At 36.0% G+C, this 144,179-nt stretch overlaps 1 protein-coding gene across 9 annotated transcripts; it reads left to right on the plus strand.

Moving 5' to 3' along the window:
- Positions 1-5,041: 5,041 nt before the first annotated feature.
- ERBIN (erbb2 interacting protein) lies at positions 5,042-114,904 on the plus strand. Of its 9 annotated transcripts, none has more exons than XM_061189300.1 (27): positions 5,042-5,743; positions 39,955-40,002; positions 45,525-45,722; positions 48,158-48,275; positions 62,929-63,007; positions 64,487-64,576; positions 66,958-67,014; positions 70,737-70,800; positions 72,801-72,875; positions 74,920-75,064; positions 76,376-76,448; positions 76,755-76,884; positions 77,203-77,318; positions 78,813-78,882; positions 85,801-85,900; positions 89,186-89,307; positions 90,322-90,483; positions 91,338-91,523; positions 95,524-95,638; positions 97,417-97,600; positions 99,382-100,930; positions 104,948-105,091; positions 107,693-107,812; positions 110,178-110,387; positions 111,490-111,582; positions 112,077-112,151; positions 112,963-114,904. In XM_061189300.1, exons 3-27 carry the CDS (start codon positions 45,534-45,536, stop codon positions 113,068-113,070), a joined length of 4,374 nt encoding a protein of 1,457 aa, XP_061045283.1. In that variant the 5' UTR covers positions 5,042-5,743; positions 39,955-40,002; positions 45,525-45,533; the 3' UTR covers positions 113,071-114,904. The 9 variants fall into 9 exon arrangements, with proteins under 9 accessions (XP_061045283.1, XP_061045285.1, XP_061045287.1 ...); XM_061189302.1 differs by having other exon boundaries at positions 110,259-110,387; XM_061189304.1 differs by having other exon boundaries at positions 91,338-91,436.
- Positions 114,905-144,179: the final 29,275 nt, after the last annotated feature.

Consider the following 144,179-nt stretch of genomic DNA (forward strand, 5'->3'; position numbering starts at 1 on the left):
AAACAAAATACTATAGAAAAAAATGTAAAGTTATAAGTGGGCTTAAATGAGTAGGAAAACAGCAGTTTCATTACCCAAAGAAAATATTCTCAGTTGAAGGCCTGCATCGAAGGACAATAAGCAGCAGTATTTAACCTTTTGTTGATTTAATATTGTTATGATTTAGAAAGAAGTGTGCATATTGTAATATTATTGAAACATTATTATTCATACCAGGGAAGATCTGAAGGGGAAGTGGATCAGAAGATGGTAATAAAGTTGGAAATTATTAGGGTGACTGTCTCAGTTGAATGCGACAGCCCTGGTTTTACATTTCTTGTCACTGTGTAATTATTTTTAATGTCTGCTTTCACTCTCAGAAGTGTTCTACATTGGATGATACACTATATGGTCACCTTAGAAATGGTGGCAGCATGGTACATATTATCAGTGCATTTTAATTGTACTACTAATAACAGCTAACACTTTTGAGTCTGCCCAGCACTTGATGAGTATTGTCGCATGTAGTCCTCCCAATAATCTATGAGACAGTTAGTATTATAGTCCCTGTTCTAGAGATGAGGAAGCTCAAGTTTATGTTTATAGCTATTCAGGAACTTGACCAAGGTTACGAAGTAGCCGTTTCTAATTCAAGCAGTCTTGTTTCAGAGGTCACAAAAATAATCACCATGCACCATTTATTTTCTCCATACTTTAAAAAAATTCATAAGACATCTGAAAATTTTAACTTTGTTAGGCTACAAAATGTATAGGATAGAAAAAAAATTATCAAGCATATAGTAGGGGGCAAAACTTCAAAATTTTAAAAAAACTTTTTGGGCTTCCCTGGTGGCGCAGTGGTTGAGAATCTGCCTGCCAATGCAGGGGACACGGGTTCGAGCCCTGGTCTGGGAAGATCCCACATGCCGCGGAGCAACTAGGCTCGTGAGCCACAATTACTGAGCCTGCGCGTCTGGGGCCTGTGCTCCACAACAAGAGAGGCCGCGATAGTGAGAGGCCCACGCACCGCGATGAAGAGTGGCCCCCGCTCGCCGCAACTAGAGAAAGCCCTCACACAGAAACGAAGACCCAACACAGCCAAAAATAAAATAAATAAATAAAATTAAAAAAAAAAAAAAAAGCTTTTCATAAGTCAAAGCAGACTTCCCTGTGATTCATAAAGTATTACTGAAAATATGTCTGAAAGAATGAAATATGCTATGGGAGGGATGATTCCATTCCCAATATATTATAAAATCCTTAATTTTAGTTCCTGTATGTACTGCCTCTTTTGAGCCCAAACGCCCCTTTCCCACACACTTGCCACCCTAACCTCTTGCCCTCTCTATCTAGGGGCTAAGATGGAAGTGAAAATAGGAAAGTCAATTCCTATTAAAAACACATGTTATAATGCATTTTGATCCACTTAATCTAATGCTTCTAGACTTTTTTTTTCAAATCTAACTCTATTCTAGCCCAAAGATTAAGTTTTCCCAAAACTGCTGTGATAAAAACTTTGGTTTTAGGTAACCAATTATTTACTAAGTGTTAAGAACAAAAGAAAAGAAGAATGAACACCCTAAACTTTTCCTTGCCCTCTGCTAACTTTGTCCGCACAATGCTTCTGCACAGCTGCTGGGCAGGCATGGGGAAATGACAGGGGAATCCTTTTTAAAACTCTGCTTTTTCCCCTGATGGCTGCTGTGTGCATTCCCTGGAATGCTTAAGGCCTTAAAGCTTTCCTTCAGGTATGTGGCTTATCTCCAGTAGCCCTTTCCTGAACCCAGCCATTGGGAAGGGGAATCCCTAAGAAGCAATTCCTACTTTCACAGAGAATTATTTAGAGAATCACAATGGGGAAGATTAAGCTGTATTATCAACAAATATTTATTAGTTTACTCTCTAAGGTGGTCCTGGAATTCAGTTAATTATTACAGAATCACAGTTAGGCAGCCTTGTTTAAAGTGGGGTTTTAGTTCTCCTTTTAATCATAATTGAAAGAAACGTTAAGTCCATATTAGTTCAACTGTAGGAGGATTTTCAAAGGAAACTAATCTGTAAAGCACAGAACAGAAATGCCTTGTATAAAAAGAACAAATGGAAGATTTAGCTATATCTGTATGTTCTGCTCATATGAGTTAGAACTAAGTAGTAAGCGATGAATAATTAAGATGAATCACTACTTTTGATTACTGAGTACCCTGATCATATAGCTGGTCATTTCACCTTTCTGTATGAGCACAGATGTAGAATTCCTGCTGAAGATACTTTACCAAGGGGCTATTAAAGAAATATTTGTCAAAATAGGTAATTTTTTTTTTTTTGCTTTGGCGGAGCCACACAGTTTGGGGGATCTTAGCTCTCCAAACGGGGATCCAACGCGGCTCCCGCAGTGAAAGTGCTGAGTCCTAACCACTGGACCGCCAGGGAACGCCCTCAAATAGGTAATATTGATGTGTATCCTGGCTTCCATCCTCTTAAGGCCAGTGTTTTAGGGTTCATTCTTACAGTATAAGTAGGACTTATTTAACAATCAAATGAGGGGCACTTTACTGTCTATACTTCTCTACTCTCTGCAGATGGCCCCAAGGAATGAAACCACATTTCCCTCTCCTACCTACTCAACATCAGCATATGCTATCTCTATATTCCCTCCCACCAAAAGCTGCTTTGGGGAAACAATCTGATGAAGTGGTATAAATGACTAATAAGGCTTAAAATATTACCTTTCCCAGGATTATGGCTTTGTGCTAGAGAAATAAACCACTCAAAGGGTTTATTGTGTGGTTTATTTATTACTTATGGTTTGCCACTCTAGTGGCAAAATTTCAGGTGAATTGGAGGAGGGGTTTTTGGTTATAGGTACTTTTCTAGCCTAAATGGTAATCAACCAGATAGGTCCCAGGAGTCTAAGTTAAAAAAAAAAAAAAAAGGCTGGGGGCCAGGGCAGGTTCTAGCCTAGGGACTGGTCCAGTCCTATTTATTTAGGTTTGGGAGCGGGGCAGGGAATGGGAGGTTAGGTTCACTTGAATCTATGATGCCACATTTAAAGGGGTCTTGAATCAACCTGATATTAAATGCAACATTGGAATTTCACCATCCACCTGGTCTCCCGCTGGTGTGGGAGACTCTCCATCCTGGGTTGCTTTAGGAGAGAGAGCTATACCACTGATTCTGGTCAAACTCAAAGCAGTTTTTGAAAGTGGGGTAGGAAATCTTTCTTGTGTCGATTAAAAATAGTTTATATGCTAACTTTTATACAATTGCCAAGATTCATATTCACATAAAATGGATAACTAGCTTACTAGCATACCTGGCTGCCGTTTCTTCTAACTTCCAGCTTAATGCTTTTACCTCTAGTTCAGCACTGAATAAGCCTGAACACTTTGTACTATCTGTGAACCTTCAACTTCTGCTCTAGGCTAAGGCACTACCTGTGTTAATTCTACCAGTTCTGAAGTAGTTAAAAGCTCCCACCCCTAACAGAATGTCTTAAATATCTTTGGAGTTATTTCAAGTGTTTATCACTAGCGTACAACTCACTTTGGTAAATAATTCTTTGATGGACTTTATCAACTCCTTCCTTTGGATGGAAGCCAAAAATCATCTGTAGGGCATACAGCTCTTTATTCAAACTTGGTAATAAATAATTATCTTTGGAACACAGACGGAAGAACTGAAGCAGTGACTTCAGGGACACAGAGACTAATTACCGTCATTGTACACGGTTAAGTACAGCAGAGACTGGGGGCGGGGAATGGTTTGTTTCGTATCTATTGCGTTCCTTCTCGGGGTAAAACAAGGCCGTCTTGTCTGTTAACATATTTAAAGCGGTAACTGCAAAAACTGCAATGTTATGGTTGAGGCGTTTTATGCCATATGTGTTGATAGAATGCCTAAGCAGCTCTCTCCGCAATAAACGCAAACCCTGCCAGGCTGAGTTTCACTAGGGCCAGCGTAATTTAACGACTGCATCACCGAAACCGCCGGGGCTGGAAGCCTACGTTGCGTTCGGAGTGTATCCAATGTTTCCTCTAACAAAGGCACTATCTTGAGGCAATTTCGCGGGCCATTTTCCCCCTCCCAGTGCCAGCTTTGTCTCCCCGCCGGTGTGAGGTCGAGACCTGGAGGAGCCCCAGCTGCGTTGCTGTCCGAGCAAGCTCGGAGCAAGGGCTGGCGTGGGAAGCTCCACCGCGCTGCCGCTGTGGTTTCTTGCAAACTGAGCGTGCCATTAGAGGAAGTTGGAGTGCTGCAATTGAAAGAGATACCTGCAGCCTTAAAATCGGGTTGGACATGAACCCTTCGCACCGATTACTGTCGTACAAAGAAACTCAATCGGCTGGGGTGGAGGAGGCTTGTGTACTCTCGGTCTCCCAGGCTGGGCGGGGTCAGCCGGGGTCGGCTTCATCCGAGTCCCCCACCTTGGGCAGCCGGGAAGCCGCAAGAAGGCCTCCCAGGCCTGGGCCTGAGCGGGCCTCATGCCGCGCTTCGCAAGCGAACCCCTGGCCGCCGCCGGCCCCACCCCCCGGTCCCCGGCCCCCGGCCCCCGACCCCGGGCCTGCAGCCCCACCCCCCCACCGACGTCGGCCCGCACCGCCCCCGCGCGCGGTGACTGGCTCGCGCCGGCCTCCAGCCCGACTGTTGGCGGTTGGGGCGAAGCCCGTGGGAGGCCGCCCCGCCCCCGCCCCCGCCGCGGAGCCGCCGCCGCGCGCAGCCTCTTCCCCCCTCGCCGCCGGGGCGGTGGCGCTGTTGCCGCCGCGGCCTGTGAGGCAGTAACTCCTCTCCGCCCCAGCCCCCTTCCTCCTCCTTTCTCTCCTCTCCCTCCCTCCCCTCCCCGCCCCTCGCAGTCTCTCGCTCGAGTGAATGTGGCGCGGTGGCGCGGGACGCAGCCTCGGCCCCTGCCGCGGCCCCGCGAGCTCGTGAGGAGACGAAGCCGCCGCCTGCCCCCACCCCCTGCGCTTCCCGGGGGAGCCACCGCCGCCGGGGAAGAAGAACGAGGAGGGGAGCGAGGGGACGGCGGCGGGGAAACGGGAGAGGGAGGAGAAGAGGGCTCGAGGGCGAGAAGGGAAAGCGGGGAGGGACGGACGGAAGGACGGACGGCCCGACGGACGGCCCGGGGAGGGGGCCGCCATCGAGCCTGTCCGGCCCCTCGGCTCTAGCTCGGGGCGGCGGCGGCGCAGGCGAAGGGCGCGGCAGGCGCTATCGAGACAATAACCCCGCCGCCCGGCTCCGGGGGCGGCGGCGGCGAGAAGGAGGTGGCGGCCTAGCGCGGCCGAGGCTCGCCCAGCACCCCGGCGGCGTCTTCGCCCCCCGCCGGCCAGGTTCGGCCGCCGTCGGGTGTCGGGGCGCGCGGGTCGCCCGGAGTCCCAGGTTCGCAGCTGACGCCCCCTGCCCTCCCCCTCCCCGGCGCGCGTGGAGCTGGTTTTCCGGGTTCCCCTGGACCGAGTTGGATCCTGCTGCTCGCCACGGCAGGAAGTGAGTTTCGCACGGTAATTCCGGGCGGTGTCACGAGTGAAAAGTTTCTGTTTTTCGGCGGAGATCCTAGTTGGGTCTGGGAAACTCCTGCAAAACTCGAGACCAGGAAACCAGTCCGCGTCCCAGCCCCCACCAAAGCCACCTACTCTTCCTACTGCGGGAGGCCACTTCACATCCGCTCTCACCAGAGAGAGAAATTCGGCTGGATCCGAAGTGACTAATGAAGGGAAGGAAATCATGTCAGGCGAAGCCTTGAAAAAGCGGCCCTGAGACACTGCCCGACCGAAAGGTAATTTTCACAAGTGTCTACGAGTCACAAAGCTCCCGGGCCAGGAAAGTGAGGGAACTTTAGCGTTTTTCACTTTTTCTGAAGTTCACCTAGATTCTCGCTTTCTGATGTCGAACTGGATAGTGTTTTGGGTGCTGAATAGTAGAACTGATTTTATTCCCTCTTCTACCATCTGGACTCTGGTTATTTTAGAAGAGCTTGTAAGAGTGCGGTGGGTCGAAAAGTTTTCGAGGAAGGAGTGCCTTTGTTCGGCACAAGGTCCAGAAGTTTTAGTTTCCCGAAACGTATACGATGTATATTTCTGATTTATTAAGTTGCTGAACCCGGCAACTTTTTGTTTTGGAAGAAAGTTAGGTCACTGCGGGGAGGGATTTGCTGCTGCTGAGATGGCTGCCACATTTGTTTATACTGTTACTGATTACTTGGCTTTTGTGTTTAATTGTATATAGAGATTTTTTTAGTACCAACCTTTATGGGTATATTTCATTTGGATCTTATAAGCCAAAAACCTTTGCCATTCTTAGTCGTTTTTCTAGGTGGGTAATACATTTCTTCAATAACTTGTTCCTTTCAGACATTTAGAACTTGATAATACTTGTTGGGTTAATTAATTGAAAGCAACTGTCGGCTAGGTTTTTCTTGTCACTGACTTAGTAGAAAGAAAAAGGAGGGAATAAGTATCATGGACAAAGAGAGAGTTATAATTAAAAAACAAACGTAAACACCTGTAAGTGGTTTGGTTTGTTAGGACTTCTGTGCAGTTCAGAACAGAAGATACAGGAAGGGAAGTAAAACGCTTGAAACAATTTTCATGGGCATCACGTTGATTGTGATAAACAGTTGTGCTTTTTGAATAGTACAATATTTACATTTCTGTGCTGGCCCAAGTGTTTTGGCTGGTTCTGCCGCCCAGAAAGTGATGAGTATCTGCCTTGGGGGCAAGGATTAGTGAAGCAGGGGGGACATTCCACCGGTCAGTTATAGATGTAAACACTTCTGAACCAGTCGGTAGTCTGTATAGATGAAACTAGTTTTGGTCGCAGCAAACACAAACGGTTTCTTCAGTGGTGTTTTAATGTGTGTCTTTTTAAGGTTGGTTTTCCCCCTAGTACTTTTGTGGTAAAGGGAGGTGAAAGATAGTACTGTGCTTTTGAATAAATATTAAATAAATATGGTATTTTGTTGGTAGGTGTATCTTAAATATAAACGGATGTTTATTTGCCCATGCTACCTCAAGGAAAAATAGGTGGCTTTCTTTAGTTCAAAAAAGAGAAAAGTTAGGTCTTAAAGGACAGGATCAAATTATTTCACAAGTATATTTCAAAATGGGAATCTTTTAAGTCTTACTCTGTACTGTTTTGAATTTTTCCCTAGAGCTTAGTCTCTGGAGCTCCTTTTTAAAATTTTTTAAATTTTTTAAATTGGTGGTAAGATTTGTGACCCATCAGGTAATTCCTGTTAGGTCAAAGTGGCTTTATCAAGAAATTTAAAGCGTATAACTAATCTACTTTATGATTTTGGGACGTATCATTAGGCAACGAAAGAGGTTATTCTTGGGCATCTGAAAGAGGGGAACAAAATAAATGGCATTGAACTTCGGTTTCCTTATATGGTTTATACTTGGCTTCAGAGCAGCAAAACCTTAATAGAGCAAGTCTTTTATAGAGAATTATCACTTTGTGAAAATGTTTCTCTGCATTAGTGAATTTTACTTATAAAAAATATTATAGTCCTCGAAAATACCTACTTAAATAAATCCCTGTTTTTAAATATAGTTCTTGATTTTTTTTTTTTTTCCTTGAGGGAGCAATAGTATGTTTAAATGCAGACAATACATTTTTAAAAGTGAGATGTTCACCTTTGTAGTTGCCTTTGAGTCCTTTTTTTCCCCTTAACAAGACAAAATTTACTTTTCAGTTTACTTAGAATTTTATTAGGTTAGCACTGAATTAACGTAATGAATTTTAGGTTTTATACTATTGTCAAACTATAAGTATTTTTCAAAGTCTCGTTTAAAATGTGACAGTGAAAAGAGGTTTAAAAAAGATGATAATCAATTAAAATATTTAAAAATGGCTTCAAATTTTGGATACTGTTTACATTGTGTGGGTTTTCTTAGATTAAATTGGCAAATGTAGAGTACGTCCAAGGTGTTTGCGCAAAATGCGCTCTTAATGGCACTGTTTATTGAAGGTACTTAAGAGTATTCCATAGTGATAATCTTAATCTTTCAACTAATTAATTCAAATATTATGTTATGAAGTCTGCCTGCTGTTTGAGAACAAACTATTACAAACTTTTCATGTATAAAAAGCTTACAGGGGTTCAAATATGGAAAGCAAATTTTTATTGCATGTTTTTTATTAATGAAGTGATAATTATAGTTAGAGACATTTTGCATGTATCATTGGTAAATCTCTAAAATTCAGGTATTTTAGGAATATTGGTATTGAGCTCTTGGTAGTAAATGATACCTTTAAGAAACACATGAAAATTTCAGAAAATTAGGTGCATATTTGGGCATTTATTTTAAATAATTGTTTATAGATGACATGGTTTAGAGTTTAAGCTGTTTTTCGCTTAGAAATAGATTATGGCAGTGTTTACAAAGTATTTGGGATTATGCAGATTTTAGTGATGTTGGATAGGAAAGTAATTTTTTTTTTTGTAATTGCTGCTTACCTAGATTCTCTTTAAACAGACTTGTTGCTTGCGTTTTTTTCCGTTGCTCATCCATTTCTCTGTCACATGTCTTGTTTTTTTTTCTGGGAACACCTGTGTTATAAAGTCCTAAAGATGCCTTTCTCTTTTCCTTTCCTGGTAACATATATTGTACCCGTGTTTAGCTGTTCATAGTAGATTATTCAGGTTTTTTAAAAAATTAGTTAATTAGTTTATTTTTTGGCTGCGGTAGGTCTTCGTTGCTGCACATGGGCTTTCTCTAGTTGCAGTGGCTTCTCTTGTTGTGGAGCACGGGCTCTAGGCGCGTGGGCTTCAGTAGTTGTGGCGCACAGGCTCAGTAGTCGTGGCTCGCGGGCTCTAGAGTGCAGACTCAGTTGTGACTCGTGGGCTTAGTTGCTGCACGGCACGTGGGGTCTTCCTGGACCAGTGCTCGAACCCGTGTCCCATGCGGATTCTTTTTTTTTTTAATTTATTTATTTAATTTATTTTTTATTTTTGGCTGCGTTGGGTCTTTGTTGCTGTGCGTGGGCTTTCTCTGGTTGCGGCGAGCGGGAGCTACTCTTCGTTGCAGTGCGCGGGCTTCTCCTTGCAGTGGCTTCTCTTGTGGAGCTTGGGCTCTAGGCGCACGGGCTCAGTAGTTGTGGCGCATGGGCTTGGTTGCTCCTCGGCATGTGGGACCTTCCCGGGCCAGGGCTCGAACCCATGTCCCCTGCATTGGCAGGTGGATTCTTAACTACTGCGCCACCAGGGAAGTCCCGATTATTCAGTTTTTAAATGCACACTGTTTGCCATGAAAAATGTGTATGTGGATTATGCTCTATAATATCTACTTTTGGATTGTCTAAGGAAATAAGCTCAGCACTTCTGCCTTCTCCTTTTCTGTGATTTACTCCCTATTTTTTTTGTTTATTTCTTGATGCCTATCATCGCTTGAAATGTACTACATCATTTTTCAGATTTAACTTTTTCTGTCTTTATAAAAAAAGAAATCTAGCTGTTATTCAGCTTTCTCTTCTAATTCCTTTATCTCGTATTTTAATAGCTTCATTTACTTCCCCTATTTTCTCCATGTTCAGTTCTTGTTTTTTAATTATATTTTGCCCTTCTCTTTTTGAACTTTACTAGCCTATGCTTATCACTTCAAAAGTTGTTTAAAACATGAGTAGAAAATATTTATTTGCTCAGCTCCATTGAACTCTGTATATCCCTTTTCATTCTAACTCAGTTTACATGTCAGTATTAACCTAATACTCATCAGTGTATTTGTTTTTATTTGTTTTGTTTCGTCAATTCTTTTTTTATCTTTAATATCACCATATTTACCTCTGTTAAGATAATATCATGGTGTTATGTATTCTTATATTAATTAACCCTCCCCCCAATACCTTCTTGCTTTATTATGCTTTCGGCCTCTTAAAACACACAAGCTTATACCTCTGTACCTCCCTTCTCTATTTGTTCCTTTCCTTCCTGTCCTACCTCCAAATTAGGTGTCTTCTCTGTCAGTGTCCCTAAATTTTTAAAATTGCCTTCTTTTGTCTGTTTTTATGAAATAAGCAGAGTGGAATTCTATCACTCACTTTATTCTTCTCACTTCATATTTTGTTCCAGGTACCATTGGATGAAGGCCACGCCAGGCTTTCTAATTGATAGTATGTGAGACAGTAGGAAAGAATATCTAAAAATTAAGTTAATAAAAGAAGATTCTACTTATCTGGAGTTATTTACCTACCTATGACTTTAGGTATATAGAGTGTAGTAGAAGAACTAGAAAATAATAAAAGAGACATTTAAGTAATCAAAATAGATGTAATAAAATCTGGGGACTTCATTCATAGGGACATCCTTATTCAGAGCCCATTTGTTTTTGATTATACTGAGCTGTTTCCTGCCTTTTTGATGTACTAGAAGAGGTGAGAAAGCACACTGACAGCATCATGAAGCTAGGGCCTATGATATTGGGTGGACCAAAAAGTTCGTTCAGGTTTTTCATAAGATGTTGCAGAAAAACCCAAACAAACTTCTTGGCCAACCCAATACAATGAGGGAATAGAAGAGTGGAAAAGAAGACTGAGTAACTTAGAAAACAGAGTAGTCTCACAACATGGGAAATATAGCCCATATTTTGTAATAAGTGTAAATGGAAAGTAACCTTTAAAAACTGTATACAAATAAAAAATTAAAAAAAAATAGAGTAGTCTCAGACAACTTGCTTTGCGGATGAGTGCCTTACACATTTTATTTGTCCTTAGGAGGATTCACTCTATTATAGCATAGTATAATTACAAGTAATAGTAACTAGCCCTAAGGCAGCTGTTCTCAAACTCTTTGGTCTTAGGATCCCTTTACTCTCTTAAAATTTACTAAGAACCCCACAGAGCTTTAGTTTATGTGGGTTATATTTATTATATTTCCTGTATTACAAATTTTTAAAAATTAATTAAAAAATAATAAACCATTGCCTGTTAGTGTAACCCTCTTTTAATAAAAATATTTTTAATTAAAAAAATTAAATTAGGTTTTTTTAAAAAACCTGTTTTCCAAAACAAATCTTTAGCAAAGAGTGGCATTGTTATATGTATTTGGAAGTCTCTTGTGTTTGGTTGAATAGAAAGCAGCTTGATTCTCGTATCTGCTTCTGCATTCGATCTTGCAATATATTGTTTTGGTTGAAGTATATGAAGAAATCCTGTATTATACAGACACATGGTTGGAAAAGGAAGAGGTATTTTAGCCAACATTTGACAAGTGGTAGTTTTTTAAAGGAGAGCTGCAGTGTTGAATCTGAAACCATATCACTGAATTTTCCATTTCTTGTTATCTGAAAATCCGTGGTATACCTTGCACTTTGAATGAATCTTTCACCTGTTTATGATTTTGTAACACCGTGTATTGGTTGTTAGGGAAATACAGGTTCATTGAGTTATACATTTTTTCCCCAAAGTTGACACATTTCATTATGCAGTAACAAAACCAAAAAAGTTGTTAATGTCACCAGTAATCTCATCAGAAGTCCTTAATACGAAGCTGTAAAGCTTAGGGTGGCAGATACATGTTTTCCACAATTCTAAATTTTCACTTGGAAGCTCGAATGTTAATCATTGGTAACAAATACTGTCAGTGTTTTTCCCTTGAAGTTACAGGCTTACTTGGTTTATTTTTGAGAAAATGTGTGCCAAATTCCTAAGTCTATATAACCATAATTTCTCATTCTCTCTTTAAGGTCAAAATGTTCCTTTAAAAAAAGGCTAATTTAGTTCACAACTCAAAGTAATTTACACAAGTGCTCTTCCTCAAGATTGCTATTTCTCCACATAGACTATGAAGAAGACATGTATCGAAGAGTTGAGACTTAATAAAATTATTATTTTGGGAGGGGGATTCTCTGGCAGTCCAGTGGTTAGGACTCACTGCAGAGGGCTGGGGTTCGATCCCTGGTCAGGTAACTAGGATCTCGCAAGTCACGAGGCATGACCAAATTAAAAAAAAAAAAATTTTTTTTTTACTGCTTCATTAAAGATATACTTAAGTGAAAGTGGCATTTGAAAAGAAATCTGGGAATATGTAATGGTGCTAGTCGAGCTTGATGTCACTGTGTTTGTGCTAAGATGCTAGTGATTTTACCCACCGTTGCTGTCAGTATAGTGGGAAAGGGCAAATGATGTTTTAATATTATGATGAAAATAGTGTTGACCTTGAAAAGTCCTTGAAGGTCTCCCAGGACTTCCAGGGCCCATTGACCACACTTTGAGAACTTAGGTGGATGTTGGGATTTGTGGAGCTTTTGATACTTGCTTTGATTTTTTTTTTTTTTTTTTTCATTCTGGGAGAATCCTGAGGCTTGATTGTTTAGCTCATTAATTTGGTCTTCAGTTCTTTTCAATTATTTCATTACTTTTTTGGGAAGGAAAATAGAATTTCTAAGAACTCTTGCTTTGCATTTTCATAGCAGTTGTTTTTTTTTTTTTTTTTATAGCAGTTGATTTTTATTTTTTGGTTGTATTTTTGGTCCACACATAAGCTCTTGAATCTCTGAGATATGTATTACTTTTACATTGACTTCTGTTTGCTCTGTTAACAATATAGGAAGTTTGTTCTTGTGCTTGGTATATCCATCATGCTTTTGGTTTTTCCTCAAATGTTAGATTTTTCATTGTAAAGTTTTATATGATGGTCCAGACTATACTGTATTGGTCATTTAAGTGTATTTCCCCAGCCCAAGTGAATCCCAGTTTTTCTGTCTTTGGTATGTTTAGCTAATGGGTTTCTCCTTAGGGTAGCTTGTCCTCTTACACATATTTCCTGTCCCTCAGGAGATAATATTCCCCTATTTCACAGTTATACTGTCCAAATGTCAGATCTTCCACAGTATAGAGAGCTGTGCTGGAGGCCTTAGCCATGCAGCTGTTCTACTATGGTTTTATTACCTGGCTGACTGCCCGGGACACACACTTCTTCCAATGCTTCTTGCTAAGAAAACTTATCCTTTTTGGAGATCCCACTTTATACTTGTCTTGTGTATCTGGTTCTTCAGATGTGTTTTGTTGTCATCCGCCCTCTCCACCCCCCCACCCCCCCCCCCCCGCCCCAATCCACTTTTTATTCTCTACAAATTCCTTTCTGTTCTTATCTGTAGATGTACCCCTCCTAGGTTTTTTAGTGCCACTATAGTTTTTTTTTTTGTAATTTTTTTTTCATATTTTAAAGTTTGGAACAATGACAGATACACAGAAAAGTTAGTAGCATAGTACAAAGAATTTTTTTTGTTCCTGAACCATTTGATAGTAAGCTGTCCATCTCTGATGCCTCATCACCCCCAAATACTTTAATGTTTATTTCCTACAAACAAGGGCATTCTCCTACATAATAACATCATAACTATTAAATTAGAAAGTTAACAAGAATACATTACTAACATCTCAATCTGACAAATTGTCCCAATGTCTTTTAGATTAAAAGTAGAATCATGTATTGCATTTAGTTGTCATGTCTCTTTAGTCTTCTTTAATCTGGAACAGTTTTTATCTTTACTTTCAGGGGACTGACTTGACACTTTGAAGATTATAGCTCTAGCTATTTTGTAGAATAACCCTTAATTTGCATTTCTCTGACATTTTAATTAGATTTTGATTAGATTTTCATTATTAGATCTTTGGCAGGATTATCATGGAAGTGATGTTGCATTCTTCTCCTGTATCTTATCAGGTGCCAGGCAATTTCAGTTGTCCCATTATTGATAGGAATTGGTTATGTGATTAAGGTTGTAAGTGCCAGACATCGCCTATGTCAAGGTACTCCTTTCTCATTTGTAATTAATAAATATTTTTGGGCTAGGTGTTGAAACTAAATATTTTGTTCCTCATCAGATTTTTAATGTATTCCTTTATTTACATCTCTGTCTATTCATGATTACCTATTATACTCACTGAGTTATAATCTACTGTCATTTATTTTGGTACTCAAATTGTTGTTGATTAGGCTAGTGGGAACCCCTTCCAGCTGGTTTATTTTCTTTTTGACATACCTCTTCCTTCTTTGAGCACTTTTTTGTATCTAGCACAATATGCTGTTCCAGACTTAACTTCAAACTTGCTCCAGTTATTTTTAGTGGAAAATGGTACTTAGAAGCCAAGATTGGGGCACTTCTTGTGCTCATTGCTCTTGGGGTGTTGCTGCACCTGGCCTTCTTCGTATATAGAGGTAGGGGATATTTTTATGTGCGCACACGTACACATTCACATTTACATCTATATTTCTGTAGATATAGAATGATTTCGCAATGGTACTTCTGGTTCTAATCCAGCACCACAGAGTTCATTCTAGTGTTTTCCCTTTCCATATTTGTAACTTTTTTCTGATAGTGAGAACTAGTTTTGTTTCTGTACTTTTTTTTTTTTTTGGTGAGGGAGATGAGTTAAACGTTTGATCAGACATTTTCGGCCAGAAGTCCCTGTAGTCCAGTTAATTTTTGACGTATTTCTAAAGGGATAAAATTCTAAAATGTAGCACATGGTAAAATATACTTAGGTGAAATATTTCATTCCTTAGCAATTCAAGGTTACTATATGAAAGGTGGATGGAATGAATCAGTACGTTTATGGTCTATGTTGGATAGGTTCCTTGTGGAGATAATGTTGGGGCTCAATTTTAGTATGAATGCAGTGATTTTGGTGCAATTGTATTTTTCCATATGAAGGTTTTATTGTTTATATAATCCCAAAGTTTGGACCGTGTATCTTATTTTCTTGATAATTGTGTCCTTGGAATTTCAAACCTTAGACCAATTCTAGAATGCTGTGGGCTGGGGTGGGAGAAAGTTGTGTCATTTGTATTAGGGCCAACACAAGAAACGTGTAATCTAAAAATGAATCTCTTTGCCGAGGCTATCACCCAGTCTAGAATAAGTTGGTTTGACTTCCCCCATCCCTGGAGATTTTGGAAGTGATTTTAGAAGCATATTGGGATATCTTTTTGTGGCTAGAGTAGATTTACTCTCAGTCTTTTAGGAAAAGATAAGGATCCTGGTGGCAACAGACGGATTCTTTGGGTGCCCTGTTAATCTCTGGGGACTTGAAAAGATTTAGTTAATTGTCCTGGGGCTAGCTGAAGAATATCAGAGACTGTGTATAGTAGTTGCAGTTCGATGGGTCAGAGATACCTGATAGCAGCATAATGTCCTGTATGCTCTTTCTTTTGAAAATTGTTCCCAAGCCAGAAACCCTGAGAGTCTATCTTCTTTATCTTTTTTGAACTTGGTTATTGAAATCAGTACCGTTTCTATCAATTCAGTCTTTTAGGTATCTATAGAGTGACATACTTTAGGGTAGGCTTGGAGGGCTGGACAAGGTACAAGCACTGAGAGGCTTTTGTTAGGCAAAGGGCTAAAACAATTACCTTAATTTTTTTTTTTTACTTGTTATACAAATTCAAATACAGAAATTTATAATATAGAAGATGAAAATTCCCTATAATTCCACTTCCCAGAGATCCTCAGTGTGTTTTTTATTCTTCTGAAGACTTCTGTATGTATTCCAACATGTAAGTGTGCATGTGTGTACATGTGTAAGTATCTTTAAATAAAAATGGAAGATATATTTCATTTATATATAAGGGGATATAGTAGGTATGTATATGTGTTAATTAGCTTTAGAATTGTTTCTAGGTTGTTATACATGTTGATGAAAAATTAATCAGTCCATCTAAGAATTGGAAAACTATATTTGAGCCAAATTTGAGGATTATAACCTGGGAAGAGCATCTCAGAAAGCTCTGAGAACTATTCCACCTATTAGAAGTCAACACATAGTATATAAGTTTTTTTTGAGACAGAGGGCTGTACGATAAATTATTGACAGTTTACATAATCCAGATTTAAGTGTTATTGTGGTTGGTCATGTGACCCTTTACAAGATCAAGAAGGAATGGTATCCTTTGAGTTGTCGTGTTGATGCTGGCAGAATGTTGCTGTTTATGGTTGAGCAGGTATTCCTGCTGATGGGGGAGGTTTCGTCAATGCATAATGTGGATACACAATGCACAGTGTGAGGAGAGGGCAGAGAAAAATTTTACATTTAAATTTCTCTTGTCTTGCCATAAATATGAATTTTGTTTCATATACATGACAATGCTGTACAGAATATAAGTTTATTCTTGTATTCTTTGCATGTAAATTTTTACACTTGTATGTATTTTTTCTGGTGGATAAATACCTAAAGTGCATTTGCTATGTGTGTAGTTGAAATTGATAGAATCAAATTCTCTCTGAAGAGTTTGTATCCATTTATACTTCCACCAGTTGTATATGAGAGTACCTCTTTATGAGCATTCTTGAACAAATTGGATATTAGCTAAAGTACTTGTGCAAATCTGAGACAGGCAGCATAGTATAGTATATATATAACAGGCTTTGGAGTCAGGTTGCAACTTACTAACTGTGATGTTGGCAAGTTAAATGTAAAAATTCTTTTAGGAATATTACATATTTGTATGCCTTTTGTGTTCTACATGGATTTAGTTGACTTGTTACTTATATGCTTTGGTTATGGTGTTTGCCATTTAGAAGTTTAAATTTTAATGTAGTCATATTTGTCAGTCTGTGCATTTTTGGGTTTAAGGGTATTCTTAGAAAGGATTAATGCCAAGATTATAAAAATAATAACCTAAGTTTTCTTACTTTGGCTTAAGAAGTGAAATAATTATCTAGATTGATTCTCTCCAAATTTCTAACCAGTTGTTGTAACACCATTTGTTGAATAAATCATCTTTTTTACTTCTAAAATTCTATCTTTATCAATAGAAAATTCCCAAATATACTTAATCTATATGAAAGTCTTCTTTTTTATTTATTGTGTTTTTGTTATAATACTATGCTCTCTTGATTTTTCCACCCCTCCTCATTATAGTATGCTTAATAGCTGGAAGTGTCAGTTTATTACTCTACTTTTGAAAAAATTTTCCAGGTGAACTTGAATCATTAAGTTCTAAAAATACTTCTTGTTGGTATGTTGATTGAGAGTGCTTGAATTTATAGATAGTTTAAGAAGTAATTGATACCTTTACAATAGCGTATCTCTTTCTAGGAAAGTAAATTTTCCATTTATTTAATACTTTATGCCCTTCAGTGGATTTTATGATTTTTTCTTGTCATATCCATGTTTCTTATTAGTATGCATATTTTTTGTTATTGTTAAGAATTATGTATATTTTTTTATTAAGCTTATTTCCAAAAAACTTAATGGAGGGAAGGTGAGAGCTGCTGCTGTTATGAATGGGGCTATTTCTTTCATTGTGTTCTTATCTGGATACTTAAATGGAGGGAGGAGATTGATTTTTCATATTTATTACCTACTGCATTCTACTGAAGACTTTTTAAAAATTACTAATAGATTTTTAGATGGTGTGGTATATCTTCTAGGTATATAATTATAGATGAACGAGTAATAGCACCTTTGTGAAAATTGAATTATAAATATATTAAATTGTATAGTCTCATGTGTTATAATTTAATATGCATCCTGACAAGTACTTAGTAACCTATCTTTTTTTTTTTTTAATTAATTAATTAATTTATTTTTGTCTGCATTGGGTCTTCGTTGCATTGCTCAGGCTTCTCACTGTGGTGGCTTCTGTTGCTGCGGAGCATGGGATGTAGGCACACAGGCTCCTACCTCTACTAGGCACAACTACTACTTCAGTAATTGTGGTATGTGGGCTCAGTAGCTGTGACTCGTGGGCTCTAGAGCGCAGGCTCAGTAGTTGTGGCGCATGGGCTTAGTTGCTCTGCGGCATGTGGGATCTTCCCAGACCAGGGCTCGAACCCGTGTCCCCTGCATTGGCAGGCGGATTCTTAACCACTGTGCCACCAGGGAAGTCCCAGTAACCTATCATTTTAACTGTAAAATTCTTCCCTCATATCCTTTTTCTTTTAATATAGCAGGTTCTTATTAGTTATCTATTTTACACATATTAGTGTATATATGTCAATCCCAATCTCCCAATTCATCCCACCATCACCACCCCCTGCCCACTTTCGCCCCTTGGTGTCCATACATTTGTTCTCTACATCTGTGTCTCTATCTCTGCCTTGCAAACCAGTTCATCTGTACCGTTTTTCTAGATTGTACATATATGCGTTAATATACAATACTTGTTTTTCTGATTTACTTCACTCTGTATGACAGTCTCTAGGTCCATCCACGTCTCTACAAATGACCCAATTTCGTTCCTTTTTATGGCTGAGTAATATTCCATTGTATGTATATGTACTGCATCCTCTTTATCCATTCATCTGTCGATGGGCATTTAGGTTGCTTCCATGACCTGGCTGTTGTAAATAGTGCTGCAGTGAACATTGGGGTTCGTATATCTTTTTGAATTATGGTTTTCTCTGGGTATATGCCCAGTAGTGGGATTGCTGGGTCATACGGTAATTCTATTTTTAGTTTTTTAAGGAACCTCCATACTGTTCTCCATAGTGGCTGTATCAATTTACATTCCCACAAGCAGTGCAAGAGGGTTCCCTTTTCTCCACACCCTCTCCAGCGTTTGTTGTTTGTAGATTTTCTGATGATGGCCATTCTCACTGGTGTGAGGTGATACCTCATTATCGTTTTGATTTGCATTTCTCTAATAATTAGTGATGTTGAGCAGCTTTTCATGTGCCTCTTGGCCATCTGTGTGTCTTCTTTGGAGAAATGTCTGTTTCCTCATTTCCTTTCGTTGCTTGAGATCATCCTCCAACATTAGGATAGCAGTCTGATTGCCCAGGAGTTTCCATTTAATCATACTACACTTTCTTTCTCTAGCATTGTCTGGCTGGGGGAATTGGAAAGGGAACAAGAAAACTTGCTAAATTCTGAGGTTGATTTAAGTAGAAGTTGGTTCCTTCTATCACTGTTCTGCCCCGTAACTGCCTCTCAAAGGTGACTTAAGTGGTATGAGAATGGCTTCTTGAACCTTGTTCCTTTACTGCTTTTTGATTTATTTCTGAGAAAAATACTACTACTTACAAACATTTTCCTTGAACTCTTAGTATTTAGTGTGATGCACAGTAGTATTATGTATATCTTTTAATGATAGTTATTTTGATCCTTTATTTGATCATAATAGTAAACTCTCTAGCTATGTAGTTTATACACATAGTAAATGTTTCCCAAGAGATCTTTGCCACTGCTTACACCCTAGAGTTTATTTTTGTCAATTTACATGTTTCACTGACCTTGATCTTATCCTTCCTTTTAATATACTTAATAGATAATTTGGTATAAATGAAAGACGTTCCCCAGAATGCTGATATTTTCCTCATATTCAGTGGATTTTATCACTGAAAGCGATTTAGAAACAGTCTAGTCTAAGTAACCACTCTTTTCTTTTCAATTAACAGAAGGGGAAACTTTTGGCCCAGAGGGAGAGGTGAAATCCTAGAGGTCATTTAGTTTATTAGTGACATAAGTGAGATTCGAAAAATAAATCCAGGGAGTTCCCTGGTGGTCCAGTGGTTAAGACTTGGCGCTTTCAGTGCCATGGGCCTGGGTTTGATCCCTGGTCGAGGAACCAATATCCCACAAGCTGCGTGGCGTGGCCAAAAAAAAAAATCCAGGTTTCCTGACTCTGGCTTTTTTTCCCCTTATACCAGAATTTTACTAGGTATGTTCGGAAGTAGATAGTTTCTGTAGAATAGCACTATTTTTTTTTTTAATTTGCTAAATGTTTATTTTGTGCCTCCTTTCAATTCTCATCTTCCCTACCCCTCCCCCAGCTTTATTGAGATACAATTGACATGTAACATTGTGTAAGTTTAAGGTGTATAATGGGTTGATTTGATACACATGTATTGCCATATGATTACTACCTTTGGGGTAGCTAACACTTCCATCACCTCACATACTCACCTTTTCCTTTTTGTGGTGAGAGCATTTAAGATCTACTCTCTTAGCAACTTTCAAGTATGTAATACTTGTTAACTATAGTCAATAATAATGCTGTGCATTAGATCCCTAAAACTAAATCCTTCTTTCCTTTGTTTCTCCTCACCCCCCCTCCCCAGAACTATACTTCTAACTGGCAGCTAGAACAGCACTATTTTCCAAATATTTTTAATAGATGTTATAGAAAAAAAGTTCTGGGTTCAGGTAAGTGAGGATACCTTGAGTTAATACACCTTTTCTTTTTCCTTTGGCACATGCTAGTTTGTCATAGATGATTGTTTTTAATTTTAGAAATAACTGCAATACAGCTCAGTTTACAAAAAAAAAAAAAAAGCATCAATATTTGAGCCAAGAAGTTTCATGGAAAGAGTTATACTAAAGCAGCATGCAATTTGTAATCTCACATTTTAAAAAATATACTTTTTTTTTTTTGCCTCTTTCTACTCATCCATCCAGCCCAGCTCAAGTACCATTGTTTCCACTGAAGCTTCCCCAAATATTTGAGAAGTTTTCCCTTCTTTGGATTTATAACTTAAATTTTTTTTAGATTATGATAAAGTTCACGTAACATAAACTTTATTGTCTTAACCATTTTTAAGTGTACAGTTTAGTGGTATTAAGTACATATTGTTGTGCATCAATCACCACCATCCATCTCCAGAACTCTTTTCATTTTGCACAATTGCAACTCTGCGCATTAAACAATAATTCCCTGTTCCATTCCTCTTCCTCCCAGCTGTTGGCAGCCACCATTCTACTTAATTTTCTCTATGATTTTCACTACTTTAAGTGCCTCATAAAAATAGAATCGTATAATATTTGTCCTTTTGGTTCCAGCATATTTCACTTAGCATAATGTCCTCAAAGTTCATTTGTGTTGTAGCATATGTCAGGATTTCCTTTTTACGGCTGAATATTCCTTTGTATGTACCACATTTTGCTTCACTATTCATCTGTCATGGACACTTGGGTTGCTTCCATGTTTTAGCTATTGTGAATAATGCTGCCATAAATATGGGTGTACAGATACTACTCTTCAAGACCCTGATTTCAATTCTTTTGGGTGTATACGCAGAAATGGAATTGCTGGAACATATGATAATCTCATTTTTAGTTTTTTGATGAACTGCCATATTGTTTTCCACAGTTACCTGTACTATTTTGTTTTACATTTCCACCAACAGAGCACAAGTGGTCTAATGAGAGGTCTAATTTCAGTACATCCTTGCCAACACTCCCTTTCTGTTTTGTTTTGTTTTTTGGATAGTAGCTATCCTGATGCGTGTGAAGGTAGTATCTCATCATTTTGATTTACATTTCCTTAATGATGAGTGATTTTGAACATCTTTTTATATGCTTGTTTATATGTTTTCTTTGGAAAGATGTCTTTGCTCATTTTTGAATCTGGTTGTTCTGTTGTTGTTGAGCTTTAGGAGTTCTCTGTATTCTGGATGTTAATCCCTTACCCAGATATATGATTTGCAAATATTTTCTCCCATTTTGTGGGTTACCTTTTTCTCTGTTGATAGTGGCTTGAGGCACAAAATTTTTTTAATGATGAAATCCAGTTGTCTAATTTTTCTTTTGTTGCCTCTGCTTTTGGTGTCATAGCCAGGAACTCACTGCCAAATCCAGTGTCGTGAAGTTTTTCCCTATGTTTTCTTCTAAGAGTTTATTTTGCATTGTAACTTTTAAAAAGTGCTTAGCTATTTAATTTAAAACTTAAATATATAAACTCTTCTAATTATTTTTGGATACTTGGGTTAGCTTAACTAAATTTTTTCTTTTTTAAATAAAAGTAAAAATGCTAGCATTGTTCTCTCTTCCCCTAGTTTATTAATGTTGCATTTTGGGCTTCTCTTTGGGGCTAAGCCTTTTATTTTGAGATAATTGTAGATTCACATGCAGTTTTAAGAAATAATATAGTGAGATTTTTCCCCTTGAGGCAACATCTTGAAGAATTATAGTACAGTATCACAACCAGGATATTGAAATTGATAGGACACAAAATAGTTCCATCATCACAAGAATCCCTGTTGTTGCCCTTTTATTACTACAATAACATCTCCTTCCCATACTTCCCTCCCTCCCTTTTTGTCTTTTCAAAACTGTATGAATGGGGACTTCCCTGGTGGCGCAGTGGTTGAGAATCTGCCTGCCAATGCAGGGGACACGAGTTCGAGCCCTGGTCTGGGAAGATCCCACATGCCGCGGAGCAACTGGGCCTGTGAGCCACAACTACTGAGCCTGCGCGTCTGGAGCCTGTGCTCCGCAACAAGAGAGGCCGCGACAGTGAGAGGCCCGCGCACCGCGATGAAGAGTGGCCCCCGCTTGCCGCAACTAGAGAAAGCCCTCGCACAGAAACGACCCAACACAGCCAAAAATAAAAATAAATAAATAAAAATTAAAAACAAACAAACAAAAAAACCCCAGCAAAATCTTATAAAAAAACAACTATGAATGGAATCATACAGTATATAACTTTTGGGATTGGCTAATTGCCTAATTCCCTGGAAATTCATCAGAGTTGTTGCTTATAGTAATAGCTCATTGACTTTTTTTTTTAAAATTATTAGCACCTTTAATTATTTATTTAATTTTTTTTTGGCTGTGTTGGGTCTTCGTTTCTGTGCGAGGGCTTTCTCTAGTTGCGGCAAGCGGGGGCCACTCTTCATTGCGGTGCGCGGGCCTCTCACTGTCGCGGCCTCTCTTGTTGCGGAGCACAGGCTCCAGACGCGCAGGCTCAGTAGTTGTGGCTCACGAGCCTAGTTGCTCCGCGGCATGTGGGATCTTCCCAGACCAGGGCTCGAAGCCGTGTCCCTGCATTAGCAGGCAGATTCTCAACCACTGCGCCACCAGGGAAGCCCATAGCTCATTGACTTTTATTGCTGAGTGATATTCCACAATATGGATGTACTACCAGTTTGTTTAACTATTTCATGTTGAAGGACATCTAGGTTGTTTCCAGTTTTGGGCTATGAACATTCATGTACGGGTTTTTCTGTGGAGATAAGTTCTCATTTTTCTGGGATAAATGTCTAAGAGTGTAATGCTGTGTTGTGTAGTTTAATTTTATAAAAAGCTGTCAGAGTGCTTTCCAGAGTGGCTGTACTAGTTTGCATTATTCTCACCAGCAGTGTATGAGAGATCCAGTTTTTCCACATCCTTGCCAGTATTTGATGGTGTTACTATTTCTTACTTTACTACTTTTATTTTATCCGTTCTTTTTGGTACATAGTGGTATCTCATTATATTTTAATTTTCATTTCCCTGATGGTTAATGATGGTGAATATCCTTTATATGATTTTTCACCATCTGTATATCTCTTCAGTGCAATGTCTGTTCTTGTTTTTCATCCACTTTCTAGTTGTATTTTTTTTTTTTTTACAGTTGCATTTTGAGAGTTCTTTATATACTCTACATACTGATCCTTTCTTGATATGCGGTTTGCAAATATTTTTTTAACAGGGTCTTTTGCAGAGCAAAAGTTTTTAGTTTCATGAGGTCCAATTTATCACTCTTTATGGTTGGTGCTTAATACTCTTTGCCTATCCCTGTATTCTGAAAATTTTCTGTGTGTTCTTCTGAAAATTCTGTCATTTTACATTTAAATCTGTAATCCGTTTTGAGTCAGTTCTTGTATAAGGTGTGAGATTTAGGTCAAGGATATCTTTTTGGCCTCTGGATATCCAGTGCTCCAGCACCATTTCTTGAAAAGGCTGTATTCTTCCTCTATTGAATTGCTTTGCATCTTTGTTGAAAATCAGTTGGGAATATTTGTGTGTGTAGACATTTTTTTAACATAATGGGAGGTTCAAAATAGAAAATAAAAATTACATGCAGTTCCACCTCTGAGATAATTACTATTATATTTTGTTGTGTTTCTAGTTTTTTCTTAAGCCTGTGTATATGTGCATAAGATTATATACTTTTTGTTTTAAAAAAATTGTTCTTAACTTTGTCCTCTTTTTATTATGAGTTTTCCATTTCTGCATAAAAAGACAGCATTTTAATGGTTTTGTAATTTTATGTAGCTCTGCTGTAGTTTATTATTGATGGGATTTTATAGTGTTTCCATCTGTTATTTTCATAGCATAGTACTTAACACATAATGAATAGATTCTCAGCATATACTTGACAAATTAATTTAGACCTACTCATCATACCTTAAAAAGACAAAGTTCTACTTTTAATCTACCGTCTTCTGCCATGCATTGGCGTATATACTAGTATTAGGCACTTTCTTCAGAGTAGAGTGTTTAGTTCTTTGAATTGTATACAAGGTGAAGAGGTTCCAGTGTATCAGTTTATGGAGTACAGTTTTTTCCTGCACTACAGTGTCTCACCTATATAGTCTGCTTACCATGTAGGAGCAAGGATTTGAGGTAGATTTTTGGAGGATAATGTAGAATCTAGATTCTATTCTCTTCTAGCTTAGAAGTTAGATATTACAACAGCATTTAAGCACCTACCTTGTGCTAAGAACTGTTCTAGGCTCAAGTGAGGACAAAGAATAAATATTTGAGGTCCTACTTTCCTAGTCTATAAGTAGCCCTACCTTTATTCTGATAAACGAATAAGCTGAGACACATAGGCATTCTTTTGCCAGGATCCGTTGTGCCATTCAGCCTCTATACTTATGCAGTTAGCTTTCTGTATAACTTTCTAGCACTTTGGGGGTCTATTTGGAGATATTTTCAAATGATAATTCAAGGGCAGCCTTAACAGTTTTTCTTTTATTTTTTTCACCATATGATAGAGTTATTTATTAAGATCCCTGTGTGTTTAGTTTGACTTTTTTTTTTTAAACTATTTCTTCTTAAAAATAAGATTCGAGGTGACTTTTAATAGGATGTGAATACTAGTTAATAGAAGTACAAAATCAGATCCAAGGAAAGGAGTGAGGAAATATATAACGTTAAAGTAATTTAGCTATGATAGAACATCAGATTTAGCTAAGCTTCCTGGGAGCCAAGGTTCTCATTACCCTGAATAAAGAAATACATCTCAAGTTCTCCAAAGGATTCAAAGATTTTCCTTGCATTAATTTCTAAATGATTTCTAAAATGTAAATTCCCTTATGTAAGAGCTGTTGAGTAATGAATGGACAGTATTGTTGACAGTAATTTAACAACACATATTCCATGGCTCTCAGGCTCTTTTTTTAATATATATGTATTTTAATAAAAATAGGATGATACAATGTACAAAAAACTCAGCAAAGATGGATCATACATGAGGATAGGCTAATGTGTTTCAAAATATTATATATATTCATATATATCACACATATATGTATACACACACATATATATATATGTATTTTTTTTTTTTTTTGGTACTCTCACTTGATCTAAGGGTAAAATAGACATGGATGGAGACAGTATTTTTTATACTCCTCTAACCATCACTGTTCTAATTTGGAGTTTATCTAGCCGAGTAGCAGATAGTTTCAGGATTTTGCTTTCTAATGAAAGAATGGCATATCAGAATTCTATTTTGCTTATTGATGCTCTGGAAATCAGTTGAGAGAATGGTATGTTTATTGTCAGATTAAGAAAGTGATAAGTATTTATGTCTGACTAGCCAAGCATTCCTTCTCTACAGGGGTACTTGCTATTATAAAGCTTGTGGTTTCCTCAGGAGGCAGGTTTAGAGCTGTTAATAGGCACCTAATGCAAATGCTTTACTGAGACCACTAAAATACCAAAGAATATGGTACAGATGATTCTGGCTTAACAGATTTTCAAGATTTCCAAGTGTATAACCAATCACATGTCTGCTATAAAAAAAATCCTCATAGTCCCAGGAAATGTCAAATTTTGGGCAGTATGGTGTCCCAGTTTGCTTGAGTTAGCTTTAAAAAAAATTTTTTTCAGATAGTTAAAACAGGTGACTTAGAGTGAGGTATTATTTAAAACTAAGTGGTTGCATGTTGGAATATGAGTACCACTGACAGAGATTGTAAGTCTTCCAGTTCATGTGCATCCATTCTTTTTTTCATAATAAGTAAAACATCAGGACTAGTTGTTCTTTTTTAAAATATACTTTTTTTTTTTTTTTTTCAGAGCAGTTTTAGGTTCACAGCCAAATTGAGCCTAAGGTACAGAGATTCCTATATACAACCTTGTTCCCACATATGCATAGCCTCTCCTATTATCATCATCCCCCACTAGAGTGGTACGTTTGTTGCAGTTAGTGAACCTACACTGACACATAACTATCACCCACAGTCCATAGTTTACATTTGGGTTCACTCTTGGTGTTGCACATTCTGTGGATTTGGACAAATGTATAATGGCATGTATTCATCATTATAGTATCTTACAGAGTAGATTCACTGCCCTAAAAATCCTCTGTGTTCTGCCTGTTCATCCTCCTTCCACGCCCAACCCCTGGAAACCTCTGATCTATTCACTGTCTCCATAGTTTTCCCTTTTCTGGAATATCATGTGGTTGGAATCACATATGTGTGTATGTTTTTTTCAGGCTTCTTCTTCTTTGCAGTATGCATCTAAGGTTCCTCCATGGCTTGATAGCACATTTCTTCTTAACCTCTGAATATGTACCACAGTTTATTTATCCATTCACCTACTGAAGGACATCTTGATTGCTTTCAAGTAGTGGCAGTTATGAATAAAGCTGCTATAAACATACACCGGCAGGTTTTTTTTGTGGTCATAAGTTTCCAATTCCTTTGGATAAATACCAAAGAGCATGATTGCTGGATTGTATGGTAAGAGTACATTAAGTTTTGTAAGAAACTGCCAAGCTGTCTTCCAAAATGGCTGTACCATTTTGCATTTCCACCAGCATTGAATGAGAGTTTCACATCCTCACCAGCATTTGGTGTTGTCCGTGTTCCAGATTTTGGCCATTCTAATAGGTTTACAGTGATATCTTGTTTTAATTTGCATTTCCCTGATGACTTATGATGTGGAGCATCTTTTCATGTGCTTATTTGCCATCTGTATATCTTCTTTGGTGATGTGAGAGTGTTAGGATCTTTGCAATTTTTTAATTGGATTGTTTGTTTTCTTGTTGGGTTTTCAGAGTTCTTTGTGTATTTTGGATAACAGCCCTTTATCAGTTGTATCTTTTGCAAATACAGTGCTCCCACATATGGGGGAGGGGGCGGGATTGGTTCGAGGACCCTCCCTTGTCCCAGGATAACAAAACCTGATGATGCTCAAGTCCCTTATGTAAAATGGCATAGTATTTGCATGTAACCAAGGCATATCTTCCCTATATACTTTATTTTTTATTTTTAAAAATTTATTTATTTTTAATTTTTGGCTGCGTTGGGTCTTCGTTGCTGTGCGCAGGCTTCTCTCTAGTTGCAGCGAGCAGGGGCTACTCTTCGTTGCGGTGCACGGGCTTCTCACTGCAGTGGCTTCTCTTGTTGCAGAGCATGGGCACTAGGCGTGCGGTCTTTAGTAGTTGTGGCATGCGGGCTCTAGAGCGCAGGCTCAGTAGTTGGTGGCGCACGGGCTTAGTTGCTCCATGGCATGTGGGATCTTCCCAGACCAGGGCTCGAACCCGTGTCCCCTGCATTGGCAGGCGGATTCTCAACCACTGCACCACCAGGGAAGCCTTCCCCATGTACTTTAAATCACCTTGGGTTACTTATAATACCTAATACAATGTAAATGCTTTGTAAATTGTTGTAAGTACGATGAAAATACTATGTAAATTGTTTCCAGCTTGTGGCAAATTCAAGTTTTGCTTTTTGAAACTTTCTGGGATTTTTTTCAAATTTTTTTTTTTTTAAATTTTATTTATTTATTTATTTATTTATTTTTGGCTGTGTTGGGTCTTCGTTTCTGTGCGTGGGCTTTCTCTAGTTGCGGCGAGTGGGGGCCACTCTTCATTGCGGTGCACGGGCCTCTCGCTGTCGCGGCCTCTCTTGTTGTGGAGCACAAGCTCCATACGCGCAGGCTCAGTAGTTATGGCTCACGGGCCTAGTTGCTCCGCGGCATGTGGGATCTTCCCAGACCAGGGCTCGAACCCGTGTCCCCTGTATTGGCAGGCAGACTCTCAACCACTGCGCCACCAGGGAAGCTTTTTTTTGATCCAAGTTTGGTTGAATCTGAGGATGCAGAACCTGCGAATATGGAGGGCCAGTTATATTTTCTGCCAGTCTGTTGCCTGTCATTCTCTTCACATTGCAGAACAGGTTTATAGTTTTAACAAAGTCTAGCTTATTATCAATTATTTCTTTCATGCATTGTGCCTTGGATGTTGTATCTAAAAAATCACCATACTCAAGGTCATCTAGGTTTTCTTCTATGTTGTCTTCTAGGAGTTTTATAGTTTCATGTTTTACATTTAGGCCTGTGATCAATTTTGATTTAATTTTAGTGACAGGTATAAGTTCTGTGTCTAGGTTCCTTCCTTTGAATGTGATTGGTTGTTCTGGCACCATCTGTTGAAAAGACTGTCTTTGGTGCCATTGTATTGCCTTAAGGGCTATATTTTTTAAAATTGCATTGACTGTAATATTTTATGGATCTGCGGTCACCTTTTCCCGGAGAAAGGAAGGGGTCATTGTGAACTGGGAAGTTATTCTAATGGTGTCTATGTCATTTTTCCCTGTCATCCATTTTGGGATAGGTGGAATATCTCTGTTGAAATTTTAGAATTGTTTCCACCCATAGGGCATGGGGTTTTATTGCAAAAGACTCCCAAACTCATACATATGCCTATAAATGTTTTCTCAACAGGAATATTGAAAGTGTAATTATTATCATGTCGGTCCTTGATGTTTTTGGACCTAAGGTGTCCTTTCATTCATTGAGAATCATTGATGATATGGAATACTGTTATACTTGGAGCTTTAAGACTTGCCTCTTGTTTGTCCTGTGATCTTTGTTTATATTTAAATGTGTATATAATAGCTAATTTAGAGGGATGTCAGAGTTCAGTATGTGAATGAATTTGGCACAAAGCACCTGGCAGTTCTTAGCTGTTCTCACAACATTTTCCCACTTCCTTTTCTACAGAGAATTTTAAAGAAATTTGTTACTTAAAAAAAGTACTTTCAAAAGTAATGTTTGACAAATTAAGGCTAATTCCACACATTGTCTATCAGATAAGCACAAGAGGATTTAGGTATAGGTGGGACATTTAGAAGTAGAAGCAGCTTAAAATTTGGGTTTGCTTCTCTTCTTCTCTACATATATGATGGTATTTTACTTAAAAAATAAATGTCTTCAGCCCTAAGGGATTTTTAGAATGAGTTAATAAAATTATAAATATACCTAACATTTAGCATGAGTTAATAAAATTATAAATATACCTAAAATATTAATCTGAATCCTTCTAAAAGTGAAACTTTTTATACATAAGACTTTGATCAAGTGGTGGTATTTTTAAGCTTTTACTTATAAGTGTTAATAATTAAGCTTTTAAAATCCTTCTGTAACAAGGTGTTAAGATCTGGTTTTCTTTGGAGGGTTTGTGGTGTTTATAATCATAATTAGGCTGTTAACCTCAAAACAAACACATTAGCTGTACAGAAAAATGATGATTTCAAACCTGCCTCTCGTGTGTGTGTGTGTGTGTGTGTGTGTGTGTGTGTGTGTGCACGCGCACGCTCATTTGCTGGTTTCTACCTTTTTCTGCTCTTTGATCGTGGTTCCTTCTCTATAGCTCCTTTTCTCTTGAACTTAGGAAATACTGTAAGGAAATTTACCTTAAGAAATTAGGGCCTTGTCTTCACCAGGTGGATTTGCATTTTAATAGAGGTTGTTTGGAGAGTGTCCAAAATAAATAATGGCGGAATTTCAAGCACTAGGGCACTTGTGTCCAGGATTTGCAAATCAGGTCATGTTTTTCAACAGGTTTGGCTCAGTTTCTAGGGCACTGTACACGCTGCATAAAAACATTTTATTTATAGACAGCTTCATTTAAAACGCCACTTAAAGAACAAAGAAGTAATTAGCATATTGAAGTGTCAGGTGGAAAGGAGGAGTCTGTGGTAAGGTAAAGGGCCTCACCTGAGCAAAGGATTTGGCTCAGTAAAGTTGTAAAACTTTAGTTGGGATTAGATTATGGGGTTGGGTATAAGTAACTTATTTTAAGGTTTTAAAGGGAGAAGGAAGGTGGTAAAATAAATTGAAATGAAAAGTCAGGTACTAACTGAATGGGATTAGGAAATCAGTTTGGAATCTTTTGTATTAATACATCATAGTGGCATTAACCAGTGTCCTGATATTTTTTCTTTCTTTTAAGCTATTTTTCCATCGAGCTCTAATTCACATACAATAAAGTTCACCTGTTTAAAGTGTACAATCCAGTAATTTTTAGTACATTCACAGGGCCCTGCAACCATCATCATCATCTGAGTCCAAAAAATCTCGTTTCCCCAAACTCCGTACCCATGAGCAGTCACTCCTGTTTCCCACTGCCCCTAGACCCTGAACCACTAATCTGCTTTCTGTTTCTATAAATTTGCCTGTTTGAGACATTTCATAAAAATGGAATCGTACAGTATATGGCCTTTCGTGTCTGGCTTCTTTACCATAGCATAAAGTTTCCAAGGTTCATCCATGTTGTATCCTTTATCTGTAGTTCATCTCTTTATATAGCTGAATATATACGCATTTCATTGTATGGATATAAAACATTTTGTTTCTCCATTCATTAGTTGATAGATATTAGATTGTTTCTACTTTTTGGCCACTATGGATAATGCTGCTATGAACATTAGTTACAAGTTTTTCTGAAAGCAGGTGTTTTCAGTCCTCTTGGTTTTATACCTAGGAGTGGAATTGAGCGGTCATATGGTAACTATGTTTAACTTTTTGGAGGAACTGCCAAATTGTTTTTCAAAAGTGACTACAACAATTTACATTTACATCAGCAATGTATGAGGGTTTCAATTTCTCCACATCTGTCCTGATACCTACCTTTTTTATTGTAACCATCCCTAGTTGGTGTAAAATTTTATCTCTTTGTGGTTTTGATTTATATTTTCCTAATGACTGATGATGTTGATCATTTTTTTATGTGCTTATTGGCCATTGGTATTTCTTTGGAGAAATGCCTCTTCAAATCCTTTGCCCATTGTTAAGTTTTGTTATTTGTCTTTTTAGTGAAGGTGAGCCCTAGTGATTTCTCTGCTGTGGGAGGCCATCTAGACCAGAAAGCAAGCATGGGCTTGTGGTTTGGGAAAGTTAATGTCCATAGAAGCAGTCCTGAACTAGTGGGAGACAGGAGCAGATGGGTAACAGCTTGCCTCTCATCCTATAGGCAGACAGTTCTGAGACCTCCTGTGCGCCTGTCTCAGGGAGTTTAAGTAGAATGAACCCCAGTTGTCCTTAGGGATGACTTTGATAATACACCATTTCTTATATTGGCTTTTCCTCCATATCTCATACTCTCACTGCTCCCTCAGGTTATTTCTTAGACAGACTATCTGCATTCAAGTCTTTACCTCAGCCTTTGTTTTTGAGAGAACCCAAACTAAGACAGGTGTTGGTAGACTACTTAGTATTGAAAGAGTTGATAATATTTCAAGATTTGAAACTGGATGATCACCAAAGGTATGAGTATAGATAGAGAAGAGGGCCAACATCTGTATTCTCAGTCACTATAATGTGTTAAGAAGTTGACATAAAGTGGAGCAATTAGCAAAGGAGACTGAGGTCTGGCCAGTGGTGTAGGAACAAAATCAGGAGGATGTGGTGTCTTGGAAGCTAAGTGAAGAAAATGGGTAAAGTAGTGGGGAGTAATGCTACTACTAAGTCAAGTGAGAGATGAACTTAGAATTGTCTGTTGGATTTGGCAATAGGTAGGCCATTAATGATCTAGGAAGAACAGTTTCCATTGAAGTGATTGGGACAAAAGTGTGACTGGAGTGGGTTTGAGAACTGTTGATGAAATAATTGAAGTCAGTGCATATAGACAACTTGTTTGGAATTTTGCTGTAAAAGGGAGCAGAGAAATGGGTTAGTAACTGGAGAGATATCCTCAGGAGAGGTCCTTTTTAAGATGGGAGGAAAAATAACACCTACTCGGTGTCTTATATTTCTGCATGTGATCAAAATCAGTTGTTCCTTAGAATATCTTAGAGAACTAGGGTTCTCCTTGGTTTATTTGAGCATCTTGTTCTGTACCCATCAAGGCTCCCCAAATCATGTGTAATGAGTTCAAGGAGGAAAAGGAGTTGTTATAAGTCATTAGCAGAAACTAAGAAGATTGGGATTTACTCTGGCATAGAGATGAATACTAGGAAGTAAAGAGAAATAAGGGAATACACACGAAGAAATTAGTCCTGCCACTGGATTGTGTTATGGGAATAGTTTAGAATCCGGTCAAGACTGTATGAGAAAGTATTTCTAAGTTTGAAATAATGCCAAGATTTAATTTCCTACCATGTTAAATAAGCACATCATTGTGAATATATGTTTGTGATGCATATTGCCAACAAACGTCTCTTTGCACAGCTTTATTGACCTATTGTTGGAAATAACAGAACTAACTCTGTGTTAGAAAAAGTTGAAATTTACTCACAGACCTTCAGTATTCCTTTTTGGCACAGTTTCACCTTCTCTGAGTTTGGTTATGAGCCATACTGAGCTGCTTTCTTTCCTCATTCTCCCTCTGCTTCCTCCCTCTGATTATAGAATGATCTAATGTTAGGTTTTCAGAGTTAAATAAACCAATTCTAGCTGGGATGTTTGCATTTGTAGTCTTATTTCTAGTTGTGGAATGAAAGATTTTTCTGTAAAAATAATTAGGCCCTCTTTTTGTTCCATAAATTGTCATTCCTTCTAAACTGAGATGGAGGAGAATTCTGAAGATTTTTCTTCTACCTTGACCAAGTTTGTTTCACAAAGGGGTGAGTCAGACTGGATATCTTCCATGGGAGTATCTTTTCTATAAACAGAACTGGTTTATCTACACTGGAAATCTCCTAGTATTTCTTTTTGTTTGTTTGTTTTTTCCCCAGAAATTTTATTGCACTTTCTCCTAGTATTTCTGCTTCTAGTTAGCATATAGGAAGGCACAAAAATTTTTTGGTCCCCTGGTAAGAATAAGAAAAACCTGTAAAGAATAAAAATCACACTTAAAAAAAAAAATAGAGCTAGCAAAAAATCAGTGGAATCAAGGAAGCCTTAGTGAACTGATTTCCATAGGTACATGAACCTCTCATAGGTGAGTCAAGAGTGTGGCAGTTTCCCAGCCAGATTTCAGTATAGGATGAAGCAGGACTTACCATAAATGGAAAGACTGAAGGGATGAATATAAATCATCCAGTCCTCAAGTGACAGTGTGGGCTTTTGTGAAGGGATGGGAATCTGACAGAGCCCCAAAGGCAAAATTAAATCATTAAACGTGATAATTTTATCCACCTTGAATTTTGCCATAAAGAGGAGTAGAGGCTTAGTTGAAAAAAACCTATAGAAATGTATAGCTCTGCAAATTCTAATGGTTCTTGAATTATGGGACACTGCTGGGGTTGAATCTAAAGGTAAACCGAACCAAAAATATCTGGAATTGCAGCCCAAATTCTTCCTATCTCAAATTTTGACAAGATCAAAAAGATATGGCTGTGGTTGGAGATGGGAAGTTGGGGGTTGAATTGATCACAGAAGAATTCACTCTAATTAAAGCTGCAGCCAGTCCCAGCTCAAATTGGTTCTACTAGGAATCTGAATTATCAGTCACTCATCCTAACTGAGAGAAGAGCATAGACTCTCTGGGTAATAAGTAAAACTTAACAATATTACATTCAGTTCTCAACTGTTATTTTATAAAAAGCATCTAGAATACTGTGAAAAATTATGAAATATACAAAGAAAAAGGAAAATATGATTGTATAATTAAGAGAAAACAGTTAACAAAACCAGACTTATTAGATGACCCAGAGTTAGGAGTCAATGAGTTAGGAGACAATGATTTTAAAACAATTTACAGGATAACATGTGAGGGGTTGAGTATTTCAGGAGAGTATTGGGAACTTTGTACCAACACCAGATGTTTTCTAGAACTGAAAAATGCAGTATCTTTTTAAAAAAACTGTTCAAATGGGCTTGATAGTAGTAAGAAATAGACTAAGAAATGGTGAATGTGTGAATAAATATGAAAGTCTATTTTCTGGTTTTTAAATTTATATAAATGACAGTTGAGTAGTGTAAAACAAAAAAAATTGTGGGATTTATAATATATAGAAGTAAAATTTATGACAATAGCATGAAATATGAGCGAGAGTAGGCATAAATAAATTATACTCTTACATTTGTTACATCATATATAAAATTACATAGTATAATTAGAATAGTATAATATTATTTGATGGTGGACTATGATGAATTAAGAATACATACTGTACATTCCTAGGGCAACCACAAAATATATATGTATAGCTTAAAGTCCATAAAATGAGATAATATAGGAAAAAAATAACTATATTTGAAGGCAGGAAAAAAAGGAACAAAGAACAAATAAAAAATAAATAGTAATGTAATAAACTTAAATCACACCAGTAATTATATTAAATATAAATGGTCTAAGCCTACCATCAGAACATAGAAATTGTCAGATTGGATAAAATAGTAAGACCCACCTATATGCTTCATACAAATAGGCACTTTAAAGACAAATTTGGTTAAAAGTAATAGTTGGAAAAATATACATTAACACTTATCAAAAGAAAGTTCCTATGGCTATAGTGATATCAGGCAAACTATACTTCAAGACAAGGATTATTAGCAGAGAGAAAGGACATTTTATATGTTAAAAGGATCCATTCCTCAAGAAGGTACAAGAACCCCAAATGTGTATTTATTGATACTTTATAAGAGATTCAAAATACATGAAATAAAAATTGACAGAAATAAAACATATTTACACTTACGGTTAGAGATTTCAGTACTTTTCAGTAATTAGTAGAAAAAGAATGCCATAAATTAGTAAGGGTACAGAAGATTTGCACACCACTCTCAATCAATTTAACCTGACATTTTTTGAACACTAAACCCAAGAGATGCAGAATGTGACATTTAAATATACATGAAACACTCACCTCGGTAGATCTCATGTGGGGCTGTCAAAACTTCAACATATTGTGAAGACTTGAAATCATAATATTATTTTCTCTGATTACAGTGGAATTAAATTAGAAATCAGTAACAAAATGAGGTTTAGTAGAGCCCTGAATTTTTTTTTTTTTTTTTTTTGGCTGTACCACGCGGCTTGTGGGATCTTAGTTCTTCAACCAGGGATTGAACCTGGGCCCTCGGCAGTGAGAGCTCCAAGTCCTAACAACTGGACTGCCAGGGAATTCCCAATCCCTGAATGTTTTGAAATTAAGATGATTCTGAATAACTCATGGGTAAAATAATAAATCAAATGGGAAATTAGCATTTTAAACAAATTCAACAAAAAGACAACATATCAAATTTTATGCAGTGCATCTCAGAATTTATAGCTTTAAATCTTGAAGAATAAAGTATTAGAATCAATTACTTAATAAGCTTTACCCTAAGAGTCAGAAAAAGAGAGACAAATTCAAAATAAATAAAAGGCTGAAAAAATAGAGAAAAGTGAAATCAGGGAAATGGAAAATGTCCCATCAGTAAATGAACAAATTATGAAGTTTTCTCTTTGAAAAAATCAATACAGTTGGTAAACTTAAGCTTAAAACTACAGCAATTTATATAGCTCTTGAATTTGTGAATCAGCATGTGGTCTTTTATCCTACAAAGAATTACAGCATCATGTCCTCAGGGCTGCATTCAAGGAAGGTAAAAGCAGAAGTTGTAAATCTTCTTGAGGCATAGGCACTGTTACTTGCCTAACTTCTGCCACATTGAGTTGGTATAAGCAAGTCACAGTTCAGCCCAAATTCAAGGATTGGGGAAATAGACTCTGCATCTCTTGATCTTAGGTGGTATAAAACATCGTGGCCATGTTTCTTAATTTACGCTGGTTAAATCAGAAACAGTAAAGAGTCTGAGGTTTTACCCTACTTACAAGCTAAAATGTTAACTTGCCAGAAAACACAAGACTTCTAGACCAGAAACAAAGGGTTTATTACTCCCTGAAAAAGCAGCAACCAGGGCAATATTTTGTGTCAGTTGCCCGAGCCTAAATCTTCATAGAGCTTCACAGTGAGGGTCAGATGGTGCCTGCACAGATAGTAGTGTACGTTACAGAAGGGGAACCCCAAATTAGGAAACTCTGATCTTTCATAGGACCACTGATGACCTGTCTATCCTCTCCTCAGGAGAGTGAGAGAGAGAAACCTTATTTTTACTCTGGAATTTAAAGAAATCATCTCTGGAGAGAGGACACTGAACTATCTCAATGTTGCTAAGTGTTATTATCTGGAATGTATCCTTGTATAAACATCTTAAATTGGCTGTAAATGACATTGCTCAGTGGACCCAGACCATGCAGAAATGTGAGATGTTCATGGAGAATTGTTTTCTAATATAGTATATCCTCTTGTACAATAATTTGCAATCCTCCCATATACAAAATTCGTCACTCTTTTCTCCAAAAGTCTTATCCCACTAGAGTGTCATGTAAGGCTTGAGTCCAGTATCTTATCATCTAACCGAGTTCCAAGTACAGACGAGGCTCTGCTATGCCATTTTGTAATTAGAGAAATGCAAAACACAAATACAGTGAGCTACTTGTCCGCACCTACTACATAGGTTAATATTAAGAAAGACTGAGAATATCGAGTGTTGGTGAGGATTTAATTGGAACTCTGGGAGTGTTAAGTGATAAAACCAGTTTGTAAAGTGACTTGTTTGTTTATTCCTTTTTTTTTTAATAAAATTAAACATGCTTATAGACTTTGATCTAGCAATTTCACTCCCATATTTACCCACAAGAACTGAAGCCTTCATTCTCCTAGTACTTGTACACAAATGTCATAGCACTCTTATTTAGGATAGGTTGCCTTGGCCAGGGTGTTGACTGGAAAGTAGCACATGGGAACTTTCTGGGGTGATAGAAAGATTTTATATCTTGGTTGCTGTTGGTTATATGGATGTATGCATTTGCCAAACTGTACTCTAAAGGTCTTTTTTATTATGTAAGTTATTTGTAAAAATATAAAGTGGAAGTTTCTGCAAATGTGGAAATTCCGTATAACTTCAGTATGTATGTCAACTATTTTATTCCACATTAAGATTTTTTTTGGGGCATATTTAGGCTAACCATGGTTTGATGTGAAAGTTTGATTAACAGTGCTGACATTGAAGAAGCTCTCAGCTTTCTACTGAATTAGAATTAGGCTAGCAGGGGTCAGACAACAACGTTGACCTTGTAAGTGTGAAATTTAGCTATTTTACCAGCCTCCTTTCCTCATTTCTTGCTGTATATGTTGTAGGCATAACACATTTTATACGTTCAGTTATTTTTGTCCTTCAGAATCAAATGCTCCTATACAGCATTTGTTTTTTTCATTACATAGGTTTTTTTACGTTTTTATTTTTGCTCTTTTGCATATAACTATTTTCATTGTTTACTATTCATGTACTTATGGTAATGGGTTAATAATGTCCATAAAATGCCTCAGAATTAAGCACAGGTTGTACCAAATACAGATTAGCAAATACTGTGATAGCCATGATTAAACTAAAATGATCTTATACAACCACTAAATACCATCTAATGGCTATGGGCATGCCTGAGGAGCCTTTGTTGTGCATTTCAACTTCTGAACTCATTTAAAAAGATGGTTCCAACATAAGATTTCTCTTAAATCTAGCCAAGTATAACTTGTGATCTCTTCAGATCCATAGGGAAGTATAACATACTATATTTTAGAAAACCTTTATAGTGATTTCACTTTTCAGTTGGTACAGTAATCCCCCAAATGAGAGTTTATCAAAAAAGGATGGAAAGGGGAAAAGATGGTGGTTTGAGTATAGATGAAATAATATTGACTATGGATTATTGTTGAAACTGTTAGAAAAAAGTATCACATCAGCATTTTGTGTATGATAAAGAATCTTGAGTTTTATATCTCATCTCCTAAATCAGAATCTCTAGGGAGAAGCTACAGTAATCTGTAGTAGTTTTAAAAATACCCTATGTGAATTTCGTTTAGCTAGTTGTACCATGGCGCCCGAGGTTTCTTTTGTTTTGTTCTCCTCCTCATGAGCAGCTTTTTTTTTTTGAAACTGGTGGGAAACTTTGTTAGGATGGTCTATGAATGGTTTTCCAAATCTCTTTATAAAAATGTATCTTTCTCTTACTAGATTACTCGCATCTGGCTACAAAATCGACTGCTGTGACTCTTGATTCACATTCTGCTCCCTCTACTGCTCTATTTTTCCAGTGTCTTTTTTAGTTAAACTACCTGAGTTGCCTGTATTTGCTATGTCAAATTATCCTCTTCCTATTTCTTGAATCCCCTCCAAACAGTGTTTTGTCTCTACCACTGCCCAGTAAGATAATCAGTGACCTTTACATTATTACACAGTGACAATTAAAGTTCTTACTAACATAGTTGATAACTTCCTCCTTGAAACATTTTTTTCCATTTAGCTTTTAGGATATCACACTTTGGGTGGGTGGTTGGTGGGTAGTTTCTCTTGACTCACTGACTGCTTCTCTTCAGTGTTGTATTTCTGGTTCTATTTCTTCTTTATGACCTATTTTTATAATATCTCAGGGCTCAATCATTGAATCTGTTTTCTTCCCTACCTTCCTTCCTTCCCTTCTTTTCTTTCTTTTTTGAATCTGTACTCTTTTGTCCACATTCATGCCCTCGATTCTTTCATCTAATTTCATTACTTTAAATATCATCTCTAAACAGATAACTTCCAAATTTATATCCTTAGTTTGGATTTCTCCCCACATCTCTGAATACCCATATCCAACTGCCTATGTAGGATCGCAGTAGGACAGCTTTCAGGTATTTCAAGCTAAAGTCTCTAAACACAAACTTCCTTCTCTCTTCTCTCTAACCTGCTCCTTCTGTAGCCTTATTCCATCTCAGTTCATTGGCAATGCCATTTTACCAGACTACTATGTATGTGGGAGTACCTTGAGTGACAAATTAAGTGGCCATCTTTGCTTGATATATGCAAAGGTATTTTTTGTGGCGTGTACTATGGGTGGAATTTGTGGAGAAGGTTAAACAACTCAGCAGTCCTAAACAATTTAGCATAGAGACATATAGCCCAATATATTTAAAGTGACCCTGTAAATTCTGAAACACATACTTATTAATAACTTTAAAAAAAGATTATTTATGATGTATATACGTTAATGCTGTTATTTTGGGTTTTGGGCTGTCTTATTTTGGAATGTGTTGGTTACAGGTACAGAAAACCTAGCAATGGTTTAATAAGCAAATAGGGGTTTAGTTTTCTTATAAACCAAGAAATCCAGATATTTCTGTAGTTCAGCTACTCAACTGTGCTATTAGAGACCCCCAGCTTGTTTTGTCTTTCTACTCTGTCAGCCTTTTTGGTAGGTTTTTAATCCTCATGCTTGTTGACTCATGGTCATAGGATAGTAGTAGACATGTTCACATCTGTCCCTGGATAAGGAAAGCAAATGTTTTTCCAGGACCAACCCCCATCCCACCCCCAAAGTAGACTTCTAAGTATATGTCATTGATCTTAACTGTGTCATCCATTACCTGTTCACCCTTCTTGGAAAGCTCAAAAGTGGGTTTATAGCTGGGTCCATTACCACCCTGAATAAGGAAAGTTCTGGAAAGGGGGAAAAGACTGATAAGCAATTAACAGTGTCTGCTATATAGAACCATCAAAAATTACTAAATTTAAATATAATTGGTGATTAGAGTTTATTTGCTTGGGAAAACTTTATTTTCAGTAAGCGCAAATAAATGGGGTTTTAATGGTAGATAGGGAGGTATTTATTATTTGATATAGATGAGGGCTCTTAATAGTTTATAAATGTATTATGAACAGTAAATCCAGTGACTAATTGAGAAGGTAGCCATGTATTTAGAAGTTAGCAAATTTGTGTGTGTCAGTTTATGGGGCTGAATTATTGAGCATTTTAATTTACATTTTGAGGTAAATAAATTAGAAGAGATATTCCTTAAAGTCATAAAGATCTATTTTTATTGTTAATTTTGTTTCTTTTTATGGTTTCCATAGAATGTTGGCTCAATTAAGAAACATCAGGGAGATAAATTCAACCCAGTGGTAAGTAGTTTTAATTTCTTTTGTTAGAAAATGTTTGAGTTATTATGCCTTTTTTTTTTGGTTGGCTTCTCTTCCTCCATTTGATTAGAATGTTTTTGTGTCTGCCGTTTTAAGTCTGATTTCTAAGTGGCTCTAATATCACAACACTGAAATTCTAATTAGCGGTCCCATGTTGATCACCTCCTGTTCTGATCAGGCCAGTCTTTCTCCCTTTGGTTTATTGCTTCTTTGTAGTATTGTGTAAGGGAAGATCTCTTTGGGTCTTGTTATTCATTCCCTTTCATATGGTACTTTCCTCTTCTGACCTCAATAATTAAGGTCCCCCTCCTTTCTTATCAATCAGAAGTTTTTAGTCTAAATTGGGGTCCATTTTTGTATTGGTTCAGGCCCACTGAATTTATTCTGAGGTCTAAATTGCTCTTTCCACTGTCTCTGTCCACAGGAAGTTTTGTTTTGTTTTGTTTTTTTGGGGAAGTTTTCTTTTGTTTTTGTTTTTTTGGGGAAGTTTTCACTTGAGATGTAAACTCTTTGCAGTTTCCTAGAGCTAAGTGTCTAATCTTCTTTTTCTGAATTCATGGTCTCTTCTGAGAAGTTCTGCAGTATGATTAGCACTACAGAAAAGTCTTGGAAGTCTTTTTACCTTTATTAACAATTATTCTGCCTTGTAAATTGCCTCCTACCTCAAGTGCCCTGCACAGATGATTTAAATAAATATAGTACAATAAATACCCTTTTTTTTTTTTTTTTTTGGCCACACTGTGCGGCATGCGAGATCTTAGTTCCCCGACCAGGGATTGAACCCGTGCCCCCTGCATTGGGAGTGCAGAGTCTTAACCACTGGACCACCAGGGAAGTCCCTACACTCTTAAACCATGTACATTTGGTAATAACATTTCATGTACATTATTCTCAGCTGGGAGTTATACTTCCAAATCCATTATGATTTCTGGAAAATGGATTTTTTAGGCCATATCTTGCAAGTTATTGCATACTATCATATTATATAAATATAAGCATACAGTAGTTATAATATGAACCAGAATAATAGTTTGAAATATTGTATTAGTGCTGTCTCCTAGAACTTTCTGCAGTGATAGAAATGTTCTGTATCTTCTGTTATTTAGGTATGGTATCCATTAGCCACCTGTGGCTATTGAGCATTTAAAATATGGTCAGTGTGACTGAAACCAGATTTAAAATTTTGTCTGATTTAACTTGAATTTTCGGGTTAAAATGCCACTGTGTCTAGTGGCTACCAGATTGGACAGAGCAGATGGAGTTTTTTCCCGTTTTTCTTAAGTGTCCCCCTAACTCATTATCAGCTGAAGTCTTAGAATCTCTTGAAAAAGAAAGTGTATATTCATTTTTAGAATCTTTTTTTATTATCTCATTAAACACACAAGTATAAGCTAAATTCCCCTTTAGTGATTAAATTCTTATTAGATCAATAAGACTGCTTATTCTTATCAGTAAAATACACCACTTTCATGTAAACATAGATTAAGCATATTCAGTAAACTTTATTGACAAAGTAATTTTTTGTTTCTATTGAGGTATAATTGACATATAACATTGTATTAGTTTCAAGTAATACAACATAGTGATTCAATATTTGTATATGTTGCAAAATGATCCTTACAATATGTCTAGTTAACATCCGTCACCATACATAGTAACAATTTTTTTTCTTGTGATGAGAGCTTTGGATCTACTCTCTTAGCAACTTTCAAATATACAGTACAGTATTACTAACTATAGTCACCTTGCTGTACATTACATCCCCATGAGACAAAAATTTTAGATAGAAACATTTGATGTTTGACATCATAGTGTAAGGGAGGAAAAATTTTTCCTTCACCCTCTTAGGGTTCCTGGCTGGGTGTGAAAATTAAACTGACAAAGACAGATTAAAAGGAGAAAAATATATACATTTTTTTAATGTAAGTTTTAAGTGACACAGGGAGCCTTTGTAAGGAAAGGAAGACCCAAAGAAACAGTTAAACCTGAGTATTTTTATGCCATGTTTGATGAAGCGGACAGTTGTGTAGAAATACGATAGATCAAAGAGTATGAAGTAAGTGTAGTAAACTGGGGGAGATTTAACAAGTCCTATTCATTAGAATTCTTCTTCCTTCATCTTCAGAGATACCTCCTGGTATAGGGAGGGCACCTGTCACAGGAGGATTTTATTACCTGTTTCAGGGGAGAAGGGTGTGGAAGGTCAGAGTGACCTTCCTGCTTCTGTTTTATCAAACTCCTTTAGCTTAAAATATTCAGTATGCTAGGGTGCCGTATTTTGGGGTGGTTTGTCCTGAACCCCATCGGTAGCTTGTTTTTGTAAACCCTAAAGGAGAAGTATGTAGTAAAGACCTATTGATATTTGAATTATTTCATGAATCTGAGTTCAAGTATATCATTATATATTGAGAAGCAGTATAGTGCACTACAAGCACAGAATCAGTTTCTTTATGGAAAAATAGGGATAATAATAATACATGCCTTAGAAAGATACACGAGGATGAAATGAGAATAAGCATATAGTTTTTTTTTTATATATTTTATTTTATTTTATTTTTTGTTGTGGCACGAGGGCTCTCTAGTTGTGGCATGCGGGCTCAGTAGTTGCAGCGCGCAGGCTTAGTTGCCCCGCGGCATGTGGGATCTTAAGTTTCCCGACCAGGGATCAACCCATGTCCCCTGCATTGGAAGGCGGATTCTTAACCACTGGACCACCAGGAAAGTCCTGAAACATACAGTTTATATAAAGAATTTAGCACAGTGCCTGGCACACATGGTAAGTAAGAATAGTCAGATTTTTTTTTTTTTTAAGTTGCAAGGGAAATACTTACACTATTGTCAAACTCTTTAAGAATATGATATAATTAGAAGAGTTAGAAGCAGTGCCTTGCAAAGCCATATTGGAGCCTGAGGCAAAAGAAAAAAAATTAGTCATACTGATTCTGTCTTTATTTTTAAATTTACCATTTTGGTCATTAATGGATTATTTTTCAGTGATTTGGATTTTTTAAAAAGATATTGCATTAAAATATTTAATTTGATTACTGAGTTTTTGTGTGTGTGTGTGTGTGCGCGTGCGCGCGCGCACGCACGCGCACGTGCCTGAGGCATTTGCTGCACTGGCTTCAACCTAGCCTTGGCTCTGGGTAGAAGTAATCTAATACTCTAATAGAGTCTTCTGCTTAGGGCAAGAATTTATTATTATTTTACAAAGAATTGATAACATTAATTAGCAATCATTTATTGACGTAGGCTTTTCTTTGCTAGTGTAATGTTAGCCTCCTAGTTGGAATTAACCTCGGTATGAACGTTGTGTTCTTAATAAAATTAGCCTTGAGAATTTTCACTAATTCAGAATTGAGCCTTTCCCCCCAGTTAGATTGAAATAATGAAGCCTGCACTTTACTGGAGCAAGTTTCTTCTCTAGTGTGTAACCTTATACACATATAAGACCTATAAACTTTAGAAAAATTAAAAGAACAATATTAATTGAAACAAAATATACTTGGCATAGATTGGAATTTTGATGTGGGAGAGTTACAGGAAAGTTAATGGCTGGTTAGGAGACCTGAAAATATCTTTGTACTCCCACTTTCTACTCAGAACTGCATAGAGTCAAGTTCTTAATTGAGAAACAGCTCTTAGTCAGAAATTAAAGAAATATCTTTGTTGTATTAGGGTTTTTCTTGTTGAGGATGAGCAGACTAATAAAGCATGGTTCTTTTAAAAAAAAATTTTTTTAAATTGGCGCATAATTGCTTTACAGTGTTGTGTTATTTTCTGCTGTACAACGAAGTGAATTAGCTATATGTATACGTATATCCCCTCCCTCTTGGACCTCCCTCCCACCACCCCCCCCATGCCACCCATCTAAGGACATCACAGAACACTGAGCTGAGCTTCCTGTGCTTTATAGCGTGTTCCCACTAGCTGTCTATTTTACGCATGGTAGTGTATATATGTCAATCCTAATCTCCCAATTCATCCCACCCTCCCCTTCCCGCCCCCGTGTCCACATGTCCATTCTCTACGTCTCGTCTCATTCCTGCCCTGCTAATAGGTTCATCTGTACCATTTTCTAGATTCCACATATATGTGTTAATATACGATACTTGTTTTTCTCTTTCTGGCTTACTGCACTCTGTAAGACAGACTCTAGGTCCATCCACATTTCTACAAATGACCTAATTTCATTCCTTTTTATGGCTGAGTAATATTCCATTGTATACATGTACCACATCTTCTTTATCTGTTCATCTGTCATTGGACATTTAGGTTGTTTCCATGTCCTGGCTATTGTAAATAGTGCTGCAATGAACATTGGGGTACATGTGTCCTTTTGAATTATGGTTTTCTCAGAGTATATGCCTAGTAGTGGGATTGCTGGGTCATATGGTAGTTCTATTTTTAGTTTATTAAGGATCCTCTATAGTGTTCTCCACAGTGGGGTTCCCTTTTCTCCACATCCTCTCCAGCATTTGTTGTTTGTAGATTTTTTGATGATGGCCATTCTGACCAGTGTGAGGTGATACCTCATTGTAGTTTTTTGTTTTTTTTTAAAATTAATTAATTAATTTTTGGCTGCATTGGGTCTTTGTTGCTGCACACAGGCTTTTTCTAGTTGTGGCAAGCGGGGGCTACTCTTCGTTGTGGTGCCCAGGCTTCTCATTGTGGTGGCTTCTCTTGTTGTGGAGCACAGACTCTAGGCCCGTGGGCTTCAGTAGTTGTGGCATGCAGGCTTCAGTAGTTGTGGCTCGCAGGCTGTAGAGCGCAGGCTCAGTAGTTATGGTGCACGGGCTTAGTTGCTCCGCGGCATGTGGGATCTTCCCGCACCAGGGCTCGAACCCATGTCCCCTGCATTGGCAGGCATATTCTTAACCACTGCGCCACCAGGGAAGTCCCACCTCATTGTAGTTTTGATTTGCATTTCTCTAATAATTAGTGATGTTGAGCATCCTTCATGTGCCCCTTGGCCATCTGTATGTCCTCCTTGGAGAGATGTTTATTTAGGTCTTCTGCCCATTTTTTGATTAGTTTGTTTTTTGATATTGAGCTCCATGAGCTGTTTGTATATTTTGGAGATTAATCCTTTGTCTGTTGCTTCGTTTGCAAATATTTTCTCCCATTCTGAGGGTTGTCTTTTCGTCTTGTTTATGGTTTCCTTTGTTCTGCAAAAGCTTTTAAGTTTCATTAGGTCCCATTTGTTTATTTTTGTTTTTACTTTCATTACTCTGGGAGGCGGGTCTATATGCTTATAGAAGCATATAATTGGTTACTTAATGGATCATTTTGTGAAGTACAGAAGTGCTTGAGTTTAATTTGAAGTTCACTATATATAAAATTTGATAGTAAATTAATGTTAAATGCATTCTATTTAGTGTGTGTTGGGGAGGAGATATTTATCTGTGATATGTAAACTGTGAGAATTGAATTGGAATAATTTGTTTTGAAAAATTGTTATAATACATGTTTTTACTAAATTTATTTTTGTTTGTATATTCCAGTGTCTAAAAATGACTACAAAACGAAGTTTGTTTGTGCGGTTGGTACCATGTCGTTGTCTACGAGGAGAAGAGGAGACCGTCACTACTCTTGATTATTCTCATTGCAGTTTGGAACAGGTTCCCAAAGAGATTTTTACTTTTGAAAAAACTCTGGAGGAGCTCTACTTAGATGCTAATCAGATTGAAGAGCTTCCAAAGGTATGTTAATCCAGTCTTTCAAGAATTGCCTTTGGTTATTTTTATGCCTAGAAATATGATATTCCCAATGTTGCCATAATGCTGCATATATATATATATATATATATATATATATGGGCATTGTTTCCCCTTTTTTTGGTTTAATTTCACCTTAGGGTGTGCAACATGACTCAAATTTTTTTAAATAGAATTTTTAACCTTTATCTCTTCTTCAAGTTAATTGCTTAAATACTTGTGCAAATAATTTAAAATTTTGTATTTAATTCCAGTACCTTAGCCACTAAGGCAGACAATAAGACTGCACAATTTCTGCAGCCAATAGATTTAACTGGACAAAGAATTGAAATTAATGTTTTTCTAGTTTTCCTGAGACATTGATCTACATTATAGTTATTGAGGATAAATTGTCCTTTCAGTTATCACATCAGAATTTTGCTTTTTAACAGCTTTGTAGAGGTAGTATTCTGTTTTCCCCATTTCAGTTTGTTTGGAAAAGTTTTGGAGGACTTAACGTTTCTGAAATGTAGGAGCAACTAGCAGGAGAAAATAGGTTTGTTGCCATGAAACAGCATCTCACATTAACAACTTCTTTGCTAAAATTTTTTAGTGGCGGCTACTTCTTTTTCCTTAAATTCTAACCCGTCTTCATCCTCTACTCAGTTTCTTATTGTTGCGCGGAAAGCTATGATAGTTTTGTCAGAGAGCTTTACCACCCACACAGCAGTGGTTTTCAAGCTGTGGGTAAAGACTTATTAGTGGCTCATAAAAATCAATTTAATATATGGGGCATTTCCGAATAATGAACTATTATGTGGACTGGTAGATTTAGAAAATAAAAAATACAGGACACCCAATTAAATTACACTTTTCAGATAACCAGTGAATAATTTTTTAGTATAAGTGTATCTCATGCAGTATATAGGACATACTTTCACTAAAAAATTATTGTTTATCTGAAATCCAAGTTTAATCAGGCATCTTGTATTTTATCTGGCAACCTTAACTGTCATAGAGTAGAAAATAAAGAGGGTTGCATGTATCTATTGTAACTTAAAATATTTGTTTTAGATTTGTGTGTGTGTATATATACACACTGGATGGCAGCAGTGTTTTGAAGAAGGTTTTCTTTGGGTGACCAGTAGTAAAATCATTTTGAAAGCAGTGCTATCCAAGATTGTCTTATAAAGAAATCTGTATATAGATGTGGATAAAATATTAAAGGTTGTGGGTTGCATGTTCATGAATTTCTCCCCTAAGTTGTAATAGGGTGCTTTGTAATTGACTGTTCCCTTGTATATTGTTTTTCAGCAAGTAATTTATCTTCCTTAGCTAGTTCTCCTAGAGAAAATGGAAGACTAAAATTAGTCCCTTTTTCTAATCACCACCAGCAAGGTCTCAGTCTGGGGACTGTGTTGAAAAGAGAGAGGCTTGCTCTGATAGTGAAAATAACTGAATCACTTATCATGCCTGGCAATTTTCCATTTTTGGAAGAATGCTCTTCTTAAATAGGACTTATTCAGTGCCATTTTGCACACAGTTTTGTTTTTTTCTAAAGACTCTTCTTTTTTAGAATAATTTTAGATTCACAGCAAAATTAAGAGGAAGGTCTAGAGATTTCCCAAATACATACCCTGTCCCCCACACATGGATGGCCTCCACCCTTATCAGCATCCCCCACCAGAGTGGTACCAGAGTGGTTAAACCACCAGAGTAGTTAAAACTGATGAACCTATGTTGAAAAATCATAATCACCCAAAGTTCATAGTTTACATTATGATTTGCTCTTGGCGTTGTGCATTTTGTGGGTTTGGACAAATATATAATGACACGTATTCATCATTATGCTGTCAAACAGTATTTTCAGTGCCCTAAAAATCCTCTATGCTCTGTACAGTTTTTTGGTTGGGGCTTAGAAGTAGCCCATTTACTTACTGCTTTTGGTTAAATATATTTTGGTCACATTTCATTATTGTGATTTTAGCATAACAGTATATTTGCTCCCTTATTTATTTTGTTCTCCCAAATCAGAATTCTATATTTTAAGTCATTTAAAATCAGTTGTACATATTTGAATTTAATTTATATAAACTTTCATTTTGGAATAAGGATGCTTGGAATACAAGATCCAAAGTTTACCATATTTAACAGCCACTTATTTTTTATGACCTTAGCAGAAAATACACCATATACTTATTTTCACTAAGTGCATTTCACCCAGGGCAGAAGTGTGAGGATATAAATCATTCTGAGTAGTCCAATTGTGTTCAGATCCATAATAGCATAAAATAATAAGAGATCTTCCCTGGTATTTGTATAGGTATAACTCATTCAGTTTTAATGACATTAATAATATTTGTTTGTGTAAAGGTTAATCAATGAAATATTTAAGGAAACTTAAGGAATAATCAAAATCCTTCTCTACCTTGTTTCAACAGCAACTTTTTAACTGTCAGTCTCTACACAAACTGAGTTTGCCAGATAATGATTTAACAACATTACCAGCATCTATTGCAAATCTCATTAATCTCAGGGAACTGGATGTCAGCAAGAATGGTAAGATTTTTTTCCCCCTAACTTTTTGTACTTGGGAACATGTTATATTATTAAAATTTCTATTGTGTTTTAGCAAATAAAAAGATAGAATTAAAAAGTCAGATTGTAATATATTATCATAATTAGCTTTCATATATATATAAATGATCTATGAGAACTTAAAGGCAGAGAGTAAGTATAAACAATTTTAAATGACTGTTTAATTAAAATACTGTGGGTAAGTGCATGTACATATTTATATATCCTTATATCTATTTTTTAATATATATTTACAGCCCTGTTTGTGATGGTGAGAAACTAGTAACAACTAACTGTAATGTCCGTTGTTGATTACACAATTTGATGCATCCGTAAGAGTGGAATGTAATGTAGCTCCATCAATACTGACATAAAATATTCACAGTGTAGTGGTAAAGGTTAAAAAAAAAAAGTTGTGCAACATAAACGAATTGAACATCAACAAATATTTATTGAGAGACCACTCTGTGCCAAATACTTTATTAGGAGTTGGATTACAATTAATGATGAAAAGTAAAAGGACATGGTTACTGTTCTCCTGGGGCACACAGTCTTGGTTTTGTTTGTTTAGTTTGATAAACGTTGAAGAAAGTATGGAAGATATATTCCAAAATGTTACATGCTTACCTTGGAGGGAGAGAGAAGTAGACACTTGAAAATTTTAGAATGAGCATATATTCCAATATATTGGAATAATATTGGAATAAGCATTTCCCAAGAGCAAGGAAATCCTTATACATAACCACAATATCATTATCACGCTCAAGAAATTTGACATCACATTTTCCCTGTTGCCTAATAATGCCCTTTTTAGCTATTTGCTCGCCCTACCCCCACCTTCAAGTTAAAGATCACATATAGCATTCAGTTGTGTCTGTTTGATCTTTCAAAACCAGGAACAGTTTGCCCATGTTTTTGTGATATTGTCATTTTTATAGAGTTCGGGTCAGTTGGTTTTTAATTTGTGTGAGTTTTCTTCTCATGATTTTATTTTAGGTTAAATAAATTTCCTCAGCTTGAAACTTCTCTTTAAGGGCAGTTTGAAATTTGTTTCCATTCCTTGTGCTTAATAGAGTGGCAAGTATTGCTTGATAAATTCCAAAGTAAATGAACTTGATCCATTACATTGTGCTCTGCATATGCTGACAGTTAAGTAGTGTTATAGAACTTCGGAACTGTTGTGACATTAGAAGTCATCAAGTGTAACCTTCCACTCCAAAGGGGTATCTTTTCTACTTTTTGGTCTTTTAAAATGAGAGATGTTAAGGTGTAAGGAAAGAGACCTGAAATAATCTGGGTGTTATTGATAAAACTCTGTGCGCCTGGGAAAGGCTAGTAACCCATGTAACTAGTCTTCATGATATGAAACTATTACTTGGCTCAATAATGAACACGCTTACATATATCCTCCTGAAAATGCACTAACTCCAGACTTATTACTCTAAATTGAGAATGGTGCAATTATGGCCCTGCAGCATCATTAAGTTAATATCTTAGACTTTCATGCAACTTCTTGAAGAATAATGTGTTTGAGTTAAGACAACCTATTGAACTGTAGTGTTTCTCTTTTTTTTCGTTCTAGTTTCAGCAGTTTCTTCTTGCTTATATTGAAAACCTGCTTTGTACAATTGTGTCAGCTTGTGTTTTTGAGGAGTTGGAGATAATTTCTATGTGACCAAAAGATTTAGGATAAGCACTTGAATATTCTGCCCTGAAAGAGAATGGCTTTAGTAATTGTTGCCAACAAAACCTTACAATTTATTTTCATTAAAAATTAAGTTGATTTATCTATTCCTTTCTTCTCTTTCTATGTGATCTCATCTGTTTTTTAAATGGCAGAATCAGTCCCTTGCCTTTTACTTGTTTCCTTGGTTTTTTTTTCTCTTTTTGGTCTTAAACTGATGTCTAAATGCAACCGCATTTCATTGATGGTGAAAAAAGCTAGTGAGGAGAGACAAGAAACTATGATAATGTCGGAACCATTACCTTGACTGATAAAAATTCTGGTATTCCTAATTCCTAATCTGATAGTCATCATTACAACTGATGTAATTAACCCACTTTACTTTTAGAGAGTTGAGATTATTTTAATTAACTTGTAATATATAACCCTAAAGTGTATGTTTATACAAGTCTATGTTATTTATTTATTTATTGGCTGTGCCTTGTGGCTTGTGGGGTCTCAGTTCCCCGACCAGAGATTCAACCCGGGCCACGGCAGTGAAAGCCTAGAATTCTAACCTCTAGGCCACCAGGGAACTCCAGCTACGTTACTGAAAACAAGAAAATAGCATGCATATTATAGTTGATGTGGTTGGTTATGAGATATTTGAGTTTTGCTAGTTGCGTATTTGATTAAGTAACAACTTGCTTAAAAGAAAGGATAGCACACTAAATGAAAGTAGCGTTTATCAGATTTTGGAAGTATTAAAATTACATTTAGTTTTAAGATGACCACTATGTTAGAGATGGATGGGAGTTTCATCTTATATTCTGAATGAGAAAATTGAATTACCCCTAAATTTTTTCTCTATTACAACATCTCATCATGTTAAATCTTGCATAAGATGCTTTAATCTTGTATCCAAGCTCTACTGTTTTTTCCTTTTAGGTGTTTTTATCAGTTCAATCTAATAATATTCTAGTATATCTTAATATACCAGATGCTGTTTTCATATTTATTATCTACATGCCCTGCTTGGAAGGAGGCAGGAAACATTGTGGCATACTTTATTAGTGTTTCAGCAAGCTGTATTTATTTAAAAGCACTTGTTTTAGGATTTTTACTTTCACATTTTCTTAGTTTCTGATCTTTCACATATTTCTTCCAATGTTTTTCAACTGGCCAAGTAACATGGTTTAGTGATTAAAACATTTATTTAGGAAAAAGAAGAATTGTACTCTAATCATTGCTTCTCTGTTTATTTGCCCTGTTGTTATATTGGGGAATTAATCTCATTCTCAGTTAGACTATACATAATATTATCAATATTACCACTTCCCGTCTTGCCTCATGAGACTGCCGACCAAATTGTGGACTAGTCTATGTATAGGATGTATATAAATTTAAGGTATTAATATTTGTCTTCATTTTGTATGGAATTCTTTTTTTATCATTTATATTCTACGATAAAACTAGGGTGTTAGTTTATGAGTCTTAATTTGCTGTTTCCTTTCATGTCTAAAGTTTTGATTTGTTGTTAGATTTTTAAAGAAATGAAAAGCTCACCAAGCTGCTATTGCAAGCGATTGCAGATAGCAACTGGTGTTAGAGAAATGATCATCCGTTGTGTTCAAATGGCCTGTCTTCTTGAGAAGACCAATAGGGATGATGATTAAAACAATTTGCGAAAGGGGTTGATAGAGAAAGCTGATGGAGAGGAGAGAGAAAAGAAATGAAGACTATCTAGTTGTTAATTCTCTCTATATAAGCACACTGATTAAAAGCTAGGAATTGTAAGGCAAAGAAACCAGAAAGAGTGGCTCAGATCTTTCTGTCTGATATGGGAATGCTAAAGAGGTTAATTAGGCCTTTTTAAAAAAAATCGAGTCCAAAAGTCCAGAAAGAATGGGTTGAAAGTTTGTGGGTTAGAACAGAAAGCAGTTCCTTGAACCTGAGAAAATCTGATGATTGGGGACAGAATGTTGGAAGAGCCTCTTCACTTTAAGTTCAAAGAAGTTATATTGATTACAAGGGAAATTATAGATTGCTGGGGAAGTCACTATTTTTCTCTGTGTTTTAAAATTTCTAAAATTGCTAATTTGCTTAATAGTTAATGTTTAAGTTCAGCTGTTTTAATAAATCAGCTTATTTAAGATAATGAAAGAAGAAAAACCATGTGTTAAACTGACATGGAACTTAAAAAATGTAGGCTGGTGATCACTGGTCACTGCTAAGTGTGTTGTTAATGTAGACTATAAGTGGGGTGTGCAGTCACTGTGCCTTGCCATAGGCCTTACCATTCACTGTGTTATAACTGATCCAAACCATACACCTGTTATCCCCTAGCCAATATAATCATCTGAGTTTGCAATTTCTCCTTTAGCCTGTTTTGACTGGAACTCAGTGTTACATTCTGTACTATTTAATTACCTTAGCCTTTAAAATACAGAAACAGTAAGGAGCCACTATTAACTTATATTGTACATTTAGGGCATTGGAGGAGTGTTGATGCCCTCCAAACAGAGATCACCAGGATTACATGTGATTGAGCCATGGGGATGGAAGGGGAGTCTCAGGGGGTGCTAAAAGACTTACAGGATTTGGGCTTGTACTTGGTGATTGGAAGAAGGTTTAAGAATATGAGGGTTTGCTATGGATGGAATGCTGTCAAGAAGCAGGAATTAATTCTGTGATTGAGAATATTAATAAATCTCATCTATAGGGAGGGCAGATTAGAGCAAGGCTAAAACTATAATCAGTAAAAAAGCAGCTGTCACTCATTAGGATAAGGGGTGGCTTGGACAAGGTTCATATTTTATCTTTGTCAAGACATGATTACAAATTTGCTTTTGTCTTGATCTGTCATGGTTAAGGAATGGCCTCGTCTGATATTGGTATTCAGTGAAATTGCTTAGTTCAACAGGAAAATACCAAGGCCTCCCTTTGAATGCAGCTTGTTCATAGTAAGACAAGGACTAGCTGATAGTACAAGGCCAGTTCCTAGATTTCAGGAGGTATTTTCTCTTTCTTAGCAGTAAAGGGAGAACTCTTCTGTAACCAAAATAGATCAATATGAGAAGGATAGCCATGTTTTATAGTATCTTCATTTTAATGAGTTTTAGCAAGAGTCAAATTCTTATAAAAAGAGTATATGACAAAGAAGGAACACTACTGAAGTTAAGGGAGAATGAAAAAGGAACAGGTAGCTGAAATTGTTAGAGAATTAAGAAGTAACTCATGATAAAATTCAGGTTCTGCATACTTTATGTACGAGGATAAAAAGAGTTCTCTTTGGAGACAAGCTAACAAGCATTGAGGGTAGGCCTCATTGAGAAAGTGGCTTGAGCAAGGACTTGAGGAAGTGAGGAAGTTAGCCATGTAGATTTCTAAGGTAAGAATGTACCAGAAAGAAGAAACAGCCAGTGTAAAGTTTATAAGGTGTGAGTATCCATAGCATGTATGAGAAACAGAAGGCTATGGTAGCTAAAATATAGTGAGCAAGATGGGAGAGTGATAGGAATAGAGGTCAGAAAGGTAGGGATTTGGAGCAGCAGATAATGTAGAGCCTGGTAGGCATTTGTATGTACTTTGACATTTACTCTCAGTGAAATGGAATCATTTGGAAGAGTTTGAGTCAGGTCATTCAGAGCATGAAATGACTTGCATTTTAAAGGTTTACTCTGGTTATGTGTAGAAACAGTATGGTACAAGGGTGAAAAGTAACCAGTTTAGGTGCTATTTCAGTCGCCTCTAGTGATAGTGGTGGAAGTAGTGAGATGTAGACAGACTCTAGATACATTTGAAGGTTGAGTCAACAAGATTTCATGATGGTTTGGATGTGGGATGTGAGATAAGAGTCAAGAATGATCTCAGTGGTATTGGTCTATGCATGTGGAAGGATAGAGTGCTGCCAGCTGAGATGGGGACATCTCTGGGACTCGTAATTTTTAGTGGAAAAAAATCAGGAGCTCATTTTTGGACATGTTACATTTAAGATATCCAGATGTTCATAGGGGTTTGGAGTTCAGTCGAAAGGGAAATGTGCTAGCTATACATATTTGATAATTGCCAGCATGTAGATGGTATATAGAGCCTGAGATTAGATACAGTCAACAAGGGCATGAATATGAAAGAGGACTAAAGAACGAGCCCTGGTGGCAACCCAACATTAAGAGATCTGGAGGAAAGAGAGAAAGGTACAAAAGATACTGAGAAGGAACACTACTGAGGAAGGAAGGAAGCCAATAGAATGAAAATATTTGTTTTTCTTGCTACATTTTAGCTTTCAAGAAAAGGAACTATGTCTCAGTATCTACAGTCCATAGCATGGGTACATATTTGCTGAATAATATAGAGAATAAGTAATTTCAGTTCGAGACATGTTTTATTTAAGGTACCTGACCAGTACCTAAAGGGCATTTGAAAATTCTTATTTGGAGTTAAGGAGAGAGGAGGGAACCGGAGATACAGATTTGGAACCTGAAAATATATATGGTAAGAATTGAAATCACAGTGAATACATTGCTAGCAATTTGTAAAAGCAGGAAACCAGTGAGTACTTCAAAACTACTTGCTTAGGAAAAAATTACTATCATGTATCTGAAATTAGAGTTACTATTTCATAGATATTTATTGGTTAATTTTTATAAACCACATGCTATGAAATATAGTACTTTAAAATTTGAAAAATATGAAGCATATGTATTTGTGGAAGATGACATAAGCATTACTGTCCATTAAAATTTTTTTTTAATTAATTAATTAATTAATTTTTGGCTGCGTTGGGTCTTTGTTGCTGCGCGCAGGCTTTTCTCTAGTTGCGGCGAGTGGGGGCTACTCTTTGTTACGGTGCGCGGGTTCTCATTGCGGTGGCTTCTCTTGTTGCGGAGCATGGACTCTAGGCACGCGGGCTTCAGTAGTTGTAGCACACGGGCTCAGTAGTTGTGGCTCGCGGGCTCTAGAGTGCAGGTTCAGTAGTTGTGGTGCACAGGCTTAGTTGCTCCGCGGCATGTGGGATCTTCCCGCACCAGGGCTTGAACCCGTGTCCCCTGCATTGGCAGGCAGATTCTTAACCACTGCGCCACCAGGGAGGTCCCCATTAAAAATTTAAATTGCAGAAGTCTAACATAGAACTCTCTTTTTTAAAAATAAATTTATTTATTTATTTATTTTTGGCTGTGTTGGGTCTTCGTTGCTGCGCGTGGGCTTTTCTCTGGTTGCGGCAAGCAGGGGCTACTCTTCGTTGCAGTGCCCAGGCTTCTCATTGCGGTGGCTTCTCTTGTTCTGGAACACGGGCTCCAGGCATGCAGGCTTCAGTAGTTGTGGCACGTGGGCTCAGTAGTTGTGGCTTGCAGGCTCTAGAGCTCAGGCTCAGTAGTTGTGGTGCACAGGCTTAGTTGCTCTGCGGCATGTGGGATCTTCCCAGACCAGGGCTCAAACCCGTGTCCCCTGCATTGGCAGGCGGATTCTTAACCACTGTGCCACCAGGGAAGTCCTAGAACTCTTAAAATTATCTTTCTCCATATAAAATTTTAGGTCCGTAGAACATACTGTAGTCTTTGGTCTTTTTCTCCTTAGATAGACTTTATCATGTACTAAAAATATTACAGCTCTTGGAATAATGTCATTTACATAGACTATTTCAAGATACCTTATAGACTTTAATAAAAACCAATGAAATGATATGTAAAGCTGAGTATGAAAATGAAGTCAGGCTCTAATGAGGACAGCGTAGAATGTCCTCCTCCCACCTTCCCTCTAGATGTGGAATTTTTTTTTTTTAAGTATATGATAAGAATTATTATTATTATTATTTTATAAATTTATTTATTTTATTTCTTTATTTTTGGCTGTGTTTGGTCTTCGTTGCTGTGCGAGGGCTTTCTCTAGTTGTGGCGAGCGGGGCTACTCTTCATTGTGGTATGCGGGCCTCTCATTGTGGTGGCCCCTCTTGTTGCGCAGCACGGGCTCCAGGTGTGCAGGCTTTGGCAGTTGTGGCGCGTGAGCTCAGTAGTTGTGGCACACGGGCTTAGTTGCTCCGCGGCATGTGGGATCTTCCCGGACCAGGGCTTGAACCCGTGTCCCCTGCATTGGCAGACGGATTCTTAACCACTGCGCCACCAGGGAAGCCCCTATGATAAGAATTATTCACCACAACCAAGTGGGACTCATTCTGGACATTCAGGTTTGATATTTGAAAATAAATCAGTGTTATTCAACACATCAATAGACATATAATGAACTTGGTAATTCCATTCCTTGGTGTTTACTCAAGAGAAATGAAATACATGTCATTTGAAATTAAATATAGTGCTTTTTTTTTTTAAAGTTCATTGCACCTTTTTCATAATTATTGAAACCGCCTTCCTTTTTTTGCCCTATTCTTCAGTGTCTACCACATCTGCCGTGGGAGCCCTGCTGCTACCAGATGTTCCTTAGGGCCTGCCGCCTAGGAGAGTTATTTTAATGTATCCTCAGTAGAATTATCACTTGAGGCAAATTATTTGTTAGTTGAAGAACTGATAAGAATTTAACTCCTAAATTAATAGCATTCAGTAACACTAAATATTTTATATGTAAATAAATGAGAGAAAAGAAAGAAGAATTAGTGTAAAAAATATGGATGTTGTTATTAGTGGGTAAGTCAAATTTAACGAGTTGTTGTATAAAAGTACAGTATACTAAGTAGTTACATGTGTTTAGAATAGAGAATTGAGTCAGCCTAAATAAGACCTATTAGCAGTAATATAAGAAGCATACAGATACTATTAAGTAATTCATTGTATAAATGCCCTAAAATATATATTTGAAGTGTTAAATGTGCAGGTAAAGGGATGCTTTGTAGATCAACAGTTCCATTTTGGGGACTTGTAATAGGGTTGTCAAGTTTTTATTTCAGCATTAAGAAAATTCCTATCCCTCATTCCCTCCAAAGGCAACATCTCTCACATCCCTATTACCATAATTTTATTTAAAACTGACTTTTCACTCAAAAGAAAATGAATGCTATAAAGCCACTAAAGTTTAAAACTTACATGAAATGAAAACTTTCAAAATCAACTCAAGAAGAAATAGAAAACTGAAAATACTAAATCAAATTAGTGGTCAGAAAAACTGTTAGACCTAATTTTAGGGAAAAGTTGGGCCAAACCTTCATGGAATGGGATAATCCTTAATTTATAAAATCTATTCTAGAGATTAGAAAGGGAGGAAAGTACTTGACTCAGTTTATAAGGGTAATAAAACTTTAATAACAGAAATAGATAAAGACTGTTTAAATTAAAATGTTGGAAATTCTCTGCTGGGATGACAGGAGTGGCTCTGCTGTAGATCTCATCCTCTGTCAGGCTAGCCCAGGCATCCCAGGCATGTCCTCATAGGACAGTTAGGGGAACCTGAGATCTAGTGGAAATTAGGCAGGGCTTTTTTAAACCCTTGATTTCATCAATTGTGTTAACATTTTAGTGGCCAAACCAAAACACATGGCTGAACCCAGAATCAAGATTAGGGAAATTATACTTCGCATTTTGTTGGGAGGAGCTGGTACATCACATTCAGAGAGTGGTAATAGCGAGTAGTGAGCGGTCGTTAATGTAATCCATCTATCACACATATCTAGAAATAAACTTAACAGAAAATGTGCAGTATGATCTAAACAGGAAGACATAAAACTACGGAATAGATCAGTGGAAGAGGGTAACAGAAAAGACTGTCCAGAAACATAACCATGGAATATGACACACAAAAATTCCTCTACAAATGGAATATGACACACAGAAATGCCTCTACAAATCAGTGAAATAAGGAAAACAAATATTTCATAAGTGTTGGCACAGTGTTTTTATATGGGAAATAGTAAAAACAAAGAGAGCCTTACTTCACAGCATATACTAAAATAAATTGCAGATAGATTAAGTAATATGAAAAACAAAAATTACAATTATTAGAAAATGTAGAAAAATATTTTTATGACTTTGGAGTAGAAAAGATGTCTTATTCAAATATTAAAAGCATAGCAGTAAAGGAATGAAATTTCTACATGACAAAATATAAAGTAAAAATTCATGACAGGCTGTGAGAAAACATTTGATATACTAGTATTTCTAAAGAATGCTTACAATCAATAATTAAAAGAATCCAATAAAAAATGTGCAGTGAACAGAGAATTCACAGAAGAAGAAATAAAAATGATCAGTAGGAAGCAATGCAAGCGTCCATCAGCAAATGGATAGAGAAGACATGTTTTATATATATGTGTGTGTGTGTGCACGATGAAATATTAATCAGCCGTAAAAAGGAATGACATTCTGACATTTGCAGCAATGTGGATGGAGCTAGAGTTTTTTTTTTGTTTTTTTGTTTTTTTGCTGTGACATGCGGCATGCGGGATCTTAGCTCAATCTTAGTTCTCCTACCAGGGATCAAACCCATGCCCCCTGCAGTGGAAGCGCAGAGTCTTAACCACTGGACCACCAGGGAAGTCCCCTTTTTAAAAGATTTTTTAAGTTCAAGTATAGTTGATTTACAGTGTTGTGTTAGTTTCAGTTGTACAGCAAAGTGATTCAGTTATACGTATCCATTTGTGTGCGTGTTTATATGTAAGTGTGTGTGTGTGTGTATATATATATTCTTTTTCAGATTTTTTCCCTTGTAGCTTATTACAAAAAATCTATTTCTGTTTTGTATATAAGTTCATTTGTATCTTTTTTCTTTTTCTTTAAGATTCCACATATAAGCGATATGATATTTGTCTTTTTCTATCTGTCTTCATTTAGTATGATAATCTCTAGGTCCATCCATGTTGCTGCAAATGGCCTTATTTCATTCTTTTTTATGGCTGAGTAATATTCTATTGTATATATGTACCACATTTTTATCCATTCCTCTGTCGATGGACATTTAGGTTGCTTCCATGTCTTGGCTATTGTAAATAGTGCTGCAGTGAACATTGGGGTGCATGTATCCTTTTGAATTATAGTTTTCTCTGGATATATGCCCAGGAGTGGGATTGCAGGATCATATGGTAGCTCTATTTTTAGTTTTTTAAGGAACCTCTGTGCTGCTCTCCATAGTGGCAGTACCAATTTACATTCCCACCAACAGTGGAGGAGGGTTCCTTTTTCTCCACACCCTCTCCAGCATTTTTATGTAGACTTTTTCATGATGGCCATTCTGACCCATGTGAGGTGATACCTCATTGTAGTTTTGATTTGCAATTCTCTAATAATTAGCGATGTTGAGTCTTTTCATGTGCCTTTTGGCCATCTGTATGTCTTCTTTGGAGAAATGTCTGTTTAGATCTTCTGCCCATTTTTTGATTGGATTGTTTGTTGTTTTTTTAATATTGAGCTGTATGAGCTGTTTATATATTTTGGAGATTAATCCCATGTCGGTCGTATTGTTGCAAATATTTTCTCCCATTCTGTAGGTTGTCTTTTTTGTTTTGTTTATGGTTTCCTTTGCTGTGCAAAAGCTTTTTAAGTTTAATTAGGTCCCATTTGTTTATTTTTGGTTTTAGTTCCATTACTCTAGGAGATGGATTCAAAAAGATATTACTGTGATTTATGTCAAAGAGTCTTCTGCCTATGTCTTCCTCTAGGATTGTTATACCATCTGGTCTTACATTTAGGTCTCTAATCCATTTGGAGTTTGTTTTTGTGTATGGTGTTAGAGAATGTTTTAATTTTATTCTTTTACATGTAGCTGTCTAGTTTTCCCAGCACCACTTATTGAAGAGACTGTCTTTTCTCCATTGTATATTCTTGCCTCTTTTGTTGTAGATTAATTGACCACAGGTGTGTGGGTTTATTTCTGGGCTTTCTACCCTGTTCCTTTGATCTATATTTCTGTTTTTGTGCCAGTACCATACTGTTTTGATTACTGTAGCTTTGTAGTATGGTGTGAAGTCAGGGAGCTTGATTCCTCCAGGAAGGGGAGAGGGACTAGATAGGGGCATGAGATTAGGAAATATGATCTACTATGTATAAAATAGATAAGCATCAAGGATATATTTATTGTACAGCACAGGAAATTATAACCATTGCCTTGTAATAACTTTTAATGGAGTGTAATCTGTAAAAAATACTGAATCACTATACTGTACACCTAAAACTTACGTAATGTTGTGAATCAGCTGTACTTCAATTTAAATAGATCATTAAACACGTGAAAATGTGTTCAGCATCTCTAGGAAATATCAGGAAAATATCTAGTTTTAATTAATATTTCTGTTATTTCTGGTGAGGTTCAACCCCTTATACTAGCAAAAAGTAAAGACATCATCAAATGTCAACAAGAATATAAATAGGTACTGTAGTATGAAAATTGATATTACCACCCTGGAAAAGAATTTGGACGTTATCTAGTGACACTGATAACTATGTGCCATGTCCTATTCCAGTAGTGAACAAGAGAGGCAAAGATTCTCCCCTCACAGAGCATGTACGCTTAGTCGTGCCTGATAAGCAAACTTCTAAAGATAGGTAAATATATGTTAATCTGCTTTCCATTGTCCCATGTATCCCTGGGTTTTCATATATTTTTTTCCCCCTCTATGTTTCAGAATGGCTGTTTTCTGTTACCATGTCTTCCTGTCTCTATGACATGTTCTCCTACAGTGACTAATCTTTTAATCCTGTCCTTTGGATTTTTCATTCACATATTGTATTTATCATTTGTAAAATTTCTGTTTCTTACATTTAATCTTTTCCTCCCCATTTTGTTCATTTTTTCCCTTTAAGTACAATAGCTGTTTTAAAGTCCTTTTTTGTTAATCTTGTTATCTAAGTAGAGAGAATAATACAATAAACCTGATGTGCCTACCAGCCAGCTTCAAAATTTATCAGTATGTTATAGTTTCATTTATACCTCCTGTTTTGTCACCTCTGATTGTTTTAAGGCAAATCAGACAACCTCTTTCATGTATAAATATGTTAAGATGAAACTCTATATTGTCACATTTAAAAAAAGAGAACCAGCTAACAGTAATTCCTTAATATCATTTGATATCCATCAGTGTTAACATTTTCTGATTTGAAGCTTTACATGAACTCTGTAAATTCCAGCAAAAGTTCCTTAAACTAAAATTGAAAAAAAAAAATCATCTTGAAACTGTTAGGGAAATTGAATTTTAATAAAACAACAATGATAAAACCTTTCCTTAAGGAATCATTAAGCCCAGATTTTTTTAATTGAAATTTTTATTGAGATAATTGTAGATCCACATGCAGTTTTAAGAAACATTACAGAGTGGTACTCTTGTACTTGTCACCTAGTTTCCCCCAATGGTAATGTTTGCAGTTATTATAGAACAGTGATAATATTAACATTAATACAGCCCCCCAGTCTTACTCAGATTTTTCCAGTTTGTGTGTGTGTGTGTGTGTGTGTGTGTGTGTGTGTGAAGTAGGTTTGGATATTTATCACAGTCAGTTCTCTTTGATCTCCTGTTACCTGGGTAGTTCTTCAGTTTTTCTTTGTCTTTATCTTTTTAGACCCAAAGAGTTTTGAAGATTACTGTCCAGCTGTATAGGATTTCCTTTAATTTGGATTTGTTTGATGTTTGCTTATGATTCAATTCAGGTTGGGTGTTTGGGGCAGGAACACGACAGTAGATGCTGCACCCCTTCTCAGTGCGTCTTAAGATTAGTTGCCCTGTGATGATGCTGTTAACTGCTGATGCTAACTTTGAAACAGTTTAAGTGGTGCCTATGAGATTTCTTCACTTTTTCCCCCTCTTAAAATTAATAAGTATTTTGGGGAGAGAAACTTTGAGACTATATATATGTATACTGTTTTTCTTCATTCTTTAACCCGCTAATTTTAGCATCCATTGATGAGTTTTGACTGATCAGTTATTACTGTAATATTTGCCAGTTGATGATTTTGTATCATTCATTTTTTCATTATCTGAAATTCTATACTTGGGCACTGTGGTAAACTTGCTTAGAATCATACATCAATGAAGTTGAAAGAGCCTTAAATGATCCTCTAGTGTCAGCCCTTCTGATAATCATGTTATGTTAGTGGAGGAATGAGTCTTATAACAGAATTTTTGGAATATTTTTTGAAGTTATTAATTCGCATTCCTCTAGTCTAGATTAGAACAGTACTACTTAAAGTTTCTCTATGGATTGTTGCTAGTTCACAAATTATTGTTGCTATATTTTTGCTAAGATAAGTTGAAGAGATAAGATTAAGTGCTAAGAAACTTCTACCATAATTTGACTTGTCACATTTGTGTTGTATTTTACAGAAGTATTGGTGTACAACTGCATCAGGCATATCCACTGGCATATCTGATACATATTTTCTACCTCTTCTATCTTCAGCTTTGCTTTCAGCTTTGTTATCCTGTATGTATTAGGGACCAGCTCAATCTGGAGCCCAGCAATTAAGAAGTAATGCCTCTTTTATACACACTACTATATAAAAAACAGATAACCAATAAGAACCTACTGTATAGCACAGGGAACTCTTCTTAATACTCTGTAATGACCTATATGGGAAAAGAATCTAAAAAAGAGTAGATATATGTATATGTATAACTGACTTATTTTACTGTACAGCAGAAACTGACACAACATTGTAAATCAACTATACTCCAATAAAAATTAAAAAAAAATTAATGCCTCTTTTTATGTGAAAAAACAAAGAATGCTTAATTGTTCTGAATTTTGTGTCCTTAATACCACATAGAGAAGGCACTGATTTTCAGAAGAGCTGGGAGAAGGAAAGGAAGGCAAAACTAAACAAGATAATTAGCAGTAGTCATAAAGAGGCAAAAGAGCGAAGAGAAATTGTTGTGCAGATGGTTCTGTTCGTTTGACGTTGGTGTTGTCAATTTATCAGGAATCTGCTCAGTTGGTAAATTTTGAATCTGAAAAGTGTACATTAATTATTAATATCATTATGATTTTTTTCTTTGTAATAGATTCTTTTCACTTGATCATTGATTATTTGTTCATTTTCTAGGGATACAGGAGTTTCCAGAAAATATAAAAAATTGTAAAGTTTTGACAGTTGTGGAGGCCAGTGTAAATCCTATTTCCAAGTGAGTTCTTCTCTGTTGAATTAAAAGTTACCTTTGTGAATAAAGCAAGTATGATATAGTAGAATATTACTTTCTACATTTTAATGAACAGTTAATACCAATCTGAAATCTGCACAAAATTTTAGTTAGATTAAAAAGGAGCCTTTTAATTACTCTTTCTAACTCCGTATATTACAGAGGTAAATTTGACATCCATACAGATAAGGCAAGTGCTTTTCCCCAAGTCTCAAAGATAGTAAATGTCAGAAATGAGACTAGAATCCAGGTCTTCTAGCTCAATGTTACTTGCACAATATAAAAATGTCTTCACCTGCAAATCCAATGTGTGTGGCACACTCAAACTTTTGAAAAGAATAAAAGAAACCGAAAGGTCAAAAAGGTAAAAACAACAAAAAAAGGGAAAAGCCATGTGATTGGTTGTACTATATACCAGAGGTCACATATATTCTTTTATGATGGTAATGCCTTTAAGCAGAATGCTTCCTTAGCACCAAAGCTGTTAAATTTTGCAAAAATGGAATGATGAAGCAAAAGGTGAATAGTGTGAAGCATAGCTTGGTATAGCTAAGTTGAAAGTTGAAACCAGCTTTCACATATTACAGTATTGTATTTAACGAGTTTTTCCAAACATAGGCAAACATGTAAAGGACAAACATGTAAAGATGATGTTTTACCTTCATCTGAAAATATTCCTCTAGCATCAAGTTCTAGATTTGTAATTTCTTTTGTAAGCCAGAGGAAATAAAAGTAAAGCTACTTATAGGTTCTTATATGATCTTAAATGTCATTCAGCTTTTAATATTATTTCTTTCCATTTGGTCATTATAAAATTATACAATCTTTATTTGATTATTTAGGGACCAAATATTGAAATTGAAAGTAATCTAAACCAGTGTTTCTCAAATAGGGACTGTTTTGCTCTTATGGCTATTTGGTAAATTCTAGAGACATTTTTTGGTTTTCACAACTTGTGGTGGTGGACAGTGCTGCTGGCTTCTAGTGGGTCGGAGGCTAGGGTTGCTGTTAAACATCCTACAATGCAGAAGACAGCCTCCTGACAACACAGAATTATCCAGCCCCAAAAGTCAATACTGTCAAAGTTTAGAATTCTTTGTCTAGTCCCTTGGATTGGTGTTAGATAAGGTGAATTTCAAGAGTGTCTGCTGATATCATAGTCATGGCCTGAATACATTTCTGTGTGTTGTGGCTCATTCATAGTTGACTGTTACGTGCAGATTTTATCTTATTGAGACAAATATCGCCTCACTTCCTTTTTACAAAATGATGAAGGTGTAAACATTGAAACAGGTAAGTTATTATAAAAGGCAAATCTCAATTTGAGGATCACTCATAAAAGTGAAGAGGTGACTGTTATCTGTTAAGAACATGTGTTGGTTAGACAGTTTCTTAGACAGATTTTAATAAGAGACTAAAATTCTGTATATGAATTAAATTTAAATTCTGGTTTATTTTACCTAGGCTTCCTGATGGATTTTCTCAGCTGTTAAACCTAACCCAGTTATATCTGAATGACGCTTTCCTTGAGTTCTTGCCAGCTAATTTTGGCAGGTAAGTTACAGTTTCTTTTAAAACCTTCTCTTGTTAGCTCTTGTAAAGTTTACAAAACTACAAGTTGCTTTAGTAATACTATTAATTACAGTTTCATAGGCTCTTCTTTTGTAATTATTTCCAAGCATTGTAGTTTTTATAGTTTCTTCAGAACTTGTTATTTTGTCTTGGAATTTATTTTCCCAAATAGAAATAAGCAGTGAAAATTTAAAAGAAAAACGTAATGTAACACTTGGTTTCAAAGTATGTAAAATTAGGGAGTTTATTTAAATCGGGATAATTTTTGCATATTTGAGATAGAATGCTTTATTCTTAGCACTTACACATTTTTTAAAATGATCTAATTATTGGTTTATCTGTCTTTACTGGAATCAGAGTTCTGGAGAAAAGAAAAATGTGTTTCTGGGGTCCACCCCATTGCTCCCTGCTTGAACTTAGACCGATTCTTGTCATACTGTAGTCCCTGAGTAATTTTTCTAATGGAAAAATGAATCAGTAAATGAACAATAGGTATCAAATTATTATTGTGTTTCGATTAATTGCTAGAGAAAATGCTATCCAAATACATGTTAATATGGTAGTCATCTTTTTGTCTTGAAGACAAATACCATATGATCTCACTTATATGTGAACTCTTAAAAAAACCACCAAAACCCCAAGCTCATAGATACCAGAGAAAAGATTGGTGGTTGCCAGAGGTGAGGGGGCGGGGGTGGGCAAAATGGGTGAAGGTGGTCAAAAGGTACAAACTTCCAGTTATAAAATAAATAAATCATGGGGATGTAATGTACAGCATGGTGACTATAGTTAACCATACTGTATTGTGTGGTATTTGAAAGTTTCTAAGAGAATAGATCTTAAAAGTTCTCATCTCAAGAAAAAAAATATTTTGTAACTGTGTATAGTGACAGATGTTAACTAGACCTTTTGTGGTGACCATTTCACAATATAGTTGACCCTGGAACAATGCATGGATTAGGGGTGCTGATCTTCCACACAGTCAAAAATCCACATATAACTTATAGTTGGCCCTCCACATCCGTAGTTCCTTAGTATCCAAGGTTCCAAATCCGCAGATTGAACCAACCACAGATCGTGTGGTACCATAGTATTTACTGTTGAAAAAAATCTGTGTATAAGTGGATTTGCACAGTTCAAACCCATGTTGTTCAAGGGTCAGCTATGGGCCGGCTTTAGCTCAAGCGGTTACTCTGTCCCATTGGACTTCTGATGCCTATGTTGTTCAAGGGTCAACTGTACATACAAATATCGAATCATTATGTTGTACACCTGAAACTAACAATGTTGTTTGTCAATTGTATTTCAAAAAAGAAAAAAGAATTTTGGGTGTCGTTGCAGCCCAGTGACTGTCCTGTGGGAACCACATTATAATGCTTTATATATTTACATACATACACATATATATGTATGTATATACACACATGTGTATGTATGTGTATACTTACATGCATGTCATGTACTTGTCAGATTTCTCTTCTGTATCTGGTATTTGGACCACTTTTTAAAATTGAAATGTATTTGACATGTAACACTGTGTAAGTTTAATGTATACAGCCTGCTGACTTCATACATTGTATGTTGTAATATGATTGCTGTTGTAGCATTAGTGAGCACCTCTGGACCAGTTCATCTGCTTATTTATCCTCTAATTTTATTGGAATGTGCATCACTGAAGTGCCAGAGGATTTTCTCCTTTTCCATGTTCCCTTGTGTTTCTTTATTTTTCTGTCTCAGAGCTCAACCCTAGAGTTAAATTATTGTTCTCTAATCTACTAATGACTAATAATCTGGGGAGGTTTTTTCAGAAAAATGCATGAAGTTCATTAGGATGGATATTAGGGGACAGTTATTTTGTGCTTTGGGTATGTCAAATTAATTCTGAGGAGCAAAATAGTCTTTTCTTCTTTTATATTTCTGTGTAATTTTTTTTAATTAATATTAATTAATTTATTAATTTATTTTGGCTGTGTTGGGTCTTCGTTTCTGTGCGAGGGCTTTCTCTAGTTGCTGCAAGTGGGGCCACTCTTCATCGCGGTGCGCGGGCCTCTCACTATCGCGGCCTCTCTTGTTGCGGAGCACAGGCTCCAGACGCGCAGGCTCAGTAATTGTGGCTCACGGGCCCAGCCGCTCCGCGGCATGTGGGATCTTCCCAGGCCAGGGCTCGAACCCATGTCCCCTGCATTGGCAGGCAGATTCTCAACCACTGCGCCACCAGGGAAGCCCTCTGTATAATTTTTAATACAATATTCTGCACATTGTAATTACACAATAAATATTGGTTGCTTTAAAATTTTAGAGGATTGCATTAATTTGTTAATTAAATTCTTTGTCATACATGCTTGATTTATTTTGTTTTGCAGATTAACTAAACTCCAGATATTAGAACTTAGAGAAAACCAGTTGAAAATGTTGCCAAAGTAAGTAAAGGTGCTATCCTTTGTGAAATTTAGTTTAGAATTTTAAATTCTTAAATCCTTAGAGAAATATTAACTTTTTAATATCTAAAATGTGAGTGCAAATTATTTTAAAAGACTGACATTTGTGGTCTTTGTATATTAATTAGTGGTGTTCAATATAAAAATCTGTATATCTGTTGGTATTTAATAATGATTTCATAGCTCTCTGGAACTCAGTCTTGTGTGACAAAAGTCAGAATAATAAGTATGTAAAGCCCACCTGAGTCCCAAATAAAGATCCCCGTTTCTATACTAGAGCTCTTACATTGTACTCATTAGAGAGACTCATAAGGTCTTCATGTAAAGTCTGGTAACTCTTAAGTTTTCAGAACTTGTTTGGTTTTAGTCTGTTGTAAATTGGAAATAGGATGGAGGGCCCCCTACTGGTAAGCTAACATCAAGAGGAGATGGCAGTCCAAGAGCAAATAAGATAAAACTAAAACAGATATACAAACTCAAAATGCACTGGTCTATGTCCATTTATTGAAGAAATGTCTTAAAACACCCTGATTCACTGCTGCATTTTTACAGTTTAGGTAATGGCAAACTACAGACTGGTTAAATCTGCCCCAGAGCCTACTTATTGTAAATAGTTTCACCAGAACCACATTCATTCATTTACATATTGTCTATGGCTGCTTTTGCTCTACAGTGGTAGAGTCAAGTAGTTGTGACAGAGACTTTATGCAAAGCCTAAAATATCTGACCCGTACAGAAAACTTCTCAGACTCCTGTTGTAGTTTATTTGTCAAGAGTTGTCACCTCTTGATAGAAGCATCTTCAGTTCTCCAGGAGTTAGTTGTTCTGTTTACTCAACTTCTGTAGCATTTTACTTATATCTGTTATGACATTTACTGCATTAGCCTAATTTTTAAAATACATTTTACTCTTGTCTTACCTGGCCAGCATATTCCCATGGGCACATGTACTTGGTCCTTCCTCCTCCCCACCCCCACCCCCACCCCCACCCCCCCATGAGTGTAAGGCTTTGAGGGCAAGGAGCATATCTGGTTTTGATTCCCAAAAGACTGGATTGATTAGAGTTTATGGTGATGGTTGTGAGTATAAATTAAAGTGGGAATTATCCATATTAAAATTCAAAAAGGTTTAAATTTTTACAGACTTGGTATTGGCATTGATGACTCCTTAGCTCAGAACTTGACTGCTAAGAGATTTGAATAAACAAGGTGTAAATTGTTTACTGAAACATCTAAGCCTACAATTAATATGGTGTCTCTGATATCATAGGTAATTCACTTATTTTAACTCCTTCTATTTTAAGTCTTTATTTAACTTCAGATTGGGCTCTCTCAGTGTATTTGCAAATATAATTCTTTACTGCTTTCTTTTTAAGACATGATTAAAATATTTGAGGCCTCACAAACTATAAAGAGGCCACAGTTTTACGTGTTAGGAAAGTCATGTGCATTCAGGTTATGTGAGTGGACCTTTTTATGATCCAAGATTAGAACAGTGGGAAAGCTGTTTTAAATACGCAGTTAAATGAAATTTAATACCATCTTAATACTGGAGAGCACAGTACAAAGAATACAAAGGATGTATATTTTCCCTCTGAGACAGAAGAGAAGGTAAAAATGAGTTAAATACAAAGGAATTTTAGAGACAAACAGGATGAAATTTGAGGGATATTGTTTTCACTTTCTCCTTGAAGTAGGAAGCTGGATCTTAAATGAATAGACGTAAAAATGAAATGAAAATGAAAAGATGAAATTTTGTGTCTTAGATAGATTTTTGAGGTGTATGAGTAGGACCAAAGTTGCCAGTGTTAGCTATAGCAAGTTGCGATGGAGATGCTTTTAGAATTTAACAGTGTATTTCCTCTTTTTTATTACATATCTGTGTCATTCACATTTTCCTAAATCAGTTTTAAAACTTAAATTTCTAACGATATTGTTTGTAATTGAATTTTCTAGTGCACTGCTTTTCTTTTTGTACCCTTTTTAAAAAATAACTTACCCTTGTTGATATAAAGTGTTTAATTGCTGCATGTGAATTTTCTGTATTATCTTGTCATTATAAGAATACTGAATTAAGAAAAATAAGACCATGTTTTCTTCTTTCAATCTTACCCCCTCCTCACAGCCCTCTTTACCTTTCTCAAACGTCGACCTGGTATAGTATTATGGACATAGGAGTTAGTATCTAATCTTTCTTGAGAAAGATCCTGGAAACACCTTTTCGCTTTGTTATAAAGCAAATTGGAACTAATTTACAAGTTTTCAGGACAAAGACAGATGTGAGTAAGGGAGGTAGAATTATAGTACCTCATAGAACCTGAGAATAGGCACTCAGTAAATCAGAGTTAAATAAAGCAGCTTTGAGAAAAATTGATGTTGGGAGATGAATTAAATTAGTGTTGATAGAATGGCATATTTTAAATAAAAGGGTTAGGGAAAATTAGCTTTCTCTAATGGTAGGTCAGTAACATAATTACATTACAATTATGATATGTATTCTTATTTTTTTTCCACTAAAAAGCCAGATAAATTTAATCAAGTTTTATTTTACTTATTATTACCAATTTGTTGAATTTCAAGAGATGATAAAAATAATCTGTGTTCTTGTGTCATAATTTAAGGAGTCTGTTGGTTTTTAATGGTGTTAATTTCCTAATTAACATATTGATATATTGATAATATGATGATTGTATTTTGCCATCATTTTGTCATATCCTAAAAAAAATTTAATGTGTTCCTAGGGAGTTCCCTGGTGGTCTAGTGGTTAGGATTTGGTGCTTTCACTGCTGTGGCCCAGGTTCAATCCCTGGTTGGGGAACTCCCGCAAGCCATGCGGCATTGCCAAAAAAAAATTTTTTAATTAAAAATTAGAAAAAAAATTAATGTAGTTCCTTATCTGGGTAGCTGGTAGCACCTCAACCTATTAAATAATAGGTTTTTCTAAAAATAATAATTTAAGAATATAAATATGTGTTTGAATTAATTAGAAATTAGTTTAGTTTAAAAAGTGCCTTCATTGAAGGAGCTATAAAAATACAACTTAGTTTATTTCATCATGAAATCAGTTTGTACATTCTTCAAGTTTCTGTAGTTGCAGAGATATGTTGGTATTAAGTTGGAAGTTAAAAATGGTATATTGTAGCTTTAATTTAAAATAAATGCAGTCTACAAATTATATTTGTGATTCATGTAAAACTTTATTTTGAATTGTATTGAATTTAATTTGAAAATGTGGGGAACAATGTAATATTTACTGTTCTTGGAATTTTGAATGTTAATTTTCAGTTAATTATCTTAAAGTTTTACAAATATATCACCAGTCTTGAAAAATGGTAATTCATATGAAGCTGCCAAACAATCTAATCATTAGTTAATTTATACTATCTGAAAATTTATTTTGTGGAAAAAATGGAAAATCAATTACTCGTATTCTGGACTGGGGGTTTAAATTTACTGCAATTACTTCTTAAGAATAGAAATAACCTGATGAGAAGGCAAAATTAGAGAACAATTGATAACTTATTTCATTTTATGTAGAAATTAAATATGACTTTTTTCTTAGAAAATTATTTTTATTTTATCAACATTTGAAAGCCTGTATGTTATTAGATAATACATAAGAATATTTTACACTATAAATTTTAAAAGATTCCATGTAATTGATATTTTTATATACTTAATTCTTTATTAATCCATTGTGCATAGAACCATGAATAGACTGACCCAGCTGGAAAGACTGGATTTGGGAAGTAATGAATTCACAGAAGTGGTAAGTTCTCACCAACCTCACTATCCATAAGTCTTTTCATTTGATCAAGAGCAAAATGTGAAAATTAATGTGTTTATTTCTCTGCATTTGTAAAGTATAAAATTGGGTAAAGATATACACATATTTTAGGGAGACAAGATATGAAATTTTTTAACAGGGAAAATTAAACAGATAACATCTGAAAGGAGTGAGGGTAAAAATGTAAAATTAATGAGAAACCCATAGAAAAGGTATTTAAAAGTTTTTAGGCACAGGAAGTAGAAACTTTGAAAGATTATAAGGGTAAAAGTTTCATCAGACTAGAATGCATCAGGAAAAGTACTTGTGAGTCAAAAATAACTCCATGGGAGTATTATTGCTTGGGAATTTACTCAGTGATAAAGTACTTCTCTATAATTTTACTTAATAGCTAAAAGGAAAACATTGAGTGAAACAACTATTATTTTCGAGTTGGTAATGAGACCTCAGGATCGTGTTTTTGCTTTGTATGCAAAGTAGTATGATGCTAAATCAAAACGGAAAGAAGTATGTAAGCAGTTTTTTGTCTTCAGTCATTGCTCCAAGAGAACTCAGAAAAATAAGCTAGATTTTTTTTTGAAGAGGAATTCATTAACAATATCATCATCATTAAAATTTTTACATTATGTTTACAAGCTCGTTTTTTTAAATTGCTGTTAAGTTCCAAATGATAGTCTTAAGAACAAGAATTTCTCAGCACCGCCAGCTGCATGATTGCCCTTTGGATATTGTATTGTACATTTGCTCACTAAATAGACAGCTTTTCAGCTGAAGTCACTGGAGGAGCATGGTGGTTTTGGGTATCACATGTTTTTTTCTAAAATATGCTATTTTATATTCTTTATGATATTTTAATTGAAGCTGGTATATGATGACTTTTACTCTGTGTTGTAGAAGTTTTTACTCCTTGTGAAAAAATGAATAAATATTCTGTGCTTCCTAAATTATCTAACTGTTGTACATTTTCTCAATATTTGTCTTATATGTATTAATCTATTTCCATATTAACTATTTGAAAATTCTAAATTATTGTTTATTTTATGAATCAGAGCATCATTCAGAGTAATTAATTTTTGTACCATTTCCATCTTCCAGCATTACACATTAAAAAAAAAATTACTGTTAGAATTGTAACAGGTAAAGCACAGAAAGAGATTTCTTTTAATACAATTTAAACCTAGAATTCTTATCTATACTTAATGTTAACAGTAAATCTGAATGACATGCCTTTTATGTATTACTCATGGTGTTATGGTGAGTAGATATGATGACACTCCATGCCATCATACTGCCAATGATTGGACACAGGTTTGTGGGATGACAGAAATATCTTCAAAGGATCCATTCAGAAGAGCCTCCAAGGGTGAATACCTAAGAGCAAATTTTGCCTGAATACCAAAGTCCACTACATCTTTTTAATTTTTGGTCCTCAACATCATGTTATGAACAGTATTCTACCATGTAATTGCAGGAAGCTGAAAATAACACAATACGCTTATCATATGATTATGCCTTGGTTTACTTACCTTTCCCTTATTATTGGACTTTTAGGATGTATATTGCCTTATTTCTTTTTTCCTCCCTCTAGGTCATCAGAGAATATCTTTTTTTTTTTTTTTTTTTTTTTAAGATTCCCTAAAAGTCTGCATCTTTTTACAGATAATGATTGAGAGTATCTTTTTATTGTATTCTTGAAAGTAATGGGTCTTGTTTTATTTATTAATTGTATAAATACTTGAGCCTGTTATGTAATCAAAAGCTTAAAGGAGTTTTATGTAATCTGTTATGGAATATCTGTTTAGTAATATTTGTGTAATAACTATAATATAGTGGAAAAGCTTGAGTCTTGGCTCTGCTTTTTTTTTTTCCTTCTAATTTTTTAAAGTGAAATTTATCATTAGAAATTCCCAGGGGAGCTTCTTTTGCCAAATAAATATATTCAAGTAAATTAATATATTCCCCCCTTCCCCCAATCTAAATAGCCTGAAGTACTTGAGCAGCTAAGTGGATTGAAAGAATTTTGGATGGATGGTAATAGACTGACTTTTATTCCAGGGGTACGTATATCAAATTTTAAAGACTTTCCTTATTGCTGTCTATCCTTTGCATTTTTATGAATTATACATTTTCAAATAAATTTTAATTAGTTTAAAAATGATTACTTAATTAATACTGTTAGATAGAAGCAAATTACATTTTTTTAAATTGTCAACACGTTCCTTTTTTTTTTTTACAATGTTGTGTTAGTTTCAGGTGTACAGTAAAGTGAGTCAGTTATACCTATACGTATATCCACTCTTTTTTAGATTCTTTTCCCATATAGGTCATTACAGAGCATTGAGTAGAGTTCCCTGTGCTAATCAGTAGGTCCTTATATGATGTTTGTCTTTCTCTGTCTGACTTAGTTCACTCAGTGTGACAATCTCTAGGCCCATCCATGTTGCTGCAAATGCCATTGTTTCATTCTTTTTTTATGGCTGAGTAATATTCCATTGTATATATGTACCACATTTTCTTTATCCATTCCTCTGTTGATGGACATTTAGGTTGCTTCCATGTCTTGGCTATTGTAAATAGTGCTGCAGTGAACATTGGGGTGCATGTATCTTTTTTTTATAAATTTATTTATTTGGCTGCGTTGGGTCTTTGCTGCTGCACGTGGGCTTTCTCTAGTTGTGGCAAGCGGAGGCTACTCTTTGTTGCAGTGTGTGGGCTTCTCATTGCAGTGGCTTCTCTTGTTGCAGAGCACAGGCTCTAGGCACGCGGGCTTCAGTACTTGTGGCACGTGGGCTCTAGAGCGCAGGCTCAGTAGTTGTGGCGCATGGGCTTAGTTGCTCCACGGCATGTGGGATCTTCCCGGACCAGGGCTTGAACCCATGTCCCCTGCATTGGCAGGTGGATTCTTAACCACTGCGCCACCAGGGAAATCCCCATGTATCTTTTTGAATTATGGTTTTCTCTGGATATATGCCCAGGAGTGGGATTTCTGGATCTATACCATATTTATAGAGCTAAATATGGTAGTTCTATATTTAGTTTTTTAAGCAACCTCCATAGTGTTCTCCATAATGGTTGTACCAATTTACATTCCCACCAACAGTGTAGGAGGGTTCCCTTTTCTCCACACCCTCTCCAGCATATATTGTTTGTAGATTTTTTGATGATGGCCATTCTGACCGGTTTTGTAGAATCAAAACCGGTTTTGTAGAACCGGTTTTGTACAATCAAAATTGTAGTTTTGATTTGCATTTCTCTAATAATTAGTGATGTTGAGCATCTTTTCATGTGCTTTTTGGTCATTTTTATGTCTTCTTTGGAGAAATGTCCATTTAGATCTTCCGCCCATTTTTTGATTGGGTTTGTCAACACATTCTTGATTAAAATTTTAAAATTTCTGTAATAAATTTTTGTAAAACACAGTTGACCCATGAACAACTCAGGGGCTGGGGGCACTGACCCTCTGTGCAGTCAAAAATCTGTGTATAACTTATAGTCAGCCCTCCCTATCCGAGATTCCTTCATTGTTATGGGGTTCCTCCTCTGGATCTGCGGTTCTGCATCCACAGAATGAACCAGCCACAAATAGTATAGTATTGTAGCATTTACTGTTGAAAAACATCCATGTGTAAATAGATTGGTGAAGTTCAAACCCGTGTTGTTCAAGGGTCAACTGTCAGTCTCTTTTAATGCCATGGAGTGTGTCCTTCCCAGCGGTTGCAGTTGACTTTATATCTTATTTCATTTTGCCCAGGGAATTGTTGAAGTAAGCTATTTTCCATGTAGTTTCTTAGCAGCTGACATTGTGTTCATTCTCAGACCTAAAGCCATACGAATCCCCATATTTGCTCTCCCCCTTGCAAATGATGGGCAGCTAAGTTCCCAAAGAAAAGTATATGTCTGTTGTCACTCTGCTGGGCTAACATTAGTAGGAGCTCTTAGCTTTATTACTGAATACATTACTAATAGCATTTAAAAAAAATTATGAATCCTCTCATATAAACATTTAATTTTAAATTATAACTTGGCATTAGGTTTATTATCTAAACTTCTCACCACTTACTGTTGATGGAGTCATTAGATTTCCTTTTTTTTTACTTACAGTTTATCGGTAGCTTGAAACAGCTCACATATATGGATGTTTCTAAAAATAATATTGAAATGGTTGAAGAAGGAATTTCAGCATGTGAAAACCTTCAAGACCTCCTATTATCAAGCAATTCACTTCAACAACTGCCTGAGACTATTGGTTTGTATTGCTCTCTAAATCATGTAATTAATATTTGCTAATATAAAATATGAGAAACTTAATGCCATTGCTTGATTCAGAGCTTCCATATATCAAATTTTATTTGTTATGAGATAGTTTTACTGTTCTCTGAAGTCACAGATCTTATTTGAATTTTTTTCTGATGTGATCAGTTATACAGTTTACTCTTTTGTTGACATTACTGTTTTTCTTTACTTTAAGGAAATGTCATTTTTATCACTGCAATAAAGTTTAAATTCTTTAAAAGAGTTTAATTTACCCAAATTTGGTTTAACTCTTGATCGTGGCCATTATCTAGTAACTTTTTTCAATCTTAACTACATTTTAGACTCACAAGAAGACAGCCAGATAAGCAAAATCCTACGAAAATCTATGCAGTTAACCCTTGAACAACGATGGTGGTTAGGGGGCCAACCCTCTGCACAGTGGGAAAATCTCATATAATGTATAGTTGCACCTTTGTATCTGCATTCATTTCCTCCCTATCCATGGTTCTGCATCCATGTATTCCACCAACTGTGGGTCATGTAGTACTGTAGTATTTACTATTGAAAAAAATCTGCATGTAAGTGGATCCGTGCACTTTAAACCTGTGTTGTTCAAGGGTCAACTGTGTTTGTGTAATTGTTTGTCTGATGATGCATCAAGGAAATTGAATTATCTTAAAGAACCAAAAACTTAAATCTTGGCATCTTCATGTTGTTTAAATATAAAAATCAGAATTATTTTTACATATTTTTCAATTGAATTGCATAACTGTTTTAGCTCAGGTTACATTTTGCAAACTCTACCATAATTTATTCAACACTTTTAATTTTAAATTAAACTCCATTTTTATTGTTTTAGTATTTAGTATACGTACAATATGTAGAATAGTTTGTTATAAACTTAAGAAAACTACGGTCATAGTATCACTTCTTTAATCCATTGATACCATAAGTTTGTATTGTGTATCTTCACTGTGCCATCACGGCATTGTTTTAAGGAGCATGGCTACCACAGTGAGCAAAGGGAGACAAAAAGTACATACTTTTATAAAGCTTACATTTTAGTGAGGGTTAAATCGATAAATATACACTACTGTTAAGAGGTAGTATGTATGTGAAAATTGTAAATACAGGGTGAGGGAATAGAGAGTTGGTGGGGTTGAGGTGGTATCTATTTTAGATATGTTGGTTTTTAAAAGTTCTTTATGATTCATGTCAAATGTAATATGTGCTCACATTGACTGTTGGTTGACTTGATTCTAGTTCAAGATGGAAAATTGTATATTATTTCTTCCCTCAATAGGTTCATTGAAGAATGTAACAACTCTTAAAATAGATGAAAATCAGTTAATGTATCTACCAGACTCTATAGGAGGGTAAGATTTTTGTGTATTAATAGAACTAGAAGATTTTTCTTTCGGTTCAGCATGCCATATATTGTTTTCAGATAATTGTTAACATCTAAAGGAGATTCCAAAAACATTTAAATAAGCAGTTGGTTGCAGGTTGGGTTTATTTATAATGAAGACAGGCTGATTTTTTTATAGGTGAACTTTAGTTTAGTGGAAGTAGATTTTCTCTAGGTTTGTTAAAGTCAAGTTCAAATAGTCATATGTTCTTAAGTTTTGAATGATATACAGGAAATCTTTTGTTAAAATATGTGCTTTCTTTTTTAATTAAAGGTTAGTGTCAATAGAAGAACTGGATTGTAGCTTCAATGAACTTGAAGCTTTGCCTTCATCTATTGGGCAGCTTACTAATATAAGAACGTTTGCTGCAGATCATAATTACTTACAACAGTTACCCCCAGAGGTACTGTATTTAAAATTTATTTTGAATTTTTATTTTTTCTAATTATTAATTATAGCTATCCAGTGTGGTTTTCTTTATTTTCTTTCAGAAATAATTTTGTAACTAAGTTATTTATTTTCTGAATAATAATTAGCTATATTGATTTTCAAGAGATACCTAAATACTTTTCTTCATACATGAAAGTTAATAGTTGAAAAGGGAAAATATAATTCCTTTTATAAATGAGAAGAGTATTTTTTATAACTTTTGAAAATGATACTTAATGTCTGTTAAGCAGTAGGCGAAGTTTTGATCCACAATTCTGTGTTTCTCTTTCAGATTGGAAGCTGGAAAAATATAACTGTGCTGTTTCTCCATTCCAATAAACTTGAGACACTTCCAGAGGAAATGGGTGATATGCAAAAATTAAAAGTCATTAATTTGAGTGACAATAGGTTTGTAACAGTGTAATTCATCATTTGGTTTGTAGAAGACATCTGTTGGATGAAATTAAAATTTCATTATATGTGTTAGAAAATCTAATGCATGTTTTTCTTTTCATATATATTTTTGGTTTTTTGTGTAGAATTTTCATTTGAAAGAATGATTTAATTTTACCTGATGTTAATTATCGTACTGTGGTTATTTGTCACAGTTCGTTTTATGTTGACTTTAGCTATATAGTCTTAATTATCTCCTTATAGTAGCCATTTTTATTTCTAAAGTCAGATCTTCACCTTAATACTGCTGTTGAACAAAGCAGCTTTTAATCTAATCTACTCCTTGTATTAATCTGGGCAAAGGTGTGATTAGACACCCACTCAAATAACTTTGGACAACACAACCAAGGTATAGAGCAAAATAGATCACAAATTGGAACAATGTTTAAGTTAACAGATTGTCCATAATTTTTTCTGATGTAAAGATACTCATAGTAATAAAAGAACATTGTAAGAACATTTTTACATTTTGCTTTTGTAGTATCTTACAAAGTATTCAAAACAGCCCTATAAAATAATAAATGGGTATTCCCATTTTATGGAGGAGAAAATTAAGACTCAGATTTAAGGTGATTCACATAGCTTGTAAGATAGAGCTTTAATGTAAACTCAGTTTTCTGACTAGTTAGGGTATTCAGACTGTTCCATTTTATTTAAGAAGAACTACTGTCCCTGCCCCCCCTTTTAAATTATTAATTATAGCTATCCAGTGTGGTTGAAAATTAAATCCTTACAATTAAATCCCTTTTAAAATTAAATCCTTGTTTCAGCCCATACTTTGTCCCCTAAAACTAGAGCCCTAAGTTCCAGCACCCTAGGTTTCTAGACACCTAGATTCCCTAGGTTCCTTGGAAGTTAGGCATAGATTAGATAGGCATAAGACAGAAGGTTTAAGTAGGGTGCTGTTCCAATTTAGCATTCTACTGAGTATTGCTATTACTTTGTTTTTACTCATTATAGTGTTAAGATAGTCTTCTTGAGTATGAAAGTGCTGGGTCACAATGAAATAAAAAGAGTGCAGTATTTATAACAGGCTCTTACTCAGAGTGGTTCCTATAACAGTTTGTTCTCAGTAAAGGCAAGTAAAACATCCAAAGCAGTTTTATGAGACATTGTTTAATTTGTCCTTGCCTTTGCAGTAAGGTAGGGATAGTTACCAGTTTTTCTTAGCAGATAATTTTTTTTGAGGTTATTAGATTATTTATTTTTTCCCCCAATCAAATTGATTCAATTGAATTATATTTTTAAAATTAATTCTTATAAAACTGAATAGTATTTTGTCTTATATCCTGTTCAAAGACCTATACTGGGTTTTCTCCTGAATTAAATGTTTTTCTCCTGTTTTCATATGCAATAATATAACATTGTTTAGAAGACCATTAGATCTAGCTCTCATTTTAACATTTCTCATTTTTAAAGTTTAATTTTTGTTTGTATTTTTTCCCACAGATTAAAAAATTTGCCGTTTAGCTTTACAAAGCTACAGCAATTGACTGCTATGTGGCTCTCAGATAATCAGGTAGACATTCTGATTTTGTAAATTGATAGAATTCCAGTTATTCTATATGATTATGCATTCTAATTTACTTAGGATTATTTAACAGCAGTTCTAATCTGGTACACATGTAAAGACATATGTATAAGGAAAATACTGGAAAATACTTAGATACAGATAATTTTTTGTGAAATATGTGTAGATTCATGAACGGTAAGTCCTTTGGAGCTTGTCTAACTTTCTATATCTGTAAAAAGATAGATTAGGACAGAATTCTCCCTAACTTTTCAACATTTTTATAGAGACTCTCTGTGGCTTATATCTGTATAAATTTGATAATTTAAAGTATGCTTCTAATCAAGCACTTTGACAAACCTTGAAGAAGTATTTCTAAGGAATTAAGACTTGTTCCTTGGACTTTCCTTTGTTTGACAAACATTTATTGAAAGCTTACGGTAGGACCTGAACTGCTCTGGGAGCTGGAGTTATACTGATGAAGCAAATAGAATCTTCTTACATTCTCATTGAGTTTACATTCTCATGGGAGACAGAGACAAATAAGTAACTACATAATAATGTTTCAGAACTACAGAGAAAAATAAAGTTTGATAGGCATTGGAACAACCCTGCTATTGGAACCCTGGTAGCAGGGTTGGAGTAAACATCCTATTTTAGATAGAGTGATTTAGGAAGTATCTGTCTGAAGAAGGGAACAGTAAAGCAGATTCTCAAATGAAATTAAGAGTGAGCCATGCTGGGACTTCCCTCATGGCGCTGAGGTTAAGAATCCGCCTGCCAATGCAGGGGGACACGGGTTCGAGCCCTGATCCAGGAAGATCCCACATGCTGTGGAGCAACTAAGCCCGTGCACCACAACTACTGAGCAACTAAGCCCATGCGCCACAACTACTGAGCCTGCGCTCTAGAGCCCGTGAGCCACAACTATTGAGCCCACGCGCCTAGAGCCCGTGCTCTGCAACAAAGAGAAGCCACCGCAATGAGAAGCCCGCGCACTGCAATGAAGAGCAGTCCCCGCTCATCGCAGCTAGAGAAGGCCCATGCACAGCAATGAAGACCCAACGCAGCTAAAAATAAAATAAATAAATTTATTAAAAAAATAAAATAACTTACAGCTCCTTTCAAAAAAAAAAAGAGTAATAGGATTAAAGAAAGGGGAAGAGTGTTCTGGTTAGAAGGAATATCATGAGCCTAAGCGCTTATTAGTGAAGTAGTGTTGTATATTCAGTACCGCTACAAGTGGTTTTATAACTAGAGCATAACTTGTGAGATGGAAGAGTGGGATGTGAGGCCACAGAGGTGGACACAGATCAGGTCATGGAGGATCACATATGCCATACAAAGGAACTTGCATTATATTTCAAGGATGGCAAATAGATTTTTTTAATCTTGCATGTCAACTTTGATAAATTATGATTTTTTTAAAGGATTCTACGGTCATATTCAGGCTCAGTGGAAAATTGTTGTGATTAGGGTGACTAATTTATTGTCTATTTTAGGACACTTGATAGTGAAAGGGGCCTTTATGATAAGTGTCAGAATAGCATGTGTAAAATGGGAATGTCCCAGGCAATCTGGATGTTTGGTCATTATAGTCATGGTCAATTATTCATATATGTTATCAGTTTAAGAGAAGTGGTCCTGGGATTACATGTCAGCCCTACTACAGGAGATAAGAAAGCTGTGTAACATATGAGCAGGCAAGTGGCATGATCAGACTGATATATTAGAAAGGCTTTGCAGGCTGCATTATGGAAGATGGATTTAGCAGGGGGTGGTGCCAAGCAGGAAGGCCAGAGAAGACCTATTGGAGGGCATTGCCATACTCAAGGCAACAGAAAGTGCTGGCTGAAGTAGAGTAATGATAACAGGGCCCGGGAAAATACTGTCTATTTAGGGCATAACTTAAAAGGTCACATCAATGGAACGCGTGAAGAATGCATGTATGTGAGAAGAAAGAGTAAAAGCAAAGATGAGCCTCAGAGATGTGGCTTGAGTGACTAGGTGGATATTGATACCATAACCAAGATAGAGAACCACAAGAGAAAGAAATCTGTTTATGGGAAGATGTGAAGTTCTGGTTAGGTTTATTGAGTTTGAAGTACCTTTGGTGTATCCAGGTAGGCACACATAGAACAGTTAAGGTGGCCTTGGACCACCCCCACCCGCACCCGAACCCATCGCCTTGTTTTAGGCTGTGGTTTCTGTGCTCTTGGTTTCTCCACTCTCTTAATTTTTAACCTCCAGGGGTTCTCAAAATTGCTCCTGAAGGCATGATTTTTTCCCCAGTACTATTATAGATTTATTCCTTTCATTTGTAAAATGTATTTAAAAGACTTGTAGCATGAGAAGAGATGTGTGTTCAGTCCATCATCTTAATCACTTTTTCTTGAAAGTGGTTTCATAGCTTTTTATTATTTTCTCAAAAGGGGTTATTATCAGATTATTTTTTTAAATGTTAGGGATAGATTAATCCTGAGGAATACTAACATTTAAGTGGCAGCTGGGTTAATAGGCTTAGAAAGAGTGGCCATACCTCTATGGCCGCTCTTTACAAGGAAAACTATATGGTGGTGGTTTTACATTAAGGGTGAAGCAACTGGCCTAAAGGAAGGAGTTGCAACAGGATAAATGCCAATGAGAGGTTCATTCACATGAAGTCTGAAAAACATCCATTATATTTTGGCAAGTTATACCTATCTTGCCAACTTATCTTGACTATAGTTAATGCAGTTTTAGAAGTATATGTCAAATACCAGATTGAAGTAGTTTAAGGAATAAATAAATGAGAGAATGGAGACATATGAATGTTGATTAGTCTTTTAAGAAGGTTGGATAAGAAAGAACAGGAGTGGAACATAAAGAAATTGGTAGCTAGAGACAAGATAAGAGAGCATGTTTATAGGTTGTTGGAAAGAGGCTCTATGGAGAATGAGATTAAGGATATTAGAGAGTGATGGATAACTGGAGTGGGAGCTGATGGAATCAAAAGCTCTGGCAGGGATTCTTACGTTCTTGAAGGGATCTTGGGTATGAAGTTTGAGAGGGAGGGCTAATAATCTACATGGTGAAACTCTTAGAATGTAGCAGTTTCCAAACTCTTAGCAGTTCTTGAATCCTATTTTTATTTAAAAAAATTTTTTTTGAAAATAATATCTTCTTCAGAATACAATTTAGGAAGTTTAGAAGAATTTTCAAGCAACATTGGGAGTCTGTTGAAGTTTGTTACCACAGACTTATTGTTAGTACTAATTTGCTCAGTTGTGTGATACAGAGAAAGCACACAATTAGAATAATTCTGGGTTGCAGCTTTGCCAACCCAGGTGCAAGAGAAGGACAATGCAGCAAGGTCTTGTTAATTGGCAGGAAAGTGGTCATAATGAGATATGGTCAGATATGAAAAGAGAAGCAAAGACAGGAAAGAATGATGGTGATAAAGTAAAAAGTTCAATAGAGTGGCAGTCTTGGTGGGGTTGATGAGCAAGTCTTGTAGGAGCAATGAAGTGAGAGATCTGCATGGTGTCTATGTTACCATGCTCTGCTGGTTGTCCTTTTGACGACCACGCCTTAGTTCCCTTTTCAAGAATTTTTTTTCTGCCAGTATCTTATATGTTGGTGCCCCTCATGGTGCTCTAGGCTCTGCTTTAGTTACTTTCCTCTGGGAAAGATGCAATTACTGACTATATCGTCATTATTCCTAACAACTGTCTTCAGCCCAGTTCTCTTTCCTGAACTTCACACTCACTGTCTACTTAACATTGCCCCCCTAGATGTCTCAAATTCAACCAACCTAAAACTGAACATTTCATCTGCTCCAAATCTTTTTCCTTTCCTGGGTTCCCTAGATCAATAAAAAGTACTTGCTGGAGACAGAGACCTGGGAATGTAATTCTTAACTACTGTTTCTCCCTGTACTTCAGTACAGTGAATCACCAAGCTCTGTTTAGTCTTAACTCTTAAATATATCAGATGTTTTTGTGCTTTGCTTTATCCCTGCTCCCCCTTCCCTTAAATACAGTCCACCATCATCTTTCAGTTAGACCTGCACTGTCCAATGCAGTAGACATGGTCATGTGACTAGTCCAAATTGAGATGTGCTGTAAGTGCAAAACATACACTGAATTTTCTATACTTAGTATGAACAAAGAATGTAAAATCACATCAACAATTTTTATTATCGATTACACATTAAAATGACAATATTTTGAATATATAAGTTTAAATTAAATGCATTATCAAAATTAATTTAATCTCTTTTTACCTTTTAGAAACATGTGGCTACCAGAAAATTGTAAATTATCTATGGTTCTCATTTTTGTCTCACATTATATCTCTATTGGACAGTGTTCGCTTAGACTATTGAGGTAGCTTCCTGATAGGTCTCTGCCTCGGGTGTTGGCACAGCCCCTATCTCTTATCACCCTGGTTCCATTCAGAACCACACTGCAACTCAAGTGACCCTTTAATCTTGTTCTAGCACTACCTGCTTAAAATGCCTGCTCATCCTCTAGCTTCACCTCCTCCCCTTTCGTCTTTATTCTCATTTCCTCAAGTGAGTTCTCCTCTCTTGGAACATGCATCCTCCCCCTTCTTACCTGGTTAATGTGCTCATCCTCATCTAGGAAGGCGTTCTTTCAGGAATGCTTTCCTCATGGCTCAAGATTTTGGTAAGCAAATACCTCCTGCTTTGTGTTCTCTTAGCACCTTATACCCTCTCTACCTAGTTCTTACATTGTATTGTAATTTATTTTGTTATCGCTATCCCTCCTCTCATATATTGTAAGCTCTACAGAATCAGTAAAGATGGTTTGCTCGCCAGTCTATACCCAGTGCCTGTCACAGTGCTTTGCATATAGGAGGTACTTAGTAAACACTTGCTGAATGAGTGAATTTATATTTCAGAGAAAGAACATTAACAGGTTATATTGTAGGAATTATGGCAAGGGAGTAGAATGAGTATCTAAAATGAAATAGTAATAAAGATCGTTGGAGTTAAATTAAGTATTTAGGGAATGGAGATGCTCCGTAAATAGTTCTCAGTCTCTTTCTGCCTTTGCACTCAATAAATAACAGATGATTAGTTTTCTTATAACACCTTTATTGAAATATAAATCACATTCTCTACAATTTACCTATTTTAAAGTGCATAATTCAGTGGTTTTTAATATATTCATAGAGTTGTACAACCATTACCACAGTTAATTTTAGAACTTTTTCAGGGGTGTGATTAGTTTTTAAAAGCCTCCCAGATCATTCTTTTTTTTTTAACATAGAATTTACCGTTCTTTTTTAAAATTTATTTATTTATTTATTTATTTATTTATTTTGGCCGTGCCGCATGGCACGCAGGATCATAGTTCCCCAACCAGGGATCGAACCTGGAGTCCTAACCACTGGACTTCCAGGGAATTCCCCTTCCCAGATAATTTTTGTTTTTTTTAACTGTCTTTTATATTTACCTATGTAGTTACATTTAGTGATGTTCTTTTTTTTTTTGGCTATGCCGCATGACTTGCAGTATCTCAGTTCCCCGACCAGGGATTGAACCCAGGCCATGGCAGTGAAAGCCCGGCATCCTAACCACTAGGCCACCAGGGAACTCCCTCCCAGATAATTGTGTCTATCTAAGTAGACTTCTTTCCTCATTTCAACCCACTCCTCATCTACTGAGAAATCACTGGGCTGAAAGTACGGCTATGTCATCTACATTTTATATCTGTGGAATTACCCATTACTGTGGAAAGATTTGGCATAAAAGAGTCAGAAATAGTTGGATACTATCAGGAGGTCAATGGATATTAGGAAAGGAGCTAGAATGGTTGGGGCAGGGTTTGATCTCCCTCAAAAGAAGAGGTGTTTATAATTGAGAGAGGAGTAATGATCTCATAGCATTTGTAAACACTAACTCCACCTCCTGAACTAGGGTTTATGAGGTGTGGGAGAAGAAGCAACCTGTATCTGAGAAGGCTTCAGGGAAGTGCTGTCCTTGGGAAAGGAGTAGATCTACCATTTTCATTATCTGAGGAGGTCAAGGAAAGTTTTCAGTGAAGATGTTTGAGATGCAGGGCAGTATCTCTACTGTGGAACAAGGATGGGGGCACAGAGGAAATGTTTGAATGGGAGTAAGATTATAGGATGGCATTAACTAGCTGCATGGTTTTCACAAGAGTAAGTCCAAAGAATTAATTGATAGGGTGGCAGGTGAGGGGGGGATTGGGTAGTTCCTGCTTGTCTGGAATTAGCCGAGGCTTGGCTTGGTAGGATGTTAGGTCAGTAGGCTGGCAAAAGTATGAGTTATATTAAGAAGTAAATTGAAAACACTTAATAACCAGTTAGGAAAAGAGTCATAAGGAAAAATGAGGTCCAAAATAATTGGGTTTTCTAGTTCTGCCACTTAGTAACTTGTGGTATCTTTAATGGAGAAAGGAGACACAGGGCAGAAAAGAGAAGGTTACAACTTAGTGTTTAAGTACTCTGTTTTCAGCTAAAATAAACCTGCAGATAACTAGACTAAATCTTCTAAATCATTTCTACAAAAGCATCTGCCCAAAGGGGAATACTAGAAGGGGCAAAATAACATAAAATGGAAAGGCTTAGTTTTTGGCGTTATTAAAATCACTATGATAAGTAATTATTGGACTGTGGATGTACTTAATATATGAGAACTTCTAAAACTGTATTGATGATCAGTGATAATTGCAGTACTGTATGAGTTTGCTTTGTATTAAAAGCTAAATTTTATTTTTTAGATTTGTATATTGTTTCAAATCTTAAAGTTTTATTATGTATGTTAAAAACATTTTTGGGGGTAACCTACACATTGATACTTTATAGAAAAAATGGTGAGTACTTATTCAGAGGTATTGCTGGATATGTATTTGCTTTAGCATTATTGAAAACTAAACATTTATTTTCTTTCCCTAGTCCAAACCCCTGATACCTCTTCAAAAAGAGACTGATTCAGAGACCCAGAAAATGGTGCTTACTAACTACATGTTCCCTCAGCAGCCAAGGACTGAGGATGGTAGGAATTTAAGAATCTCTTTTCTTTTAAAAAACAAATACTGACAAATTACAGCAAAGGTGTAAAGTGAATTTTAAGTCTCAAAGACTTTTACTAATTTGAAGAAAATTTGGAGAATTGGTTAATGAAGTTCTCTGAAAATGGGAAAAAAATGCAATATCTCAGCATTATAGATAGTTGAATTTAGAGGTATATGTATACCATATTTTTCCTTAAATGACTCCTTTGATTTTGTTAGATGCATTTTAGTGTGGGAGAGGCTTCAACAGAAAAGTATAAGTTTATAATATTCTGAGTCCTTTTAGAGTTCATGTGTTTTTTTAAGTATTTCACTATGGGTATTATAAGGAGAGCACTATAACTAGTATACTTATAATACTGAATCAGAAACTGCATTTGGTATGGTCAGGCAGGTGAATTTCCTTTCAACTGCAAGAAAAGCTTTTTCCTTTATAACAGTGTCTCTAAGAAAATAGATGAGTCAGAAAACAATGTCCTTGAGGCAGAATTTTTTAATACTTCGAGAGTAGACGCTTCACATTTAGTTCATTCCATTTTTATTACCACCTATGTGCCAGGCATTGTGTTAGATCTAAGTTTTTGGTCTTTCGTTGTTGTTGTTCTTGGCCGCGCCACATGGCATGTGGGATCTTAGCTCCCCGACCAGGGATCGAACCTGCGCCCCCTGCATTGGGAGCGTGGAGTCTTAACCACTGGACCGCCAGGGAAGTCTCAGATCTGAGTATTTAAGATCTTAAATCCTTGCTTTCAAGAAGCTTATGATGTAAGAGGGGGATAATGATGAATAAATTTGAAAGAAAAGGCATGGTATCTTGAGCCTAGTTAGAGGAATCAGTCTTAAACAGGAAAAAGGGGAAGTATGGATCCACCTAACAATAAATTTATAACTGAGGAAAACAAGGTATCGGGGAGCAGTATCAGTCTGAGGGTTTTCATTGCATTTATTTTCTCAGTGAAGTCAAAGAGAAAATTGCCTCTAAAGACTGGGGGAAGGGCATTTGAGGGAAGTGGTAGTGATTTGGAGTGGCAGAGCAGACTGACTTAGAATAAATAGAATTCCTGAGCAGCATTGAAGATGGAGCAAAAAGGAGGGAATACCATAAATTTGCAGTGGTTCTGAACAACAAGGTTATGTCATTTTTCTCTGGTTAAATTCCAGGGCAAAGAAGGTAGGTGATTGAAGTCCCATGTTACGGACTTATTGCATAGGTATGACTTAAGGAAAGGCGGCAAGAAAGGTGAGAATGGTGGAAATAATGTATCATGAAATCTAAGGTGAATAGAGAAGGAAATAAAACCTAGAGTGCTTTTACAGGAAGAAAAAGAAATGAGGTTAAGGAACTTGACGTTTACCAGCAATAATAAGGAAGTGAATGATTTAGAAGGACAAGTGTAGTGGTCAGGGAGGTGGAAAAGTATTACAGAAGCTAAGGTTTTGAGTATTACCATGATTGTGAATCACATGGGTGAAATGCAGATGGACATTGGGATTGAGGGCATCAAGGAATTATGAAATTATAAGGTTGAGGTGGGGTCATCGCACATTTTCATCATTCAGGATTTTGGCAGGTCGTAGGTAGAGAGAAACACTCTAGGCAAATACTAGAGTCCTCAATGAATATGCCAGTGTGATCGGATCTAGTGGCATCTGAAATGCAGAAAAAGTGATGTTACTACCTGATGCCCTGAATTGCAAAAGATGTGAGATTTACACTAAAGGGTAGAAAGTGTAGGTGACCAGAAGTTGACAGGAGTGAGAGGCATGGTAAAAGTTTTCCTTGGGGTTCTGAAAAAATTCTGGTGTAAAATTGCTTTGATGTAATCTAAAACTCTTAGAGATCTCTGGGCTAGGCTGGTGGAGTCTTAACCCCCATCCCCACCCCCAGTACATAATGAGCAGTATTGGGATTTGGAAGATTATTTCCGAATGCCAAACCTTGAGTGAAATAATTTATATATTACCATGTTACTTTTTGTAGGGAACTGAGGGAACTGCACAAAATGACATATCTATAGTGTTTTAATTGTTAGATTCTCTTCAGGAATCCTTCTGGTAACAAAAAAGCCTGAGACGGGAGGAGAAATCTTCTCAATCCTGGAAATAGACTTTGTTGGAAACTGCTTGACTCTGCTTGCCTTTCCAAGTATACCACAAAAAGTATGTCAATAGGGTTTCCCAGGAGTTTGAACCATGTTGGACAAACAAACAAGAACAAACACTCTAATTCATTTAATATTAAGCAACAACACAAAGCAATTAAATTTTTGAGTCAAGTAATGAAAACAAAGAAAAAGGTGAATCTCAAAGCTTTATTCCTGTTGTTAGTATTTGGTTTCATGGCATTCTTACTTTGGATATGAGATTAAAGAAGGGTAAGAAGCCCAAAATAAGGGCTAAAAATAAATGATAATTATGCTAGTTTTGCATAAATAATCAAACTGACCATATTTGGGTATTCCAGGAATTTCAGTTTTTGTATTAACTAATTTTAGGTGCTTTTAATCCCTTTTGTTGTTTTCTTCTAATGGGCAGAAAATAAGTTGTGATTTTATTTTGTACTACACAAACTTCTGTAAGGTGGTATATAATAGTCAGGTGGATTAATTTTTTAAGCCTTAGCTTTTTTTAGTTGCCTAATAAGCAAAAAGATGTGACAGTTGTCACATCTTTAATATTAATATCAGATATCAGGATATGTGAGTGTTGAGTTTATGTTAAATTTTCAATTTTCCTTAGTTTTGATAGAGAATATCTTGTAATTACTTTATTTACATAGTAAAGCTATATATAATGTTTCATGCAAAGATGTAATTACATGCCATCGGGGTAGTCATTTTTTACCAAAATATTTCCCTCTTTCTGACTTAACACCCCTCCCCCAGTACATAATGAACAATGTTGGAATTAGGAAGGTTTCTGAATGCCAGAACCTGGATGAAATAATTTACATATTACCATGTTACTTTTTGTAGGGAACTGCACACAATCACATATCTATAGTGTCTTAATTGTTATATTCTCTTCAGGAATCCTTCTGGTAACAAAACAAGACAAATCAGCTTTAAGAAAGAAAAGATATGTCATTGATATTGTGAAGAAATGTTGGAAACACAGCCTAGTTGTTAGTGTAGCATTTATAGCTGCTGACATTGACCGGTCTTGATTTATCTTAATGAACATATCTCATAAAGCAAATTATGAGCAAGTAATAGTTTTTCATAATTATAGTAAAATACAGTGGGGTTTTGTTTGTTTTTCTCTAGTTATGTTCATATCAGATAATGAAAGTTTTAATCCTTCATTGTGGGAGGAACAGAGAAAACAGCGGGCTCAAGTGGCATTTGAATGTGATGAAGACAAAGATGAAAGGGAAGCACCTCCTAGAGTGAGTCTATTCTTTTTTCCTTCAAATTTTAAACAGGTCTGCTGATATGTATTGGGTACTATATAGCTAATCTGTGCTATTTTGCCCTCAAGGCACTTGAAATTTTATTAATCCAATACATTTATCATGTGAAAGTATTCAAGAACAATATAAAATTATGCGATTAAAAGCCAAATTTCATAGTGTGTATAAATATATGAGAAAAACAGATTATTATTTCCCCCTTTCCTTTCTTTAGTGATTTATTTATATATATTATAGGGATAAAGAACTCTTTGATATGAACATTTTGTTTCTTTGTGAGACTGTGTTGCAGTGATAGAAGTAGCAAATACACATTTCCTAGTTACTTATGGATGTAATTTTTTCCCCTTATATAATAAAACTAGCTGAATCCCAGAAAATGATAATTAGATTGACCTTAGAAGTGTTTGGTTCCCAGCACATAAGTCATAATAATCTAGGAATTTTATGTATGTTTGCATAAACATCTAGCTGGAAAACGTATATCTGTTTCAAAGCCAGGAGGTGGTGTTGGCAATATCCACACCATATATCTCCAAATGGAATATATTTAAGTCTACTAAAAAAAAAAGCTTTTAAAACATTGAAATCTGTAACTGTGAAGTTTTCGATTATCGATAAAACCATACTTTTATTGAGTCTAAAATGCTTTCAAAGACCTATCATCTGTCTTCACAGTTACCCCTATGAGCAGTGTAATTAAGATGGATTATAGATTAAATTTTTAGATTGACATTAGAAATACTTATCCGTAGATAACTAATAAGGACCTACTGTATAGCACAGGAAACTCTAGTCAGTACTCTGTAATGGCCTATATGGGAAAAGAGGAATCTAAAAAAGAGTGGATATATGTGTATGTATAACTGATTCACTTTGCTGTACACCTGAAACTAACACAGCATTGTAAATCAACTATACTCCAATAAAAATATTTTTAAAAAGAAATATTTATCTGTATTTTAAATTGTGCTTATTTTCTTTCTCTAGGAGGGAAATTTAAAGAGATATCCAACACCATACCCAGATGAGCTTAAGAATATGGTTAAAACTGTTCAAACCATTGTACATAGATTAAAAGATGAAGAGACTGCCGAAGACTCTGGAAAAGATTTGAAACCACATGAAGATCAGCAAGTTGTAAATAATGATGTGGGTGTGAAGTTTAGAAAACTCAATTCAAAAGCATTGACCAAAACCTGTTTCAGGTTCTTTAAAATTTTTAAATGATAAATGATATAATGATCCTTTTTGTTTACAAGAAAATGTACTTCCAAACTTAGGGCAGTGTTCTCAAATACCTGAACTAAAAGCTATAATAGTGAGCAAACTCCCTAATTGCTATTATTACCACTTCAGTGTGGTTACAGACTGTCCATATGGGCAGGGGAGTGTCAGCATAGCCTTTGAAAAATCATTGCCTGAACAAAGAATAAGGTAACAAATGTCAGAAAATTCGTTGTTATAGAAATACTTTTTCCCCTGGTAATATTGACCCACTCTACCCAGTTTTAATTTTAAATGTAATTGCTATTACAGACCATTGGCATTTCATCGGGATGTTTCTGAAACCTACACTAATCCCTAAATTGTGTGTTCCTTTAATGGACTCCCTCCCCCTCCCCCCCGCCATTGTATCACAGAAACAGAAGTTATATCATGTCATTAGAGTTACTATATATTCCACAATGAGCAGGAAAATACCTAGCCATCCTGATTTTGAGCATGCTGAGCTAAGTGACTCACTCATAAATACCAGCTTTGCAACTTCTAGGATGAAAGGTATCCTCAGCTAAATTGTAAAGTTTAATGTGGCTCGTGGACCTTTGGGACCACCTGTTCCCAAAATGAGCATTTTATCTGTGAGTCCTACAGATTTCCATGTTTAAAGTTTCTTCAGTTTATCCAGAATAGGAAGATACTAAATTACTGTTAAAATTTCATCTGAACTTTAATACAAGAATAGATATAAAGAATGTGAATTCTTTATTTTTTCTTTTACTTAGACTTCAGAAAGTACTACTCCAGTAAGAAGCAAAGCTGATGAAAGAGAAAAGTATATGATAGGAAACTCTATACCGAAGACCAGTGAACCTGAAGCTGAGGTCAGTCCTGGGAATCCGCCAGTGACTGCAAATATGAAAGCCTCTGAGAACTTGAAGCATATTGTTAATCATGATGATGTTTTTGAGGTATGGCTTTATGATTATTCTGGAGTAGTGATAAATGGTAAGAATTTAATATTTCATTGTTGCTAACTAAAGATAGGAGAAACCTGATACTGATAGCAGAAAATATGCTAATGCATTTGCCATTGAGAAATCTCGTAATATTTGCTATACCACTCGTTTATCACTTTAAGCTTAAACATTGGAGTACAGTGGGTATAAAATTTTTACTATGTAAATTATGTCTTTTAAAAAAATATTTATTTGTTTTGGTTGCGCCAGGTCTTAGTTGTGGCATGCAAGATCTTTAGTTTCAGCATGCGGACTCCTTCTTAGTTGCGGCATGTGGGCTTCTTAGTTGTGGCATGCAGGTGGGATCTAGTTCCCTGACCAAGGATTGAACCTGGGCCCCCTGCATTGGGAGTGTGGAGTCTAACCTGCTGGACCACCAGGGAAGTCCCTACTATGTAAATCAGATTGTGGCAGTGTTGTTCTAATTCTGTAAAATTCATAACGGCAATTGCTTTTATTTCTGTAACTTAAAAATGAAAAGGTTACATATATACAATGGAATATTACTCAGCCATAAAAAGAAACGAAATTGAGTTATTTGTAGTGAGGTGGATGGACCTAGAGTCTGTCATACAGAGTGAAGTAAGTCAGAAAGAGAAAAACAAATATCGTATGCTAACACATATATATGGAATCTAAAAAAAAAAAAAAAGCTTCTGAAGAAGCTAGGGGCAGGACAGGAATAAAGACGCAGATGTAGAGAATGGACTTGAGGACACAGGGAGGGGGAAGGGTAAGCTAGGACGAAGTGAGAGAGTGGCATGGACATACATATACTACCAAACGTAAAATAGATAGCTAGTGGGAAGCAGCCGCATAGCACAGGGAGATTAGCTCGGTGCTTTGTGACCACGTAGAGGGGTGGGATGGGGAGGGTGGGAGGAAGGGAGATGCAAGAGGGAAGAAATATGGGGACATATGTATATGTATAACTGATTCACTTTGTTATACAGCAGAAACTGACACACCATTGTAAAGCAATTATACTCCAATAAAGATGTTAAAAAAAAAAAGAAAGAAAAGGTTGCCGTAGGTGTACTTCAGTTATTTGACTTCTTTAGGCATCTGTCATTGATTATGAAGTAATTTTTTTCTTGAATATCTGAGACTTTTTTTAAAGAGATTCTTCCCGTGGATCAATAAAAACTGTAACTTTTTTTAAAAAAACAGCTTTATTGAGATATGACTCATATATTATACAATTCACTCATTTAAATAAAAGGTGCAGTTCAGTGGTTTTTTCAGTTTACTAAAAGTTGTGCAGCCCTCACCACAGTCACTTTTAGAACATTGTCATTACCCCGAAAGAAAGCCAGTACTTCTTAGTTGTCTCCCTACAACTTCTCCATGCCCCCAAGTTCTAGGCAACTAGTAATATACTTTATCTGCATCTCTAGATTTGGCTGTCCTTGGCATTTCATATAAATGTAATCATCTGATATGTGGTCTCTGTAACTGTTTCTTTCACTTAACATAATGTCAAGACTATTCATATTGTAGCATGAATCAATACTTCATGCATTTTTTAATATCTGAATAATATTTCATTGTAATCATCCATTATGGACATTTGGGTTATTTCCACATTTTGGCTATAATAAATAAGGCTTCTTTGAATATTTGTATACAAGTTTTTGTGTGGATATATGTTTTCTTTTCTCTTGGGTATATACCTCAGAGTAGAATTGCTAGATTGTATGGTAACTCTATGTTTAACTGTTTGAGAAACTGCCAGACAGTTTTCCAAAAGTGATTACACCATTTTATATTCCCTTCATACACTGCTGGAGATATTAAGTGCTACAGAAATTTAGAAAGGGGATATTTTCTGGCTACGAAGAACCGTGGATGCTTTAAGGTGAAGGAAGCATTTAACCTGTATTTTGAAGTGTTTCAATTAGCAGAAATAGGAGAATTGAATGAAATGGAAGGAATAATGAGAGCAAAAGCATGGTATTTAGAAAATGTAGAAAAGAGCATGTTCCATCTGACTGAATATGTCAGGGGTTATAGTATATGAATAAAATTAGTAAGGTAGGTTGGATCCTGATTCTGAAGCCCTTAATACCTCTGCTAAGAAGTTTGGACTTGATGTTCTACACTATAGTCTTCAGGGAGCCACTGAAGACTTTTTAGCAGAATTATCTACATTAAACATAATCATTGGAGAAAATGCAATATCCAGGGAGAAAGAGTAAGAAAAGAAAGAATATGAGCTAACTGCAGGAAGATTAATTGAGATGAGCAAAGGAAACAGAAAGGTGGGAGGAGATTTAGGAGACTACAGTTCCCAGAAGCCCAGGTGTAATATAATTTCATGAAGGCGAAGGCCTGGTCAGCAGTTTAAATGCTGCAGATGTCAAAGATTAAGACAGACCTCCTTGTCCTTTTATCTCATTCTTCGCATTCATTCTATCAATCAAGTCCTGTTATGCAAAATTTCTGTCAAATTCTTTTTTTCTTTACTATCCATCACTGCCATTGCAGGACAGATGTAGTCTTTTTTTCTTCAGGACTATCAGTATAGCTAGTTTCCTTTCTGCCAGTCTCTTTTTCTTTTCATACATCTTTAATACCAGAGTTACTATTTTAAAAGAATCTGATCTTGTGAGTTCCTGGCTTGTCAACTTTCAGTAATGACCAATACATACTTAATTGAGTTCATACTCAGAGCATAACCTTTTACTATCCGTTCCAGTCTGCCTTTTCTGTCTCCTGCCACTTATCTTAAGTTCCAGCTGCATGGAGCTGACTTGCCATACTTTTTCTCATTTCCATGCTTTCCCCTACTCAGAATGTCATTTCCCTCTTAACTCACCCTTCAACTAAATCCAATTTACATTCTCTCCCTAATCTACTTAGCAGTCTAACTCTGTTGTAGTGCAGTTTGGAACAGGGTTGGCAAACTATGGCCTATGGCCCAAATCCAGCCCACTGCCTATTTTTGTGTGGCTTGCAAGCTAAGAACAGCTTTTACATTATTGAATGGTTGAATAAAATTCAAAAGAGAAAAGTGTATTTCGTGAAATGTGAAAAATTAGATGAAATTTAGTTTTACTGGCACATAGCCATGGTAGTTTGTTTACATATTGCCTGTGACTACTCTTGTGCCACAGCAGCAGAATTGGTTGGTTGAAACAAGAGACTGTATGGCTTGCAAAGTGTAAAATATTTACTCTCTGGCCTTTTTACTGAAACAGTTTTCTGACTCCAGTCCATGTCTTATTATGGCACTCTTAAAGCACCTAGAAATCTTAGTATTTTTAATAGAACACCCTTTTAAGAGCTTTTATTTATTTTCATCATATTAACTAAGAATAATTTAACCTGCAGTAGATCTGATTTTATATACACTATATACAGTGTTAAAAATTTTCTATTAATATTTGTTGACGACAAGGTCTCTTTTTTGTGTGCTAACAGCATTCAATGGTAGATAGTCTGGGACAGTTGCCAAATATCAGAGAAAAAAATCAAATTGGGCAAAAATTGCCATGAATCCATTTTGGTGGAAGAACATCTCAGTCCTTCTGATTCCTTGGAACCCAGTGATCCTTGAAGGAATAAATTTGAGGGTTAGGAATAGACTTTTTGTTAGAGTACCTTCACTAAACTTGAGTTTTTCAATGGCAGGGATTGTGTTTTACTCATTTTTGTTTCTCTGGCACTTGACATATTACTAGGTACATACCAGTCATTAATACAGTTGGATTAAGGACTGCACAGAAAATTATACCTTAGGCACTTTGGTGTACTGTTAATAATTTCCATAGTTTTACAGCCATGTCTTGAAAAATTTAAGTCATATACTAGTTTTATTCACTATTACCTTAAAAAGGTTTTTTTTACCTGTTCTAAGTATTCGTTTCTCTTTGAAGTTCTTATGACTTAATATTTAAAGAAACCAAAATTTATTTTTGTAAATATTTTCTCTCTTTTTTCTTTAAATTAGGAATCTGAAGAACTTTCTTCTGATGAAGAGATGAAAATGGCAGAGATGCGACCACCATTAATTGAAACCTCTATTAACCAGCCCAAAGTGGTAGCACTTAGTAATAACAAAAAAGGTTAGGTGTTAAAGGAAAGCACTAAGAATAGAAGTGGGCTGAATAAATTTATACATTTTTTCAAATAAATTTCACTAAATGTCATTATGTTATTTAAAACACTTTTTAGAAACAATTTTTAAAACATGCCTTTCTAAAAGGTCTATTCCTTACCCCTCGTTCTTAAAGAAAAATCTTGATGGATCTTTTCTCTTCCCTCATTCGTGCAAGTTTACTTACATGGCATAGATTTTATAGGCAAATAAGCCTAGATTATGATTCCATCTCTACCACTTATTTGCTGTATGATCTTTGCACTCCTTAATTTTGTCTGTGTATATATTAGGCATACAATGAGGCTAATGAAGGGTTTTGTGACTCTCAAATATATCAGATTAGTGCACTCAGACCTAGCATAGTACCTAATGTATAACAGATGCTGCTTGTTACTTTATCTCTCCCAGTACTTCTTTTTAACATCCCCACCCCCACCCCCACCTGACATGGAATCTCAGACTCTTGGAAAGGAAAGAGAACTTGATGAGTCTCTATATCCCTTCCTTTTATCCTTCCCTCACTCCTCTCCACCAAATGTCTGAACATCTCTACATTATCTCCACCAGAGGTTTATCCAGCCTTTACCTTTATGGCATTAATGAAACTTACTATCAAGGTGGCCCTTTGGAGGATAGCTTGGGGTTTCATAATAATAATGGCACTGATATTTGTTACTAATTGTTAATTACTATGCTAAATAGTATACATGTTATTATCTAATTGTCACAGTTGCCCCATGATAAGGAGGTAGAAGAAGAAGAATATATCTAGGAGAGAACTTAAGTGCCATATAGTTTAACAGTATTTTAAACATTCAGAATCCAAAACCCAAATACCTTAAAGTTGAAGTTACAGAGCCCCATGTGCTACTGTTTTCAACTGTAAACACAATCCAGACTACTTGAACTGAGATATTTGGAACAGCAAAAAATTCATATAATCACCTATGACTACGTGTCTGTATGTACTATTTCTATGATTTGGCTAGAATTGAGTTAGTTAAAAACAGCCTTTAGGGTTGTAAAGATATTAAGTTATTATCTTTTTATTACTACTTTAAAAAAACAGTACTTTTTATACTACCTGACTATAATGGAATATGAATATTGTCTATTTCTGTTTATATAGTTGTTACAAATCCATCTCATATTGAGAGTTCACTATTCATATACAGTTCTTTGAAATGATTTTAAAAAGTGGAAAACTGACCTTGTGAAAATTTCTGGATTTGTTTGGTGTTTGTTTTTTGGTTGATTGTGCTGCTTATTTTTATTATCAGAATAGATGAAAACAATTCCATACATGTATGAAATAATTTCTACCCCAGAAAAGTTTACCAAGGTTATGAACTGTACTATGTATTTCTTACTATTATGACTTTTTAAAACTAAAGATGTGTGGAAAAGCATATTCACTAAAACTAATTGATGGCCTTAAACACTGTGTGATATCATCTTGTCAGTAGTTTAAACTAAATCAAATTCTGGGTAACTAACATTGCTCATATTTTTTAAAAAAGCTATAGGTATCACTAAAAACAAACTAACTGAAGGTATCACTATTTTTAAATTCTTTAATCTTTTTATGTATTAGGACTGAGTTTTCAGAGGTGAGCCTCTGGTTATCTTCTTAACCATATAATTCTTTACCTTATATATTGAACCAGGACAATATAAATGCCATTTGTCATCACTGGAAATTCTTCTTGGCTTTGTCAAAGCTTAAGTTTTTTTTTGTTTCAGATGATACAAAGGATACAGATTCTTTATCAGATGAAGTTACACACAATAGCAATCAGAATAACAGCAACTGTTCTTCTCCATCTCGGATGTCTGATTCAGTTTCTCTTAATACTGATAGTAGTCAAGATACCTCACTCTGCTCTCCAGTGAAACAAACTCATATTGGTATTAATTCCAAAATCAGGTTTGTGAACATCTTAACAAAATAATTTATTTGTACAATAAATAGAAGTGGTAAGGCAAATAAATATATATTATTAAAACATAAAAGATTTTACAAATTAATATTATAGAAATGGTGCAGGCAGTATATGGTTTCTTCCCCACTTTACTACTAATTATTTAGCTTTTATACATTTCCATTTTAAATCAGTCTTTTAAATGGGGGAGAAAAGATTTAAAATATATTCTAATTCTCTTTATTAAAAGGTTGAACAGTTTTATAATATTTCTAGGTATTACAACATAAAGAGCCTGTTTGGAATAATTCAAATTAAAAGGGGTATTTTTAGAGTTAGAAATGCGAAGTCACTTTGGGGGTTATCATTAAAGGGTTCAATCAAATATTTCTGATTAGTGCTGTATTTTTGGTTTAGAGTTAAATTTGTAGGTCAAACTCACTGAAACAAGATTTACTACCTACAGGCTTGAATTTGGGTGAATTTTAAAACAAATTTATTACTAGGGTTCTCAAGAAGTTTTGTTATCAAAGTGAGACTATACCATTTTACCTTCATGTTACTGTATCAGCTAGAGTGCTTGATAGAAAGATTTGGGTTACTACTGAATCTAAAGCTTATTGTATGGATATTGTTAACTAATTTTTAGAGTTAAATAGTTCTTAAATTCCAGGCATATTTAAGTCAAATTCTTCTGTGTATTGATTTGCATTGCTTTAAAAGAAAGATGAATTTTATGTCTCAAATTGAGTTTAACTATTATGTAGTTGTCGTTATGATTAATCATTTATATCCTCTGAATTTGAGGCTAAGATCAGTATGGTAAAATATTAATTTTAAAACCTCTTAGAGGTTAAGATAATGATTAATTTGTCAAATAGTAAAATTTTACTGATATTGTTGGGAAGTAGTTCAGTCTAAGTCTTTTTTTTTGTAATGAAATAAAGGCTAAGAAAGGGATATAGGCACACCTTTTTTGTTGTATTTCTAGTAATATTTTCTGTTACCTAATGGGAAGATCAGTATTAAAGAATTTGTTGAAACGTAACTTGAATATTTACAAAGAGGACACAAATATGTTTTCATATCACCAAATAGAAATAAAATATCTTCTATAATTTTGGAATGGTACATTTTATAAATATTTGCCAAATACAGTGTAGTCACAGAAAAATGATTAGATTTAGTTTCTCTTTTGATCTTTCTTCATATTTTGTAGATCTTTGAGTGATTGTTTAGTTCTTTGTATAATTTCCTTATATATATTTGAATCTAATAATACCTACTTAGTTAATATGATTAACTGATCAATAATGTGAGGTTTCAGAATTATTTGTAAAAATATTCTGTGCTTTTTACTTAACTATTCAACTTACTGGCCTTTTCTCCATGTATGTGCCCATCTTTCAAGCATTTCATGTTTTAACACAGTCATGAAAAGATGCAGCAGTAGAAGAGAATTATTTCATTACATAATAAGCACATTTTTCTTCATTGTTTAGCTCTATTATTGTGATAGATTGACGATATTGATGAAAATTAATCTTATCTATGAATTTTAATTAGTATGCTTTACCTTGTCTCCATTTAATACAAATCTATATTATTTGACTGTTACAATAATATTTTTAAATTACATGCTTGATAATAAATGCCTTTTATCTGTAACTCCCATCAATGCTCTTACCTTTATGTACCTACACATTAATTAATTAGTTGTTAATGTTACCCATTACTAAGAAAACTGGGCTTTATGATGTTTGTGATAAAATTTTCTTTGTTTTAGGCAAGAAGATGAAAATTTTAACAGCCTTTTACAAAATGGAGATATTTTAAATCATTCAACAGAGGAAAAAACCGAGGTTCCTGATAAAAAAGATTTTAACTTACCTGAATATGATTTGAATATTGAAGAGCGATTAGTTCTTATTGAAAAAGGTGTTGACTCAACAGCCACATCTGATGAATCTCACAAATTAGACCATATCAATATGAATCTTAATAAACTTGTAACTAATGATACATTTCAACCAGAGATAGTGGAAAGATCAAAGACAGAGGATACAGTGCTTGAAACAGGCTTTTTAAGCAATAATGCTAAAGGAGAGGCTGAGCACTTGGATAATGGAAACAAGTATCCTACTCTTGAATGCATAAATAAGGTAAATGGACGTTCTGAGGAAACTCCACAGTCTCCTAGGAGGACTGAACCACATGACACCAGTTCTTCTGCTGATGCGGGTCTTTCCAAAAGCACTGAAGATCTCTCCCCTCAGAGAAGTGGGCCAATTGGATCTGTTGTGAAATCTCATAGCATAACTAATATGGAGACTGGCAGGCTAAAAATCTATGACATTCTTAGTGATAATGGACCTCAGCAACCAAGTGCAACAGTTAAAGTAACATCTACTATTGATGGAAAAAATATAGTCAGGAGCAAGTCAGCTACGCTTTTGTATGATCAACCATTGCAAGTATTTACCGGTTCTTCTTCATCTTCTGATTTAATAGCAAGTACAAAGGCAATTTTCAAGTTTGATTCAAATCATAATCCTGAAGAACCAAATATAATAAGAGGCCCCACAACAAGTGGCCCACAGTCCACGCCTCAAATATATGGTCCTCCACAGTATAATATCCAGTACAGTAGCAGTGCTACAGTCAAGGACACTTTGTGGCACTCCAAACAAAATCCCCAAGTAGACCATGTCAGTTTTCCTCCACAGCGCTTTCCTAGATCAGAGAGTACAGAAAATCACAGTTACGCTAAACATTCTGCCAATATGAATTTCTCTAATCATAACAATGTTCGAGCTAATACTGGATACCATTTACATCAGAGACTTGGTCCAGGAAGACATGGGGAAATGTGGGCCATCTCACCAAATGACCGACTCATTCCTGGATCATCACGAGCTACGATTCAGCGACAGAGTAGTGTGTCCTCTACAGCCTCTGTAAATCTTGGTGAGCCAGGTCCCACAAGGCGGGCCCAAGTTCCTGAAGGAGATTATTTATCATACAGAGAGTTACATTCAGTGGGAAGAACTCCTCCAATAATGTCAGGATCACAGAGACCTCTTTCTGCGCGAACATACAGCATTGATGGTCCAAATGCGTCAAGGCCTCAGAGTGCTCGACCCTCTGTTAGTGAAATACCAGAGAGAACTATGTCAGTTAGTGATTTCAATTATTCACGGACTAGTCCTTCAAAAAGACCAGATGCAAGGGTTGGTTCTGAACATTCATTATTAGATCCTCCAGGAAAAAGTAAAGTTCCTCACGATTGGCGAGAACAAGTACTACGACACATTGAGGCCAAAAAGTTAGAAAAGGTAATTAAACATGAATTTTTCATTCTCCTATTTATGAATTTACTAATTTTCCTTTAAGATATTTGGCAGTCTTTGTTTTTGAAACTAGATGAAACAAGATACTCTGAATATATACCTATATTCTAGAAGTTTTTCCTTGGCAGTGAGATTAGAGGTCCAAGTTTAGAATTACCCAGTCTCAAAACAGTTGAGATGTTAATATAAACTTCTTTCCCTTCTCTTACTCCTTAGTGTTTTCTAATGGGCTTACCTTCATTTTATATATTTAGGAGTGTATCTCGTTTAGATTGTGCCATACTACAAATAATACACATATATACATGTTTACCTCTGTTATTTTCTGGCTTCCTGCTCTCATCTATTAATAATTAATTATGTAAATATGTTTACAGAAATAGCAATTTACCATATAGTTAACAGAATAACAAGAAATGTATTGTAAATGTATATCTTTCACCTAAGATTTTTTTCCCCAGTTCATGTTGTATGACTAACACTGTCACTGACTCAGATGGCTTCTGGCATGGCATTTACTCTTGACTTTCCTGAATTGCATTTCTGACCTATTTGAACTCAGGTGTCTGTGGCTCTACTGTAGTGTAGTTTGGAAATAAGCTCATGTTCAGTTTATAACCTTATGTATAGATATTCCTTTTTTGAAAGGAGATAAAATTTTTTTTTAAATTATGCTTAAAACTGATACTTTGGGGCAGTTCTGTGGCCCAAGTATATAAGGCATATTCGTTCTTCAAGATTTAGCTTCATATCTCTCAGTGGATTTTACCCAAGGATTATTTTAACTTTGTTTATTGATACAAGATATTTTTAAAAACAGCTGAATGTATACAACCTCAATTAATAGTTACTTTTTAAAATTTTTTAAGTTTTTAAGCAATCAGTGTCTAAAATGTGATTAATACCTTATGTCAATTCACATTGAACCTCTGTCTGTAATTGTTAGCTCTTTTTAATTCTGTTCTTAGCTTTAAGTAGCTGAGCATTAGGCGACTTCGTTGTCAGCTCTCCATTTTGTTTCGGCTGTAATTCTCTACATACTGTTCAGGCTCTTTAAATTTGTGTGCCTTATCTATGGAATTTGGAAAATTCTTAAGCAAAAGAGTAACATAACTTTTATAAATAAACTTCTGGTGATGGTGTGGAACTGGATTTGAGGAGGAAGAGGCTATAGTCAAGTTGATTGAGTTATGAGGCTGTCTAATGGTTCAGAAAATAAATGGAATGAAAAATATATCAGTGGAATTGAGGCAAAGGAACAAATTCAAGAGGCAGTTCTGAAATAGATTATAAGCGTTTACTTCTGATGGGACTATTCCTGTAATCATTCATTGAGGAAAAGGGATTAAGCTTGAGATTGGTACCTTGAATAACTGTTTTTTGGGACTGCTGTTAACTGGATATTGAAGAGGAATAGCAGGTTTGGAGGAAGAGATAAGTTTGGTTATCATTATATTTTTAGCTGACATCTCAGATGGCTATTCTCCACTACTTTCCTGTCTGACACAGACACGCCTGGACTTTAGTAAATAGGAAGCAAGTAGCAGCCATCTCATTGTTCACTGTATCTCTCTAAATTCTAAACCTCATGTTTAGAATTCACCGTATGATTGCTTAGAGAATGCATGACAGTAGTTTCCCTGTTGTGCTCACTGGTAATTTATAGGTGAGAATCAATTCAGTGAAATTAGGAAAAGCCTTTTGAGGACACAGGGGAACAAGATTTAGACTGTGATGGAAGATCTCTATTTGCTCCTCTGCATCTCCTCCTCTCTCCCGTAAACATGATTCTAATGGCGTGGTAGACATTTGAAAATTTTCCTCAGGGGATTTCACAATGCCTGCCCTACCTCTAGAGGAAAAGTTGCTACTTTGCCCAGCTGAGGAGTTTAGTAGTAACACAGAAAGAGATAAGTTATTGAAGCTTACTTGGTTTTTTTTTAACCTTGTAGTAGTAACCCCTCCTTCCCAACCGCTGCAGCAAACTGTACCTGGAACACAAATGTATAAAATAAATCCCACCTCAGAAATCTCGAGACTTATTTAATTAAACTAATCCACAGAGATTGAAAAGGAATAAAAATTTATTTCAAAATTAAAATTATTTCTAATATCAGCATTTGCCAATATTCCTTATTATATTAAAAACTGATAAGAAGCACTCAACCAGAATATGATTAACAAAACATGATGATTTCCATGTTCACTTGCTATTATACAGCTATTAGCATGTAGTGAAAAACAGTGCCCAGGACATTTGCCCAGCACTTAATTGAGCTTTGCACAATGTGTTGATGTTGTGACAGAGTGCAGTTTTATGTGGCTGTCTCTGTACAAGCCTGAATTCAAAGTCAGACCTATTCCAAACTTTAGCCTTCTTACTCAGTGAAATATTTACAAAAACCTCATGTATGTTCAAAGATGACAGCAAAGGCTTTGTTCCAAGATCAACATATTATTAAAAAGGGTCAATCAGACCACTCAAGTTGACACGTTAAAACTGTGTGTAACACGTGAGGGTGTGTTGTTGAAATGTTTCTCTGTGTGTGTGGTTATGTGTATAATTTATTTTTACATTCTAATCAGGTGTTTGGGGAACCTCTGAACTGCGTCTGCCAAATCCTTATTCTTTGTGAGATGGTTTGGGAAAGTACAGGCCTGGCCTGTTAAATTCAGCTTTTTTCTTTAGTCTTTACTTCAGAATCCACAAAATAACTAAACGTGTACATTGTAATTTTACAGATTCTTTTCGTTCTGGAATGTCACGTTAATGTTTCTTGGTATTAGAGATCAACTTCATAATCTGGAGAAAATCTGTATTTCCTAAGAGTAATACAGAAATGCTTATTATATATGTCATAACATATATATAAATGCTTGTTGTAAATGTTATAACAAGTATTTGTGGATTTGTGGATTTCTTACTAATAAGTCATGCCCAAAATATGGTTTCTCTCGGTTTGACCATCAGACCCTTAAAGTTTAGGGACATGACTAAAAGCATCCACATGTGAAAGAACAGTAGTTAACTCTGGGAATAAACAAGCAGGAACAATGAGAATCAGGCAGTGCTTTTATTGAAGTACATTTCTCAGGCAGCTCTGGGATTGGCAATTAGGCATTTATAGTAAACTCAGTCGTGGAAGGATTCCATCAGTGAAACTTGAAGGGTTCTTCAAGTTTAAGCAGCAAAGCCACTACTAACTACTAAAATATAATAATCTTTAATATCTATCTATTTGAAAATAACTTTTTTTCTATGGGAAAAAAAGTTTTACATGTGCATTTTCTAGATTTATTGAAATTTTTTTCCTGGTAATTGTAAAGCAGTAGGAGCCTTTTAAATGTTATATCCTAAAACTCTCTGTGTATGTTAAACTTTTCTCTGATGTTAAGACATTTTCCTAAATGTGGAAGATAATTTTTATTAGAAATTGCAATAGCCAAGAGCCAGGTATTTTTTTTTTGCAAATATATTTTGTGCTGTATTATGTATGTCTAAACTCTCCATTTACTTAATAAGACAGAATTAATTTCTATAAAATGAAGCAGACTCTCTAGAAACCCATTTTGACTTAGAAATAACTGAATGTTGGTAAAGTTTGTCTTTATAAAGAAATTAGTTTGTGTTCTGTGTGTATACGTACAGATATATCTGGGTATAACATCAATTCCTATCTTCCGACAACCTTCTAATAAGATATGTTAGGAGTAAAAGAAATAATAGCATTATAAAAGCAGCTGTATGTTTGCACTTTCTTTTTTGGTGTTTAAACACGTGAATGGTTGGGTTTACGTATAATTTATGTGTGTACGTGTATGTTTTCATGTAAATATATGGTAAATAGTGCCAATTTCTTTCAGTGGCACTGAAAATTCAGTGTTGCCTGATATTTCTGCATGGTATTGGGGTTACTTGTATATATGTCTATGTACATAACATGTCTTGTGAATTTTGCATGCTACACTAATCTCTGTTAAATCTATCCCCTCTTTATTCAGAGCATGCTGTCAAGGTCCTTTAATTCCAATTTTACTGCTGTAAGCCACTTTCACTATGGCAGCTCTAGGGATCTGCATGGCAGCCAAGGCAGTCTTGCCTTGAGTATTGCAGACGGAAGAGGTTCTGGTGGGCACATTTTTCGAGTGAGTACCTGTAGTAGATCAGTACCTTTAGTACATAGAAGAGGAAGAAAACCCACATTTTAATGTTTTAACAATTCTAGAACATAATTTTGTGCTGTGGGTTAAATATCTTGTTTACCTCCCAGTTCTTCCATGGCTTAGTTCTAAAACTCTGCAAAGCTGATTTAGTTTTTATCTCTTAAGTTTCTGTGGTCATAACTAAGGATGTAGTCAGCTCTTATATAAAAAGGGGTGAGCGATAGGAATCTAAGAGGTTTTTTAAAAAATTCTTTTTCTTCGCAGTGCTTTCTCTTAGAATTAGCTTCCTCTCCCTAACTCAAGGTTTTAAGGCTATGGCATGTGTAATACACAGAGGGGTTGTGGGAAAGAATAATTTTCACTTTAGTGATTGAGGGTTGGCAAATAAATACTTGGAACTAAGTTTAATCATAATTTGCAGAATATGATTAAATGTGAGCCTGGAGAAATTGCATTAAGTACCAGTGAAAAGGCAAAACCCAAATCCTTTATTACCCACGTAATCATTAGTGGGGAAGAAGAAAGGTTTATTCTTTTAATGAAAGTTAAGGGTAGGGGATAAGAATGACAGAAAAGGAGAAAGAACAGAACAACTCTGCGTGTCTGTTTTAAGATTTTTCTTTCCGTGACAACTTGAGGTGGTACTCTTGTTGTCGTGTAAGGTGTTGAGGTGGTACTTTTCTTTCCGTGACAACTTGGCCTCTAAGTGGATATTTCCTCTGCCCCTCTTCCTCCATCCTGAAAAGACCTTTCTCCCTTTGTAAAGCCGTATTCTCTCCCCCATAGTTTTATTTCCATAGTGACCCTGCTTCTGGGTCCTTTGCTTTTTCCTGAGTGTCTCCTTCCCCACCACCCCCAATCTCCTACTACTTTTTAATATACTCCTGGCTTAACTCTGTTGTATTCTAGGATAGGAGCAGTATCCTCGATTCACTTTGTTCTGGCTGGGCCTCACCCATCTTGCTCTGCCTTCTGTCACCTGCCACCACCTGGTTTCTGTGTTACATAATAGTGGCAACAATCGTTTTGTAACTTAGCAGTTTGAAACAGAGAGGAGATGATGGCAAGTAAGCCCTGCATTTCTGGCACTCATTCCAGCTGAAGCCATGGGGTAAAGACCGGGGGCTTTTATTAACTCAGGTATAATCTTTATAGTCATGTGGAACAATTGTTCTTTACAAATTCTTGAACAGTAATATCTTTTGCTTGTTTTTATTCAAGTCAGAGTCTTTGAGTCTGTTGCATTTAACTTTTTCATCCATAATGCACTTGTTCATTTAAAGACATAGTCGTACATTCACGCTTGAGTTTAAACTTCAAGCTGTGAGCTGAGTTGATTATTATGCATTCTGAAAGCACATCTCAAAAACGGAAAAGGAAAATAAAGTATTCATTGTATAAATAAACAAAATTAGATCAAACTACATCTAAAAATGCTAAGCCATGGTTTGAACTAGCAACAAACGGCACATGATAGCTTTGTTGCAGATATGGTTCCTAAGACTCAATTATAAACCCTTAGATTTACATGTATCCTGTGGCATATCATAATGAACTGGATTTCAGACTATTTTTTTTCGACATGATGATGTAGTTTGCATATATGTGTTGCCAGCCATACACTGTTTTGAAGGTAACAATACTGCTATTTATCACAATCTCTGTAGTTTTCTAAAATATAGCTAGATGTGTTTAGAACTAAATTAAGATGAAAAATAAGCATCTTGCTTCCCAGCATATTTATAAGAAATACTCAGAGATAATGAGATATTGAGTCTGTTTTTTCTCTAAAGGTATCAGTGAGATAAACTATAATGTAAGGATGTTATTTGATGTATAAAAATATGAACTCTAATTAATAAAATTTAAAAGCATTTCATCAGAGCAGTGCTTCTGAAAATACTGAGCTAATATTAGTATGATAGAATTAGGCTAAAGCAAGTTTTATAAGACTATATGTTTATTGATATTGCTCATCATTAATAAGGAAATCCTGGGTGATACTGTGCTGTTTGAAAAAACAGCAGTTAATTTTTTTACCAAAAAACTTTGCTGTGCTCAACAGGAGTGCATATATTTTAGTTGCTCTTACAATTTGGGACTCTTAACTTGGATTAATAACTAAATTTATTGCTCAAAGTGTTAAAAGCTAGGTATTACTGTAAATAAAACAAAGTATTATAAAGGAATATCTTAACAGTATATATTCATATGTACTTTTCACACATTATACGAACAAACATTTTGCCATGTAACTTTGAAAGACTGTTAAAGGTACTAATATTTTTTCCAGTTTTATTGTGATATAACTGACATATAACATTATATTAGTTCAAGGTATACATAATGATGGTTTGATATATGTATGTATTACAAAGTGATTACCACAATAATAAATAAATAAATCTAGTTAACACCCATTATAAAGGTGCTAATATCGATGGTAGTTATGATGGTAATATTTGATTTGGTTCTTCATCTTTCCATTGTCTAGCAGTATCTCCTTTCAAGTGTCATCATCATTTTGGTTTCACATCTTAAAGATCATTATTTGTTTATTTTTTATTTCCCCCTCATTTGAAGCATCCCCAGACATCCTGTGCAGGAGATCCTTGTCAAGATGATATATTCATTTCAGGACAGCAGAACTACCCATCAGCTACACTTAGTCACAAAGATGTTCTTCCAGACAGCTTGATGAAAGTAGGTGCTCAGGGAATGAAGTAGTATCTGTGAGCTTACTGTGTTTTACAGCTTTTGAACTAGAAATATCATATATGCTTTAACGCTGAAAATGCTTTTTTGAGGACCTTTACCTCTTGATTAGTAAGGTTTTTTTTTTTTAATAATTGAGAAATATGAAATAAAATTTCTGCTGTTTCTTAGTTTATTCCATGATTTCTTCCATACTGAAGAATCATTTTGTTATCTTTGGATTTCTGTAGTATCTCCTACTTTTTGGCATTCCTGATAGTAAAACTCTTTGGAGAGTTAAATATGAACCTGTCTTAAATTCTTCATTGGAGGATGAAGGCATTTTAACATACTTTAAATGTAATTAGAAATCACCTTGAAAGACTTTTGTATATGGTAGAATAGATGATGGTTGTATTCTTACTACTTTTATAACTAAAGCATCACTCATTTAGACAGTTTACTTTTTTGTCACCAATGCTGGATAGATAATTTTAGTATTTTCCTCAGCTGTTCTTCATCTTAACTAAGCCCATATCCCTAGTATAACCAGTTATAATTGTGAAGCATAGTTATGTATTATATAAGCTTTTACATTGTTCTTGAGAGTAGGAATCCAGCCATATAAGTTTGTACGTATTTATTTATTTAACCCTTTTTTTGTTGTTTTTCTTTTAATTGCTGTCGAGTTTCTTTTTCTGCTATCCAGTTTCTTTTTTCTTTTTAATATCCATTTTATGGTTTGGGTTACTGAGTTCGTTTTATGTTTTTTATTCTCCTGAGTTATCTGCTAATCATAGCTTAGTATATTCTATGGCTGTGTTTAACACTGATGTAGAATGTGTTCTACACATTCAGGTATGTCCAAGTTCTAGGTGTCAGGGAGTCTTAAGAATGGGTCAGAAGTAGTTATTGTCTGGAGTGTTCTCCCCAGGAGAAGGGTATTAAATCTGCATGTAGGAATAAATTGTGCTAACATGAAGAAAAGCAAGTGCTGTCTACAGAGTTGTGCAAAAGTAATAAAATAACTGCACAACTCTTTAAGTACTCCTAGGTGGATTAATTGCTTCAAATCTACAGTGATCAAGTGGGAAACAACCACAGTTTTTTTTAAAAAGAGATAATATAACACCTCTTCTCTCCAACCAACATAAAATTTGTGAGAGAATAATATCTTTGTGCCCTGTCATGAAACACCCATGTATGTTCCCAGGCTTCAGAATTAACTAAATTCTCAAGTATAATACAGTGAAAAAGAGAACTTTTTTTTTAAGTAAAAATATTACTCACCAAAACCAAACTTTGTATTCCTCAGCAAGATGAACATAAGAAGATACATAGTTCTGAAACTATTGCCATAGTGTTTTCCCAAACTTTTCTACTTTGGATAATTTTAGGGAAATGGGACTCAAATCATCACAGTTTTTCTGTAATTTCCATGTGGGTTAATAGTTAACAATGAAGTTTTAAATGACTGAATCGCTTAAATGTACTTATTTCCTCTTCTACACAAAAATTTCTTTATATGCAAATATTGTAATGTAAATATAACTTCTTATTTTTCAGATAGATTCCTCACACTAACAGAGTAAGCTATTATCACATTTCCATAAAGGTTATTTTTAAGTCTAAAAAACAAGAGACTTTAAGGCAAAGATATTTCTTTAACAGCAACAGAATAATCTGGAGTTTTTTGTTTAGCTTGTGAAAAGCAAAATAAAATGTCAAGGTTTAATTTTTGTGATTAACATTCTATGGAATTAATACTTAGAGAGTTAAAAAATTCCTAGCTTGATACACACACACACACACACACACACGAGGAATAAATCAATTTTCTACTGCATAGCTAGATTGGCTTTTTAATTCTGGAGAGGAAGGAATAGGGGTAGAAGAATATACTCAGATTATGAAAAACTTCTACCACAAAACTACTTATACTTTCATTCTGAAGAAAAGCATCAGCAAATGCATCTTTTGAGTATATGTGAGAGATTAAGTATAGTATGGGAAGAGATGCCCTTTTAATGGGCTTACTTAAATTTTAAAATTTGACATACTGTTTACCATTTTAACATTGGGTTAAGCTTACAGAAAAGCAAATAATTTTAAATGTAGATATGATGTACTTTAATTAGAAACTTTTTAAAGAGTGAATCTATCAGCGAGCACTCAGGCAAGCTTAGAATTAAGACATTAACAGGTTTTTTTCTTTTAAAAGTGTAAAATTAGAAAAAATGGCACACATGGCATGATACTGTGTGATTTAGAATGTTAAACTCTAGTGCTTTTGTATTGCTCCAAGAAGAAAATCCAAATATTTGTAACAAGGCATTATTATTGGTCATTTTAAGAGACTTCATGTTTTTCTTAGATGCCTTTGAGTAATGGACAGATGGGCCAGCCTCTCAGGCCTCAGGCAAATTATAGTCAAATACATCACCCCCTTCCTCAGGCATCTGTGGCAAGGCATCCCTCTAGAGAACAACTAATTGATTACTTGATGCTGAAAGTGGCCCACCAGCCTCCATACACACAGCCCCATTGTTCTCCTAGACAAGGCCATGAACTGGCAAGGCAAGAGGTAAGAATGATCAAGAATATTTGGAATATGAGACTAAGCTTTTAATGTATTTTATAGGTTATTTAATTATAACAATAAATCCATACAGAATTTTAACATAGTTTTTACTGTTTTGTTTAATGGCTTGGTTTCATGTTAAGTTTATAAGGTATTAAACTTTGTGGTTTAACTTGACTGTATGATCCCCCCTGTTCTGATAAATTGACATAGGATAGTATTGAGGGCATGATTTTTTTTTTTTTCCTAAGGTGGTTGTTTTTCCAAAACTGGTTGATGATGATACTCCGGTAATCAGACCTTCTTCAGGAATAAAAACAGTAGACCATTAAACTTGAATGGCATATTATAGTTTGCTAATTGTTATTTGATAGTTAGCTTTTGAAACTGGACTATAGTCTCCAAACTACTTTGCGAATTAAATCTTACAAAGTACATAAAATGTCAACAGTCATATATTCATGTATTTTGATAGTTTATTAATAAAATAATATTATTAGAAACTTAGAGAACAAATGCTTCATTCATTTTGTTTTGGTCTCTGGGGAAAGGGAGTGTTTTATAACAGAAGTTTAGTTCTTGCATCTTTTTCTATAGCTTGGTTGTAAAAAATAGTATCGATTGATCATCAATCCCGACTCCTTTGAAGCATATAAACAGATTTAGGAAATGAGTTAATATCCAACAACCACCCAGGGATCTTTTAGATGTCTTATGAAACGTCCAGTAGTCAGAAATACTATGTAATTTAGATGTTCTACAAATGGAAACTGATAATAAAATACATGTTTTGTGTGTATGCTCTATGTCATTAAAGTCCGTGCTGTCCAAAATATATAAAGTCAACATTAATTGGTTGCATATCCTCATAAGATAGCAATAGATTAATTTAGGAGCTATGCTTTATAATCCCAGCTGTGCCTTTAACTCACTAACTCATTAACATAATATTTCACGTTGTAGTTTCATTTCATCTGCCCAAATACTTATTTTAGGTGAATTCTTACATATTTATGTTTTCTTGAACTTAATTTACCAGTGTGGTTATTATTGTATTGTAGCTTTTTCTGTTATTAGTAATAAGTTTATTTTCATATTAACTCAGATTCGAGTGAGAGTTGACAAGGATCCAGAACTTGGATTTAGCATATCAGGAGGGGTTGGGGGAAGAGGAAACCCATTCAGACCTGATGACGATGTGAGTTTTGTTTATATATCCTTGAAATGCCCATTAATTTTTATTCACAAAATGAGTACCTTTTATGCATAAGTAAAAATCTAACATATTTATATAAGATCTAGACAGACATCACCTTGTGATTTCCCTCTGTATTCAGTTTTTTGTTTTGAAACGTGATCAGCTCAAATTAATTGTTTGAGGACTACAAATTTAACCAAAAATTTTTAATGTTCATTATATTGTGAAGTGATTTTTTAATTGTTAATACTTTTCTTCACATCTGTAGAAGTAACTTTTTTTTTAATCACTTTAATAAAAATCACTAAAGTAAGAATTACCAGAAGCACAAATAACATAGCATGGTCACAATATTATTCAGAGGAGATAGGGAGAAAACTTGGACCACAATTCAAATATTTGCATACTATTAAAAAAAAGATTGCTCCTTGGTACTCTTTTATTTATGCATACTGCTTTCCATCAAATAATTATCTTTTTTGTTGTTATTAAAGGGTATATTTGTAACAAGGGTACAGCCTGAAGGACCAGCATCAAAATTATTGCAACCAGGTGATAAAATTATTCAGGTAACTAAGATACATTTTTTTATTACTTTTTGTTATATAACACCTGCCCTCCTCATCAAGGGATTATAAATGCCAGATTTGAAAGTAAGCATTTTATGAAGTTTTCTTTAAATACTTGTGGATGAAAACAGTGGCATTTCTTATAGGCTGCTCTCCAGTGCTTTCATAGCTTAAAATATTTCCACCTTGTACCTTGGAAGATCATACTGATATTTTTAAATAAACCTTAGCATTTTTTTGAATATATCTTAGCCTTTTGTTTAAGTTTACGAATGTTAACTTCTTCTAAAATAAGATGATGAAAGAATCTCCTCTGTGTGTTACGAGAATTAAAGGATTTAATTCACAAGAAGCACTTAGAACTGTGTGTCTCATGTATAGTAAAACATCATTAAATGTTTAGCCTAAATTATAAGAAGTGTAGTGTCCTTGATCTGGTGGCTCCTAGGCAATGGGAAGACTAGGCCTTGACCTCTACTACCCTTGCAGCTTGGTGACCTCAGTTGCACCTTAGTGTATACACACAACACCATGTCTGACACTGTCTTAGACAAGTGCTTCCTAATGTCGGGTTGCTACGTAAGAATCATCTGAAAACGTGGGCAAGATACAGGTTCCTGGGTCCCACCTTCAGAGATTTTATTTCCATAGAGATGGCCCTGGGTAGGGCCCAGGAGTCTAGATGTTGTTTTAAATTGCCAAAGTGATTCTTATTTTCTGCCAGGTTTGTGACCTGGCAGAAATTTAAATGCACAAATGCAAATACATGACTATGAAATTTTTTTTTAAGCTTTTTTCTTCTTTCTTCTAGGCTAATGGCTACAGTTTTATCAATATTGAACATGGACAAGCAGTATCCTTGCTAAAAACTTTCCAGAACACAGTAGAACTCATCATTGTACGAGAGGTTTCCTCATAAGAGCTGTGGACTAAAAAATGGAGAGACAGCAAGATTTATTGGAAGATACTTGCAGGGGAAATTAATATTTTGACTATTTTTATATATAAAGAACTCAAATATGTTCAAATTTGTACATTAATGAAATAATGGAATTTGTGGTTAGAGGGAAAGAACCACTGTACAGTATATAGGGGAGACTGTTGAATTCATACCATATAAAACTTTTAGGTTTTTAAACATAGCAGTCAAGGCTACAAAAACAAATGTATGTTGTTTTTGTATAGAGTGTAGGTTTATTTTTGGATTTCATACACATGATTGAACTCTGTGCAAGGCTCTAGTTAGCCTTGATTGTAGCCCAGAGACAGATGGCAGAGCTATCTATCTCATAGCTTTTATGCCCTTATTTTTATTCAACTGGTATTAATGTTTTTCTGCTGAAACTTTTTTTTATGTGGGCAAGAGATTTGAAGTGTTGGCTTTTGCTATGTGCATATTGAATTGAAGAGTGAGTAGGTGAAGGTGGTGCTGGTGGGTTCACTTTCCAAGGCCAGATTAAAACAGTTATTTCCTATAAAAATCTGGAAGCAAAGAATGAAAAAAACAGCTGTTAATGTGTTTTTATTAATAGAATAATGCAATAAAAAATGTGATGTCTTTTTAAAGAAATAAAAAAGACAATAATTGCATTTTATGAGCTCTTCAGGATCTGTTCTTGTCATAGCCATTACTCTACATTTGCTACTAGTGAATCAAGTTTCAATTTTTTAGTCACAGGAAATTTTTAGCTCTTCTGTAGATGCATGTCCATGCATTTTCTTTCCTTCTTTTTGTTTTTTTCTTTTTGGTCCATGCATTTTCCGTGATGCAGCAATTCCTTGATTTTTTGCAAATGGTGGTACTTGCGATCTGTTTTATAATTAGTACTCCATTTTAATCTTAATTTATAATTTTTATTTTAAGCAACAAATGAAACTGAAATGGCCAGTTTTAAGATTGTGTTGCTGTAACACAAAATGTAAGAAGATTTAGGAAAGCCTCTTGATTTTGTTTGGCCTCAACATTGCCTTGGTAAAGTAAAAGGAAACAGTACGCATGGAGCTAGGAAACCAAAGCAAGTTTGTGAAACTGGCGCAGTGATAGAGAATTGCTGTGGAGAGTTGTAGAGCAAAGGGATGGGTCCTTGAGGCCTACCAGTGTGTAATGGTGTTCAGATAAAGGGCTGTTCCTACAGGTAACATTAAATGTGAACTCGACACTTCAGAGTCTTTAAAGGGTTTCTAAGTGTATCAGTGTAATAGTGTCTTACCACCAACTGCCTTTGTTCCTCGTTAGTGTAACAATTATTTGATAGAGGTTTATTAATTTTGTTCAGACCATTAATTTTGTTTTTGTTCTGTCTATGTAATCAAATAAAATTTGAGTGACATGCAATGGTAAGAATTAATGCATGGTTATTTGGACCAGAAAAAAGTGCCATAGAAGACCAATAACTGTTTTTAGTCGAGGCTAGTCCGAGCGTTTCATTAGAGCAATATTCAGTTATTGCAATTCATTTTTAATTACTAAGAAATATAATTTTGGAATTTTGAATCTGTTATGCTTTGTTCTTCAACCTTGTTTTAAGGTTAAGTCTTCTATAACACTAGCGAAAACAGCAATCTACATTATTTTTGCAAAAGTGAGTTAGACTCGTTTGTTTCTTGCTAGTCAGAGTAAATAGGCAGTACTTTTAAAAAGATGTGGACTCCAATACTGCACTTCTTTCAAGATGTTATCAATTGGTTATTGTACTGTATAGTTTTAATAATATTGATTGAAGCCCTTTAACAACTCTTTGTAAATTTTAACTCATTTTAGTTGATTTTCAGTACTATTTACATAGGAATTGATTTTTATGGATATAGTAGAAAAAATGTGCTGTATTTTGATAAAATTCATTTATTGTATGTGTGTTGTAATCTCTTTAAAAAATGACAAACAGCTTCTTTAAGACAAGCCTTGGTGTTCCCTTTATTCATAGTTTATTTTAAAATATTAATTTTGGCATTCTAAAATTACTCCAATCATTTTTTATTGGTTTCAATCAACTTTTCACAGTCACATTCTGCTTTTAATAAGGAATACAAAAAATAGGTATAATTCTGACATTTTCAACTTCTTTACCTTGAATCAGATACACAGACTGTGATTTTGGAAAAGGAAATAAGCCACAAAGAACAATTGATTCATCAATGATCTAACCTTAAATTAGTTGTCTGCACATTATATTGAAATATTACAAGTGCAACAAATGTTATATGCACTAGTATTTTATTCTATTCTAGTTAATTTTTAAAATTTTTAATGTTCTCGTAACACAAAGTCAAGTAAGAAAGTTTGTTACAAGATGAGTAACCTGACACATAACTTAAAAAACTAATAGCAAAATAGTTTTGCACTTAAATTAATAGCCAAAGTTTTCTTCTAAAATAGTGGAAAATTAAAATTAAATAACAAGAATTCTTCATTAGAATTTTTGTTTTGGTAATGATAAAATTTCAAAATTTGAATAAAAGTAATAATTTAAATCTTTTGAGGAAATAGAAAAGACATTTTTAGTTTAAATATTATTGAGTAATCTGTAGTTAAGGCCCATGCCCATAATTGACATACTTATTTTTATTTTTTTAATTTAATTTAATTTTATTTATTTATTATTTTTGGCTGCATTGGGTCCTCGCTGCTGTGTGCGGGCCTTCTCTAGTTGTGGCGAGCGGGGGCCACTCTTCGTTGTGGTGCGCGGGCTTCTCACTGCAGTGGCTTCTCTTGTTGCGGAGCACGGGCTCTAGGCACGTGTGCTTCAGTAGTTGCGGCTCGCAGGCTGTAGAGCGCAGGCTCAGTAGTTGTGGCGCATGGGATTAGTTGCTCCGCGGCATGTGGGATCTTCCCGGACCAGTGTTTGAACCCATGTCCCCTGCATTGGCAGGCGGATTCTTAACCACTGCGCCACCAGGGAAGTCCCGACATACTTATTTTTAATAAGTATTATGTAGCAAACCATCAAAACCAAAACTGTCTTATTTTTAGTAACAGCATTTAAAATTGACCACCCTAAAATTTTAAACCGTTAAAAATTTTACGTCCAGCACAGAATTGTTTACACAAACTAAAGTTTTATGCTGATTCATTAAGGAATCATTGGTTCCTCTGAGTCCATGGAATTCTAAAATTCCCTACATATTTATTTTGTAAATATTTTTCTGACCTCTTTGGACTTGAAGCTGTGTATATACTTGAAAAATTCTTTAAGAACATTTAATCCCTTGTATTTCTGGGTATGGAAGAAGTGTAGGTTTACCTTATTTTTTACTTCTGAAGGAAGCCTGTGGGATGGAAATGTTTTTTTAGTTCAGGATTGGTGATCAGTCACATCTACTTGAAAGAGTATTTTTTTCATTCTTTGTTGAAGTTCTTATTAGCTTATCCTTTTGGTTTAATGTATAGTAAATAGATTTCTTATGAACGATATATTGAAATCAAAATGTAATTTTGTTTCATTAAAAGAGTTAATGAATACACATAATTGATTATGAACAAAGGAACAAGCAATTACTTTTAAAAGGTAATCTAGATTATATAAGTAGCCAGCTCAAACCTTTAGGTAATCCTTTTGTTTCTAATAATAGAATTCAGAAAAGGTTGACCATCTTATATCTAAAGCTGCTGTTTCTTTACCTCTGCAGAATTTTAAGCCCAGGGGGGTGCAAACAGTCATTTATAGTTTTGGAAATATCTTAAGAGAATGCCATTTTCTTTTTAGGACTTTGCATTCTCTTTGTGAAGCAATTTGCAGAATTAAAATTTACGGTCTCCAAAAATGTACAGTCCTAAAATCCAAGCAGCATTCTAAACTGAGAAGGTTTATTTGGGGAAAATACCTCAGTAGAATTTCCTCAGGTCTTATTTTAGAGAATGATTAAGGTACTCCTGAACCTTTCTATGGGATTCTTCTTCAAGAAAGAGGCTGAAAAATGATGCTACTGTTATAATTCCCTTTTCAAATGTAACAACTAGGGACAGTTACAATCTTTCATGGGATTTCATCTGGCCAACCTAGCTTCTCAGTCAGCCCTCAATCTGATTTCGGGATGAAATATGAAAAGCTCATGTATCACTCATAAATGAAAAAATACAAGCTATAAAATTATGCTCTCCTCCCCCCAACCCTGTGATTGAATAAAGCTATTTTTGTTTTGTATGAAGAACATTGTCAATAAATATTTTTCCTCAAGTGACCTTACTTTAATCAAACCAATTTTGTTCCTCCAAGGCAGAGCTTTAGAAGGATCTTTTTTTTATGTGTTCTTCTTCCCAACTAATTTCCTTGTCAGGAAACTTAAAGAAAAATAAGCTAAAAATGAAGAAATAAAATTGAAGAAAAATTAGTATGTGGAGCATGAGTTCTTAAGGTAGATGATTGTAGGGCTCCCCATCTTCATGAAGGGCCAAACCTAATACTCAGAACTAATGCCATCCCAGAATGGATATTAAAACATTTCTTTCACATTTGGATCATCCTTCAAAGGAGCATTTGTTTTCCCAAGAACCATGTGCAGGCTTATCTCCCAAAGTAATTTGTTCAAGGTTGCACACTGGCTCATCCTTCATGCTCCCCTTCCCATCCATATCCCTAGAAGTGACAAAAGATTATTTAATACTATGATAGGTGAAAGTAATTTCCAAAGTTTTGGAAAGTAAAGGTGTGCACTGGATAAACTTCAAGGAATTGTTGGAAGACAGGGCAGTTAGGGCCAGAAGATTCTATCACAAAAGGTGAATTTGGCTTCAGGGATACCTCAAAAGTAGAGACAGGACAGTGGATCAAGCAAGAGTTCTAGTGATGGTTGGGTGCTGCATCATGACAAACTGGTTAGGACAACCACCTTTTTTATGCCAAACAATGTGCAGGAGATGTCTGGCCCAAGGCAGGAGCAATGAGTATGGATGCTTAGATTAGAAAAAAACAGAACAAAACAGTGCAGCCATTTTGAAGTGGCGTGGCCTACCCAGTGTAATGTCGCCTTCACCCACCATCAGTGCAGGTAGTTTGAGAAGGTTATTCGCTTACTGCAGTCAAGCTCATACTACAATGACAACAAGAGTTACTGAACAATTGAAGAAAAGCAACGCCATGAAGAATGTCACCAAAGAAATCACTATTTGAAAGCAGTATCTTCTGAAACTTACGAAAGTATTTAAATATCTTCATAATGTAAAGTAGAATTTGTCACAAATTCAACAACTGTGCTAAGTAGGAAGTGTACACCTAAAGAGCAAATCAGCTCTCTCTCTTAGATTTGGATTCCATAGAATGTAATGCAAAAGAATTAAATAGTGTGAAGTGAGACATGAAAAGTCTTCATGTTCCAACTTGGATCCAATAGGAGTTCAAAGGGAGAAGGCAGGAGATAGATACAGAAAGAGAAAAAATACTCAAAATGTCCTAGATCTGAAGAACAACATAGGTCCTCAGATCAATGGGTCCATTCATAACTGAACAAAAACTGTAACATGAACACACTTCTAAATAGATCTTCATGAAATTTCAGATCAGGTATAAAGGACACCATGCAAAGTTCCAAAATGTGAAGGAAATTACTTGCAAAGTGAACAAAATCAGATTAACAATTTTCATCAGCATCATTGGATGCAAGGATACAGTAAAGCAGTATATCCAAAGCTTTAAGGTTATTTAAGTCTGAAAGCAAAATACAGTTTCAGGAATTCAAGGTTTCAAAATTTACCTCCCACATAGCCTCTCCAGAAGAAGTACCAGGGGAAATATTGGAATAAAATGAAAATTTAATCTCAAAAGTAAACTTGGGATCCAAGAAATAATGTGACCAAAACCACTTGTAGTAGAGCAGAAATAAGTGTCCTTAGTATTGATAATAAATAATGTGGATGTAAAATATTAGAAAAAATCTAAGTTGGAATTCATGTGGTGAATAATGATTATACAAAGAATAGACATTCAGTATTATGTGTGTTTTTTATTTATACAGGTAAATGCAATAGGCTCTAGATTTTTTTTTTTTTGTCACGATGTGTATACATATAGTTTGACTCCACTGCATTTGACTTATCCATTTTTATAGTGATGAACACTTTTGATGCCTCCACTTCACCCCGTGTTGCCATAAACACCACAGTGGTGAGTATCCTCATTTCATTTTTTTGAGCCTGTGTAAAAATTTGCCTAGAATATGTACCTAGGAGTACAATTGCTAGGTCATAGATACTATTAATTTCACAAAATACCACTAAAAGTGCTTTCCACAAAGTCTGCACCAGTTTATGCTCTCACTAGCTTAACATGGACCTCATTTCCCCACATTTGCAAATAGTACTATGTGACTTTCTAACTTTTGCATGTTTGATGAATATAACATTGTATTTTGACATTGGTTTAAATTTCATTCCTTTAATTACCCGTGGTTTGACAAGTACATATACTTGTTAGCCATTAAGGTTTACCATTCTGTAATTGTCCTATTCCCTTTGCCCATTTTTCTGATGTTTTTAAGGCTGATTTGTAGTAGTTCCTTGTCCATTCCTGATATTACTCTCCTTTCCTTTTGGACATTTGCAAATATGTGTTCCCAGTCCAGTCTGTTTAACTTTGTTTATGGTGTATTTTGTTTACAAAAAAGTTTAACATAGATGAAGACGAATCTATCAATTTGTCAACAATAAAGTATATCATTATGCTTTATTGTTCTTAAGTCTTCCCCATTGCTGAGTCAAAAAGCTATTTTCTCACATTTCTACTAGATACATATATTTATTATTTAGATTTTAATCCATTTAGAGTCCACCATGGTATATGGCCTAATGTTGGGATCAACTCCTTGTTTTCTTTACATTATTTACTAAACAGGCCTACTTCTTTCTATTGACCTGTGATGCAATCTTTATTGTATATCAAATACCTCTGTATACACAGACTTTCTGAGTTCTCTATAGTGTTCTTTTGGTCTGTTTTTCTGTTCTTATACCTATACCTTTTTTTTCAGCAAATTTGAAAGCTTTATAAGGAACATCTATCATCTAGAGTCTTCCATTAACATTTTTCTATATTTGCTTTTATGTACTATGTGTCTTTTTTAACTAAAACTTCATATATATATGTATATATCAGTGATTGTCAAGCTTTGCCACATCAGTCACCTGGAGGGCTTGTTGGGCCTCACCTAAAGGGCTTCTGATTAAGTTTGTCTGGGTTGATGCCCACGAATTTTCATTTCTAGCAAGTTCCTAGGTGATGCTGATGCTTATGGTATGGGGATAACACTCAGAGAATCATCTTCCCTTCTTGCTCCTATTTTTCAAAATTGGCTCAGGTATATGTACATTTTTATTTTTCCATGTATGTTTCAGAGTAAGTTTGTTGGTACTGATTGTTCTGGCCACAAGGGATTTATCCTCCCTCCTAAAATAACCCAAAACAGATAAAATATAAGAAATCATGATCTTCAAATACTGGACATCAGGCAGTGAAGGACAGTGATCCCTGAGGGACAAGGGGGAAAAAAGAGGTGAGGTCTATGATTGTCTCCAGCTTACTACTACCTTGAGAGTATTTCCAGGCCATGGATCATGGAAGGGGAGCCCAGGCAAGCCTGGTAGACTCCCTAAATTGAGGAGGTGGAGCTCAAGAGTCCAGGACACCAAGGGAGGTGTAGTTCACAGGACAGAATAATGAAGTGGAGAGAGCTGCACAGAAAGAGAACTCCAGAGATCTGTGTAGGGTCCCCGTTTTCAATTCAGCTGAGTACTGATCAGCACATGTGTGAGGAAAGTCCTCAGGGCAGGATAAAAAATTGCCTGAAAGGATTTGAGGTAACAGTGCCCTGTGCTCACAAAAAGTGAATAAAAATGCCCATTTCCATCAGCAAGTGTGGAAAACCTCATGATTCACAGGCATCAGGTAGAGTACACAGAATAGTCTTGCCTCAGTAATGGGGAACAATTAGCCCTAGATTAAAGACTGCTCCAGTACCACTGGAATTCATTATTTTTCATAGTGGTATGCTTTGATTTCCTTTATCTTTTATGAATCTACTGTATATTTTTGTTTTGTGCTTACCATGAAGATCCCATAAAACATCGTAGAGATATAAAGTCTATTTTAAGCTGATAACACCTTTACTGGAAAATTCACAAATGTGTGGACATTAAACAACATAGTCTTGAACAACTAATGGGTCAGGAGGTAAATCAAAAAAACATCCTGGTGAAATTGTAGAAGCATTCCCACTAAACACAGGGAAAAGGAAGATACCCATCATTACCACAACTACTCAATACTGTAGTGGGATTCTAGCTAATCTAACATGATATAAAGTATTAGATAAATAAGTTAATAAATGTAATATAGATATTTGAAAAATAGAGAACAAATTTATTTTTCCACACATAATGTAGAAAATAATTTATGTATTTAACAAAACTTTTACAGAACTAATAAGAGGCTTTAGCTGAGATCAACCTGGTGGACCATTATCTCCTTGGTCGTAATTGATTGTACCTCTTTCTCAAATTGGACTAATTAGATTCTCTTTCTCAAGAATGTGGAATTGGGGTAGTGATTCTAGACAAGAGCAGGTACTAGACTTGTATAAACATGGTAAGTAGGTGCTAAAGTTTCTATTGTAACAAAGCCATTTTCTGTTGTATGCTTTGAGAAGCTGAAAAAGTAGAAAGAATGAAGTAGGTCCAGAAGGTAACATTACACAGAGATTGAGAGATTTCCAGTTACTGGTTTCAGTTACTGATAAAACCCAATTAATATTCTTGGATTCTGGGCGATTCCTCTAGATCCACACTAAAAATCCTCTCATGTTTTTCTGAAGCTCAGTTGAGTGGGTTTCTGTTTTGTACAACTCAGTGATACCTAAGACTTCCCAAGCAAAGGCTCAGAAGACGTGGAACGTTCAGGAAACGATGGAGTGAAGCTCTTGGGTTGTGAAGCACCAGGAAATTTAAATGTAGTCATTTACTGGAAAATAAAATCTTTGATAAGAGCCTACCTCATGTACCTTTAGCCTTTGTCAGGTCCTTAGCTAATGAGAGAAGAGGCTGGCATCAGAACAAGAGTCCCATTTTTACCAGTAAGTGGGGTCAGAAAACACTTCTATGCCAAGATTTATTATAGGTCCTGGAAGCACTTGAGGTTAGGCTCTAGCCTCTCTGTAAGTACCCATACCACCAACTAAGATAGGACTAGTGTGGTAGGCAGAATTCTCACATAGTCTCCATGATTCCTGACCCCTGATGTCCACATCTTTGTGTAATCCCTTCCCCTTGAATATGGGTAGAACCTGTGACTTGCTTCTAATCAGTAGAATATGGCATAATTGTAAGGATTTTGTGGATGAAGTTAAGATACCTAATTAGGTGACTTTGAATGAATCAAAAGGGGGATTATCCTGTATGGACCCAACCTAATCAGATAAGACCTTTAAAAGAGGCTCAAGCCCAGAATGTTATCAGCAAGGTGGTGGAACAGGAAGCCCTAGACCCTCATTCCTCTGTGGAGACACAGATTTAACAACAGTGCTTGGGTCAAATACTTACGTGAGAGAGAAAGAAACCAGTTAAAAGATTCCTGCACCTCAGGCAAGTGCAAAAACAACCGTATCAAATCCTGGTAGGAAAATTTGGGACACTTTATTTTGCCAGAGCCCTTCATGATGTGCAGTGTGATTGGGAGGAAACCCCCAACTCCCATCTACTCCCTGGGGAGAGAAAGGGGTAGGACATACATCTAACATTCTTTTTTTAAATATATTTATTTATTTTTGGCTGTGTTGGGTCTTTGTTGCTGCGCGCGGGCTTTTCTCTAGTTGGCGGCGAGCAGGAGCTACTCTTCATTGCGGTGCGCGGGCTTTTCATTGCCGTGGCTTCTCTTCTTGCGGAGCATGGGCTCTAGGTGCATGGGCTTCAGTAGTTGTGGCTCGCGGGCTCTAGAGCACAGGCTCAGTAACTGTGGCACATGGGCTTAGTTGCTTCGCAGCACGTGGGACCTTCCCGGACTAGGGCTCGAACCCGTGTCCCCTGCATTGGCAGATGGATTCTCAACAACTGTGCCACCAGGGAAGCCCATACATCTAACATTCTGACTTTTAGTGGGTGCCGTATGAGGGACTGGTTTCTTTCTTGCCTGAATCCAAGCACAGGCAGGAACAAGGTGCAAACTTGCAGGTCTCTAAGAACAAAGACAGTTATACACCAGAGTGCAGTACCACAGACAGACATGTGGATCTCCAGTAAACAGTGGTATCGCTGCTTACTATAGCACCAGAGAGTCCCAGTAGTGCAGACAGACAAGAGGGAGAACTCCTGAGTAGAAACCAGCTAAACTCTTCATTTAGGAGATTACACACACAAACCCAGAGAGAATGCATCCACAGAGAATGCTTGAGAGGTCTCCAGAATCTCTAACCAGGTTGAATGGAGAAAGTCCTTCCTATACAGAACAAAACTGCAAGTCTGAAAGAGGTGACAGATTTGTCAAATGCCAAAATCCCAACAAGAAACATGCAGAGAAACAAGGAGACATGGCACATTTAATGGAACAAATGAAATCTTCACAAAGTGACCCTAAAGAAATGGAGATATATGAATTACCAGACAAATAATTCAAAACTATCATTATAGGGGTGCTCAATGAATTAAAAGAGAGCACAGGTAGGCAACTAAATAAAATCAGAAAAAGGATGCATGAACAAAAAGAATATCAACAAAGAGAAACGATGAAGAAGAATCAAATGAAAATTCTGAAACATAGCATACAATAACTGAAAGAAAATTTACTAGAGGGACTCAACAGCAGCCTTGACCAGGCAAAAGAAAGAATCAGCAAATTCATAGACAGGATTTTGAAATTACTGAGGCAGAACAGGAAAAAAACAATAAAGAAAAATGAAGAGAACCTGAGAGACTTACGGGATACCATCAAGCAGAAAAACGTATGCATTATTGGAGTGCCAGAAGGAGAAGAAAGGGGAAGCAGCAGAGAATCTATTTTAAGAAATAATGGCCCCCAAATTCCCAAATCTGACACAGGAATGGACACACAAATTCAAGAAGCTCAAAGGACTCCAACTAGGATAAATCTAAAGACTTACCAAGACACATCAAACTGTCATAAGACACTGACAAAGAATCTTGAAAGCAGCCCAAGAATAATGATTCACCATATACAAGGGAGCTTCCTTTAGATTATAAGCAGATTTCCCAGTAGAAATCTTGCAGGCTAGAAGGGAGTGGGATAATATATTCAAAAGTACTAAAATAAAAAACCTTCCAGCCAAATACTGTCCTTCAAAACCAAAGGAGAAATTAAGACTTTCCCAGATAAACTAAAGATGAGGGAGTTCATGACTACTAGACCTGCCATACAGAAAATGCTTAAGGGAGTCCTTGAAGTGAAAGGATGATAAACAGCAACACAAAACCATGTGAAAATATAAAACTCCTGGTAAAGGAAAATATATAGACAAATATAGAATCTTGTATTATATAATGTAGGTGTGTAAACCATTTAATATCTGGTAAATAATTTTTAAAACAAAAGCAATTATAAATCTCTGTTAATGGATACACAGTATAAAAAGAGCTAATTTTTGTCATAAATAACATTAAGAAGGGGTGGCAGAGCTATACAGGAGTAGGGTTTTTATATACAATGAAAGGTGTTATCAGTATAAAATAGATCATTAAAACTTTTATAGTTTATTTAACTACAATGATGACCACAAAGAAAATATCTAAATAATATATGTAAAGAGAAATGAGAAGGGAATCAAAACATGTCACTATAAAAAGTTAAAATCAATGAGACACAAAAGTAGGTAGCAAGGGAAGAAAGGAGGGATAAAAAAGCTATAGGATATATGGGAAACCATTAACAAAATGGCAATAGTAAGTCCTCTACTAGTAGTTTAAATGTAAGTGGATTAAATGCACCAATTAGAAGATATAGACTGGCTGAATGGATAAAAAAGATCCAAATATATGCTGTTTACACTTTATATCTAAGAACACACATAGGCTGGAAGTGAAAGGGTACAAAAATATATTCCATGCAAACAGGAACCTAAGGAACAGGAGTGGCTATACCTCTATCAGACAAAATAGACTTTAAGACAAAAAGAGTCATGAGAGACAATGAAGGTCTTTATATAAAGATAAAAGGGTCAATTCACTAGGAAGATATAACAATCATAAATAGATATGCCCCTATCATTTGAGGTCCCAAATATATGATGCAAACATTGCAAGAACTGAAGGGAGAAACAGCAAAACAACAATAGGAGTAGACGTCAATACCCTGCTTTCAGTTATAGATAGAACAACCAGACAGAAGATCAGTAAGGAAACAGAAGACTTGAAAAACACTATGAAACAATCAGACCTAATAAACATAGAACACTCCACCTAACAACAGCAAAATACACATTCTTCTCAAGTGCACATGGAACATTCTTCAAAATAGACCCACAGGTTAAGCAACAAAATAAATCTTAAATTTGAGAAGAAATTTTAAGAAAAAATCATATAAGTACCTTCTCTGATCACAGTGGAATCAAGCTAGAAATCAATAGCAGAAGAAAAACAGGAAAATCCACAAAAATGCGGATATTAAACAATACATCCTTAAACAACCAATGGGGTATGAAAACTTATGGATGCAGCAAAATCAGTACTAAAAGGGAAGTTTATAATGGTAAATGCTTACATTAAAAAAGATGAAAGCTCTCAAATCAACAACCTAATCTTACACTTCAAGGGACTAGAAAAAGAACAAACTAAACTCAAAGTTAGCAGAAGGAAGCAAATAGTAAAGATTAGAGCAGAGATAAATGAACTAGAGAATAGAAACATAATAGGAAAGGGGACTTCCCTGGTGGTCCAGTGGTTAAGACTGTGTGCTCCCAATGCAGGGGGCCCGGGTTCGATCTCTGGTCAGGGAACTAAGATCCTACATACCACAACTAAGCCCATGCACCGCAACTACTGAGCCTGTGCGCTCTAGAGCCCGCACATCACAACTAGAGAAGCCCACGCACCACAACTAAAGAAGCCCGTGCACTACAACTAGAGAAGCCCACACGCCACAACGAAGAGCCCACGTGCCACAACGAAGACCCAATGCAACCAAAATAAATAAATAAATTTATATTTTAAAAAAAGAAACACAGTAGGAAAAAAGTCAATGAAACCATGAGTTGGTTTTTTTTTAAAGATCAATGAAATTGACAAACCTTAGCTACACTAAGGAAAAAAAAAAGGTCCAAGTGGCTAAAATTAGAAATGTAAGAGGAGACATTACAACTAATGCCACAGAAATAAAAAGGATCATAAGATAACTATGAACAAATATACACCAACAAATTCAATAACCTAGAAGAAATAGATAAATTCCTAGAAACATACAATTTACCAAGACTGAATCATGAAGAAACAAAATCTGAACAGAACTATAACTAGTAAAGAGATTGAGATTGAAGTAGTCATCAAAAACCTCCCAGTAAAGTAAAGCCCAGGACCAGATGGTTTCACTGGAGAATTCTACCAAACATTTAAAGAAGAATTAATACAAATTCTTCTCAAATGCTCCCAAAGAATTGAAGAGGAGAGCACACACTCAAACTCATTCTATGAGGCCAGCATTATCCTTATACGAAAACCAAAGATAACAGAAGAAAAGAAAAGTATGGACCAATCTCCCTGGTGAATATTGACACAAAAATCCTAAACAAGATACTAGCAAACAAAATTCAACAACATATATAAGGTTTATATACCATGACCAAGTGGGAATTATACCTAGAATGAAGGATAGTTGAACATATGAAAATAATCACTGTAATACACCACATTTAATAAAATGGACCAAAACCACATGATCATCACAATAAAAGCAGAAAAAGCATTTGACAAAATTCAACACACTTTCATGATAAAAATGTTCAACAAATTAAGAATAAAGGAAACTACCTCAATATAATAAAAGCCATCTATGAAGAGCCCACAGCTAACATCATACTCAATGGTGACGCTCTCAAAGCTTTTCATCTAAGATCAGGAATAAGACAAGGATGCCCATTCTCACTACTACTAATCAGCATAGTACTAGAAGTTCTAGCCAGAGCAATTAGACAAGAAAAAGATATAAAAGTCATCCAAATTAGAAAAGAGAATTACCTCTGTTTGCAGATGGCATAATCTTACATATCAAAATCTCTAAAGATTATACACACACACACACAAACTATTACAACTAACAATTTCAGTAAAGTTGCAGGATCCAAAAATCAATCACATTTACTAAAGCATTAAAAAGGATAAAATACTGAGGAATAAACTTAACTAAGGAAGTGAAAGACTTGTACACTGAAAAGTATAAAATATTGCTGAAAGTAATCAAAGAAGATACAAATTAATGGAAAGACACCTTGTACTTGTGGCTTGGAAAATATAATATTGTTAAAATGTTCATACTACCCAAGACAATCTACAGACTCAGTGCAGGCCCTATCAAAATCCCAATGGCATTTTTCACAGAAATAGGAAAAACCATTCTAAAATTCATATGCAATCTCAAGGGACCTGAATAGTCAAAACTATCTTGAAAAAGGAGAACCAAAGTTGGAGGCCTCAGATGTTCTGATTTCAAAACATATTACAAAGCATCAGTAATTAAAAGACTCTGGGACTTTCCTGGTGGCGCAGTGGTTGGGAATCCACCTGCCAATGCCGGGGACACGGGTTCGAGCCCTGGTCCGGGAAGATCCCACATGCCGCGGAGCAACTAAGCCTGTGCACCACAACTACTGAGCCTGCACTCTAGAGCCCACGAGCCACAACTACTGAAGCCCGCGCACCTAGAGCCCATGCTCCGCAACAAGAGAAGCCACCACAATGAGAAGCCCGCGCACCACAACGAAGTGTAGCCCCCGCTCACCGCAACTAGAGAAATCTCGCATGCAGCAACAAAGACCCAACGCAGCCAAAAATAAATAAATAAATAAATTAATTTTAAAAAACTGTGGACTGGCATAAAGATAGATGTAAAAACCAATGGAGCAGGGCTTCCCTGGTGGCGCAGTGGTTGAGAGTCTGCCTGCCAACGCAGGGGACACGGGTTCGGGCCCTGGTCTGGGAGGATCCCACATGCCGCGGAGCAACTGGGCCCGTGAGCCACGATTACTGAGCCTGCGCATCTGGAGCCTGTGCTCCGCAACGGGAGAGGCCGCGATAGTGAGAGGCCCGCACACCGCGATGAGGAGTGGCCCCCGCTTGCCGCAACTAGAGAAGGCCCTCGCACAGAAATGAAGACCCAGCACAGCAAAAATAAATAAATAAATAAAATTAAAAAAAAAAAAAAACCAATGGAGCAGAATAGAGAGCCCAGAAATAAATTCTTGTATATACAGCTAAATAATTTTTTACAAGGATGCCAAGACTACACATGGGGAAAGGACAACAAATGGTTAAGGAAAAACTGGATATCCACATGCAAAAGAAATAAAGTTAGGCCGTTTACCTTATACCATATAAAAATTAACTTAAAATGAAGTAAAGACCTAATGTAAGGCCTTAAAACTATAAAACTCCTAGAAGCAAACAGGGGAAAGCTTCATAGCATTCGATTTGACAATGATTTCTTGGATATGACAGCAAAAGTACAGGCAACAAAATAAAAAATAGACAAACAGGACTGCATCAAACTTAAAAACTTCTCCACATTAGAGAAAACAATCAACAGAATGAAAAGGCATCATATGGAAGGGGAGAAAATAATTGCAAATCATGTATCTGACAAGAGGTTAATATCCAGCATATATAAGGAACTTCTACAACTCAACAACAACAAAAACAAATAACCCAATTAAAAAATGGGCAAAGGACTTTAATAAACATTTCTCCCCAGAATGGCTACTGAGTGTTTAGCTAAGCTACTCCATGGTATTGCTGCTTCAGCATCCATTTTGGTCAAGTGGCCTGCAGGGACCATAAACTCTGCCTGCCTCCCCATGCAAGCCCATGTCCTAGATTGCAGCCACAAAGTCACAAGCAAATACAAGTCCTGATGTGATTTCCCCAACAGCCTATGATCAATTCTTCCCTGCCTCCCAGTGCCTGTATGCCTTATGTGCCCTTTAGATACGACCCCTGTGGGGCTTATAGAAACCCCACTCCTTTGCTCTGAATTGACTGATCCAGCCCTAGCCCAGGAAACCCAAAGCACTCCACCCACAGACCTTAATAAAGGCATGTGCCCCAAGTTCTGCCTCTCTGTTTGCACTCTGCCTTGACCTCCCTCTGTGACCCCTGGAGGCATGCAGTGTACTTCCTCCAAAACCTGTAATAAACTTTTCTATTTCAATTTCTCTTGTGATCCTTGTTGAACCTTGGCTCACCATTCTGTGATCCACTTTAAAAATGTTAATTAAACAAAGTCATAACAATGGCCAATGAGAACATGAAAAAATGCTCAACATTACTAATCGTTAGGGAAATGCAAATCAAAACCACAATGAAATGCCACCTCATGTCCACCGAGTGGCCGCTATCAAAAGAACAGAAAATAACAGGTGTTGAAGAGGATGTGGTGAAGTTGGAACTCTGTTGTTCTGTTAGGGGTAATGTAAAATCGCGCAGCTATTATGGAAAACAGTATGGAAGTTTCTAAAAAATTAAAAATAGAATTATCATATGATCCTGCAATCTGGGGATATGTATATATATCTGTCTATCCCTTTCTGGGTATATATCCAAAGGAATTCAAAGCAGGATTTCAAAGAGATATTTGCACACCCATGTTCATCACAGCATTATTCGCAGTAGCCAAAATGTGGAAGCAACCAAATGTTTATAGACAGATGAATGGTTAAAGAAATGTGGTATATACAAACAGTGGAATACTATGGCTGCCTTTAAAAGGAAGGAAATCCCGTTATATTCAATACCATGGACGAACCTTGAGGACATAATGCTAAGAGAAATAAGCCAGTCACAAAAGGACAAATACTGTATGATTCCACTCATATGAAGTATCTAAAGTAGTCAAATCATAGAAACAGAAAATATAGTTACCAAGGGCTAAAGGACAGGGGGAGGGGTAATTTAGTGTTGACTGAGTATAGCGTCTCAATGTTGCAAGTCAAAAAGTTCTAGAAATCTGTTGTACAACAACATAAATAAACTTAACACTACCAAAATATACACTTAAAAATGGTTATGTGATTTAATTTAATTTTTCCACAATTTAAAAGAAAGAGGTCAAGTCCAAAGGCAGAACCCTATGTTTATTACTATTAAATTTCTCTTTGTGAGCTGAGGTTTACCATTTGTACCTACTGAGGTCTTTCTGAATCCTTATTCTGCAAGCTAATGAAGTTGCTATTGCTACCAAGTCAGGTGCAGCACCTCGGTGCTAGAAAATCAATACACGAGAGAGAGAAAAATGTTAGTAGAAAGGAAAGTTGCTTTTAATCAGAATGCCAGCAATCTGGGGAGATGATGGACTTGGTGTCCCCCAGAAATCAACTCTGCTCGGCCATGAAAATTTTTTTTTTTTTTTTTAAAGATTGATTGATTGATTGATTGATTGCTATGTTGGGTCTTCGTTTCTGTGCGAGGGCTTCCTCTAGTTGCGGCAAGCGGGGGCCACTCTTCATCGCGGTGCGCGGGCCTCTCACTATCATGGCCTCTCTTGTTGTGGAGCACAGGCTCCAGACGCGCAGGCTCAGTAGTTGTGGCTCACGGGCCTAGTTGCTCCGCGGCATGTGGGATCTTCCCAGACCAGGGCTCGAACCCGTGTCCCCTGCATTAGCACGCAGATTCTCAACCACTGCGCCACCAGGGAAGCCCCATGAAAATTTTTAAAAGGAAAAAGGGAAGTAATCTCAGTAAATTATTGGGATAAGGGGTCAGAGTCGTCACCATCCCCCACTGTGTGCAGGCTTGTGGGCAGGCTTGTTGACCTCGTGATTTTTCTTTAGATGCTATCTTGTTCACACAGTTTGCTCATGAGATTACTGAAGGGAAATCTAGGGAAGCGATCTGGTCATCTGTTAATTACTTATTCTTCATTTCTACTTCTTTGATCTACGGAAAGAACCAACAGATTGGGCAAGGTATTGTGTGATCAAAAGATTTGAAAGGTGTGCTAGGGCTGGAGATGAGTAGAGCATGGGGGTGCCAGGTTTAAAGTTAGTGACAAGACAAAAGAGTGCCTCCTGCAGGGAGCTCTTTCCTACAAAGAATTCTTTCCTGCCAAAAACTGCTTACGCTATGCCTTCTAACAATGCACTCCACAAGTATGATATGCATGCCCTTTTTTTCCTATCTAGATCATGTTAAAAATGCACTGTTTTGTCCTTCATAATCCCTCTTTCATTCCAAAGGGTGGCATTCATAGATCCTCCATGTAACAAGAGCCTCACACTGGATGTGATCTCAATGTCTCTGTCATGTAGATACTGTTTGAATGGCAAGCACCAGTGAGATTTAGTCACATTTCAGAGGAAGCCCCAGGTTGACATCATTACTGTCAATACCCTCTCTCTTGACACCCACATGTCCACCTCTACAGAGAAAGTCAACTTCTGTCTCCAGCTGCTCCTCCCCATGCATTCTTTCAGGGTCACTGTGAGTAGGACATAGGTTATCCAATTTTCCCCTCCTCAGCTGTCTTGAATTCCAGAGCTACCATTTGGCCAGCCCTGGCTGTGTGAACCTAGGGAAGTTCTTTAACATTTCTGTGCATCATTTCCCAATCTGTGAAATAGGAGTAGTAATAGTTAATGGATGACATGTTATCCATTCAACATGTTATCAAGAAAGAAGGGAAAGAAAAAATATTTTTTCATAATGTATTTTTATAGCTAGTATGAGAGAGGAAGGGATAATAAAATGAAGGAGCTACAGAATTAAAGAGATATGTTAGAGTCAGGAGCCAGCCAGACAGACAGACTGGCAGGCAGGCGGACACAAGGCCTTCTCTAAAAGAAAGACTTGAAGCAAGAGAGATGCTCTCCTATTGACCTTGAAGAAGTGGCCGTATTGTGAACTGCCTATGGAGAGGGGCAACCTCTAGGAGCTGATGGCCTTAGTTCTACAACTGCAAAGAACTACATTCTACTAACAACCTTAATGAGCTTGGAAGAGGACACCAAGCTCCAGATGGGAATGCAGCCCAGCCGCATTGACTACAACCTGTGGGACCCTGAGCAGAGGTCCCAGCCAAGCTGTGCCTGAACTCCCGACCCACAGAAACTGTGAGATAATACGTGTGTGGTGTTTTAAATTGATGTTTGTAGTCACAGCAATAGACACATAATACATCTGGCCATAGTTCAGTTTCTATTTCTGCTCCCATGACCCCTTTAACACTACGCAGCAGTGCTGGAGTGGAGCCTGTTTGAGAGCCTAAACCCTGGTCTTGGCTTTGTGCCTAGAACCACATTTCCAAAGTCTCTCCTCCCCCGACCCCACTCCACTCCCTTTGATCAGACCCACTTGATTAATACTGGCCCTAGTGGGCCTTGTTAGATTTGGTGATAGGAAGAGCACCCACTCCCTTCCATCAGACCTGAGAGCATCCAGAATATCACCTGGAAAAGATGTGTAACAAACAGGACCATTGATGTCATGCAAAGGATCTTATTCTGAGAACAATAGTGAATGAAATAAATCATTTGATTTGAACTTTAGAAAGATCACTTTGCTGTATATAAAACGGAGGGGGTAGCAGTAGCTGGGGTAAACAGCTTAGAGTTAGTGACATGGTTAGATGGTTGTTGTAAAACCTAAAACAGAGATGACATTGGCACCAGCCAAGGTACTGGAAATGGAAATTTAGAGAAGGGGATCTATATATAGAACATACTTAGGAAGGGCCAGGTTAACAAGATGCAGACTGGGGTGAGGAGGCAGTTAAAAGGCAAAATTAAGGGTGACTTCCAAGTTCTGGCTGGAGTTGGAGACTAGGTGGTGAAGCCACTAACTGAAATCAGGAATAATAAATTGTCTTGCACTTGCTTACTTTGGAGCATTTAGAAATGCCCACCTGGTACTCAAGAAAAGTAGTGGGAGAGAGAAAGAGGTAGAGGCCTTCAGTTTGTTATTGTCATCATGGTAACTGGACACAAGGAGATGGTCCTCATCATGCCTTATCTGGACTCTGAACTTTCCTAGAATTTAGTATTTAAAATTTATACCACAAAATTTAGTAACAACTTATTTATTCACATATTGTCATGTGTATTATTTAGTCTTGTTTCCGAAACTATTGGAAACTCCTTGATGGAAGAATCTTTTATATCCACTCTGGTATACTGGTTTTGCAGTAGGTACTCAGCACAGTAGAAAGGACTGTTTGTTGCCCTACAGTGGAATTTTACACTTCATCCATGCATGAAGGGAATCAGAGAGAAATAGGTCATGAGATCAGATATATATGGGACATTTGTGTAGGGCCTATCAGGCCATTGTAAAGATGACTTTGGTTTTTACTGAGGGAGAGAGTATGAAAAGAAAGTGATAAATGCCGTGAAGAGAGCTGCAGGAGGAAGAGCTATGGACCTTCACAGGAAGCCCCATGCTAACTTGCAGCATAATCAGCTTTGAAAACAAAAGTTTTGTTATGTACATATTAAAGCACTCAGCATTTGAGTTCCATAAATATTTGTAGATGATGAATAAATTATGCAGGTGCTGTTCAGATGGTGACTCGGTATCATACAAATTACAACATTTCACATTAGCAACATTTCCAAGCATGAACGTACATTCTTCAAAAAACTGACATCAGCCAACTGTCAAAAGTGAACCATAAATTGGCTGCTTGGCCACATAGTGGGTTATAATGAAGTTGCTCTTGGCTTTAAGAAAAAGTAGTTAAGAAGAGATTGGTTCAAGATGGCGGAGTAGAAGGACTCACTTCCTCTTGCAAGAGCACCGGAATCACAACTAACTGCTGAATAATCATCGACAGGAGGACATTGCAACTCACCAAAAAAGATACCCCACATCCAAAGACAAAGGAGAAGCCACAATGAGACAGTACGAGGGGCTCAATCACAGTAAAATCAAATCCCATAACTGCTAGGTGGGTGACTCACAAACTGGAGAACACTTATACCACAGAAGTCCACCCACTGGAGTGAAGGTTCTGAGGCCCACGTCAGGCTTCCCAACCTGGGGGTCTGGCAACGGGAGGAGGAATTCCTAGAGAATCAGACATTGAAGGCTAGTGGGATTTGATTGCAGGACTTCGACAGGACTGGGGGAAACAGAGGCTCCACTCTTGGAGGGCACACACAAAGTAGTGTGCGCATCGGGACCCAGGGGAAGGAGAAGTGACCCCCCATAGGAGACTGAAGCAGACCTACCTGCTAGTGTTGGAGGGTCACCTGCAGAGGCAGGGGGTGGCTGTGTCTCACCGTGAGGACAAGGACACTGGCAGCAGAAGTTCTGGGAAGTACTCCTTGGCGTGAGCCTTCCCAGAGTCTGCCGTTAGCCCCACCAAAGAGCTGGGTAGGCTCCAGTGTTGGGTCGCCTCAGGCCAAACAACCAGCAGGGAGGGAACCCAGCCCCACCCATCAACAGACAAGTGGATTAAAGTTTTACTGAGCTCTGCCCACCAGAGCAACACTCAGGTCTACCCACCACCAGTCCCTCCCATCAGAAAACTTGCACAAGCCTTTTAGATACTCTCACCCACCAGAGGACAGACAGCAGAAGCAAGAAGAACTACAATCCTTCAGCCTGTGGAACAAAAACCACATTCACAGAAAGACAGACAAGATGAAAAGGCAGAGGGCTATGTACCAGATGAAGGAACAAGATAAAACCCCAGAAAAACAACTAAGTGAAGTGGAGATAGGCAACCTTCCAGAAAAAGAATTCAGAATAATGATAGTGAAGATGATCCAGGACCTGGGAAAAAGAATGGAGGCAAAGATCGAGAAGATGCAAGAAATGTTTAACAAAGACCTAGAAGAATTAAAGAAGAAACACATAGAAGAATTAAAGAACAAACAAACAGAGATGAACAATACAATAACTGAAATGAAAAATACACTAGAAAATACACTAGAAGGAATCAATAGCAGAATAACTGAGGCAGAAAAACAGATAAGTGACCTGGAAGACAGAATAGTGGAATTTGCTGCCATGGAACAGAATAAAGAAAAAAGAATGAAAAGAAATGAAGACAGCCTAAGAGACCTCTGGGACAACATTAAACGCAGGAACATTTGCATTATAGGGGTCCCAGAAGGAGAAGAGAGAGATAAAGGACCTGAGAAAATATTTGAAGCGATTATAGTCGAAAACTTCCCTAACATGGGAAAGGAAATAGCCACCCAAGTCCAGGAAGCACAGAGAGTCCCATGCAGGATAAACCCAAGGAGAAACACGCCGAGACACATAGTAATCAAATTGACAAAAATTAAAAACAAAGAAAAATTATTGAAAGCAACAAGAGAAAAACGACAAATAACATACAAGGGAACTCCCATAAGGTTAACAGCTGATTTCTCAGCAGAAACTCTACAAGCCAGAAGGAAGTGGCATGATATATTTAAAATGATGAAAGGGAAGAACCTACAACCAAGATTACTCTACCCGGCAAGGATCTCATTCGGATTTGACAGAGAAATCAAAAGCTTTACAGACAAGCAAAAGCTAAGAGAATTCAGCACCACCAAACCAGCTCTACAACAAATGTTAAAGGAACTTCTCTAAGTGGGAAACACAAGAGAAGAAAAGGACCTACAAAAACAAACCCATAACAATTAAGAAAATGGTCATAGGAACATACATATCGATAATTACCTTAAACGTGAATGGATTAAATGCTCCAACCAAAAGACACAGGCTCGCTGAACGCATACAAAAACAAGACCCATATATATGCTGTCTACAAGAGACCCACTTCAGACCTAGGGACACATACAGACTGAAAGTGAGGGGATGGAAAAAGATATTCCACGCAAATGGAAATCAAAAGAAAGCTGGAGTAGCAATACTCATATCAGATAAAATAGACTTTAAAATAAAGAATGTTACAAGAGACAAGGAAGGACACTACATAATGATCAAGGGATCAATCCAAGAAGAAGATATAACAATTATAAATATATATGCACCCAACATGGGAGCACCTCAATACATAAGGCAACTGCTAACAGCTATAAAGGAGGAAATCAACAGTAACACAATAATAGTGGGGGACTTTAACGCCTCACTTATACCAATGGACAGATCATCCAAACAGAAAATTAATAAGGAAACACAAGCTTTAAATGACACAATAGACCAAATAGATTTAATTGATATTTATAGGACATTCCATCCAAAAACAGCAGATTACACTTTCTTCTCAACTGCACATGGAATATTCTCCAGGATAGATCACATCTTGGGTCACAAATCAAGCCTCAGTAAATTTAAGAAAATTGAAATCATATCAAGCATCTTTTCTGACCACAACGCTATGAGATTAGCAATCAATTACAGGGAAAAAAACATGAAAAACACAAACACGTGGAGGGTAAACAATACGTTACTAAATAACCAAGAGATCACTGAAGAAATCAAAGAGGAAATCAAAAAATACATAGAGACAAATTACAATGAAAACACGATGATCCAAAACCTATGGGATGCAGCAAAAGCAGTCCTAAAAGGGAAGTTTATAGCAATACAAGCCTACCTCAAGAAACAAGAAAAATCTCAAATAAACAATCTAACCTGACACCTAAAGGAACTAGAGAAAGAAGAACAAACAAAACCCAAAGTTAGTAGAAGGAAAGAAATCATAAAGATCAGAGCAGAAATAAATGAAATAGAAACAAAGAAAACAATAGCAAAGATCAATAAAACTAAAAGCTGGTTCTTTCATAAGATAAATAAAACTGATAAACCATTAGCCAGACTCATCAAGGAAAAGAGGGAGAGGACTCAAATCAATAAAATTAGAAATGAAAAAGGAGAAGTTACAACAGACACCACAGAAATACAAAGCATCCTAAGAGACTACTACAAGTAGCTCTATGCCAATAAAATGGACAACCTGGAAGAAATGGACAAATTCTTAGAAAGGTATAACCTTCCAAGACTGAACCAGGAAGAAATAGAAAATATGAACAGACCAATCCCAAGTAATGAAATTGAAACTGTGATTAAAAATCTTCCAACACACAAAAGTCCAGGACCAGATGGCTTCACAGGTGAATTATATGAAACATTTAGAGAAGAGCTAACACCCATCCTTCTCAAACTCTTACAAAAAACTGCAGAGGAAGGAACACTCCCAATCTCACTCTATAAGGCCACCATCACCCTGATACCAAAACCAGACAAAGATACTACAAAAAAAGAAAATTACAAACCAATATCACTGATGAATATAGATGCAAAAAGCCTCAACAAAATACTAGCAAACAGAATCCAACAACACATTAAAAGGATCATACACCATGATCAAGTGGGATTTATCCCAGGGATGCAAAGATTCTTCAATATACGCAAATCAATCAATGTGATACACCGTATTAACAAATTGAAGAATAAAAACCATATGATCATCTCAATAGATGCAGAAAAAGCTTCTGACAAAATTCAACACCCATTTATGATAAAAACTCTCCAGAAAGTGGGCATAGAGGGAACCTACCTCAACATAATAAAGGCCATATACGACAAACCCACAGCAAACATCATTCTCAGTGGTGAAAAACTGAAAGCATTTCCTCTAAGATCAGGAACAAGACAAGGATGTCCACTCTCGCCACTATTATTCAACAGAGTTTTGGAAGTCCTAGCCATGGCAATCAGAGAAGAAAAAGAAATAAAAGGAATACAAATTGGGAAAGAAGAAGTAAAACTGTCACTGTTTGCAGATGACATGATACTATACATAGAGAATCCTAAAGATGCTACCAGAAAACTACTAGAGCTAATCAATGAATTTGGTAAAGTTGCAGGATACAAAATTAATGCACAGAAATCTCTTGCATTCCTATACACTAATGATGAAAAATCTGAAAGAGAAATTAAGGAAACCCATTTACCATTGCAACTAAAAGAATAAAATACCTAGGAATAAACCTAACTAAGGAGACAAAAGACCTGTATGCAGAAAACTATAAGACACTGATGAAAGAAATTAAAGATGATACAAACAGATGGAGAGATATACTATGTTCTTGGATTGGAAGAATCAATATTGTGAAAATGACTCTACCTCCCAAAGCAATCTACAGATTCAATGCAATCCCTATCTAATTACCAATGGCATTTTTTACAGAACTAGAAAAAAAAAAAATCTTAAAATTTGTATGGAAACACAAAAGACCCTGAAAAGCCAAAGCAATCTTGAGGGAACAAAATGGAGCTGGAGAAATCAGACTCCCTGAATTCAGACTATACTACAAAGCTACAATAATCAAGACAATATGGTACTGGCACAAAAACAGAAATATAGATCAATGGAACAGGATAGAAAGCCCAGAGATAAACCCACGCACCTATGGTTAACTAATCTATGACAAAGGAGGCAAGGATATACAATGGAGAAAAGACAGGCTCTTCTGTAAGTGGTGCTGGGAAAACTGGACAGCTACATGTAAAAGAATGAAATTAGAACACTCCCTAACACCATACCCAAAAATAAACTCAAAATGGATTAGAGACCTAAATGTAAGTCTGGACACTATAAAACTCTTAGAGGAAGACATAGAAAGAACACTCTTTGACATAAATCACAGCAAGATCTTTTTTGCTCCACCTCCTAGAGTAATGGAAATAAAAACAAAAATAAACAAATGGAACCTAATGAGACTTAAAAGCTTTTGCAAAGCAAAGGAAACTGCAAACAAGATGAAATACAGCCCTCAGAATAGGAGAAAATATTGGCAAATGAATCAACGGACAAAGGATTAATTTCCAAAACAGCTCATGCAGCTCAATATTAAAAAAACAAACAACCCAATCAAAAAATGAGCAGAAGACCTAAATAGACATTTCTCCAAAGAAGACATACAGATGGCCAAGAAGCACATGAAAAGCTGCTCAACATCACTAATTATTAGAGAAATGCAAATCAAAACGACAATGAGGTATCACCTCACACCAGTTAGAATGGGCATCATCAGAAAATATACAAACAACATATGCTGGAGAGAGTGTGGAGAAAAGAGAACCCTCTTGCACTGTTGGTGGGAATGTAAATTGAAACAGCCACTATGGAGAACAGTATGGAGATTCCTTAAAAAACTAAAAATAGAATTACTGGGCTTCCCTGGTGGCGCAGTGGTTGAGACTCTGCCTGCTAATGCAGGGGACACGGGTTCGAGCCCCGGTCTGGGAAGATCCCACATGCCGAGGAGCAACTAGGCCCATGAGCCACAACTACTGAGTCTGCGCGTCTGGAGCCTGTGCCCCACAACAAGAGAGGCCATGACAGTGAGAGGCCCACGCACCGCGATGAAGAGTGGCCCCTGCTTGCCGCAACTAGAGGAAGCCCTCGCACAGAAACGAAGACCCAACACAGCCAAAAATAAATAAATAAATAAATTTTAAAAAAATAAATAAAGAATTACCATATGACCCAGCAATCCCACTACTGGGCATATACCCAGAGAAAACCATAATTCAAAAAGACACATGCACCCCAATGTTCATTGCAGCACTATTTACAATAGCCAGGTCATGGAAGCAACCTAAATGCCCATCGATAGATGAATGGATAAAGAAGAAGTGGTACATATATACAATGGAATATTACTCAGCCATAAAAAGAGATGAAATTGCATCATTTGTAGAGACGTGGCTGGATCTAGAGACTGTCATACAGAGTGAAGTAAGTCAGAAAGAGAAAAACAAATATCGTATATTAACACATATATGTGGAAACTAGAAAATTGCACCGGTTTGCAGGGCAGAAATAGAGACACAGATGTAGAGAACAAACGTATGGACACCAAGGGGGGGAAAGTGCCGGGGGTGGTGGTGGTGTGATGAATTGGGAGATTGGGATTGACATGTACACACTAATATGCATAAAATGGATAACTAATAAGAACCTGCTGTATAAAAACATAAATAAAATTAAATTAAAAAATTAAAAAAAAAAGTAGTTAAGATGTCTTCTGACTGGCAAATCCTGGATGGCACTTCTTTAATTGATTGAGGTATTATCAGCACCACATGCTAGAGCATTAGCCAGCTCCTGCTGCCGACACTCAGACTTGCCTGCCCTTTGCCAGAAATCCCATCTGTTCTCTATCCTCAGTTTCTTTACAACCCAATAGCATGTTTCATTATCTTTAGGAACAAAGGCAAACAATCTCTACTTTAATCACTGTGTTCATGGTTTAAAAATGAATTGGATTTAACCGGTTACGTTTTTCAAGTATTACTTAGACAACCATACAGATGTCAGGGTACAGAACATCAGCTTTTCTACCTCAATAGTTTTGAAAACTTTCTTGCTACTGTGTTAAGAAAACGTTATACAGCAGTACCTAATCTTCCATTTTTAAATATCATTATTTGTGTTACCGCTTTGAAGATACTAATACTAATAAGCTAAGAATTTCATTTATCAAGCATTTATTATAAAATACATTGGCAAAAGCTAATGTGTATTGAAACATTTAAAAAGAGGGAAAGATTCCACTGGATTAGTACTTTAGAAAAACAAAATGTTCATTTATTTGTATTTAATATTCCCTAGGCATCTTTTATTTTGGTCAGTAACAAAAAAAAATCTACTAAATTTTTCCATCATTCTGAAAATCCAGAAAAAGAAGCCTTCTATAATAATAAATAATGTGGATATTATTTAATTCTAGACAATTTTGAAAAGCCTGTATTGTCTAATTTGCTTTAAACTCTGCTAAATATAAAAGAGACAGGGTAAAACTTAGAATATTGGCTTTTGAATTGGTCGTTGTCAGACAAAAGTGAGAACCCTCATGTCACTGAACCTTATGAAGTTCTTTTGGTGTTCATGGCAGTACTACATGTAAAGCAAAAAACTGTAGCAGCCCAAATGGGCAATAATATGAGAATAATTAATTAAATAAACCAAGTACTTGGTCTACTGTATAAATCATTAAAATGATAATTAGGAAGATTAGAAAGCAACATAGAAAAATAGGAAGGCAACATAGATAAACATCACATTAAGTGGAAAAGGCAATTTATAAAATTATATGTACCCCATGAATGCCACTACAGAAATGTTATATAAAGACTGGAATGTGGCTCTGTAGGAAGTCCTTGACCTATTACCAAAATTTCTGTAATTGTTATGTGGTCTTTCTAAATGTTAAGGGGGAAAAGTGATCTCGGGTCAGTCATTATCAAACATGATAGCAAATATTTGACCAACAACAATTAGCAGAGAAGTTGAAAGCAGGAATTGTAGGCCCAAATGTTGATGTAGGAGACCCCATCCACGGGCTCCCCTGACAAACCCCCACAAAGAGCTAGCTATCCATGAACAAGAAGAGCCCTGGAGTTCACTTAAGAAATTTTAGCAACACAGTGGACCAAAAGACCTGAGAATAGCCCCATAAAGGGAGAGGAAAGACAGCTTCATTTTGCCTGCATCACCCCATTCCCCAAGCCGGCGCAGCTCAGCACCAAGAGGGAATTTGCCAGCTAGAAAGAGTTCCTCTCACCAGGCCAGGAAAAACAGAATGGGGTGAGCCACCAGCTTCCCCAGCCTTTCTGGGCACTGCAGTTACCTCTTCTAGATTCTATGAACCGACTTGGGAAAGAGAAGTATAATCATACGCCAGCAGATTGGATAACCTAAAAGAAATAAACTTCTAGAAAGCATAGGTACTCCCATGACTGAATCATGAGGAAACAGAAAATCTGAACAGACCTATAACTAGTAAGGTGACTGATTTAGTAATCCGAAACCTCCCAATACATAAAGCCCAGACCATATGGTTTCACTGGAGAATTCTACCAAACATTTAAAGAAGAATTAACACCAATCCTTCTCAATCTCTTCCAAAAAACTGAAGTGGAGGAAACATTCCTAAATTCATTTTATGAGGCCAGCAATATGCTGATACCAGAACCAGACAAGGACACTACAAGAAAAGAAAACTATAGGCCAATATCCCTGATGAACATAGATGCAAAAATTCTCAACAAAATATCAGTAAAACAAATTCAAACCAAATTCAGCACATTAAGAGGCTCCTATACCAAGATCAAGTGGGGTTATTCCTGGGATGCAAGGATGATTCAAAATACAAAAATCAAAAATACCACATTACAGAATGAAAGATAAAAATCATATGACCATCTCCATAGATGTAGAAAAAGCATATGACAAAATGCAACATCCTTTTATGATAAAAACACTCAACAAATTGGGTATAGAAGAAACATACCTTAACATAATCAAGACGATATATGACAAACCCACAGCCAACAATATACTCAATGGTGAAAGGCTGAAAGCTTTTCCTCTAAGATTAGAAACAAGACATGGGTGCCCACTCTCACCACACCTATTCAGCATAGGACTGGATGTCCTAGCCAGCAAAATCAGGCAAGAAAAAGAAATGAAAGGTATTCACACCAGAAAGGGAGAAGTGAAATTATCTTTGTAGATGATATAATTTTAAATATGGAAAATCCTAAAGACTCCACCGAAAAACTGTTAGAACTACTCAGTGAATTTAGTATAGTTGCAGCATACAAAATCTACATACAGAAACTAGTTGCATTTCTATACACCAATAACAATACATCTTAAAAAGAAACAAAGAGACCAATCCCATTCACAATATCATCAAAAGCAATAAAATACTTAGGGATAATTTTAACTAAGGAGATGAAAGATCTATACACTGAAAAGTACAAGACTTTGATGAAAAAAATGGAAAGATATGAGTGTTCATGTATTAGAAAAATTAATATTGTTAAAATGTTCATACCAGTCAGAGCCATCTATTGATTTAATGTAATCTCTATAAAAATTTTAATGAATTTTTCTCACAGAGATAGGATAATCCTAAAATTTGTATTGAACCACAAAAGACTCCAAATAGCCAAAGCAATCCTGAGAAAGAAGAACAAAGCTGGAGCCACCACACTTCCTGATTTCAAACTATACTACAAAGCTATTGTAATAAAACAGTTTGATATTGGTATAAAAACAGATACCTAGACCAATGGAACAGAATCAAGAGCCCAGAAACAAACCCTCACATATTCAGTCAACTAATATTTGACAAGGGAGCCAAGAATACCCAGTAGGGAAAGGAAGGTCTCTTCAATAAATGGTGTTGGGAAAACCAGATAACCACATGCAGAAGAATGAAATTAGACCCTTATCTTACACCACTCACAAAAATTAACTCAAAGTAGATTAAAGACTTAAACATAAGACCTGAAACAATAAAACTGCTAGAAGAAAACATAGTGAAAAACCTTTTTGACATGGGTCATGGCAATGATTTTTAAAATATGAAACCTAAAGCATAAGCAACAAAATAAAAAGTAAACAAATGGGACTACATCAAACTAAAAAGTTTTTGCAAGGCAAAAGAAATGATCAACAAAGTGAAAAGACAACCTACAGAATGGGGGAAAATATTTTCAAATCATATATCTGATAGGGGTTAAAGTCCAAATTATATAAGGAATTCATACAACCCGATAGCAAAAGATACATATGATTAAAAAATGGGCAGAGGAATGGAATACACATTTTTCCCAAGAAGACGTACAAATGACCAACAAGTACATAAAAAGATGCTCAACCATAGTAATCATCAGGGAAATGCAAATCAAAACCACAATAGGATATGACCTCACACCTGTTAGAATGGCAGTCATCAAAAGGGTAAGAGATAACTAGTTTTGGCGAGGATGTGGAGAAAAGGGAATCCTTGTGCACTGTTGGTGGGAATGTAAATTGGTGCAGCCACTATGGGGAACAGTATGGAGGCTCCTTAAGAAATTATCAGCAATCTCTCTTCAGGGTATATACCCAAGGGAAATGAAATCAGGATCTTGAAAAATAT

Source organism: Eubalaena glacialis, chromosome 4, assembly GCF_028564815.1.
Source record: "Eubalaena glacialis isolate mEubGla1 chromosome 4, mEubGla1.1.hap2.+ XY, whole genome shotgun sequence".
Classification (NCBI taxonomy): Eukaryota; Metazoa; Chordata; class Mammalia; order Artiodactyla; family Balaenidae; genus Eubalaena; species Eubalaena glacialis.

Bases quoted from the DNA above. Each gene is read 5' to 3' on its own strand.
- ERBIN (XM_061189300.1), top strand. From the start codon at position 45,534: ATGACTACAAAACGAAGTTTGTTTGTGCGGTTGGTACCATGTCGTTGT. The intron at 76,449-76,754 runs GTAAGATTTTTG...TTTTAATTAAAG, and splicing joins CTACCAGACTCTATAGGAGG to GTTAGTGTCAATAGAAGAAC. The intron at 89,308-90,321 runs GTGAGTCTATTC...TTCTTTCTCTAG, and splicing joins AAAGGGAAGCACCTCCTAGA to GAGGGAAATTTAAAGAGATA.